The sequence below is a fragment of the Ambystoma mexicanum genome, chromosome 3q, assembly GCF_040938575.1.
Source record: "Ambystoma mexicanum isolate Mex_15411 chromosome 3q, UKY_AmexF1_1, whole genome shotgun sequence".
Taxonomy (NCBI): Eukaryota; Metazoa; Chordata; class Amphibia; order Caudata; family Ambystomatidae; genus Ambystoma; species Ambystoma mexicanum.
Genome location: NC_090926.1, coordinates 860,299,054 through 860,443,232, shown reverse-complemented (window position 1 = coordinate 860,443,232; position 144,179 = coordinate 860,299,054). Strand labels below are relative to the sequence as shown.

General features: G+C 44.9%; 2 long non-coding RNA genes across 3 annotated transcripts; one reads left to right on the top strand and one right to left on the bottom strand.

Annotated features, from left to right (window-relative positions):
- Positions 1 to 40,472: 40,472 nt before the first annotated feature.
- Positions 40,473 to 89,212, bottom strand: LOC138583050 (uncharacterized). Its single transcript, XR_011305140.1, has 4 exons — positions 88,975 to 89,212; positions 88,732 to 88,840; positions 80,049 to 80,132; positions 40,473 to 42,308 (listed from the first exon to the last, which is right to left on the bottom strand). It is a non-coding gene; the product is annotated as an uncharacterized lncRNA (long non-coding RNA).
- Positions 86,994 to 116,564, top strand: LOC138583051 (uncharacterized). 2 transcript variants are annotated; one of them, XR_011305142.1, is made up of 3 exons: positions 86,994 to 87,125; positions 115,633 to 115,739; positions 116,390 to 116,564. It is a non-coding gene; the product is annotated as an uncharacterized lncRNA (long non-coding RNA). The 2 variants fall into 2 exon arrangements; XR_011305141.1 differs by having other exon boundaries at positions 115,633 to 115,749.
- Positions 116,565 to 144,179: the final 27,615 nt, after the last annotated feature.

The window sequence follows — 144,179 nt, the reverse complement described above, 5'->3', positions numbered from 1 at the left end:
GTAATGTTTACTTGGCTCTTTTCTGTCTGAGTTATTGCAGCGTCCCTCATTGTACTGGTTATGGTGACGGCGAGAAATCGCACCCACACCGGGGGTGGGGGGAGACAGACACGGGGCATGAGCGGGGTGTGGGGGGCAACAGGAGACAGACACAGGGCATGAGCGGGGGGTGGGGAGAACAGGAGAGACACGGGGCATGAGCGGGGCGTGGGGGAACAGGAGACAGACATGGGGCATGAGCGGGGGGTAGGGGGAACAGGAGACAGACACGGGGCATGAGCAGGGGGTGGGGGGAACAGGAGACAGGCACGGGGCATGAGCGGGGGGTGGGGGGAACAACAGAGACAACCACGGGGCATGAGCGGGGGGTAGGGGGCAACAGAAGACAGACACGGGGCATGAGCGGGGGGTGGGGGGAGGGAAGAGACACACGGGGCCTGAGCGGGGGGTGGGGGAGAGGGAAGAGACACACGGGGCATGAGCGGGGGTGGGGGGAGGGAGAGAGACACACGGGTCATGAGCGGGGGTGGGGAGGAGGGAGAGAGACACACGGGGCATGAGCGGGGGGTGGGGGGGAGGGACAGAGACACACGGGGCATGAGCGGGGGGTGGGGTGAGGGAGAGAAACACACGGGGCTTGAGCGGGGGTAGGGGGGAGGGAGAGAGACACACGGGGCATGAGCGGGGGGGAGGGAGAGAGACACACGGGGCATGAGTGGGGGGTGGGGGGAGGGAAGAGACACACGGGGCATGAGCGGGGGGTGGGGGGACGGAAGAGACACACGGGGCATGAGCAGGGGGTGGGGGAGAGGGAAGAGACACACGGGGCATGAGCGGGGGGTGGGGGGGAGGGAGAGAGACACACGGGGCATGAGCGGGGGGTGGGGGGTTCAGGAGAGAGACACACAGAGCATGAGCAGGGGGTGGGGGAGGAGAGAGACACACAGGGCATGAGCGGGGGGTGGGGGGAGGGAGAGAGACACACGGGCATGAGCGGGGGGGAGAGAAACACACAGGGCTTGAGCGGGAGGTAGGGGGGAGGGAGAGAGACACACGGGCATGAGCAGGGGGCGGGGCATGATTGGGGGTGGGGGAGGGAAGAGACACAAGAGACACACGGGGCATGAGCGGGGTTGGGGGGAAGGAAAAGACACACGGGGCATGAGCGGGGGTTGGGGGAGGAGAGAGACACACGGGGCATGAGCGGGGGGTGGGGGGAAGGAGAGAGACACACGGGGCATGAGCAGGGGGTGGGGGGGAGGGAGAGAGAAACACGGGGCATGAGCGGGGGGTGGGGGGTTCGGGACAGAGACACACGGGGCATGAGCGGGGGGTGGTGGGGAGGGAGAGAGACACACGAGGCATGAGCGGGGGGTGAGGGGAGGGAAGAGATACACGGGGCATGAGCGGGGGGTGGGGGGAGGGAGAGAGACACACGGGGCATGATCGGGGGGTAGCGGGGAGGGAGAGAGACACACGGGGCATGAGTGGGGGGTGGGGGGAGGGTCGAGACACACAGGGCATGAGCGCGGGGTGGGGGGGTTTGTATGTCAGGAGACGAACAAAAACACAGACATAAGTTCGTGCGGCAGATCCCGCTCCTCAGCCCTTCTCTGGCCACTGTGTGCGATGGCGTGAGCAGGGGGCTGGAGGAACAGGGGAGACACGGAGCATGAGCAGGGGTGGGGGGACAGGAAGGACACACGGGGCATGAGCGGGGGTGGGGGGACAGAAAGGACACATGGGGCATGAGCGGGGGTGGGAGGAACAGGAGACAGACATGATCCTGCTGACCTGACAAAGCCTCTCATGCGGGAAAGAAAGATGGCGGGCGTCTCTGAAGCCAGACACACTGCACGCTTTCACCGCATCCAATGAGAGAGCACGTCAGATGTCCGTGGACATCACGCAAGCTGCTTGCCCAATCACCGTCCTGTCCGTGGAGCGAACAGGGAAGTGTGTCCGCGAAGCAAACACAGATATCACTAATTTTTGTTTACCTACTTTTTGGTCATTTTAAAAAAAACTACTGGACGGATTTTCACCAAATTTGCAAAACCACGCTTTTGGGACCAAGCCGCTGCTCCTTGTCCAAATTTGGTGAAAATCCGTTCAACGGTTTGGGCTGTAGGCGTGAGCAAATTTTTTTTCCCATTCAGTCTATGGGAAAAAACAGAAATTTTGGGACCCTCCCTATAACTTTTCCCCCCCTGGGCGAATCCTCACCAATCTTTGCAAAAACATACAGAGTGGGCGATATACTTTTTTTGCAAAGTTTGGTGAGGATTCGTCCATAGGGGGCGAAGTTATAAGCCGCCCAAAAAGTGCTCTTCCTATGGAAACACCAACTTCGTGGCAGTGTAATATATATATATTATATACATACATATATATATACATATATATATATATATATATATATATATGTACATATATATGTTTTGCCCTTCCCTAGGGTCAGATGGGCACATGTGTGTGACCATCTGCCCTCAGGGGGGGTGGCAAAACCTACTGACCCAGGTTTGGGGGGCGGGGTGGCTCTGCTGATATTTGCAGTGGCCTCTTCCCTCAACACAAATGGATGGGGGCATCTCACGCCTAGGGGCAGAAATCTAAGGTGCCCCCCATCCACTTAGGGTGGGGGGGCGATTCACCCTCCTTTCATACACAATAAATCCTGGTGGTCTAGTGGCCCCCCCAGCCCCACCCAAAACAAGTTATAATATATATATATATATTTGTTTTGCCTTTCCCTAGGGGCATATGGGCACATGTGTGTGGCCATCTGCCCCCGGGGGGGTCAAAACGTACTACCCCAGACTTGGGGGGTGGGGTGGCTCTGCCAATATTTGCAGTGGCCTCTCCCCCCCACCCCAAATGAATGGAGGGCATCTCATGTACCCCTTCCTAGTGGCAGAAATCTGCCCCCAGGGAGGGCTACATAAGGTGCCCCCATCCACTCAGGGTGTGGGGGGAGGGCCACACCCATTGCAAAAATCCCTGGTGACTAGTGGTCCCATCCACCCCCACCCCACCCAAAACTACTTTAAAAAAAAACATTTTTTTGTTTGCCCCTTTTCCCTGGGGGCAAATGATCACCCATCTCCCTCCAAGGTATTGCCCCCATGCCTTGGGGGCAAGGAGGGAGTGGACAGCTTACATAGTAAGCAGCCCCTCCCCCCGCTTCAAAAACAGATCCCTGCACGACACACCAAACACATATTCTGGGGGGGATAAATGACATTACATCCCCCCACTTAAAATTGTGGGGGGATTTGTCCCCCCTGTCCTCCCCATGTTCTACGCCCATGTTTGGCCATGGCCAGTGGACACGGCCTTCGGCCATGGACACTATACATGTTGAAACGATAGGTTTCTTTGGGGCCCACTAGTCATGGGCTTCGGCCATGGCCAGGGCCCTCTGCTTTCAGCCGTGGCCACTGTACATGTTGCACTAATAGGTTTCTTTGGGCGCACTAGCCACGGCCTTTGGCTATGTCCACTGTACATATTACATCAATAGGTTTCTTCTGAGGTCACTAGGCATGGAATTCAGTTGTTAACACTGTACCTGACGCAGCAAAAGGTTTCTTCGCGGCCCACTAGTCATGGCCTTTGGCCGTTGCCTCTGTACATGTTGCACCAATACGTTTTCGTTGGGGCCCACTATCCATGACCTGTTGCATTGAGACTCATTGCCCCCTGCCCAGGAGATGTTATCACTGCAGGTGTAAATGTACTTGTTTTATTTCACTCTCTCCCCATTCCCACGGGATTAAACTGATAATGACAACAAACTACAGATACAGCAGCATTGAGCTAGCCATGCCGGGGATTCCCCCGGTATTCCCCAATAGCACTCAAAAATCCCAAACTCTTCTCTGTCCTCACAGGCTCACCAAGTGCCCCCCTTATGTGACACATTTTCTTCTCTGAGGTGGACCTTATTGAAATGCGAATGCTGAATTTCAGGGGTTTTGTTGTGTTAAATGTGATCACCATAACTCTCTCTTAACAAATGTTTTTTCACTGAATTTCAAGGGTTTTCCTATACCTCTGTCTCCTCAGGGCCCACTAGCTCTGGCCTTCTTCTGTGGCGACTGTAAATGTTGTACCAACAGTTTTCTTTTGGGCCGGTTAGCCATGACCTTCAGTCATGGCCAGCGGCCAGGGTCGAACATGTTGCATAGTTTCTTGAGGTCTAACTAGCTATGGCCTTCTTTTCTTTTAGGCCTACTCGCCATGGCCACTGTCCATGTTACACCATTAATGTGTTACCAAACACCAACTGCCACCTGTCTAGTAGATGTAGGCATTGCAGATGTTAAATGTTTTTTAACTCCTTATTCCCATGACCATTTCACAGTAATCCTTTCCTGCAGTAAAGTCGCGTTTTCCTGTGATAATGGAAAAATTGCTTATAATTGAAAAGTCTTACATGTCTTACATGTCCTCACAGGCACTCAGCATGTGTCTCCCTTCTTTTTTACAAGTCCCCTCACTCCACTCAATTGCTTTTTGCCTCCCCAAACCTCCCCCATTACCTCCTATCATTCATCGCTTCGTGTGATAACCATTTTTTCTGAGCATGTCTCACAGAGTTGCTGATGCAATCTCGTGAGATTCACGCAGTCTTCCCCTCATTAAGTGAATATTTTCTCCCTGTAACTGGCTCCCCAACCCACCCCCAAATCTCCAACTTCACATGGGATCTTCTTTTCTACTCCCAACCTCTAGCCTGATGCGATTGCTGTTGCTAATGCTATTGCTATTGCTATTTCTATTTACATAGCGCCTACTGCCAGACCATCTAGGCACTATCCTTCAAAACACTCAGTGTTCCCCAAGGAGTGACTACATAAATAGAAGTGTTTTAAGTCTCTTTATGTTGTCTAGAAAGTTATTAGACTCTGTAAGGTTGCGGGGGAGTTCTTTCCAAAGTTTAGTCAAAATCTACCCAGTGGTTTTTGCACTACGGCTGTACAAAAACTGCACTTTTTCTCAATGGGAATGAGATTAGGCTGAAAACTGTGTTTTAATGTTAACAACTTTTTCATTTTTTGATGAATTGTTCCCAAGAGTTCCAGTGTGGGGGGGAGGGGGCACTTGACAAACATTTGGTTTAGAAAAGTACATCCAAATCCATCCAGCAAGTCAAAAGGTGCCTCTGTCAGCCTCTTTTCTGCAAAGCACCAAGCCTGATATAAAGGTTTCAAGGTGGAGGGGTCAGCCCATTGTCTGTTGAATATTTTAGAATCTACTAGATGGAAGTACCCCAGGCCAGTCAAGGAAATTAAGTCGATGCTTTTTGCCCACGTTGTTTCACATTTGGTTCAAACCAGCCCAGTGGTGTTCGTGCGATGGCTGTCGAAAAATTGCACTTTTTCTCTTTGGGAAAATGAATGGGCTAAAAACTCTGAAACTGTGGTGTTTTGTTTTCTTAATAACACTTTTATATTATAACATATTGTTCAAAAATAGTGTAGTTCCTATGGGCCCTTGACAAACCTTTTGTTTTGAAAATGTCATCCAAATCCTCCAAATCCATCAAGCAAGTCAAACATTATTAGGTAATAATTGCTGCTTTTTCATTTCTTTGAAGCCTCTCTGCTGCAATGCACCATGGGAGATATAGCTATAATTTTGGGAGAAGGGGGCATATTGATTGACAGTGAAATGTAATGTCAGGGACTGCGTGTTTACAGTAGTTATCCCTGCAGGGCGACCCCATTCAGAAGGTACGAGTATGTGGATTGACGGAGCCAGAAACGTCTGGTCTCGCTACAGCTTCAAGGGATACCTGCCGCTTTAATCAGGAACCGCAGTGGGCTCCATTAAAAAGAGGTACCCTTTGATCCACAACAGAAAGGAAGTGGGTTCACCCTTTACTTTTTCTGTTGCAAAGCACTCTGATTATGATCTCACACATACAGGATATTGTTGGTCCGGACCCAGGATTGGTTCATTATGATAGGCTTAGCCTACACCAGTCCCTGTGGTCCATTTGGCTTTAAAAGAGGGCCAAGTCACTCTTTTGCCAGATCATCTGAAGGCGTCACCATCATTGGACCTTGTCTGAATGTACAGTCTGCCTTACATCTTCCGCAAGTGAGAGAAGTTCAGGACCTCCAAGAGGGAAGCAAGATCCTTCCCCTAAACATCTCACAGGGAATAGAGGGCGATACTGAATCCAGAGGACCAATCAGCAGCTCCAGAACCAGTACCCAACCATCACAGAGCATGCCCTGCTAGGCTCTGCAGCAAACGTCCTAGGTGGAAAGTGCTAGAGAGTCTCTGAACCAAACCAAGGACAAGGCAACTACCTGCAACACTCTCCTCAGCTGTGGGCTCTCCAACTTAAATGAAGATACAATCCAAGTGAAGAAGCTAGGAGGAGTGCATCGACAAACATCTAGACATTTTGAGCCAGTCGAGCCCCACGAGGTGCAATCAACTGTACCACTGATTGTTGTTACGCTGCAGTCACTAAAGCCATCTGAGACGCCTTGACCAGTGCTTCAGAACCGCCTACCAGCACTGAGACAATTACTCCTGACCCTGAGCCACTGTGTAAGCCAGCCTGCAGCCATGCATTCCAGCTTTGTTTGCCGAACTGCCTGATGCATGATACCTGCAGCTGTCTCTCATCTTGAACTCTGTCGCAGAAACGGCAAATCACCCTGAAACCAACTGGACCCTGTTGAGTACCAAGAACTCCTACAGCGCAAGGTACATTGTGGGTCTGTCCCCCGGGTCCTTCTCCGAAGGCCCCTAGTGCCAGTTTACGACCCATTGCTCCCTTTGTGTTGAAACCAAGTTTTGCACTATTGCGATTACTTACTATACCGACTACCCTCCTGTCAGTATGCAGAGTGCATCCCTTTTCCTTCGTTGAAACTGTCTGTCCTCTGCATTCCTTTACAGGGTGGGTTGTATTTCGTAGTGTGCTGCAACCGTCTGTTGTAATAATAATAAAGTAGACATTTTTATACAACCTTGTCTGGAAAGTTCCTTTTATCATTGGGTAATAATTGTATTTTCGCTGTGTTGCAACTAACCAACGATCCACAACCTTTCAGAGATAAGCCTGCCATTCGTCTACCACCAACGATCCACAACCTTTCAGAGATAAGCCTGCCATTCGTCTACGTTACCATAATTGAACAAGGTGGTTTAAAATGTGCTTGAGTTTCCAATATGTTCGGATCCCTTCTTGTGTGGGGGTGATCAATGGTTTAGGAATCGATATTCATCCCTGGACCACTGGTGCCCTGGAAGTTGATTCATCACAGTTTTGAAACTTGGACTAAATATTTATCCAGGAAATAAGCAACAACAAAACCATTGGTGCAATATAATGCTCACTGGAATTTCCTTAATAACAATTCATTAAATAGAAAAAATAATCATAATTCAGCTGTTGGATCCAATAGAATTTGATCAAATGTCCCGCTTGTTAACCACAGAGAAAGAACAGCCTATTTAATATGTTTTCAGTGGTGCACCCTTCCTCAGTGATATAGTGCAGCCATCTGACTTCTTTCCAGGCATGTAAGTAAGCAAGCTGTAAAATGATCTTACCACATGGCCATTCTTTCTCTATTCTCGCTATCCTCTGTCTCACTCTATGCCGATGTCTCTCTGTTTCTCTCTCTCTATGTTTCTCTCTCTCTTTTTTTGGGTGAGATACTTGTTACAAGGTGTACATTTTTTAAACCTAACCAAGATATCTTGAGGGAGGAGGAGTGTGGAGGTACGTTCATTTTAAAAATGTTCAATACTCATTTATAATGATCACTTCCAGCATACATTTTAGTCATAATAAAATTGGTACACGTTCTTACTGGCCAAACCATCGAATACCCATATACATAATCCCCTAATGGAAGGTTATAATTTCAAGAAAGTCTGTTACACTCTTTCATGATGCCCTTCTGAGAAAGAGGAAGAGGAAAAATTGCACCATGAGGCGCATAAAAATAGATGCATTTTGGGAACAAGAGAATTATCCCACATCCCTATATTTGACAAATATCGGTGTGCGGAAATAGTTGAATGCTTAAATCACTAAGCACATAATACACACCAATCTCGGGCTAATTTAATTTTTCACAACACTCACCGTAACATTAAAATCTTGGTAACCATGTACCATCAGGGCTCAAGTCGAGGGTATAAGCTGGGGGAGGGAGTACACCCACTTTTTTTAGAGGGTGGACTCAGTCCCCCCAGCTAATGTGAGAAACATTGAAAGAGCTCTTTAAATGTATGAATTAAAGAAAACTTCAGGGATCGAACCGCCGTTATCAGGTTTGCCGGGCGAACAGTTCACCACTGCACTATATAACCTGATGAAAAATAATAAAGAACTAAAGGTGAAATGTCCCATTTTGGTACTGCGAGATCCAGGGAAAATATTTGTATTGGTTGTTGGAGTTCAAAACATGCACACCTTTTAACGTTTTCAAAAACACTATCAGAAGAAAATATCCTCTCCTGGTTTTGTGTGTTGATTTTATGGAAGGCAAATGCCATTGACCCTGTGTAATTCGGGTGGTTATGCAAAGCCATTTTAATGAAATGTGCATATTTCACCTTGATATGCTAATTTCTGGTGATACCACATCCCACTGAGTTTGTTGATGAGTCCCCACACTTTAATTTTTAGGACTTGACCCCTGTGTACCATATGTTCATTCAGACAGACTTAGGATTTGGAGGTGAGGATAAAATGCTGCAGAATCCGTCTTTCCACTGGCATCCATGGGCTATCCTGGTACTCGGTTCCAGTTATTTGACATTGAGAGACTGTTTTGGAACAGTCATAGAGCAGAGTTAACAGCCCAAGAAACGAACCCTGCTACAAAAGGGAAACTTAACAGTCATGTCCAAATATAGTTGGTTGGGAGACGCATTGAAGATGAACAACTGATCAAAACGAAAAGTTGGTCTGATAAATGGGGTGAAGATATTAGGGAGGTTGTCTATTTACAAAGATAGACAAGGGCTGGAAAGTGTGTTAATGGCCCGGGGCCCAAGCTAAAGACATGAGTGAAGCAAGGGTGTTTGACAAGGGCCCTGGGACGTTAACACCTGTTCCAGCCCTTGGAGCGAGTGCTCAACGCTTTTAGCACCCCAGGTTTCCAATTGTATTTTCATTCAAAAAAAGGGACGTGCACGCCGTCCCGTTCATTGAATGAAAATACTGTCTAAAGAGGATCTGGGTTGTTAGTTCATACTCGTTTTGTTCGTGGATGAACTGTGCACTGTGTAATTGCTCGGCCACCCCTTTTGACCTTTCATTGTTTTTTTTTGTTTGTCCCCCACCACCAATGGTAAGGAATTGGGGACACCCTGCACCCTGAAACCCCAAATACCGAACATAGAGAGCGGGGGACAACCCACAGCCCCTGCTCCTCATGTTTGGTATTTTTGGATTCAAACAAAATGGTAACACCCAATTCAATTAAAACGTCCATAATGGCATTTTTTTCTCAATCAAATTGGGTGTTACTCTTTAAAGATGCCTGCTATGGATATGGAAAGCGGGGCTCCATGTGGAGCCCCTCTTCCATTTACATGGCACCCAGGAGTGGCAGCAGAAGCATGGCAGCAGAGGGGCTGCCGCTGCAGATGAAAAGAGGTAGGTGGCAAGGAGGGTTGGAGGGAAACGTAAAAATAAAAAGATAAGGGAGCGTGGGGGAAGATGGCACTGTGGGTTGGGGCAAACAGCCTCCAAGTTCCATGGAACTTAGGCTGAGATTAGCAGTTTCAGCTCACAATTCAAGGAACCTGATTGGCTGTCCCCCCGCCCCGGGTGATAATTAGCATTAACATAGCTGTAAAGCAGCAAGTGCTGTACAACAAGGACATACAATAATAAGGTACAATGCTATGAACACAATTAGAAAAATAGACCATTTATCATACATTTGGAAGGCCATGGTGAGCAGGATACAGAAGATTATAGGCAGAGGTGGCACAGTCATGATTAATTGGTAGGTTGGTCTGAATATATGCTCCTTTTGAAGCTATATTGCAATGAGCTTTAAACTATCTGACCTTCCTAAATGCACTGTTGAGTCCATGGGTCAGTATTAGGGGTACGCTTCCTTGCCTTCTTCTAATAACATTGAGAGATTTGATAACTCCCAGATTTGCTGTAATGAGCCTCTACTGTCTCGTGTTTTCACCGAAGGTATTGTGCCCTGGTATTATTTCTAGTTGACAATTTGCAAACAGTTTCTATTGGATCCAGTTTCAAAGGTATGTGCGCTTCTCAGCAAGTGCTTTTCACAAGTGCTGTTTGGCTGGCTGTTACTCTGTTGGATGCTGTGTGGATTACCAAGGATCTCTTTCAACTGTTATTTAATACCTTGGCCCCGCCCACCCAATCCAGCATTCCATGTAATCCACAGGCCATGCTCATTCTTACGCACGCGCTTCTCAGCAAGTGCTTTTCACAAGTGCTGTTTGGCTGGTCGGATTACCAAGGATCTCTTTGAACTGGTACAGGAACCAAGAAAATACTTTATATGGGCTCACCCCCCTGAGAGATATATAATATACTATATTTATTTATGGAACACTAATTATTTTCATTTTTGCTTCATTTTTTGTAATTTATTACCTTGGCCCCACCCACCCTACCCAGCATTCCATATAATCCACAGGCCACGCTCATTCTTGCGCGCATTCTTCTCAGAAAGTGCTTTTCACAAGTGCAGTTTGGCAGTTTGCTGGATCCTGGGTATGGGTGCGAGTGTGCATGATATTTAATTTCTTTCTTTTCTTGATGTGTAGTGTGAGTAACGTTATTCGCTGTCACTTGTTTCAACTCTATTGTGTACTGCAATATGCCCGGCATATATTGCCTTGTTACTGATATGCCCCCAGCTAAGCAAGTGGCAAGTCAACTCAATGATGTTGTAGACAGGCCAAAATCCACATCGCACACACTAACAGGCCGATTCATGGAATCAACGTGCGCCAAAAAAACGGCGCACGCGTGCGAAAACGTGCGATTCGCAGAGAAACAGCGAAAATCGCAGTGCAAGTGCGATTATCGCACAGAAAACATCGCACATCAATTCATGGAAGTCCGTGCACGCGTGAAATGTGTGATGTGCGCTGAGAAAGTGCGCGGTGCACGCTGGCGCACGCTGGCGCACGCTGGCGCACAGGTCATTGAACGCCGTGCGATAAGGCCACAGCAAATTCTCACAAGCGCGGCGCACATAACAAAAGTAGGCGTAACACGGGGCGTCACACGCAGAATGAGGAACAACTCGTGAAAATGTGGGTGTCATGGGGGAAGTACAGGAGGCAAGTGCGCAGAACGCCCACACGCTCGCCTACAACACGTATTCATGGAATCGAATAGGGAAAAACAGCGCACAGCCAAAGACGCGCACAGGCCCATACATGTCCGCCACACGAAAGCAGGCGGTAGCGTCCCTGCGCAGGAAAAAAATGTGCGCCAAAGTCCTACACGCGCGAGAAGGCCCACAAGCGATCGGGCCTGGGGGAGCGTGTGCGTGTATTACAGGGGTGCGCGTGAAGTTCCACACGCGATTGGCCTGGGCGCGTGTATTTCAGGGGTGAGCGAGAAGTTTCTCACACGCGGTTGGCCTGGCCGCGTGTATTACAGGGGTGCGTGCAAAGTTTTACACGCGATCTGGCCTGGGGGAGCATGTGCGTGTATTACAGGGGTGCGCGTGAAGTTCCACACGCGATTGGCCTGGGCGCGTGTATTTCAGGGGTGCGCGAGAAGTTTCTCACACGCGTGTATTTCAGGGGTGCGCGTGAAGTTCCACACGCGATTGGCCTGTGCGCGTGTATTTCAGGGGTGCGCGTGAAGTTTTACACGCGATCGGGCCTGGGGGAGCGTGCTACGTGTATTCCAGGGGTTCGCGGGAAGTTTATCACGCGATCGGGCCTGGGGGGGAGCGGGGTACCACTCACCGTCTGCCTTGCGTGTAGAAGAACGCGTGGCCAACACCCGCTGTGAAGTAATAGCGTGTGAACCCCAACGGATGGAAAACACACGCACCGCACGAAAAGCACGTACAGAGCAGTGTAAAGGCACGCGGGATCTCCAAGCCCTGCCAGGGCAACACCCGTGCGCGAAACACCACAGATGCGCTTACGCTGTAAGGGCCTTTGGTCCAACGAAATCGCGTACGCGTGCTGACGCGCTAACGCGCTAAGGCCCTTACCTCGAATTTCACGCTGACGTGCAGGATTTTCACGTTCAAAATCACTCCGTATCAAGCTGGCCACGCGAAAACACACGGAAGACCACGCTCCTGCCCAGAAGGCTGAATTACTGCCCCCCAGTGCCCCGAGCAGCCTCCCACGTGCCATCTGCTGCTGCCTTCCTGCCTGCCTGCCTGCCTGCCTGCCTGCCTGCTGCCACCGTGCCCTGCCATTTGGTGCCTGCACATCAGCCATCTGCAGGGGTCCAGTTGCTGTGTCCACCCCTGCTGGAACAGAAGACTCCCGACTCGGATAACATCGCTCCACAGCCCAGCCCCAGGACCCAGTTGCCCACCCACTCCTGCCCCTGGGGTTGCCATGTCGGGCACATCAACATCTGGCACCAGTGGCAACCCCCGGCCAGAGGGGCAGAGGGGCACCAGCTTCACTGCCACCGAAGTTGGTGTCCTGGTGGAGCAAGTCCTGGGGCAGTATGATTCCCTCTTCGGATCGTCCCGCGCCACAAGGAAGGACGGGAGAGGTTCTGGGCCGACTGTGTGGTTGCCATCAATGCGGAGGGGGTGGCAACCCGCACCATCCAGAAGGTCAAGAAGCGCTGGGAGGACTTGAGGTCCAGGACCCTCATAAAGGCCCGGCGCCTCGTGGAAGGGGGCCGGGGCCGCATGAGTTCCATCCAGATGAGGGTCCTGGAATGCGTACACCCAGCGCTCCACGCCCAGGTCCTTGAGAGGGAGACCCGTATAGAGTTGAGCGGTAAGTGGCCAAGCATTGCTGTGTGAGACAGGGCATGTTGCAGTGTGCTGGTTGTCTGATACTTGCCTGTATGTGTGACATAGGCCATGTACGCATGTATGTGTGCAGGGACATCATGGTAATGCATGTGCGACCAGTAATGTGTGAACCGCACGGTTGTTGCATGTGTTTAAATGCGACATGGGGAGCCCTATGCAGATTGCACACATGAGAGCATGGCAGTCTCTGTTCCTGGACATGGGTGGGTGTGAGGGATGGGTGCTGATGCCAGGTACATATATGGTATCCATGTCTGTGTGCCTGACCTGAGTGTCTGTGATTTGTGAATGCCATGGATGCATGACACATGTCTGTGACAATTTACAGATTCACTGATGCAGCCTAGTCATCCTTGTATCCACTGTGATTGGGGTGTACGGGGCCAGATGGATGTGACTGAGGTGAAGTGTGTGCATGTGATAGGCATGACCCATGATGCATGTGAGTCCAAAAACAACATTGTATGCTTCAAGAGTCCCTTGGACATGTTTGTTTATGCCCATAGCATGCGCCATGCCTGTTACTGCATGTGTTTTGCCTGCACTGACCCATGTGTTGTGGAGGGACATGATGGAAGTGATCTTTGACAGTGCCACTCATCTGCTGTTGCTTCCTGTCTAGGGGACCATTGTACAGTACCCTGATGCTTGTGTTCTATGTCTCCCTCTACACAGCGCAAAGTGAAGAAAAGGGCGGAGACGGCGCTGTGGAGCTAAGCGGCGGGGATGCCCCCACGGCTGCAGCGGAAGGGGTGGGTGAGCCCCCACAGGGGCTTGCAACGGCGGAAGACGGTGTGGAGCCATCCAGGTTGGTGGTTTCCACAGAGGAGGAGGAGGCCGCTACTGAGCCGCACATGGGGCCTGGTGGGGGCATCCCTGCTGGTGCAAATGGTGCAGTCCAGGGGCAGGAGGCAGCACAGGTCGCCGTGGAGGTGCCTGTGCATGTCGCTGTCCCTGACACTGTGACTGCACCACCATGCACCAGCAGGGATGCCCCGTCCCAGGCCCGTCCGCAGGTAGGGGGGATGTCCATGTCATCTGACTCCCCTCCACCTGCGGACGAGGGGACCCCTGGCCATATGGAGAAGGTCCTGATTGGTGTCGCGTTGCGCACGGCTGTCATTCGTGATGAGGTGCGTGCTTCCCGGGGGGAGCACGCACGTCATCACGAAGAGCACCGTGCCAATGTGGCCCAGTTGGGAGCGGTCATGGTCGGGGGTCTCGTACATGTGTCGGGCACTCTGGCGACCCTCTCCTCCTCTGTGGAGGCTATGCGCCAGTCGTACTCCATGCCGTCTTCCGGCCCAGATGCCACCAGGGCCCCCTGTGGACCTGCCCCGACCAATGCAGCCACCTCGGTGGGGATCCCATCCCTGCCACAGTTGAGAGTCGGAGGTCCAGCAGGGGTGGACACACCAGCAACTGGACCCCAGCAGATGGAGGATGTGACGGCATCATCGGGCAGGGCACGTGCACGACGGCGTTGGTGGTTTCCATCAGCCTGGATGCCGTCGTGCTGGCACAGGCAGTTCCGTCGGAGGCAGCGGCAGGCTCGACGTGGGAGGCATCATGGCTCGGGGCCATCACATCAGCGGTGCAGGCATCGGCCGGAGGGCAGGAGAACCCTGGAATGGGAGTGGCTTTCGTGTGGGAGCAGTTGGGCCAGCAGATAGGTGCGGAGCGGCAGCGGGCACAGGAGGAACGGCTCACAATGGTCAGGGCGGAGAACTCCATGCGGAGGGCGCTGAGGCGGGCTGAGTGCCTCGAGGGTCTTCGCAGGGAGTTGGAGCTGGACACTGCATTATCCCTGCGGGACCTCGGGGCCAGGGAACATGCCCGCCTCCAAGCCATTGAACAGGAGTTCGATGATGCCCTGGCCCATGATAACAACCAGTGAGCCGTCGGACTAGCCCGCTGCCCTTGTAAATAGTTATGTAGTTAGTGTAGGTTTCCTTTGCTTTTTTATTTATTTTGGACCTTTTGGACAATGGGCCACATTTATGTATATAGTTTTATTTTATTAGGTAGTATTTTTATGTAGGTTTCATTTCTTCAGTTGGGATCATGGACCCTGGTTTGGTTATCTGTATATAGTTGACTGTTGGATTTTTTTATTTTTTTTGGGATTTACCCATGGAGCAATGGTTTTCGGTTTTGTTTTTACCTTGGATTTACTTTCTTGAACTGTGACTTTGGACACCTTTCCTTTGGATTATGATTTGTCGTTTTTCATTATTTTACGGACATGCTGCTTTTGGTTTTTGATTCCCATTGTCATTTGTTTATTTTTAATTCCATTTAGGCTGTTTTTAATACATTTTTTTCATCAAACTTCAATGTGTAGTATCATCTCATTGGTATCATGCATATCATGATATGGGTTTTGAGATTCACTGACACCCATTGGGTGTATGTGAGGGCCATGTGTTCATTTCCAGACTTGCTATTGGGGTTTGATCATGTCATTGCCATTTCTAAGTGGTTGGATGCAATACTCAAGTGGGTGTTTTGCATTTGGAGGCTGACCATAAGGGCCAGGGATCTAGATTGTGATGACATGTTGGCTGGGGGACATGTGTGGGGGCCTGCTGGCAGGTGCCCCGCAATGCTGGGGGGTGGGGGTGGTGGGGAACATGAGTTGGACATGGGTGGGGGCCTGCTGGCAGGTTCCCCGCAATGCTGGGGGTGGGGGTGGTGGGAGACATGAGTTGGTGATCATTAGTGCAAGGAGACATGTGCCTTTTCTGGGGGGCATGCCCATGTTGGGTGGGCTGCCTGCGGGACATGACCAGGGATGCAGGGTAGTCCCCTGTGGTGTGAGCCACCTGCAGGGGCCGTGGAGGGTGTAGAGGGAACACCTGGGGGGACCCACACGTGCAATTCACGTGTGGTGCTCCCCGCGCACCCCTGAAATACACGCACGCAGCCCAATCGCGTGTGAAACTTCCCGCGCACCCCTGTAATACACGCGCCCAGGGCAATCGCGTGTGGAACTTCTCGCGCACCCCTGAAATACACGCACACGCTCCCCCAGGCCCTATCGTGTGTGCAACCACCCGCGAGCCCCTGAAATACACGCGCCCAGGCCAATCGCGTGTGGAACTTCTCACGCACCCCTGAAACACACGCACACGCTCCCCCAGGCCCGATCGCGTGTGAAACCACCCGCGAGCCCCTGAAATACACGCGCCCAGGCCAATCACGTGTGGAACTTCTCGCGCACCCCTGAAATACATGCACACGCTCCCCCAGGCCCGATCGCGTGTGAAACCACCCGCGAGCCCCTGAAATACACGCGCCCAGGCCAATCACGTGTGGAACTTCTCGCGCACCCCTGAAATACACGCACACGCTCCCCCAGGCCCTATCGTGTGTGCAACCACCCGCGAGCCCCTGAAATACACGCGCCCAGGCCAATCGCGTGTGGAACTTCTCACGCACCCCTGAAACACACGCACACGCTCCCCCAGGCCCGATCGCGTGTGAAACCACCCGCGAGCCCCTGAAATACACGCGCCCAGGCCAATCGCGTGTGGAACTTCTCGCGCACCCCTGAAATACATGCACACGCTCCCCCAGGCCCGATCGCGTGTGAAACCACCCGCGAACCCCTGAAATACACGCGCCCAGGCCAATCGCGTGTGGAACTTCTCACGCACCCCTGAAACACACGCACACGCTCCCCCAGGCCCGATCGCGTGTGAAACCACCCGCGAGCCCCTGAAATACACGCGCCCAGGCCAATCACGTGTGGAACTTCTCGCGCACCCCTGAAATACACGCACCCAGCCCATTCGAGTGTGAAACTTCCCGCGCACCCCTGAAATACACGCACGCAGCCCAATCGCGTGTGAAACTTCCCGCGCACCCTGGAAATATACGCACGCAGCCCAATCGCGTGTGAAACTTCCAGCGCACCCCTGTAATACACGCGCCCAGGGCAATCGCGTGTGTAACTTCTCGCGCACCCCTGAAATACACGCACACGCTCCCCCAGGCCCGATCGCGTGTGCAACCACCCGCGAGCCCCTGAAATACACGCGCTCAGGCCAATCGCGTGTGGAACTTCTCGCGCACCCCTGAAATACACGCACACGCTCCCCCAGGCCCGATCGCATGTGAAACCACCCGCGAACCCCTGAAATACACGCGCCCAGGCCAATCGCGTGTGGAACTTCTCGCGCACCCCTGAAATACACGCACCCAGGCCATTCGCTTGTAATACTTCTCACGCACCCCTGAAATACACGCACACGCTCCCCCAGGCCAGGTCGCGTGTGGAACTTCTCGCGCACGCGTGTTCCCGACACCCGTAATATGTGTTCCCCGCTTTGCGTTTGCTGTTTGCCAGTCCGGTAAACTGGTACAGGGTTGGTGCAGCACTTTGCAATGGTTTTGCGATCTTGGTGGCTTTTCCTTGCGCGAGGGCGTTCTTGGGGGCGTAACTGGCGCTGCTGCATGGTCGCTGCGCCACTCTGTGCCACGTCTGCTTTTGGAGGTAGGAATCCATGAATACGCTGTGCGCGGAAATTGATTTTATCGCACGCGGCTGGCGCAGACATTCGCACGGGCACTCTGTGCGCCAGCCGCGTGCGACACTTTTGAGAGGAATTACATGAATCGGCCTGTAAATCTTGCACGGAGCCTTAACACGGCCCCGCAAGTGAAAGCTTTTCATTTAACCACTGACATTCGATAAGTCTGCTCACCTGATGGTATGACAGGCGATTCAATGCCTTGCTTGCACCAGAGACTTTGACTGTGTCACATCCTGCTGCTGCGAATCTGAACATTGTGAACTTGTGTACACCTACAGATTCACTTATGGAGGCAGGTTTCACTCGACCCCCGTCCGCTGACGAAAAAATGGTGTCCACGATAATAGATCCGGAGGATGTGCATGAGGGAGCTAAAATTCACGTTCCTTCCACAACGCTTGCAAACCCTGGCGAGCTCGCACATCTCAGTCCTCCATTCACTCTCTAACCATCTTACAAGAGTCCTCTAAACGCAGCTTGTCCAGACCCCTGGCTGTATCTCCCTCTGTATTGCGGGGAGAGCACTAACCAGGAATTAATCAGCTGCCGTCCCTTGTCACCAATGCGAGAGAATTATCCCAATCCCCAATAATGTTTTCGCCTACTGCGCAGGCAATCTTATCTCTGTCATTTTCATTTGCTCATCCTTCTCCTCGACGAATGGGGCAACCTGCGATGCACTCGGACGTCTCACCCACAGTGGCCCTTTCCGTCGTGTGAAATCTTCCCTGAGTGCAATGAACACTGTTCTTTATTCAATGACGAGACGGTATGAAACACTTGATAGAAAACTTTCTGATCAATCCAACTTACTACACATTTTGTTAGACAAAAAAAAACGCAGTTTGCTAAATTCCAACTTGCAATCATTACTCTGATACCCATGAGTGTATCGAACTATTAAACACTCGAGATCCCATTATTCATCCCTTCCCAGCAAGAGATAACAGCATTCTACCATAACCCAAACCGGGTATTGCAGACGAATTAGCTTGCCATCCAGGCAAACCTAGCAGCAAAAAAAGAAAATGTAAAACTAAAAATATTCAAGTTCATTCTGAGATCCAGAAACATGTGACTCCCATACTTATCAATTCACAAAGCCCCCCATAGCAACAGTAACAAGCTATGACATTTTTCAGAAGAAACTTGATTTTTGAATGCATTTGATGTTAAGATCTCCTACGTGAATGGTGAAATCAAACAAAGGATATGAAGAAGGGTTTCACAATCTCAAAAAAAAGTCATCATCCCGAATGCCAGCCTGATTCCAATATATATTAACCAGAGCAATGGTATGGCTCATGGATTTGATTTTTGCCAATTGTAAAAACATAATCAGAGAATTCCAAGGATACAGTCATAGAGAAGATGAAGATTTGACGGCTATCATGAGGCCAGCCATAGGGCGGCCCCTGACAGATAACGCTGCAGGAACTAGCGAAAGGGTATGGTTTTTCCAAACAGGGTGAGAGGTAAGCCATACTTCCAGGAGTGCTATAATGTCAAATTCATTAAGCGGGTTTGTAACAATCAATGGTAAATGCTTATAACCCCTCGAATTACAGGAGGCCAAAGAGCAGGTCCAGCAGAAGGGGTCGCCCCTAATACTATCGATCTGGGTCTGAGGTTTCCCTATTGGTGGTTCGGCTGATATCGGGTCATTGTGGAGAAGTGCCAGCAGCTGGAAGTTAGAGGCTAGTCCAAACATACCTGGTTGAGTGCTCTCTTTCAGTCTCTACTCCAGCCTTTCTCCGGCCGAGCATACAAGGCCATCAATGGGTGCAAGAGCTTCCACTTCTAATTCCATCTTCATGTTCTTCTCTGTGTCTCTAGTACTCCTCAAAGTTGCTAGTGCGTCGTGTTTCCAACTGTGTAGAGCCCATCTAATCGTCAATTGACTGGGGTCCTTAGAGAGCTGGCCATGCTGGTTCCTCTGCCCCCCCCCCGAGCCCTAGGTCTTGGTTTGGGCTTTCCTTTTACTCTGCACAGGGACTTTTCTCCCTGTCCCATCTTGCCACAGGGAGTGGGGGGCATGGGGCTGGAGAACCAGATGGGTTGTTAACCTCTGATGCATCCTTGATACGTCTCTGTGCTACCAGTTTCACAGCTGCAGCTGCTGTTACTGGTGTGGCTGGGTTGGGCCTAAGCAAGGTCCCACACCTTGTGCCTCACACCTTCAGTCTTCAGCAAAAGGAGGTCCAACACTACCCATGCAGCCCCTTGCAGCACCTTCAAGCACCCCTTCTGTTCCTGTGGTCTTCTCCCTGGGTTACTCATGCCTTGTTTTACACTACTTAAGTACTGCGTGGGTGCCTGGACATTGATCTGGACGTTGATCTTTAATGGTGGAGAGCTACCGGAGGTTTTAAGTGCACACAGCTATCTCCTGCCGACCCAAGCCAACCCGGCCAAGTCAATTCAAGCCAAGCTAGAGTAAAACAGCAACTACCAAATTAGTTCCTAATTCAATCTCCCCATTTTACAGTCATGTTACTGTACTGGGGGTTCAGGCTCAATTCCTATTCTCCACCTCCTGAGACCCCTGTGGCCCCTGGGCCTCCATGCTAAACTGGACAGATTGATCCTCTCCCCTTGGTCACCCTGAGGGAGGCTCCATCTCCAAGCCTGGCCTGCACGGTCCCTCTCAGACACCTCTGGGGTGGCAGACACAGTAGGAGGAGGAAACTGCACTAGCACCCTGAAATTGTGACAATCAGCCTCGAGAAGGAAAAAAAAGAGAGGAAAGAACCTCTCGCTGTCAATTATATCACAGGGTACAGAGGATTCATACAATGCACATTCAAAGCAGGGACATATTTAGTTCTAAAACAAAAGTAAACAGAGCTCTGATTTGAAAAAGCAATCAGCAATGGTTTTAATAACCCTCATTTGCATACCAAGCCTTTACTAAGCATCCTTTAAATGAGCTCCTGACAACTATTTTGGTTTTCAGGTGTTTCCATCTCTTTTATGACCCCTACCAATGCATCAGCCTCTTCTTGGCTGCTAAGGAATTCACATTTGAAAGCTTATCTTGCCACCTTCACAGGGTCAGCATGACATTGGTAATACAGTGATCATGTTATGTTTTTTCATGTTAAGTTAGTGGGATTCATTCCACACACAGCTGCCATTGGCATTATCTCCCGGTGCTCTGGCGGATCTGAAGATTTGACTGGGATGGGTTTGTTAGTAGGAGAAGTGGGGCGAATGCAGGTGTGCTTTTCCTGTGGTGTGTGTTTCAGTTCTGAAAAACCAGTCACTGTGTGTGGGTTTGCTTCTAGGTAGTATGGCTTGATGAGCATAAACATGCGTGCTTCCCTAAGGGAGACCTTGTTTTCCCATGCCGTAAAGATGTATTGGTCATGTTGCGATTGTGTGAGTTATTGGCGGTGATGTGGAGTTTCACTGTTTGATGTCAGTGTGGTGTTTCACTGTTTGATGTCAGTGTGGTTGTGTTATAGACGTGCGTGTGGTTTGCAGGAGTATGGATGGCTTTAGCAATGGTTAGTAGGGAAGGGGGGCAAGCTTCATGGCATCTGGTTAAGTCACAGTCGAGCAGGTAGCTTGGAGGTGGACTGAAACCCAGAGTGCCATGCTCAGGTATTTGAGGTCCCTTTTTGCCTATGGTCTATGGCGTGCAAGTTAGATTGGCGAATTCAAGTCATGTCTTTGCTACTTTTCTGGAGATCATGTGTTCCGCTATTGTGAGCATTCAATTGAGGATGGAATTCCAGAGTTCTCTTGAGGAGTTTGAAAATGTTGATCCCACATATCTAATTTAATAATAATGTTTGCGTTCAAGGCATTCAAGGTTCACAGGGAAATGGAAGCCAGCATCTGGAACAAGAAGAAAATGCACAGGTTTTGCATCAGGAATAGAAGATGTCAAGTCTTTTTGCTGGTGCTGGAGCTGTGTTGGGAGATGGAGCTGTGCTGTCACAGGAACAGTGTCAAGAGCTAACATTGCTAATGCAGTGTGGCGTGTAACCAGGTAAGTGCAGCTGGGCTGGGTGGGACCGTGCCAGAGGTGCTGAGTATGCATATCCATAGTATATGATGGAAGGAACTGGAAATGTGAGACTGCACAGGTAGATGTGGTGGCTATAAAGTGCATCTGCGGCGTTACATATGGTGACTATACCATGCACACTAAGTATCTGCGAGCCTTGGATGACATTTCAGGGGCATTGAGACTGCACTTGGCATGTGATATCAGATGCAGGAAATGTGAGGCTGCACATTAAATTCATTGACATTGCCATGGGCATGAGACTCTGGATAGATTTGGGTGGCGTTTCCGGGACATTGGAAGGTATAGTTGATTGCACCAGCTGGATATGGGAGGTTATACTTGACATTTAGACACTAAACTATGCATTAACTGGAATTCATACAGCATTTGAGGTTGCCCTTGGCAAATGATGGCAGCAGATAATCCTGTGAGCCTTTACATTACATATGACTACCCCAGTGCAACATTATTTAGCAAAGGGATGGCATGCTACAGGCTATTTTGGCATATGACAGCAGTTACTGGACATGTGAAGCTGCACATTACACTGAGGTCTATGCCATACACATGAGACTTTAACTGGCATTAGATGTTCTTTTGCTGAGACACGTGAGGGTGGGCATTGCTTATGATGGGTTAACCGTGCAAAACCTGTATCTTCCATATTGCAGTCATCCCATGAAGTACTGGAGAATGCTACGATGCTCTTGGAATGGAATGACACCACCTAGACTTCTGAGGCTTTAAATATTAATGTATCAGGCATGTGAGGATGTAACATGAATAGAATGGCAGTGTCTGCAAAGAAGAGACACTTTATATATTAGAACCACCTCAGAATGTAAGGCTTTCTTTAGCCTATAATGGATATACCTGGTTAGTGGGGCAATAACTGGCATAAAGTATCAATAACGGCCATTTGGGCTTTACTGGCTATTGAAGACAGGGCCACTGCCTATCTTAATGTTGCTGGTTGTACGTCTGTTCTATCATGCATCTACCAATTATGTATTGAGGCAACAGTTAAAATAAGGTAAATGTCTAAAATAGGATTCTGGTTACTTTAGTAACTGTTTGTTATTTTATCCATTTTAAGCGCAAAACAAGTATTTCTTTACATCTACAGCATCATTAAATGCGATATCGTAAGTGTGAAGTGTCACGTGGCATCACTTCTTTTGATGTCATTAAGGTCAAAGGTCATGTGACAACACTTTTGGTGTTGTCATCGTGTGTGTGTGATGCCATGTCCATCCACTATCCTTGGCATTTTGGTGGGTTGACAAACCTACTGGGCCAATAGGACAATTCCAAAGCCGATGCATTAAAGCCAACACACATGCCTGAGGATACCCTCCTGACGCCTCTGACCTAGATTGCCTTGGAAGCCATGAAACCTCTAAAAGAATGTCCCCTGAAAACTAAGGTATCCTCCTCTAATTGGGTCATAACCCAAAAAACCCATCTGGCAAGTTCTGGGGATGAACAAAAGGTCCCCCAGTTTACCAAAGGAAATAAAGAAGAACGTGGAGGAAGTCTCTGGACTGCACCGTACTCCATGAAGGACATTTAGAGAAAGAGAGGACGTTCTACAAAGTTCTCCCTTTCTTTGCCCTTTGCAAAATCTTAATACCATCTCCTGATTGTAAAAAAAGGAGCGACCCTTCAGACCCAAAGCCCTGATATCTAAACCACAGCAAAGAGATAACAAGCAAAGATCTTTCAAAGATATATCTTCATTTGTTGGCACCGCCAGGAAAGGTGTAACTACTACATTCACATTCCACAAGACAAGTGTCTGGAATTAAGAGGGCATTTAAAGCTATTGTCCCTCAACTGTCTATGCACCAAAAACTGTTTTTTCATGGCCAGACCGTTGATCTTGTCATGTTGATCTGACATAGGTAATCCAAAAACCCTGTCTGTTCTGTATGTGTCAGGAATGGCGGTTCTCCAAGAAAGTTAACTCTGTAAACCTCAGAATATTCAAAGGGATCCAGGTGTCTAGGTAGACATTAGATGCTTATCATTGTAACTTTATTTTACCTTGTGCACGTGATTCCTGTAAGAAAGATACAGGGGGTCATTCCGAGTATGGCGGTAGGGGGTTAACGGCACCGGTAAGGATACCGGTGCCGTTAACCCCCTACCGCCACATTCCGAGGTCCCTTAGCGGGTCCCACCAGGAACGGCTGGTCCAACCAGCTGCCCTTAGCAGGACCCGTTAAGGGACCATGGAGCTAATAACGGGCCCGCAATCTGCTGGCCCGTTATTAGCTCCTTCCCCATTCCCATTGAGCCCTATGGGGGCTCAAATGGGGAATGGTTTTCGGAATGGGGACTTACCAGGTCTGCATAGGTCGGAATGTCCCGGTAAGTCCCCATTCCAACTACCCAGACCTGGACCCGAGTTTGGAGGCAGCCATGGTGCTAATAGCACCATGGCTGCCTCCAAACTCAGAATGACCCTCACAGCCACTGAAATGCCCAACATCCTACAAGTCACCACTCTGAGGACGCTTTGTAGAATCAGGGAATGAAATTGACCTTCGGTAGTAGATAGCAAATCAAGCATCTTTGGGTGGAGAACTGCCATTCTGGAGATCATTTGCAGGATGCTCGGTTAAGGCTTGGTATGTGAATGAGGGTTATTAAAACCATTTGTCATTGCTATTTGTGTGTGTGTATCGCAGGACCCTTGGGATAAGAAAAACTTGTGGGCAAGTGTACAGAAAGCCTTAACCCTAAATCTGAAACAATGCCTTTGTTGCCTCAAAAAGGGGTCTAAAAGGTGCCAGTTGCTTTAGTAGCTGCAGGTTTTGGAATCTCAGCCTGCCACAGAGGTAGAAAAGCCTGGCAACATTATGCATGTGTTAGAAAATGACATGGGAGAGAGAATTCTCAAAAGTGCTTTTCCATTATTGCCAAGAGTTTTAATTGGGTCCCCTTTTGTTAATATAATGATGCAGAGCCATGTTGTCCATTCGTAAGATTACGGAACAATGCAATTTGCAGTTTATAAAACATTGAATCACAAAGCAGCCTGCGAGCAGTATTTAATAATGTATGTGTGGTTTTTACTCTAAGAGTGAATATTGACCTCCAGTCGAGATTTTGCTGCAATGGGCTCCCACCACATCTAGCCGACATTGGGCTTTAACAGTAGATTGCGGGAGGAGCCTAAGATGGTTTAACCATCCGAACTCTGCTTTTGCACCTAGAATCAGGGCTACTCAATCTGTGTATGTCCTGTTCCCCCCCAAAAGGTCTACTTTTAATCTTTATACTGCCCTGTAATAAAGGTGGTCCAATACTATTGCTTCTATGGATAGCGGTAGGAGCCCTATCACTCTGGTTAGGGACAATCTGTTGATAAACCATATTTTGGGTCGAAGAAGAAGAGGTAACGGGACAAGTCTACTGCATTGATGCAAAACCCCCATAAATGAACCTATTGAGAAGGTTACATCTCTATTTTTTCCAGAGTTAAGACAAACCATACATTCTGAAGGAGACGAACAGTCAACAGTTGGTGCTTCTTTACCATATTCAGAGAGGGAGCCATGATCAGAATGTCTTCCAAATAAACCACAAGACAAATCTGATGACCCTGAAGAGTTGCAACTACTGCATAGAGGTATTTTATGAAAAACTGAGGGTTAAATGAGAAGCCATAAGGTAGACAGGTGAAATGAGAAATGCGTTTTCCTCAGGCAAACTGAAGATAGCATCTGTGAGGTGGATATATGGGTAGTTACGGAAGATAATATCTGTGAGGTGGATGTATGGGTACTGACAGAAGATAACATCTGTGATGTGGATGTATGGGTACTGACGGAAGATAACATCTGTGATGTGGATGTATGGGTAGTGACGGAAGATAATATCTGTGAGGTGGATGTATGGGTACTGATGGAAGATAACGGAAGATAACATCTGTGAGGTGGATATATGGGTAGTGTCGGAAGATAATATCTGTGAGGTGGATGTATGGGTACTGACAGAAGATAACATCTGTGATGTGGATGTATGGGTACTGACGGAAGATAACATCTGTGATGTGGATGTATGGGTAGTGACGGAAGATAATATCTGTGAGGTGGATGTATGGGTACTGATGGAAGATAACAGAAGATAACATCTGTGAGGTGGATATATGGGTAGTGACGGAAGATAATATCTGTGAGGTGAATGTATGGGTACTAACGGAAGATAACATCTGTTATGTGGATGTATGGGTACTGATGGAAGATAACATCTGTGAGGTGGATATATGGGTAGTGACGGAAGATAATATCTGTGAGGTGGATGTATGGGTACTGATGGAAGATAACGGAAGATAACATCTGTGAGGTGGATATATGGGTAGTGACGGAGGATAATATCTGTGAGGTGGATGTATGCGTACTGACAGAAGATGATATCTGTCAGGTGGATGTATGGGTACTGACAGAAGATGATATCTGTCAGGTGGATGTATGGGTACTGACAGAAGATAACATCTGTGAGGTGGATGTTTGGGTATACATTATTTCCATTTTGAAGTTTATGAAATCAAAAAATGGTTGAGGTCAGTTAAATGTATCACTGGGAAGGAACCCTTTGTCTTTTTTCTAAAGACTAAAATTGCTAAGAAAACCTGAGAAAGGTTAGTATTTTTTTGAGCCATCCTGTTAAAGTCCTTTTATTTCCTTAATATTAATTACTCTCATACCCAAGCAGGAAAACTGGATTCTTCCTGGGTGTCTGTGAAACCCTTGAATGAACCTGTAACCCCTGGTGGGGGGAATAACTACATAAATAAAAGAGGATCCCCGGCAGAAGCCGCATTGGGGATACTTAAAAACAAAAAGACAAAAACAGTTGGAGTATAGGGCCTCGCTGTGGTGGTGTGAGCGATCCTTTACAAAAATAAAAAAAAAACAGTTGCGGGAGTGAGCAGAGTGCAGATGAAAGCAACGGTTGCCACCCCTCACCGAGGAGGGTTGACAGGCATTCCATCCTGCACCATTCACCTCCTCAGCCCGGGCCTTCTGGGTGGTGGAGCTCCTCTAACAAGCAGTGAAGCACCAATAATTATCACCACTGCACCCCAGGTGGCCTCCTGTCACCGCCAGTCCCAAGTTCACTCTAATTACCGGCACACCCGACAGCAGGGAGCCACCAACATGTACAGCTTCCCGCGCTGCCCCCTGACAGCCAGACCACCAGGACACCTCAGATCGCACCTGGCAAATGCGGTCAGGGTTGAGGAGTGCATGGGGCCCCCCATATTCTGCCGTCAATGCCGGGCTGCATCTCGCATATACAGCTTGGCTATATATGTATAAGTACAAGGGACTCCCCCACTGTGCATCTGGTTGCTGGGATACACCTGGCATATGCAGCCCAGCCAAAGCCAAGACTTTGGAGCACCACACACACTGCTGCTGGCTGCCCATAAAAAAAACAAAAAAAAAAGTTGCATTATAGACAGCCATCACCCCAGAGTAGATCAGCGAGCCATTAGTGTTTAGACATCTGCAGTGTGGGCTAGTAAATTAGCAAACAGCCACCTTCTGTCTGGTGTGCCACGAGAGTGTGGGTCCTGAGAGGATGGAGGTTATGCATAAGTAGGAATTCCAGTGCAGTGTAAGCGGGGAAGCAGAAACCTTAATCAGTCAAAACATTGGGTGATATAAGGTTTTCTGCATATTGTGGGTATATTGCGGAGGGGGAGAGGTTGATCGAGAGATCCCAGACAATACTGCTGATGAGATCTTCCCAAATACTTGCTGATTGTCCATTGTCCATCTTGTTTCCTGATGCAACACAGGTATGACACAATTCTGACTCATGGTCGAACTCCCACGATATACTGACACATGTGAATCATTCTGCACAATTGAGATTGAGGTGGGGGATCCTACGCAAACCTGGCTTATGACTATTAGAATCTGCCACAAATATGGTACATGGTAGAGCACCCCCAAAATGTATCTGGTGCTGATGGGATGAGTACCAAAACATGAATTGCTGATGCTGAGATTTCTGAACAATTCTACTAATGGAGGGAACTGAGGGGCAGTGTAGTAAATTACATATGATACATCTAAGTATAATGTAAACATACTTTTAATTATGTATATATCATTGGAGGAGCCCCCGAGTGGGCCTTTTCAACACAGCCACATCTTCGTGTATGATTCCGTCAACATTCTGGAATCATACACGAAGATGTAACCCTAGCAACATCCAACATTCTCACATCTCCCCACCTTAACAATAACATGCAATTTGTATATTCAAACACAAATTTTTTTTTTTTTTTAACATTTAACTAAAAACACTTAATCTATGAAATGACATAACGCTGTATTTTTCAACCAATAAAGGATACATCTTTCTCCATGTGTCTTGCATCTACAGCCAGTCTTGGAACGTATAACTGTGTTGAACTCTTCAATAATACACATAGTCTTGCTTGTAATTCCATACTCTTTTCCTACATTTTGATCCTGACTGAATATTGTCATTTCTTCCTTCCATTGGACTTCCCTGTACCTTCCTTCCTTGTGATCCTTCATTAACCAGTTCTCTGAGTTCATCACCTCCATTCTTGAAATTTTCAACTTCCTTCAATCCATCTTCTCCATATTTCATCACTTCTTTCTCCTTTGCCAACACAACATCATCACATGACCATTTTTTTCCATCTTCAAGTACCACCGACTTCCTTGAACAGTCTATTACTCTCTGAGGAGAGCGAAACTTAGATTCACCTTTCATCACACGTTTTGGTTCTTTTACTCTCACCATATCACCTACATTTATTTTACTTTCTTGAACATTCTTCTGTTGGTCATAATAACTTTTATACTTCTCTTGTTTCCGTTTTACTCTGACCACAATGTCATCCATATTGATTTTTTTACTCTCATTACTCATCATCCAAGCAGGTCTCAATCTATTGTTACACAGTCTTCCTCTCATCAACGTAAATGGTACTTCTTCAGTTATGGAATGTGGCGTCACTTTATAAGTAGTGAGAGCTTCTTTAAGTGTTTCCTTCCATGGTAACCCATTAACACACGCTAACTGTATAATCCCTTTAATGAAACGATTCATTCTTTCTACCAGCCCGTTACCCATTGGATGGTACAATGCAGTAGTGCTGTGTTTAATAGATCTATCCTTTAAAAATCCTTGAATCTCTGATGACATGAACTGGGCTCCATTATCTGACACAATTTCTTGCGGGTCTTCCTCTCTACTAAATATTTCATCCAGGAACTTCACAACCTTGACAGCCGACACTGATTCTTCTACTATACCACATTCCACCCATTTAGATGTATAATCAACCAAAACCAGCAGATAAATCTTCTGAGACTCCAAAGATTCGTATGGCCCAGCTATATCAATAGCCAATTTAGTCCAAACAGTACCAGGAATGTCCACCGGTTGTAATGGAGTTGTTCGTATGGATTTGCTCTTGTCACTCACTGCACATGCTGTACAATCCCTTACTAAAGTCTCCATATCACTCCACATGTTGGGCCACCAGTAGCTTTCTCTTACTCTTCTTTTAGTTAACATTCTGCCCACATGGCCTTCATGTGCAATATCCATAATCCTCTTTCTTAAAACTGTTGGTGGTATTATCCTATCTCCTCTGTATACACATATCTCATCACTAGACATTTCATCCTTAAATCTTTCCCAGTGTCTTAACTTGTCATCGAAATCTCTCCAACCAGTTTCAATAGCCTTCCTCAACATCTTTTGTTCGATGTCACTGTCCTTCGCTTCTATCCATTCTCTTTGTGAGAAACTGGGATGCACTTGAGCTATAATACAATCCATGTGTTGTTCCTCTCTGAACATTTGTTCATCACCACAGTCATTTGCAACCTCTTCACAGGGCAATCTGGAGAAACAATCCGCAACCACATTGTTTCTTCCCGGAGTGTACTTTATGGTAACATTAAATTGCATAATAATCAGAATCCATCTACTTATGCGTGGAGACATCATGTGCGAATTTTTCGCATTCAAAACATGAACCAGAGGCTTATGGTCCGTCCTGACATCTACAGGAATACCCCAGATGAGACTCTTGAAATGTTCTAAAATCCACTTCACTCCCAGAGCTTCTTTTTCTATGGTCGAATAACTTCGCTCAGCTCCTCTTAATGTTCTTGATGCAAACGCTATGGTAACAACTTCACCATTTTGCACTTGTTCTAACACACCTCCTAAGCCCACATTGCTAGCATCAACTGCTATCCTTGTTTTGGACTTTGAATCAAACATTTTCAAAGCAGGTGCTCTGTTAATCATAATCTTTATCCGCTCAAATTCCTTTTTGCATTCTTTTGACCAATCATATCTCATTCCTTTACACATCAAATTCCTCATATTTTCGGTATTATCCGAGTAATGATCTATAAATTTGGAATAGTATTCTGTTAAACCCAAAAAACTTCTCAACTGGTCTTTGTTATTAGGTTCCGGGATTTTAAGAATGGTGTCGACTAAAGACTCTTTAGGCATGATGCCTTTGTCATTTATTCGATGTCCTAAATATGTTACTTCATTTTTCTTTATCTTACATTTTTCCATTTTGAGTGTCATTCCTTTCTGCTGTAACACTTGTAGGACAGCTAGCAATTTTGCATCATGCTCTTCTTGAGACAATCCTGACACCAAAATATCGTCTTGGAAGTAATACACTCCTTGTAGACCATCAAACAGATGATGCTTTAATCTCTGGAACACTGCCGCAGCCGAAGCTAATCCAAACGGCATTCTCTTGTACCTAAAAGCTCCCAACGGCGTCACAAATGATGTCAAATGTCTCGACCCTTCCTCAAGAATCACTTGATGGTAGGCTGACGACAAATCTAAAGTCGTGAAATATTTCGCCGGGCACATGGTGGACAACATTTCTCCAATGTTCGGTAACGGATGTCTATCTATCCATATGTTGGCATTTACATCTCTTAAATCCACACACATCCTAATAGATCCATCCGTTTTTTTAACCAATACAATAGGCGATAACCACTCCGAACTCTCAATTGGTTCAATCACATCTTGCTTGCAAAGTTTTTTTAATTCAGCTTCCAATGCATCCTTGGTGCCAATGGGTATATTTCTCACTTTATGCACAACTGGTGTTACACCTCTTTTGAGAATGATGCGATGCTCAAATCCTTTAAGCAACCCAATCTTGTCATTGAAGACATTTGGAAAAGATTTTGCTAAACTTTCTGCATTGTCACATACATTTTCAGCAATGCAAAGAATGGGTACACTCTCTCCCGGATGAATCTTGATCTTCAATGCAGCTTGTTCCCACCATCCTACTATTGAAAACCCATTCTCCGCCACATACAACCTGCAGTAAGTCTTGCGTCCTTCAAATTTAAGTTTCACCCACACACACCCTATGATATTAATGGGTGTTTTTCCATATCCTGTTGCTCTGGTGTTGGTCACCTGTAAATCTTCCATCTTTTTCTTTAAAACATTGATATATGTCTGCACATCAACCATAGTATATGGGGAACCTGTATCCACCATCACTTGTAAGGTTATACCATCAATATCCATGGGAACCCAAGATCCTACTCCATCATTTCTTGGTGTGACAGTAAGTATCTGAACTCTATCTTCTTCCATATCTGTTATCGCCACCAAATTACTTGGACCAGCAATTTCCTCCACAGCTCTCACACCCATAGTAGTGGCACCTCTGGTTCTATAAAATCGTCCAGCATTCCTACCAAACCTGCCATTATACCTTCCTCTTCCTCTGTTGCTGCGACACATCTTTCCAAAATGTCCTATATGTCCACACCTAAAACACTCGGCCAAGAATGCAGGACACTCCTTCTCCATGCTTTCATGTTTATTCCATCCACAATATGTGCATCTATTACTCTGCTTGAACGCACCTCCTCCATCTTGTCTGTAAACACCAGACGCATCTGACTTGACCATTCTCCTGACCAAGGCAATTATTTTCTCCTCTTGGTCGTTTTGCTGATCACCACTTATCTCTTGAACTGACTTAATTCCAGAGTACTCCGGTTTACTTTGAATCTCTCTCATACATTTTTCACCCAATTCAATTGACCTGGCTATTTCCACAGTTTTTTCCAACGTAGGGTTCTTTGCCTGCCATAATCGTTGCTGAATACGCGGGTCAGCCACATGCAATACTATCTGATCAGGCAGATATTCATCTGTAACTCCTGTAAATGCACATGTAGCCATTAACCCTCTCAAAGCAGCCAAATAAGAATCAATACTTTCCTCTTTGCCCTGTTTCCTTGTGAAAAACCTATATCTTTCCAATACAATGTTGGATTTATTACCAAAATGTTTATTCAATTTAGCTACCGCTATATCATATTTCTTTGACCCACTTGAAGCTTCTCCCCATGTTTCTTCATCCTGCTCCAAATCAGGCAATGACCTGAAAATTCTCAATGCTTCTGCACCAATACAGTGCAACAAGGTTGCTTCTTTCTGATCGTCATTAAATTTTGCCCCTCCAATCGCTCTCAAATATACTTGAAAATTGTCTTGCCACTGCTCCCAAGGACATGTCGGATTCCCAGGAGCCGGTAAAAATTTTATTGGGGCAGTCGTGTTCTGCATGGCTAAAGAATGATGATGATTTGTATGTAATGCTCTGCTCATATGGGGTATGTCCCAGTGGGACTACTGCACACTTCTGGTATAATAATTATTTGCACTTCTCAAAAAAAAAAAAAAAAAAAATGTTTTTTTTTTTTTTTATTTTTTTTTTTTTAATTGTTTCAATGTCTCTCAGCTTTATGTATCCGGTAAATCACCCTAAAATTACACCATCAGTTCCCCCATGTAGCTCTTGTGCTTCTTAGTTAATCCTTTTCATGAGCTTTGTTGCCGTGCAAAACAGCTGATCATCGTACAACTAAGCCTGTACTTTTCCCAAAGATGGCGGCACGTTTCTCACGTAGAAAGGTCCTTTCTTCTAACACAAAACGACAGTTGAAGCACAATCAAGTCCTCGCGTGCAGCCCACTGCAGCTGTTGTCGGTATTAATTATATATCTTCTTTCCCTTATTTTTTTCTTGTGCACCCATGCTCACACTGTAATGCTGCTCACCGTACTCTTCCGTGAACCAGCGACTCTTCGCCGACAAATCCGACCTCGCACGACACCACCATCCTCATCAGTAGCGTCCGGGGGCTCCCTCCACCTATCCGCGTCCTCGTCGCCAATTGTAGTAAATTACATATGATACATCTAAGTATAATGTAAACATACTTTTAATTATGTATATATCATTGGAGGAGCCCCCGAGTGGGCCTTTTCAACACAGCCACATCTTCATGTATGATTTCGTCAACATTCTGGAATCGTACACGAAGATGTAACCCTAGCAACATCCAACATTCTCACAGGCAGTCACCTTCTCCACAATTAAATCCATGCGTGCAGCTTTGCAGTCTCTGATTAGATTGTGGAAAAGAGGCCAACCAGCTGCCACTGCGCGGTGCTGAGTGTGTGTGCGACACAGTATTTTTATCCCAGAGATCATTAATAATAACACTGGGATAACATGATTGGTTGGCACAAACGCCCTTTGCTTTTCGATGTGGTTTGTCTTTTTCATCTTCATGGAGGGACGGGTTATTGTAATTTGCGTGTATGTATACCAGACATGTCGATGCATGGAATGCATGTGATGGCTTGGTGATGGCAAGGGTGGCCTGTTGGAGTGAGGTCTATGAGTGGGTGTTGCATGTGTGTGAGTTAGCAGCAGCTGGCACTGTTAATACATGCTCCAATGGAACCTATGTAGCATTGTGGTGAAGTGACCTCATAAAAATAACACAAAAGCCAGATTCTGTTTTCCATTCAGATGATGAGGTGATGCCAGCTCTGGCACCTTGGATCAGAAAGGGGACTGTGAAGTTTGGTAGGGGTTTAGCAGGGTTCAGTGATAGCAAATATGGGGAGAAGAGGAGTCTGAAAGAGGAGCAGAGGAAAGATGGATTTCAGACACAGAACATGTGGAAAGGAGTGAGGGCGAAGACCCAAATGCCCGGAGAACAGGGAACTGATGAAAAGTACCAAGAGCGAGAGGGGGGGTAAGAACATCAGATACTGTGACCAAGCTGAGCCCCCGGAGATTCCCTGATCAGGAGGTGGGCACAAGTGACCAGTCTGAAAACAGTTGATGAGGAGACCCGAGTGTGGAGAGAGGTTTGCAGACACCAGCCACTATATAAAGGAACAGGTGAGGAGGAGGATAATTAATGGACAGGTGACATCTGAGGCTGCACCAAGCAGAGCAACACAGACAGCCAGAGTTCTAGAGGAGGAAACCTGGCAAGTAGCATGACAAGGAGATTGAACTGTAGAGTGTTGACTCCAGAACTTGGAGGGACATTTCTCAGCTCTGTTTGAGGACAGAAGATGAGTTGAATCCTGGACCTTGGAGGCAAAGGTCCTAAATTAATTTGCGACAATTGAACTGAGAAGCACTGAATTAAGGGACTTTGAGGTAAAGTTCCAATTGCAATTTGTTAAGATGGATTTCTGAACTCTGAGCTGATGGGCAGAGGTTCAGAAGGCCAGCCTAGTTTCTTGGAACAGGGTAACCTTCATGAAACGCCAGCCCAATCAAGGTAGCATTGGCGGCGGTCTAGACTAGGTCTCAGGAGGGGTGAGAGTGATCGAAGGCCCACAATGATCACACAAAGTAAACAACACCACAAATTATGTGCAGTCAGCTGTGTATATCAAAAATACATGTACTTTTATTAAAGGCCTTTTAAATCAAACACAAGATGAAACTTCAGTAATATTAACAATTGTAACACAACCTTATACTAGTGAAGATATATACATTAACTATAATCCTTAAGCAATATAAAGCAAGTATGATCCGCAACCTGTAACAGATGAGGGTCAGTGCAAATATACTAATAGGGAGTCCAATCCCTAAGAAGTGTGGAGCATTGTGCTCAAAAGTAGGTTTAGCGCAGCAGTGCTCGATCATGCATTAAATTACAACACAGGTCTCTTGAAGGGGCTGTAGTGTCTCAGGAAGGGGGGTGAGACAATGAAGAATACAGATCCACTATTCGAGGAGGATCTCCACAAGAGGGCAGAAGGATTTCCAGGAATCCGGAATAGGATGTTTGCTCAGGCTCCCCTAACTAAGGTTAGTGGCCCTTGGGGGGACACTTGTGCGTACAAGTCTATGGATGTGTCTAGTGGCCACCGTTATGTGTTGTAAGTACTCACCAACCATCGATGCAGTCCAGATCAAACTTCACCAGTCTAGTTCAGTTCGCTCGCAGGTTCGTTTCCAGCAGATGCTCGTCACTCAGGCTTTCATGGGCTGCGTTCTGGGACTTCAATCCATGGCAGGAAAGTTGCCTTTTCTATGCTTCTGGGGAAGGTTTCGGGTCAGTTCCACTGCAGCTCATTTTAGGACACAAGGGGGCACAGCAGTAAAGCACCCACAGAGCTCATCACCACAGCGGGGCAACACCGATACCGCGTAAGCTTGGGTTCGAGCAGACTCTCTTAGTTCCAGACCTAGGAATGCTAGGTGTATTAATGTTGGCAGGAGAGTGCCTTGTACCAAGATCTTACGGTTCCCAAAGTCTCAAATCAAAACTCGAGAGGGCAGTGATTCCAGAGCAAAGGTCCCACACAAGCTGGTCAGTTCAATGGGCAGCCCAGGAACACTTCTGAAGGGGCTCGTTTGCTGGTTAAGCAGGAGCTGCCGAGAGTAGTTGGTCTCACTACTCCAAAGGGTCGAAGCATACTTGCAGGACTTCTATGATCCATGAGAAACAGGGGCTCTGATGGGACAACAGTGGGGTGAGGGTGCCAAACCTTTCAGGGGGGTCTCCATTGGTCCAATTGATCTGTTTCATCGGTTCATGATACTTGGGTCCTTCAGTAAGTTTTGTGAGAACTCAGACGATCAACCTGGAATGGGTGTAGAGTGCCTTCTCTTATCCAAAGTTTGCTTCGTGCCAAAATGAAGGGCAACCAATGGGAGATCTGCTCACATTCAACCATCCCAGATGTGGACCAGTCGTGGACCATGGTGGCCCCAGTAATCCCAGCACACCAGACATCCTGGCATCCAGGATGTGTATTGGATTTAGACAGGTTCAGCCCACATCCTGGGCACACACACACAAGCCTGTAAAAGCCTCGGTTTGCGCAGGAGCCTGCATGACTAAGTAAGGAATTTCCCGGGTCGCCTCGACCTGGGGAAGGCTAATGCACAAGATTGCCAAACGACAGAACAAAGTACTTTGTGGCATGGCCATTGTGGGCAATGGCCACCGTCCTGAGCCAAAATTGGTAAACACCATCTGGACCACTGAAAAGAGTCAAAATGCTTTACAAAGTAACTGCTGCAACTAGCTCCATCCTTTGCACACTTGTACTTTCACCAAAAATCCTTTAAGGGTGTCTAGGGCCTTAAAAATGAAAAAGAGACCCCAGCGCCCTGTACTGGAAGGTACATTGTAAACTGATAAAAAGTTACCAAGAGATGGCAACAAAGTGAAAGACTAAGGGAAACAAAGTCTCCCAGTACTGACAGTCTGAAGGGCATGTCAGTTTCCCCTTAACAAGGTGAGCAAAAGCCCAGCGGGGTACAGCAGAAGGAAGGGCTCCACTGGTAAAAGTCAAGCTAGGATGCTCAGACAAAAGCAAAAAGTTGGGGGGTTCACAACTGGAGGGAAAATTACACATAGATGGAAATCTTTCCTAACACTCGCCCCACCCAGACCAAGGAGAGGGGGAGCTAACCCACCCCTGGATGGGCCTCTGGATCAGCTCGATTAAACATTCTGGACTACCCATCAGCATTGCTATGTTGGACACCTGGCATATGCTCAATGCTGAAATCAAAACCTTGCAGGCTTATGTACCACCTGAGCAACTTTGGATCCTCTCATGATTCTCTCATGAGCCACTTTAAGAATGTATGGTCTGTTTGCACAGTGAATTGGGTCCCAAAGAGGTAGGGCCTCAGCTTCCTTAGAGTCCACACAACAGAGAAACATTCCTTCTCTACTGTGGACCACCTGAGCTATTGGTCCTTAAGCTGGAGACTGATGAATCAAATAGGGTGTTCCTAGCCTTTCCCATCTATCTGTGATAGTACAGCAGCTATCCCAGTGTCAGAGGCATCTGTCTGCATGATAAAAGGTATTTTGTAGTCAGGGGCCCTGAGAACAGGGGCCTGGCACAAGGAGTCTTTTAAGCCATTGAAGGCCTTCCCACAACCCTCAGACCAAGAGACCTTCTTGAGTTGTGAGAGCAGTCATAGAGGCAGCTATTGTGCCATAGTCTGCCATACAGTTTCTGTAATACCCAGTGAGACTTAAAACGACTCTCAGTTGAGTTTGAGTAGTGGTAGTTGGCCAGGCTTGTACTGCTTGTACTTTACTGGGCATAAGCTGAATCTTCCCTCCACCTACTTGATGCCCAAGGTAGACCACTGAACCTTGACCAATCTGGCACTTGCTAGCCTTTATGGTTGAGTGGGCCTTCTAATGAACCTGCAACACAATTCTGAGGTGCTTCACATGATCCTCTCAGGTGGCACTGAAAACTGCTATATCATCCAGATAAGCAAAGCAGAATTCATCCAAGCCATTAAGGACATTATTCACAAGTCTCTGAAAAGTGGCAGGTGCATTCTTCAATCCAAATGGAATTACCCTGACTGGAAAAGGCCTTCTGGAGTTGAGAATGCTGTCTTCTCCTTGGCATGTTCTGCTAGGGCTATTTGCCAATACCCTGCAGTGAGGTCAAATGTGCTGAGGTTCCTGGAGGCGCCCAAGGTATCCACCAGCTCATCAGTTCTAGGCAAGGGGTGAGGATCTATCTTGGTGACAGCATTCAGAGCCCTGTAGTCCACAAAGAATCTCAGCTCAGAGTTACCTGCCTTTGGTACCAGAACCACAGGACTGGACAAAGGACTACTGAAGGGCACAATCACCCCAAGATCCAGCATCGTTTTGACCTCTGTCTTGATGTAGGATATCACCTTATCTGACATTCTGTACCCCCTACTTTTGGTAGGTGCACTATATCCTGTGTCAATGTCATGTTTGCACCAAGGTGTCAAACCAGGAGCTAGAGGAGAACAAGGGGGAGAATTGCCTCAGCAAAGTTCTCACCTCATCTTGTTGAACATAAGTCAGGTGAGGGGACACTTGGGCACCCTCAATGGAGCTGTATGAAGGACTGCCTTGGAACATTCCTCCTCTTCTATATCTGATACCAAGAGCAGTGCAGCAATTTCAAACCCTAGGGATGGAATCCTTGAGTCTATTAACATGGAACACTTTGGGGGCCTTTCCAGCCCTTCCAAGGTCCACTAAATAGTTTACCTAACCCAGTGGCTCCACTATTGAGTAAGTGCCTGACCATTTATCCTGTAAAGCTGTAGGCAGTATAGGGTTCATGATCAACACTTGTTGGCCTGGGGATAAAGTTGATAAGTGAAGCCTTCTGGTAATACTCATGTTTCACCAGAGCTTGACCAACCTCCACCTTATCACTGGCCTAAGCTATCAGGAGTAACATTCTCTTTGTTAGTCCCAGCACATAGTCCACTACATTGGTAGGGATAGGGGGAATAGACATCTCCCACCCCTCCTTGACTATAGCCAAGTGTCCTCTAACAGGGTGACCAAAAAGCCAAACCCTTCTTGAGGTACCTCTCAGTAGGCAAAAGTAAGCATGGAAGAAAGAGATCCCATTTTCTCCTCTGGCGTTCCTCTAGAGCACCAATCATGCTTTTGAGGGGTTTGTGGATGATAAGCTGAGGAAAACCTATAATTGACCCCACACTCCATCCACATGGCTTGCATATACTTGCACATAAAGTTGCTGCCCCTATCAGAAACAACTTATTTAGGGAAGGCCTTGTTTTGTGACCTTGCACATGCTGTCTCTGCTGTGTCACACAAAAACTGTATACTCACAGGAATCCTGACAATAGTATCATTGATAGTTAGATTTACAGTTATTACTGAGAACCTGAGAGGGGGGCCATCAGCTAACTTGGTAGGCATCCAGGGAAATCTGGCAAACTCCTCCTGGTTTACCAAAGAGGAATCCACCACAGTTCTTCTGGCCCGCTATCCCTAAGTGCAGGAGTATCTACTCCATTGATTAGCACACTGTCCTTAAAGTAGTGCTTGGTGTTATCTGGAATGTTAGCATACACCTCTGAGATGTTAGGCTCCTAGGAACCTAGGAAAACTAGGACCACCTTGGATTCTATCCCACTGGGAAAGAATCTGATGAGAAGGGTGCCCCTGTGATCTCTCCCTCCTCATAGGAGGGGAAGGCCAGACTCACAGAGTGCACCTCCAAGGTTTTGACCTTACATCGTGGGTACCCGTTCACATGGTCACTTGCTCCACAAGCCACACAAGATCCACTGGGTATTGAGACATAGGAAGGCTTAATGCAACCAGAGTTCTGTCTGGCATGATGATACCCACTACCCTGAACATTCTCTTGGGAACTACCCTTGTTATTCTATTTGTGGCTCTTTTGGGAGGAAATATTATCAGATCCCCAATCCTCTTTATCTGTGTACTTTTTCCCCTCCTCCTGCTTACCAGGAGTAGTCTGGTCCTTATGACACACTCTGTGTGACACCCACAAATCTGCTGCACTTGCCAGCTTTTTAGGATCTATCTCCTTAGAGTCAGCCGAGTGCTGCTGAAGCTCAGGGGAACAAGATGAAACAAAATGTTCAAGCATGACCAAACATATCCTACTACCCAGCCAGTCAAGTTTTTCAAGGAATCAGTAACATAGGACACCCAAGTATTACCTTCATTCTTTTTGTACTCACTTTTTGTCTTCCCAAACTTTAAGATGCGAGTTTGCTTCAATTTTACGAAGTCTTTTCTGTCAGCCTTCGACCTTTCCATAATGGCACTACAGCCAGAATGGGGGAGTCAACTGAGAAACCACGCAATCTTGTCAGCATCCACAACCTCTTGTACTTCACAAGCATACTCAAAATCAGTTAACCAGTTTGTGATGTCATTGTTTTCATCATATATAATGAGCAGATCTTTAGGAAACCCTGGAAGAGAGGAAGACCCAGACCCGATTCCAGATCCCTTCAAGGAGCCAGTTGTTGCCTGAATCTTGGGGCCAGTTCCAACTGGTGTTCCTTGTCCTTTTGTTTTTCTGCTTGCTCAACTCTCAGTTTTGCCATGTAACTCAAGCTCATTCTGCTTAAACAGCAGCTCTTACTTCTTGAATTTAAGCATGGCTTCAGCATCAGAGCCAACAGACAAAACGTGAGACCTTTCATCATCCCTGTCTTCATGGACTCCATGCATGATGGCAGCGACAGTTCTGCTACAACTGTCAATGGCAGCAGCACCTCCACCTTCTGCACTATCATCTGAAGTTATGCATTGAGTTGATCCTCTTGCCAAACCATGATCCTTTGGATCATTTTAACCTTAGTACCTTGAGCTGATAAGCCTGTTTTGGTACACACAATTCTCAGTGTCTCTGATTTAGAAGCATTCAAAGTTATGTTAGTTATTGCTTCCATATTCTAAGATAGGTTGTTAACTTTGCAGTTAAGTTTTGTTAACGATTTCAATCAGGCACGCACCCAGGTCTCGCTTAGCATGTAGTGCGCAATGAAACTCTTATTTTATTTGTGTCTATAAATTCAATATTCTGAATGATATGCAACTCATATCACACACTTCTCAAAATACCCCCCAGGTCACACTGAACCAGAAATCAGGCTAGTTTGTAAAGGTAAGTATTTATTTATTTATTTAATATTGAAATCACACATACTTTTAATATAGATATATATATATCTGGGACAGCAATCCCCTAACAGTGACAATACAATTCAGAAAATAAGCAAAGTAATTGAATTCACTTATAATGATGCAGAATAGAACAACACAGGAAAAAGAACAGTTTTGTTTTGTGCACAGATAGCATTTCATTTAATAGTTCCCCATGCAAAGTTTTGTTTAAATACAAATGAGCAATCCTACACAAATGTGAGTAATCAGCAGGTATTCAGGAATGATAGACAAGGTCGAGAGTTTAGATACAATCTTCCTACCCCAAACAAGAGAGAAAAACGTTTTTGGAAAATGACACTTTTAAACTGACCGGTGAAAATTGCTTTGTAAAATAATGCAAAAGGGTTCAAAAAGGCTTAAATGGAGAAAAGTTATAAGAAAAGCAACACTAAACAGGTCCTAACACACATGTGCTATAATATAAACAACAGAACACACTTTAGATCAGGATGGGATGGAAGAAGCACTTTGAAGTGGTAAAAAGACACGTGTAAACTTTTGAAAACTGCAAATTCACGCAACATTTTACTATGCAATGTTGGAGACAAATGGGTTTTAGTTGTGGATGTAGCTAAGGGTCTTAGGTATCAGTGAGAGTTAAAATTGAAGATGGTATAGAGGTTTTAGTGAGAGGTGTTTTTTGCAAAATAGCAGCGTAATTGAAACAGGAATTCGGTTTTAAAAATGACTGTTCTTCCTATTAATACTTACAGTCCTTTTAAATTGGATCATCCGGTTCTGGTCATTGGATCGGTTCAGTTCTACCAGCAGCAGGTCACCTCTGAAGGGATTGGATCAGCGGCGCAGTTCTGGTCAATTTTGGACTGCGCCTCAGACTGGGTTTGGATGGGCCCTTCTGGTCACTGGACACAGCAGATTACAGGATGCAAATTTCAGAGGGCAAGCCTTAATGGTAGCAAGCCTAGCTGAATCAGAATTATTCATTTCAATTTTGGATGTTTTGAAATTGGGTCTGGCTAGCAAGAGTTCAGCAATGCTAAAGTCTAGATTCTGCAAGGAAATCTGAATCTTCAAAGAAGTCTGGAGTCAGCTACAAGATGAAGAGTTCTGGATCAAGGTGCTGTGCGGAAATCTGGAGGGGTTCTGGAAGCAGTCCCTATGTGTTGTGAAGTTCCTATATTTATACTATCAAATGCCATCCTCAAGTTTATGGTGTAGGCAGAATTTCAAAACATGCCCCCCCCCGGCTATGAGTGGCCACAGGCACTTGCCTTGTCCTGGTTGGCAGTCTGAACAGAGCTGTCATCTTTATGATGCAACTTAGGAACTCCCACATTAACAGTTTGGATTAATAATTTCTAATTCTGTACACCTCTGGGCGCTTATCAGATGATCATGTACATACAATCTTAGGCTTTCAACATTAATAGTTCTTCTACCATAAGGATTTTTTCATAACTTTGGTCCTTAAGTGGTACAGATTTCATCAATGACTTAAAAGCATTGGACTATAATTAGGTTAACATCTACCATTTTTTAGATGTATACTCCTTCAGTTTGCACAGTTAAATAGTTTCAAACTTAATCACAAATACAGATTTAAACACCAAGAAGTTCAGATTTTTTTTTTCCTTTCAACAAACAACAGCTGTCAGTTCCCTTTGATCTGGGAGGAGTGTCCCCTTCAAGGAGAGGGAAGCTCCTGCCCCTCCCAGCAGAGGTCAATGCTCAGCCTGTCCTTTTTCTTGGCTCTGCCAGAGACGAATGTCTGATGCGGTCTCATTGTGCTCCTTGTTGTCATTATGCGGGAACCATTAGCATCACTTAAGCCTTCCTATAGCAGTTGAGTGTCAAACTGAAATGTGAATCTTTCCCAGGCTGGGCTGTCAGATCAGAATTAAATAGGTGATTAGCTCCAGACTGGGTTCCTTTAAATGAAAGTCTTTTCATTTCAAACATATACAATATAGGCACAGTTTATAAGGGATTTGGACATTTTAAAAGAATTAGCCCTTCAGAAACATGCTTTAAATAGGCACATTTTGCAATGTCTTCCAGAAAAAGAACACCGTTAAACTGGGTCTGACAGCTAATTTTCTGATGCAGCTGTCAGTCAGTGAGGCCTGGCCTTCTCTCAGCCACCTGTAGAATCTGTGATTTCAGCAACTTTTCATTTCAATAGCTCACTGGGGAAATGACTGAAATTAGCACCAAAACAGCATTTTGAAGGTTGCAATGGATTAGGAAAACTGGATTTTAAGGCATTTTCAGATTTTAACCCACTTCTGTGGCCTTGATTCATGTAACTGGTAACATCACTCACTGGCATTCTCCTGCAAGGAGTTCTGTTTTGACATCACCTTTGCCTGTGTGTGGCAAGGTGGTGTAGCTTCTTTGTGATTTCTGAACTATGCACAGTTTTGCAGATTTGGCACGCACAGGGGTTAGCGCCTCCATTTTTGGCAGTTTTCTTTTCCCCATTGGCAAAGGGATGTAGTGTGGCGCATTGGCATGGGTTGAAAAATCCCACAGTTTTTACTACGGTCACTATGTGTCGTGGGTAAGCGTAACTTGTGTACCTTTACCAGTGCACAACACTGGATACCTTCGATCCTATCCCAAAGCTATACACCAATTTGTATAGATGAATTTCTGAACTCTGACCTGTTGGGCAGATGTTCAGAAAGCTAGCCTAGCTTCTTGGAACAGAGTAACCTTCTGGACAAACCAGCCCAATCAAGGTTGCATTGGGGCAGTCAAGACTAGGTCTCAGGAGGGGTGAGAGTGATCGAAGGCCCACAATGAGTACACACAGTAAACGGCACCACAAATAATGCTCAGTCAGGTGTACATATCAAAAATACATATACATTTATTAAAGTCCTTTTAAATCAAATACAAGATGACACTTCAGTAATATTAACAATTCTAACTCAACCATATACTAGTGAACATATATACATTAACTATTATTCTAAAGCAATATTAAGCAAGTATGGATCTGCAACGTGTAACAGAAGAAGGCCAGACACTTCAAATATACTTCAGGCAGTTCTTCAGCAACCACAACCCTAACCAATAGGCAGTCCAATCCCTTTGAAGTGTGGAACCTTGTGCTCAAAAGTATGTTTAGCTCAAAGCACTCGATTGTGCGTTATAGTACAAAACGGGTCTCTTCAAGCAGCTGTAGTGTCTCAGGAAGGGGGGGTGAGGCGATGAAGAAAAGGCATCAGAAGAGGCAGAATGAGTAGCGGCAGCGAATCCTACAGACGCTTGTGCAGAAACCGGTGAGTTTACCATAGTCGGGTAATCCCGGTATGCCCCGTAAGCGACCGGTGACTACTGACAACATTTGTAATACCAAACTAATATAAAGAAGTCACCTTGGTGAAATAAGAACTTTGTAAATAGGCAAAAGGAGAAAGGTTAAAATCATTGTTATCCAAGACAAAATAATTGTCAATGTAAAGCGGGCACAAAACGGAAACAAGCTAACCATAACCACAATTGCCAAAGTAAAGAGGGGCAATACTTCAAAGAACATATAATCCATAATGGTTAAACAACAAGAGAACATTATTGCAGAATGATTATAACCATTATTACCAGAGTGAGGAAGAGGCAATAGTTATGCACCACATCAACAAGCATTGCCTAAAGCCTGGATGGCTGACAACGGACTATGCCTCAACTCTGACAAGACGGAACTCCTCCTGGTAGGTTCCCCCGACACGCTAAAAAACCTAGATGCCCAATTCAGCCACTTCACCATTGACTCCATTAAAATCCCGGTCTCCGATTCTGTCAAAACTCTGGGAGTCTACCTGGACTCCAGCCTATCCATGGATAGACAAGTCAACGCAATAGCATCCGCAGCTGCATATCATGCTAAACTTATCAACGCAATCAGGCCCTTTCTATCCAAAGAGAACTGCACCAACATAGCCAGAGCCATCACCGGCTCCAGGCTAGACTACTGCAATGTACTCTTTCTAGGAACCTCCAACACAAACTTAGAGAGACTACAAGTAATACAGAACAATGCTCTCCGGGCAGCCCAAGGCATTGCTAAAAGAGAACACATCTCTGAAGCCAGAAAACTAGCCCACTGGCTCCCAATAAAGGAAAGGATCGTATTCAAAGCCCTGACACTGACCCACAAGTGCATTCACTTCACTGCTCCTGCATACCTTTCTCAAAGGATCCACCCTGTCTCCACTACCAGGCCAACCAGATCCCCGTACACCAACATGCTCTCTGTGCCACTAGTAAAAAGAGTAAAAGCGGGTGGATCCAGCTTCCCCTATCTCGCGCCCACCCACTGGAATGCCCTACCTCCCACTATCCGTCGCGAGGACTCCCTCACCACCTTCCGCAAAATACTGAAAACTTCCCTCTTCACATAAGGACCGACACATCAGCACGAATACTTATCATATATGTTTGTAATATACGACCAAATGCAATATTTGTAACAACAGTATGATTTCTTGTACTATTCATAATGTGTCAACAATCGCTATCATATGTACCATGTAACTAAGTTATTGCAAGTAAGAGCGCCTCAATGCCCCTGGGCTGCTTGCGCGCTATATAAATATAAATAAATAAATAAATAAACCAAAGAGGGACAAGTGTAGTAAAGAAACATTGCCAGCAGTTAATTGATGTGAAAGTTGGAAAACAAAAGTGGCAGGAGAGAAGCCCTCCTGGTAGAAAGTATCAAGGAGGAGAGGAGCATAACCTGCAATTCCTGTGGAAAATACAAGATTGGAAGAAACAGCATCAATTTATATCATGTCTTCCCAAGAGAAGTTGTGAGTTTCAATGTTGTTGAAAGTTAAAATACTTTTCTAAAAAGTTAAAGTAAACCTCAACACAGAGTAGTTATATTAGTTTTAGGAGCTTTTTTCCTGGCAGGCAAGTATAGGTCCCAGGAAAGGGACCGTTTAGTGGTAGTTCTGGCAGGTTAGTGGACCATGATGAAATCACTGAAGTATCGTATTGTGGTTGAAGGTTGTGGAGAAAAAGAAGTGGCAAAATCACTAAAGTGTTTCAAAAATTGTTGGGAATCATCCTGACAAAACATTGATGTTGATACAGAAGAATAGTTTCTGAAGAAGAAGAAGTTGTGTTGAACTCTTTTCTATAAGTGGAGAGTTAAAGACTTGGTGACTGGTTTAGTTGTTGGTTAAACCCCAAGTTAAAGACTTTTGGAGCAAGAATAACTTTATGATCAGAGCTTGGTTACGAAATGGAACTTTGTTATTTGAACCTTTGATTGAAAGTCCTGCTTTGAATCTGAGGAAGGGGATCTGACCCAATTCACAAGGTTACGCAGTTATTAGGATTATGTAGAACATGACTGTTATTTCTGTTACCTTGAATTACCATATGTTACCATATGAATATGATGTATGTATAAGTGTGAGAGACAGATTCCTTTTTAGAGTATTTTCTTTTAGTTTATTTTGATAGGCAGGCAAATCCTTTTTAGGTTAGAGATGGTGAAGCATTTTTCAAACCCTTATGAGTTAATACAAATGGCTACTTGTGAAAACCCTTTACCAATTTGTCCGCCTCACATTTCTGACCCATCACAATGGCCATGATTCTTTTTAATAACCTTTTAATGCTGTTTTGTCTCTTTTTTTGCCAAACTGTTATCACTCAGGCATTTTTGTATCTCTCTCTGTCTATGTTTTCCTTTTCTCATTGTTTACCATTACCAGTTCTTTGCCCTCACAGTAAACAGCATTCAGCATCGAACGTTATTTATCACCATCACAATTTCTTGAGATGGTTCATTGTGAAAGCCTTTTCAGCTGTCATAAACTATTACAGTAGTGAAGTCATTTATTTATCTTATTACAAGCAATATGTGATGTCATCACAGGAATGTAGCAAGACAGTAAACTACAAGAATGTACACAGTGATCATAGTTTTCCATATATACATACATGATAAGGTACTTTCTTCTGGATGTTATAAGGATGCAAATCACAGAGGGAGGGAAATGAGTAACATGTACATAGAGGTTGACTTGCAAAATCCTTTTGCATTCAGTGCGAGGAATTATATTTCTACATTTTCTTGAGTGTCATAGTTCAACACTCCACCAAATTCCAGTTCTCACTTGTTTTTTCTACATTTATTTTGCTACTGTTTTCTTTCTACTTTAATGGTTTATTTTGCTTCTTCTCTCTGTATCCATTTGGCTGGTGGTGTTTCTGTCTGCAATTACATTTTCTTTTCTATAGTTTTCTTTCAGCATGCCTTTTCCTTTTGCTCTCCTCGCTGTCCCTTTGTAGTTTCAGCATGCTACCTTGCTTTCCGATGCCTTTCCTCTACTCTTTTACCCTGCTTGTTTCCTTCCATTGTTCTATACTCCCCTGCTGGTTAAAAAGCAGATAGTCTTCCCACAGTATGTGCATATGCATGGGGAGAGCCACTCGGTCAGAAACATCCCTCCATGTGTGCCACTAACCATGTGTGCTTAAAGCAGACACCGACATTCCCTTAGTCGTGGTGTCCCTGGGAAGGCAGAGTGTGAACTTCACAGCGCTCGGATTAGCAAAATCCCAGAGACATGCAAACTCTCCTTCTTTCCAGCACTACCAGACACTACATCTTTCCTCTCATGGCATGCCTGAGAAGATGGGCCTGCAGAGCATGGAGGACCAGCCAAAGTGTGCATTCTCCCATCGGCCACTAAGCAGTGCCTGCTGGGGTTTGTGCCAGGTGTATTGTGATCTTACTAACCATCAGTAAAATGGTTACACAGTTGAGTAGTCATGTCATTTTTCTAACAGACGTTCGTTCTAATGTTAACATTAGCTTGTTATAAGAAAACCGCTGCCAAAGTGTTGTAAAGAAATACAAGTGTACATGCAGAATTCAATGCCATATAAGACATGGTACCAAAGATACAGATCTCCAAGGTACTACACAAATATGCTAAACATACTTCCTGGGAATATATTATTCTACATAATAATAACATAATCTGTTTTATTGACCGTGGGAGTGGTCATTATTATACGATAAGTGCCCACCCCCGATTGATTGTCCCTGCCAATATCTTTCTGACCAACAGTTTAAATGAGGAGCTTTCTGAATTTTGTTATCCAATACTGTGTGTTTTGGTAAATCTTATTGCCCAAAACGCGTAAGCTGAACAAAATGACTGCAATGTTTGGCTCAGCTGATTGGTTCTTGGCAGCAATCTCTGGACGGACCATCCAGTTCTTGGCTCTGCCTTCTCCTTAGCGATCTGCCTTCAATTCCAGGAATAAAAAGGTGATCAGAAGCAGAATGCCTTTTAACGTAGCAATGCGTCTCCACCGTGGGGAGAGGAGCTTTCTGTCCTTACCCCCACCCGATATTATACAATCACATTGTAAACATTGATTTTGGTAGAACTAAGCCTATCCGTGACTACTCTTGCGTAATCACCTGTGCCGGGCAACCATCTTGGCAAGGCTTGTTGAATCCTAATGAATGTGGTCTCCATTCTGGTTTGAGGAACAGCCACTAGATAGGCCTTCCTTGGTAATGCTGAAAACTAGGCTTGGTTAGGGTCTCGAGGACTGCATGGAAGCCACAGCTACAGGCAAACAAAGTGAGGCAATCAATGTAACACTGATTACTTTATTTCTTTTAGCCAAAGGTTTTATATGGAAGTCGAGAGGGTTTCAAGTTCATGCTGCCGGCCTAACTGCCTGAGTTCCCAATCCCTCCCCCACGGCTTCCACAGAGCGCAGTAGCGATGATGTCTTGTAAGGCGCCATGCTGTCACCAGGGCTGCCAGGGTCAGCTGTCAGTTCACGAGTCAGCGGGAGATCTGCTTCGCTTGGAAGGCAGGTCATTTTTCAAAAGAATTTTAATGAAGACGCAGAATGAAAGGTTGGCAGTCACCGAGGTTTTTCAGACAGTTTCTCGGTTTTCTAATTGGGAACTTGGCAAGCAATGCAGAGTAGTTCTTGCTTAAGAACTGGAAGAGTAATTTACCATAATTTAGCATGAATGTAAAGCACGGAGAGCAGTAGCAACTGAAAATGAACACCTGACTTCTTTCGGAAGCTGGGTTAAAAAAAATAAGACTCCCAAATGAAAGATTACTTTGGTTTATCTTGACCAGTATGCGTGGTAATGTTTTTACGCAGGCACTCAAATGGCCGAAATGTCAATTGTGGGGACAGGAGGAATTGCCCCTTTTGGAAACTAGGGATTAAAGACTGGTATGCACCAAGGAGACCCAGCACCCGATGAAGGATGAAGAAGACTTAAAACAAGTGCCAAGGATTTATTCAAAATAAAACATAAGTATTAGGCGCCAGAGATGAATAAACTGTCAGTAAATATTACAGACTGCTATGCCCTCATATTCCAATAATATCACAAAACACTCAATAAATGCACAGAAGTAAATGCCTATCAAATAGTTAAATGGAGTATAACTGTATACCAGTGTTGAATAGCAGTACAACCAGAGCCCGTACTGGGTAACTAGGCCACGCCCCTTTTCATCTGACATTGAATTGGGGGGCAGAAGCAGGCAGCGGATAAGGAACGGATATAGGAAGCGACTTTTGAGTTGGAAAAAATGTGAGGGGTGGATTTACACCTACATTTATGTTACAACTCTAACAAATTAAATACAAGGTATTTAAAGCCAATTTCAAAGTGCCATTATAAGGAAAGTGCAAGATTGAAAGTGATGGATCGAAATGTGAACTTTCATTGTAAACAACTAAACTATACAACATACACCAATGCTGCATAGTTCCAGAAGCTACTCTTTTCTCAATACTGCATGGCACCCACTCCCTTTCAGCCATCATTGACCCCAGATTGGGCAGCCATCAATTCTGTATCATTGTCTTTGCCTGGTCTTACATCCTCAGTATTTCATTACGTTAGCTGTCCCTGCTCCCTCTCCAGAATAGTGCTGGATGATCAAGTCCCATGCCATCATTCATATTTAGGGTTCAGTCAACCCACTATTTCTCCCAAGTTGTGCGGGCGCTTCCAATTCACACTTAAACTAATGTAATGTCATATGGCATTTGCATAGTGCCTGTTCCCATTGCTATGGCCTCAAAGCACTGTAGGGGAATGCCCTTGGAGGACCGAAGTCCGAAGTATGAGGGATTGGTCAGAGGAATTTAGAATGTGTGTGTGTGTTTTAGCCAGTATGAAGCTAGGTAGGGTGCTGTGAAAACTGTTGGGAGGGTATACAAGTCAATGAGACTGATTATGTGCCCAACTAGACTGTATTTTTATCGTGGTACTTAGCTGCATTCTAGTGGCAGAGGTGTTGTGCAAAGTGTCTTCAAGTAGCGGATGATTACAGATGTGTGTGGGTTGGTGGCGCGCCTTTGGCTATCTTCCATCGAGATCGACTGTGATACGTACCCGTGAGTCATGGATGATTATTTGTTTCGTTCACGGAGTGATGCTCCTGTCCTGCAGGTTTTATGGGATTCCTTTCTGTGCATGCTCAGTAATTTCTTACAATGACTCCTCGATGCTCCTGCCTACCTGTCAGGGGGTGAAATTCACCAGAGAGGTGGAACAGGTAAGTCAAGCCGCAGGGTGGAAGAGCAAGGTCATGTGTGCCTCCCGAAGGTGAGGTGATGCTCTTTGCGGCGCATGCTAAAAGAGATATAGTTCCATATTGTAGGTGCTTGGACAGAAAAGTAGGATCCCCCTTTCTGGTTAATTTGGTGGGAGGGATGATAAGGAGGAGAGCGGTGCCTGATCTCGGGTTTCTGTTGGGTCTGTAGGGGTGAGCTTGTGTTGTAGATATTCCGGGTCTTACTTGTGCAGAGTACGGTGGGTGATGCACATACCTTTGTAGGTGGACCGTTGCCTGATAGGGAGCCAGTGAAGGACACAGAGGGTGGGTGCGATGTGCTCTCTAGGGCCTAAGGTTAGGAGTAACCTGGCGGCAGTGCTTTGAACCTGTTGGAGTTGACATGCAGGGGCACCCAGGTATCGGTAATTGGCATAGTCTAGGAGAGAGAGGACGACAGTCGTGATTGTGGTAACTCTGTGAGGGTAGGGGAGGTAGTGGAAGATGCAGCAGAGAATGCGTTGGTGTAGATAGCAAGATATGCAAGATATGTGGGCATGCTCAAGTTTGGCGGGGCTATCAGAACTATTGAACCTCTCAGAGAGATTTGGTAGGCTAATCAATGTCCAACACTATCCTGGGAGGGCTGTCAGTCATACAAAAGGCCCAGCCCAATTCCTATTCCTCTGTGGGATGTGCTTGCCTGTTAGGGGAACATAGCTGGTCCACACTAGGTGTTTGTGGGACCACGTTATTTCACAGTACCACTCCCACTCTGTAGACAATACCTCACCTGATTCACAATCTGCCTTCACCGTCCACTGCTCCTTCTTCCCTCCTACTAGTCTCTTGGGTGTCCTCCACTTCCAACTCTGACCTCACCCTGATGACTCACACTTCATGCTTCCTGTTCCTAGTTTCTCTTCCCCTGTCTCTCCCAGGATTGGATAGCATTCCTCTTTCCTTGGCTAATCTGGCCCTGACTTCCTCGCCCGGGGTATGTGTGTGTAGAGAAAAGTCATAAGAATGGGGCTAGGCCTCACCCATTTTCTCTGTGCAGGTTTTACACATAACAAAGATGGACCCAGAGGACCACGGTTTATATTTGTGCTTCGGGACCCATTCCCAGGGCATCTCCCATTAAGTCCATTCGGGGAGGGTGGGTCCTTCTCCCCTTGTTGTTCCCATTCAAAAGGTCTACAAGACCTTTTGAGTCGGGGGTAATGTCCGCTCCTGCTTTTGGGAACAATGCGGTGGTGCGGTATGTGGCTGTGGCATCTCCTTTCCCTGAGGGCGTCTTCTGTGTGAGGGCTGGTAGCACCGTGGTTTCGGAGTTCATGATGCAGCGTTCTCGCTCTCTGCTTCCAGTCATGACTCTCCATCTCTTCCCCTGGCACACACCCTGCTGTCTTTTTATCACATTCTGCTACAGATGCAATGTTTCTAAAATGAATAACAGAAGACTAGCGAGCATCTTGTAGCGGCAATGCATGAGTCTTCTGCCATTTGCATACACACACTGTGGCACAAGTTCGGGGGACAGGAATTGGGGGCCCTCCGTTGCAACTTTCCACCTATAGGGTAGAAGTGGCTCTGGACGGCTCCATGGTAGACCTCCTACCACCGGTTGAGAGGGGTTCTCACCCCTTCTTGACAAAGCCACATTATTGGCCTTGTCAGAATCTGTAATACGAATGCTCCCAATGTGTAAGCCACATGGCACCTGACACAAAGATATGCAAAGCAGGAAATGTGCATATTCAGAAACTGTTTAACAAGTAGCTTACTTTTAATTGGCACTAAGGAATCCCTTTCATATCATAGAACTGTCTTTTTAAACAACCCACCTATTAAGGAAGAATAGCGTAAAGGAAAGTATGGTGTGGAATTACAAACAGTCGACAGGGGCAATGGTAATTTCATCAGAAGAGGGCACATGGAGAGGCAGGAAAGATGTCCTTCCTTCCTTCCTTCCTTCCTTCCTTCCTTCCTTCCTTCCTTCCTTCCTTCCTTCCTTCCTTCCTTCCTTCCTTCCTTCCTTCCTTCCTTCCTTCCTTCCTTCCTTCCTTCCTTCCTTCCTTCCTTCCTTCCTTCCTTCCTTCCTTCCTTCCTTCCTTCCTTCCTTCCTTCCTTCCTTCCTTCCTTCCTTCCTTCCTTCCTTCCTTCCTTCCTTCCTTCCTTCCTTCCTTCCTTCCTTCCTTCCTTCCTTCTCCATATTCCCATGTTCTGCATACTTACTTGCCATTAATGTCTTTTTCTTACCCTGTTTATATAACTTTCTTAATAGGGAACAACTTTCCCCAAGCCCACCCATTCGATAAAGTGGGAGGGGCACCCAAAATAGGGTGGCGATCTTCACTCATGCTGGGCATGCGTACTGCTTCGCGCTGGGAATGGCAGTCAGACAGGGGCAAGGACTGGACAATACATTTGTGGCTAGACATTGCACTTTCATGATCTGGAGGCAGAGGCGCATAACTTATGCACACGCAGAAAGGGTTCCTTATGCTGCAGAACCGAAGACCCATTGATTGGAAGCTGTTGATATTTCACCAATAAAGCAAGGCATGTGATGGGGCGGGAATGGCATAGTTGAGAGGACCCCACATCTTTGAACATACTGGAGGTTTATATTCTGTAACAGCGGGCGTTATGCTGAGAATGGCACCTAGGTTTGAAAAGTCGACCATTGGTGGATTGCCTGAAACACGTGAATTCGATGCCTGCCCCTGGCAAATAGATTGTGAAACTTTATGGTTTGCAGTTCTCGATTTCATTACCTCATTGGCTTACAAACTATAATTTCAGTGACTTTATTCCCGCTTCTTCACAATAACTACAGAAACAAGGACAAAGCTAATGGTTTTGACTTTTGGGGTTGTTTATTGCATTATGCACATGTATAAACAAAATTTCCGCACATGCTTGGGCCCTACATACCCAGTCAGTCCAAAGAGGTCTTCAAGGCACTGTTTAATGACGCTGTAATTAGTCATAGAAGCAGTAAAGACTTCTGTTCGCTGTGGTGTACAAAGGTTATGTTATGTTATGTTATGTTATAGGTATTTATATAGTGCACCGTCACCAACGGATTTGGTCCCCATGTGCTCTGGCGGTTCTGCAAACAGGAAGGAGGGTGGGTAAGGTTAGTCGGGAGGAGGGGAGTAGGAAAATGGGAGAAGTGGTTTGCTGTTGGCAGCTTCAGCTCGGTATACACTGAGTGCTGGGCTTTTGTGCAAGTATCGGATCGGGCAAGACCTTGTGTGCTGTGGGTGCTGTTTATGTGTTTTTGCTGTGGTGTGGTAAATTGCGTGTGGATTGCTGGGAGAGAAATGGTTGTGTGACTTTTGTGTGGTTTAAATATGCAGAAAGTCGAGGGTTGGGTTAGTGGGGTCTGTAGTCTGATGCCAGGTTTGTTGTCAGGTACTTCTGGTTCCGTTTTGGGCTGTATCCCTGTCCTGTGCGTAGGGCTGTTGCTGGTTCCTTATGGGCAGTCTCGCTGCGGTGGTGCTGCGCTGATCCAGCTTTATCGTAGTGAGTATTGTATGGAATGCCTACCATCTCCTACCGTGGAGCGATAGGTGTGTTTCATCCTTTCCTTCGGGTGTGGAGCTGGGTTGGTAGTATCTATTCTCTTGTTGTCTAATGTGACCCTGGTCGGTTGAGGCTTTGAATGGTTCAGGGTCGGAGCGCTGTTGATGGGGCGTCCTAGAGTATCTGTCTAGGACAGCCTGTTGTAGTATTGAATGTATCTACCTGCACTGGGTGCACACAGTGCTGGTAGTAGAATACAGTGATGTCATCTAGAATGTTATGGGATCTGAGGGTTCCAAGCGCTACAGTTGATAACACAGGATGGGAGAACCTAACTGAAGGGATGTCATCTATTTAGCTCCCTGCCTTTCTAACCAACTAGCCCTGTAACCTACAAATAAACATACTCCTTGTATATACTGAAGTCTCCAGTGCCTTACCTGATTCCTGATGACTTCTTACTGTCCTCCAACACTACAAATGGCGACAACAACAACCAAAAAATGGCGACAAGGATGGGATGAACAGGTGTTTTCTGACTCCAGATAAACTGTTATACAAAGTCTGTTCATCCCAAGACAAAAGGACCCACTGAAGAAATTCTGCTGACTCCTGACATGATTAAAATGCTTTTGGCAGAGGTCCATGATGAGCCCAGCAGTGATGAAGGCCAGCGCCAGTTTCCTATGAGAGGCTTTCATTTTAACTTGCATGAGGTGTAAGTCCTGCAATGCTGTGGTGCAGGCCACCAGAAGACAGTTGTCAACTGGTAGTGTTGCTGACTGCGTGCATTTAAGGTACTGTGACTGCTATGCGACATTATGGGGGGCGCGCCTAAATATAATTCAGTACTGCCTGGTCTATTCTGCGTGCCGCCCAATTGCTGTGAAAATTGAGTCATTGGAGTGACTGTTGTATTGTGCAGCGGCGGCCGTTTCATTATTGTAATGTGGCCGCAGAGATGCGCGCTCTGCAGCATTCCGATTGAAATGATGACGTGGTCGAATGTGCAAGACATATTGGTGGAGTCCTGAACGCTACTACACAAGCGTTCCAAGTACGGTGTAGTCCTCTGCATTCGTAATGAGAATGAGAACATTAGAAGAAAGGACATGTCTATGTGACCCGACGTGATCGCGTAAACGGACCGCAATTTCTTCCTGTCGGGTCTATTTACTTTCTATGATCAATCTGTGAGGTAATATTTATCAACGCTTCTGTCTGCATCAGCGGTGGAATATTAAAAGTTAAACTGAGATGATCAGAAGTCTTTTCTGTGCTAATGCCCTTGGTGGATTGCTGATGTCTTCTAATTATTCATATTGCAGTTGCGTGCCGCGGTGAAGTCTTCTGCAGTTTTCCAGAGTACGTTTAATGTAAATTCGTGGGATGGCATGATGCAAAAGGTACTGTTTTATTGATTCCACAGCGCTGCCGTCATTGAAGGGATTTAATTACTTCACTAATGATGCAAACCAGGAAGGACTGTTTCCTTTCTGGTGCTGTGAACAGCCAAATCTATTATACATTGTGGGAGTACCGGCAAATCTTTCCTGCATCATTAAATGGATGAAAGCATCATATTTTTTCATGTTTACTGTCTACATGAAATTCATTGACTGCTACTAGTCCAGTTTCGGTATTATTTACACCAGAAATGCTTTCATTAGATTTTGTCGTGCAATTCATGGACAAAGCTACTGCTTTTTGTTTTACTAAGATAAACATTTTATTCTACGGGTAATTTATGGACTACCTTTTATCTGTGAGTTGATGCAGTTTGTTGCTATATTTCTCTGTGAATCCAGCTAATATTTTTCTAGGTGAATAAGGTGATATTATATGTAATTATTACATGATGAGACAGGATGGTCTGAATGATGATGTGCCTGGCTGGGAAGGCACACTGTGCATTTGTGCTTGTATGATGTATCTGAAAGGGTGACTGGGTGTAGTAAATTATTGCACTTACTATATGAGGAAGTGTGGGTGTATACATAATGATAATACACTCACTCAAAGCAATAACCAACAAACAACACAAAGAAATTTTTTTTGTTTTTTTCCCTGTGTAGTGTTTAACAATTTTATAGGATTTTCAGGTCTTCAATTTCTGGATTTTATTTATTGTTATAATATATGTTGATATTCTTGTGTTATGCAATCCAAAGGGCAATGATGTTTGATATGAATATTATTTATTTCATGATGAGAACTGTCACAAGTAAGATGCTAGTGGCACAGCATCGTTCTGATGCAATGGAAAGTATATGAATAGTGGCACAGCATTGTTCTGATGCCATAAATACATGGGCCTGTAATAGGTTATGTCTTAACCCACATGTTCATGAATAAGGTCTGACAGTGTCATGAATTGGTTGTATGAGCAATACATGAATGAGTTTTAGCCCAATTTATATGAATGTGATACTAATGATGCGTGATAGGAACACAAGTTTTGGGCGTATAGTAATTAGCATGCATTTTACAATTAATTAGTAACCGGTTTACATGTTTTAACTTAGAATGCTTTCATGTTCTGACTGCGTTCCAATTTTATGAAAGATCATTTGCACTCAGATCTGATCAGTCTCTGCCGCGGTGTTTATTTTCTTCTCATGCTGTTCTTTCCCTGCTGCGTTGTTTTAATGTGATCTTTGTTTTGTGAGTCTTCTTTTCTGTCCTTTCCTACTTTTCAGTGTTTTCTATGGCAGGGTGTGTATGTGAATGGATAATTGAATGGCGCAAATGACAGGTGTTTCTGAGATGAGTGGTGGGTTGACGTAGTTGGGTGTGATGTAGTGAGATAAGGATGGTTGTGTGAGTACGCGGTTGTGCTGGGTGTGGCAGACCCTTGTCTCCATGTGGCAGATGGAGTGGGAGGAGATACGCTTTGATGGTTGAGAGTGTGGCAAGGAATGTTTGTGCTTGCAGGTGGCAGCTGTGAGGCCCGGGAGTGGCAGTCCCGGGCACTAGGTAATTTGTTTGCTTGATTGTGTTGAATGTTAGTTACGTGAATGTAGTATACGCTTCTATGGTTGAGATTGTTGTATGGGTCTTACAGATGTGATGGAGCGTGGAAATCTTGATGGTCTTTGAATGCATGGTTTGTGATATCTTGTTTGCGTGTTCGTTTGGAAGAGAGGGAGATGTGTCGTATTGAATGTATCTATCTGCACTGGGTGCACACAGTGCTGGTAGTAGAATACAGTGATGTCATCTAGAATGTTGTGGGACCTGAGGGTTCCAAGAGCTACAGTTGAAAACACAGGATGGGAGAACCTAACTGAAAGGATGTCATCTATTTAGCTCCCTGCCTTTCTAACCAACTAGCCCTGTAACCTACAAATAAACATACTCCTTGTATATACTCAAGTCTCCAGTGCCTTATCTGATTCCTGATGACTTCTTACCATCCTCCAACACTACACCTGTGTATTCAGTAGTTAATTTCCTCCTGCCATAACTATCTTTAAGTTGGTTGTTTCGTTTCCGTGGGGTGACTTCCTTGGGCTGTTGTTTAGTTGTAGTTACTGTGTGATGGTGCATTGTGACAAAGGTCTGTCACTATGTCTAGTACCATTGCTATGTGTCTGCAGAGACTACCTACAGACAGGTCATTCATGTGGGGAGCCAGTTTTGGCAGGTGGTGGTGTGTAGGGTTGAGGTGGGCAGAGGTGGGCAAAGGCAGTTCATTTGGGGCATGAATATTCCTCTCACTTCTTCCTTCATCTCAGCTATTTCCTCCACACAGGTGCCCTCTATTCGCCTAAAACAGACTGATTTCTCCTCCTGGCCCCAAAACTGTTACTCCCTGCTCCCCTAATTGCAACTTGAACCAGATTGTTCTATTATATAAACCTCCTTTTTCATACAGGCATAAATTACAAACAGGGTTCCGTCCTCTATTGTAATAGGGAAAGCTGCATTCACAACTATTGTGAAGTTGCTCCCAACCACTTTTCCAGTTTGCTCCCTAGCGGACTCTCACCTTCTAGAAGTGGCGTCCCACCCCTTTCACCTTGATTGTTCAATTTTCCCCCACTAGCACCCACTTTATGGCGCTTCTAATAGGCAACTACCATTAGTAGTGTCTTAATTGTTAACCTTCTTATCATTTTAGCAACCCTAACGTTTTCCTCGCTCTTCGCCGTTTAGCCAACCACCACTTATTAGTTTACCTTCTGTCAACTACAAATTAATAGTGGCATAATTACTGCCCACAAACCTAATTCTCTCATCTTGCCATATTCAAATAGACACAAAAAACACCCCATCTTTACAATTATTTTAATTAAGTGTATTGCCATTTAGATCTCGTTCAGTTATGCGTGCATGTTGTTAACGTGCAGTGGCACAAGCCACATTTACCTTGCCCGAAACAAATTCAGCCGAGCCAGCAACTAAACGACCCGTGCAACGCCCCTGCTCCTAGCTTGCCGTAGCTGACTGAACACAGTGGCATATTTTCAACCCCTTCTCTTTCTATAAACCCCAACACAGCTGACTACCTCGGGAAAGAGAGCATACCAAACAACCGTGCAATCCGCTAGCCCACACACCTTTCTTAGTTTCTGCCCCCGTCATGGGCCTCTTTTTAATGGCATATCACTTTCCTAGCTTGCGTTGTTTAGCCTGACCACCCTCTTTTAGTTTCCCTCTTACCTTACAATGCCTCATCCAACCACAAACATGCAGTGGCGCTCTGACGCATGTAATATTATCTGCGGCCCTTCTTACTAATGGGACAGCCGTAGCCAGCTGCCCAAGGTCATTCCCCAGTTTGTTCATTCTCTGCATGGGTCTCCCATGGAACATTCCCTTTCGACAACCTGGACTAGTTCCCTTAGTCCCAGCTGCAATCCAAATGCTGTATCAAGACACCCCATTGTGAGCAAGTACTGTTCGGGGAACCCTTGCTAGTTTTAAATCCTGCCCACATCCCCAGAATAATATGCCAGTTGGGTCATTTACACAGCTCTGTTCTTGCACGCACCAACGCATACTTAACACTAGGCTTGGCTCAAAGTCTTTGGTTTTGAATTATCCATTTAAAAGCTGGGCTATTTTCTCAAATGTTTTCTAATATGTATATAATATCGTTTGTTTAAGTGGAATTTACCATGTTAAACATTTTTGTAAATCAGGCCCAAAGTGTCTAGGTAGTATATACCCAATTAGTCAAATTGGTTCTCCATAAATAACAGTGCCATACCGCTGCTACCTCCTTTTGGAACCTTCTATTTTTGCATGTCAATCATTTATGTTCCCACATAGCAGTGCTTGCTATATATTCGTCCCCATACTGTTAACGGAGGAATAACCCAATTTTATAGTGCCCAATTCAGGGACCATGGAAGCATGAAAGGCTAAGTCAACGCTGCACTGTATGCAAACATGTGAAGTGCAGACTGCCCTCGTGTCAGAAACTGGCTCTGAACACTTGACATACGCTACACACTGAGTGGGACATTTATGCTCCCATTATGAGGGTCGAACAATGCAGCATATGGTGGATGAGAACACTTCCCAATTGGCTACTATGTTTTCCTTCAATATTATTCTGATATAGGACTTCTTGCCATAGCCCCCATTGTTAAAGCTGTAATAGCGTGTGTCAAGTTGCCCCGCCCCCTATTAGCTAATAATATGTGTACTTATACAGCACTGATGGCTGTAGTCAAACTCTTTGTAAGAGTTAAGTAATAAGACATGTCGTTATTTCTGTTTTGTACTCAATGTATCCACGTCGGAAGAATGAAAGGCTAAGTCATTACTGCTAGTAACACAACAGCAGCCGCACCCCACTCTGAGAACATTATGTATAAGTAAATGTACTGCACAGCGCCCCACTTGACCCATTAGCACGTAAACCTGAACCTTAGCTAGAGCTGCATCCAATATATTAAGCCCAGGGAAAGAGTGCCTGTAAAGAATTAATAGGCAATTATTTCATGCACCTTGCAAGTTCAAAACACAGGGCTCTCTCCAGAAACCATGCAATTGCCTCTTGCAGTCAAGTGTCTCTTGCCTCTGTCCCGGTGGCCATCTCTGCCTGTTCCCCCTTCCTTCCTGAATGTAATCTGTAGTCATCTGCACAGAGACCACTTGGTAAGCAGTCTTAGGGCCTGTCTGAGAGTTGGCGAGTGTCTTTCTTAGATTCAGATTCGTTTTTAGCTTGGTTTTATGTGCCTTTTGGAGTGATTTGTGTGTATTTTGCAATCATTTTTTCTGAGTTAGAACTTGGATTTATGAGGGATTTATTTGGTGGTTGGCCTAAGCTGTGCTAGGTAGCCATATCTTGCATTTTGGGGGCTGGAAATGTGTTACAATAGACATATTGTGAGGAATAGCCATGCGTCAAATGTAGGTAGAATTGTGAACATTAGCCTTGCCTCACATTTAGTTAGAATTGTGAAGATTAGCCATTAGTCACATTTAGATAGAATAGTGAAGATTAACCTTGAAGAGAAGCAGTTTGGTTGTACGTTCCCTACCTCCCGCACCCTCACTGCCATCATACAGGCACAGCAGGAGGAAAGCCCCATATGGGACTCCATGTGTTATGCCTATACCGCATCGACTGTGAGAGAAATGATATGCACTCCGACAATCGTATAAAATGTATACTCGCATTAATGGAGTGGAAGGATATCGAGTGGAAGGATGTCAGCACTCATCATTGGACATCACAGAGCGCTAAGTGAAATCTGACGAGGACAGAGTGATGTCATGAAGAAGATGTGCGAAGACATAGTGAAATGATATGAAAAAACTCAAAGAGTGATGATTTAACTGAAGTAACAAGAGAGAAATGTACCACATGATAAAGTGATTATATACAAAGAAGACAAAGTAACTTGCTGATCAATAAGTGTAAATACTCAGCAATGCAAGGTAGATGAGACATATACAAGCTTGGTATAGAGGAAAATATAACGTGGCAAGGATGGCCATGATAGGAAAATTGACGTTGGTTCATGTAAAGATTCAATTCAGCTTCTTCAGAGACAGACCAGGGGTGCAGAGTCAGAAGACGTGGTAAACAGCTTTGTGTGCAAAACGAAGAGGCGTCTATGTTGGCCTGGGATCAACGATGCTATTTTTGAGTAATAGCTTCAAAGCACAAAGGAAGGCAAAAGAATAGGTTGTGGAGGAGAGACATATTTCTCTTAGATTAAAGAAGAAGAAAACATTCACAAGAGCCAAGTATTGGACAATTAAACGGGTATACAGTCTATACAAGGTTGAGTGAGCAAGTCCCTAGAGCCCAAGAGGAGCAATGACACGAAGCATAGTGAATTAAATAGCAGTAAATAAGAGGTTGAAATGGACACATTTATGATCTGTTCACACGTGACCCAGAAGGCAAAAACAAGGGCTATTCATTAAGATTTGGATGAAGATAGTGATGTGCTCCCACTCCCTTGAATGATCGAGAACAGAGAGCAGGCTACAAGGTCAACTACGGATGGGAAACTCTGGCTCGTGGCTGAACCAATAATGGATGATGGACTAATTTGGAAAGTCAAGAGTAATCGAACGTGACTCAAGCACCTGGGTTTCGTTTCGCTTACGTGCTGCTAGCTAAGTCGAATGTCCAAGGTTGGGTGGGGATGCCAACTAATCAGTGGGTCTATGGGGCAACATGTTATACGATGTGTACAGGCACGTTATAAATGCCACACCATATCATATCATAGACCATTCTGCTGCCATTTTGTCCACTATAATCAGTATTATACGTATTTAGAGGTAGTTTGAGGCGTGTCTTATAGATAAGAGACAGCCAACGGTGTACTAACCCATAAGTATTCTATAAGTAGATATGTTCCACTAACCAATGCAAGTTTACTCTGCTTTATTCAATTGAGAATAAAATAGTATTTTGCCATATTCCTTGAGTCTCTCCGGTTATTTGGTCTGAGATCTTTATTGGGAATCCCATCTAGGACAGGAGATGCTTCAATGTGCTAGAGCACAGCCTTGCCTCACATTTAGATAGAATTCGTGAAAATTTGCCGTGCTTCACAGTCAAATAGAATTGTCAAAAATAGCCATGAGTCACATATAGGTAGACTTGTGAAGATTATCCTTGCATCACATTTAGATAGTTTTGTGAAAATTAGTCATGCGTCACATGTAGATAGAATTGTGAAGATTAGCCATGAGTCACATTTAAATAGATTTGTGAACATTAGCCATGCGTCACATTTAGATGGATTTGTGAACATTAATTATGTGTCACATTTGGATAGATTTGTGAAGATTAGCGTTGCCTCACATTTACATAGATTTGTGAAGATAAGCAATGAGTCACATTTAGATTCATTTGTGAAGATTAGCTGTGCATCACATTTAGATAGAATGGTGAAGATTCACCATTAGTCATATTTAGATAAATTTGTGAAGATTAGGCGAGCGCCACTTTTATGTAGAATATTTAACATTAGCCACTGAGAAGAACTTTGCGAGTACCCAACATGCTCACCAGGGAGGATAGCTCAGGGGCAACGTGCTCGCCTTGGAAGCAAGACGACGCAGAGCAACACAGTTTTGATTCCCAGGTCCACACTTAGAAACCTCTGGGTATTAAGCGCGTTATAAATAACATATCATATCACCACCCTACTCCTGCTCCCCTCCTACACACATCCCTTGTGCTACACACACCCATGCACTAGCCAAACTACACACACCCAACATAACTAACTCTCGCATACAACAATCGTTCTATGTTCCTTGATCTCCAGTTTCTTCTCACAGCTTTTCTTGCCAAAAATGTTTGCATGAACAAATTAAGCACTTTTATTTAATTATATTTGGGAGGACCCCCCAAATCCCTCCTACCCTATTAATTATTCTCTATTCCCCAGCCCACCCTGCCCCTTATATACCCTTGCCCCCCCCATATTTTCCAATTAATTTTTTCAACAAATCATTTTCTGCAAAAAATGCAGCAAACACACAACTGCGATGGCTGAACGTCATACCACAACAACAATCCCAGACACTGGACCTTACCCCATACGGACACAACAAGCCAGTTCGCACACCCATAAACTGAAACACCGGCCAATTTACATGTAAAACACACAAACACACATCCAAAATAACATACATTCGCATACAACCAAGAACCCAGGCATTGGGCCTCCCCCTCATGGATACAACACGCAGACGCCAGTTTCTCCTGGTTCTAGACCTATCCTATTCCTCTAGCCTCACTAACCAACCCCGTCCACCTTCTTGCAGAACCACATGAGCACCTCGAGACTGCCCCAGGGTGGTAGCGGTGCACAGTATAAGTCAACATAACATAACAGTATCACAATGCATTGAAACATAACATTCTCTTATCTTGTTTTAATGCAGGTTTTGGTACCTTTCAAGTGAAAATACTATGCAGAGATGGAACAAAGCATTCGTTTTCGACGTCCCACAAATTTCGTCGGTCGGATGGTGCAGTGTGAAATGATTAGTAAAAGAAAGCCACAGCACAGCTTGTTCTCAACATGAAGGGACAAAAAGCATTTGAAATGACATCGTAGATGGAGGGCAGAACGTAATTTATGTTTACACCACTTCCTGCTTCTCAGCCATACAAATACTGCTGCATTTATCCTTGCATGGATTTTCATTCTGCGCAAATACTATTATTTCCTATAGAATATGTCGGATTTTCACACCAGCAACAAGTGGTCAGGCTCCATAGGGCTCTATTGGAGATGTTGACATAATTTGCAAGGTGGAATGCAAAGGGACACTGCAGAAGGAAGTACGCTGCCTTTCACTGCTCATCACACAGCAGGGAGCTGTCTACAGTAAAGAGAAATCGTAACGTGTCCCCTCCAGGGTTTTACAGTGACTCTGAAAATGAGCCCCTATGTGTGATAAAGCCCTGCAGCCGTAATCTGCTACTGCAGCCCTTATTCATAGTCCAATAGTGGAAGCACTGAGATGCATGGAGGGGAATACATTTCTACAGGGCTACTTCCATAGTTTGCAAAATCCATTCTCCAACGTTCTTGGAGGTAATTTATAATTACTCAGACAAAAGCTACACCTTTAGTTTGGTCCTTACCTAGTTTGGGCGCACTTAAAATAGATCCCTTGCCTGGATTCCCAACCAGATACCTCCTAAACCAAGAACCTACAAGTAAGCACCGTTCAGCCCTCCCTCTGATTGTTTTACTCCACTTCCATCCCTCTTGAGCTGTTCAGCTTTGCACATACATGCTCGCTGTCCAGGTTTTCCAGAAATACACCTGAGTCTGTGCTGATGCTTTGACATTGAGGATCACTGAGTTTCATTGGCAAACCAAGCAAGGGAGAGGGATACTCACATTTTGCCTCCACCTCCCCATGCTCAATCTCCGTTTACTGTTGTGAGGAATGTTGGTATACATCACCTGCCCGACAATGTATGCATAGCATAGCAATGCCCCCCTGAGCAGAAACCTCAGTCTCGCAGCTGTGATACATATCCCACTCAGTATCCGCAACATCTACATTACCTCTTAATCAAGTAGGGCACCCCATAGAATGCTGCCGCCCTAAATAGCCTTACCTTCCAAAGTAGGGTGCTGGGAAGCAACAGTGGCAGCCAATGCATCTCACATCCCAGGGTGCAACCTGCATACATGTCATTAATAATTGCCCCCACCCAGCACCCTCCTTTATTAAAACTGGACCTCCTCTGTTCTACCCTGCTATCATACTCACACTCCCGAATGTAAACATATTGACAGCTGTACCAAACGATTCCCTCTGTAACCTCCAATTTTGAGTACTTTGTACACTGAAGTGAAGGGCACCTACTTGGCAGACCTATACACTGAGATAAATTCAATATGACGAGTGAACAGACATGAGGACACATTTCTAATCACCACTTCATAAAACTCCACGATGATCCCATTACTATAGATTTTGCGTTCATAAACCCTAAAGAGGAGTTGTACTTTAGGCTGGTAAATAAATTCCTTAAAGGGACTCCAAGACATCTGTACAAGCCAAACACAAAACACCCGCACTTACCACACTTAAAAGAAAGTGCCATCTGGCATTAAGCAGAATTTGAACATATGTGTTACAATTCCTTAAACACCCCCACTGCTGTCCCCCCCACTCCCTGCCCACATGCGCCACAAAACAACATTACGTTGTCGGCAAACCCAACATAAACACACACATCTCTACTAACTCACTTGTGATGGACAGCTGTTACTATTCACTGACATGCAGCATGGGACAACAATCACCACTCCTCTGTTGCTATGGCCGGTTTGCTGAGGCAAGTGAGGAGAACAATCAGGATGATCAGATCAGAGCAGCTTATTGATGTGCTGTGCACACTGCACAAAAATTGGACCACATTTTTGACTTCATAACAGGTGCTGTAACTATCCAACTTAATGCTTTTTACCTAACGTCTGAGTGATAACACATGTGCCAGCAGAACCGGCAAGTTGCAGAGAAATTTCTGCCGTTGATGCTGTTGCACAGCAAACTACCCCTGTGACGAATTGACGTCGGCCATGCAGGAGCGCAAGGAGGAATGGAGGATAAAGAGCCTACTCAGCTCTCACACTTCTACTTCTACAAACCAAGAGTGAACCCAATCATAAAGGCAAAACAGTCACCATTAAGAAATACACCTCCTTCGCCTTTTGTGGTAACGTGGGTTGAGGGAAGGCTATACTCTCAACAGGTGTGGGAATGTGAAACAACCCACTTAATTATTGTGGAGATGAGGGCACCACCTGTTATTTGTACAGATAAAGCTTTCCCTATATATTGTGGTTCTGTATGATGTTTGAACCATGACAGTAAACCACAGTCGCAGGCAGTGGTGAATTGTTCACTTGTAAACCTGGGACCAAGTGGCAAGTAACCCCCTTTGTACTGTCTCTTCCCATGCAGATATACAGCTGTGCGATTAATCCATAGTTAAATCCTGAAGGTTTGGCTACAGCTATCCACATGTATAAGACACTATACAGATCGTTTTCACAAAACTTGCAGTTTTAATTGTGAGACAAAACGAGAAAAAGCAGACGTCCAGCATTTCAGACTGTCGGAAGTCCTTCAGCAGGCAACATGTCTGTAATAACACGTGCAAAAAAAGAAAACAGAACAGAAGAGAAAATAAAATCAAGAAACAAACTGTGAGTACATTCTACATATCTCAGATTACACAAAGTATCTTCAAAAGGAAAAACACTACTTTACTCGTCTCCCTCTATGTGAAATCAGCTCGCCAGTGTTGATCTGTTTAAACATGAGCATCCATTATAAATAATTACCACTCATCCCAACTGCAGTAAGAAGTTGGCTGTATGGCAAGCAGCGTCTTAGTGACAGTGACTGGATCGTGGAGGAAAGTGATAGATTTCTAAATACGTAGCACCCTAATAAACCCTACCTCATAGATGATGTATCTGCTGCCCAAGATACACGAAAGTGTTGAGAAACCGCCAGGAAGGCCCATTGTATCAATAAGAACTTTCAACCATTAGGCAGAAATGTAGACTACTTCTTGCAGCCACTAATACAGAGCAGATCTACCTACATAAAGGACACAATACATGTGTTGAACAAATTGAATGAATGACACATAGAGAATTCTGACATTTCTTTTCACCATTGATGTAAAGAGCCTGTACACTTCGATTCCTCATTCATTAGGCTTGGAACCTGTAGAGTGGCTGTCATTACACCAGAACCAGATTCGAGTGTCAAAGGATTTCATCATACGATTGCTTATGTTGATAGCAGAACATTCGTTTTTTCTCTACAAAGAGCAATTTTATCAACAAATATGTATATTCATGGAGCCTACGATGACCCCTCACATGCTAATTGCTTCATGTTCAAATTTGAATCACACCGCATTATGTATGGCACAAGTATATTTTTTCTTTGGGGGTATGTACGTTGATGACATCTTTGGAATTTTGGGCCTGTAGAGACAGTGACATTGTTTTTGATTACATTAAGAACACTGATTCATGGATATAATTCACCATGAACATACGGAGCCCAGATTTGCACTTCCTCGACTCACATGTTGCACCTGTTCAAGGCAGCTTCATCATGAATATGTTCTGCAAACCCACAGACAATATGCTATATAACACGAGTTTAATCTACCTGCAACACATAGATGTTTGCCTTATAGACAACTTCTACATGTTAAACATATTGTGAGTGATACAGAAGAAAGCACCAAACAACTAGAGAAATGCTCAATAAATTCCAGGCTAGGGGTTACCATCAGGATGAGATAGAATGAGTCAGAGATATGTTATTATAAAGCACTTCCAAGAAAGGGTGACCACCCTCAGTATACATATTTAAGTTTTCAGTACAAAGTAACAAATCAAAAAGTCTATTTTGAACAATTGGAACATCTTTACAAAGGATAGCAAATTTAGGAACCTTTTCAATGAACAACCAATATTTAATTACCAACAAAGCAATAATTTGAGTGATCTATTAGTCAGAACTGACACACATGGACTGGGTGAACAGACCAACAGGAAACGCACAGGAACATGTCCTTGTCTGTACTGCACCAGTAGTAATGGTGTAACCAAGGGGAATGTGGTGTTTCACCCACATAAACGTAGAATACCTTTTCTCAAGCATTTTGCAACATGAGACTCTAAAAATGTGATATACAGCATCAGATGCCCATGTGGTATTTATTACATTGGATATACATGTTGGAAAGCAAAAACAAGCTGCAGTGACCATCCATCAGCCCAACACACGTTCACTAGTGGCAAGGCATTTCCATGAGTCAAGACAAAGCATTGTTCATATGAGGTTCCAAATCCTGGAAATTGTTGACCACAACAAAAATAGGGATAGACATCTTCCACAACCCTCCCCTCATTTTGCACTTCCCTTAAATCCCTTCTCCTCCATTCTCCACCTTGAAGGCCTCCCCTGTCCTCTCTTCCTCCCCCTTCTTTCCCTCTTCTAACTCCTCTCTCCCCACTCCTATTTCACTCTCTCTCTTTCTCTGGACCCCCCTCACCAATCCTACTCCCACTCCACTTCCCCTCCCCCTCAGTTAATTACTCTTTGCACTGTTTTGATTCATAACGTAATTTTTGCTCCCAATGTTTGTTGTTGTTCTCTGTATGAGTTGTTCCATTGTACAGTGCCTTGGTGTAAGGCGCTCTATAAATAAACAAATCAATCAATCAATCAATTATGGTTTGATCTTTTGGACTCACCTCACCCTTTTGGGATAAACGAAAGAACAATATTTCTCATGTTTCATTCAATAAACTGATTATGAGTTGCATCTCTATGAAACCCAATTGGCCTTACTGCATATGGACATTGTACTCACTCATGGATTTTCTCCGTTCATTTTCATTTCATTTTGATGACATGAGATGATCAGTAGCGAATCATAAACATTTTTATCCAATTTTTTCTTTTCTTTTTTCTGTTTTATTTGTCATCATTTATTTTTTGTGGGCTTTGGTATTGTCTATTTTTACTGTTCACAGGAATTTATTGTATGTCTTCACTATATTAATTTATGTTAGGATCAATGTGGTTTTCTCATAAACACTAACATACCAGCTAATATTATTCCCCATACCTCAGATTCATATTTGACACCCCACCTGTCAGTTCTCCACTTATGGGGTTTAGGGAACCCTGGGACCTAGGTCTCATCATGACATTAACAGATCACACCAGTGATTAAGTATTAAGTGCTGAGGTCCAGTAGGCTCATCTTATTTGCATAGACATGCACAATAGCCCAGCAGTTAAGGGGTTAAGCATCTACCACAGTGTGACTGTGGTGCCTATTTACACATCAGTGAAGCCTTTCCAACAGAACACACACTCTGTTTAATTTAGTAGACGTCCGTTCTTCCTGGTTTTCGATCATTTGAGAGGTGATCCTTGTACCCAACTTTATCTAAACTGTTCCCATATTACAGGTTTTTTTATGAAAAGCGGTTCGGGCCGCGACCATAATGTAAACATGAAGACGTGATTTCACGGCGACTCCACCGATGACGTCTTCAGACTGATGCTAATTTTAGCTGAAAAACAAATGTAGTTCCAGACACAACTGTATTTGCTTACATAGAACTCCCGAGATGGCTTTGCTGCCACCAAATAAGTAAGAAGTATTCTACTGATACTCCTTATGATTTTCCATATTTTTTGGTACGGCTTCTCCGTTTAGCCACACATGCATAGGCTAGTAAGACAAGACACCCTTCTCTCTTGCAGAGTTCACACACTTCTCTCGATGGATGCCTGTTACAGGGATCCACACAGCTATGCCGTTTGACTGATCCATTTAATTTATTCACCTATACTAGACACATCTCAAACCCCTGTGTAACTGCCAGGCTATTATGCAAGTCTATGCAAAAAGGACAAACATACTCGTCCTTGGCACTTAAGGGTTTAATACGCTATGACCTAAAAGGGATACAATATGATTATTTGTTTTTGTTGTATGTTACTATGGATACTTATTACTTCACCTTGAGTATATGTGCACGTTAGCTGAATAGACATCTTGTTTTACCAGCATCTTTAAACATACTATTCAGAGAGCGATGCTCTTCTTACTGCCATAGGGAATAGTGGTAATTATTTCTTATGGATTCTCTTGTTTAAACAGATGAACAGTGAACAGCTGATTGGCATAGAGCGATATGGGCAAAGTAGCTTATTTTCCTTTTTGAGACACTTTGAAATGTAGATTTACTCACAGTTTGATTTAGATTTTTCCTCTGTTCTGTTCTCTCCTTTTTCCTCTTTTGTACATGTTAATACAGACTTGGTCCCAAATAAAGCACTTCTGATAGTCTGAAATGCATTGGATATCTGTTTTTCCAAGTTTTTGCTCCCAATTAAAAGTGTACATTTTGTGAAAACGTATTGTGTCTTATACAAATGGATACAGGTACCTAAACTTTCAGGACTTAACTAAGGATTAACATATCAGCGGTATATCCGGGAACAGACAGCACTACGGGATTCGTTGCCCCATGCTCCCACGATTACTTGTGCAACAACCCGAACAGCGAAGTATAGCAGTCCAAAATAAAGGAATATCCACTCAAGGTTCTATACAATATATATGCTTCAATTAAACACACCATTTGAATTAATAACTAAATAAACATTTTTACATAAACCCACCCGTGTAAAAAGAACACAGACTATGCAAGATATTAAGGTGCAGCACTCTGGGCAGGGAAACAGAGGCAGAAAGGCAATAAAAACAACAATGTCGAAAAAAGGATATGTTCTTGAGTTGCAAACAGGGATCCATGTGATTTAACCTGTCTGTATGGGCCAAAATGGACAGGGGTATGTCATCAGGCAATAGTAACTTTGCAGTGTCTTGGCATTTCGACAACAGTGAACCAGGCATGTCAGTGTTGTTCGGCAAACTCTGTATCTCAGGAGGTTCCCGCAACTCCCGTAGCTCGCCATCAAACGATTAGAGCCCACACTTACCCATATAGAATGGACCAGAAAGCAGTTATTCTGCTGCTAGGCCCCAGCCCTCTGGAACTCACTCTCCCTGGAGGCTCATCCTGCCCCTTCTATCATGCACTTCGGCAGAATCGTAAAGACATGGCTCTTTCATTGCTTCCTCCCCCAGGACTGAAACTCTGGTAATCCCCCACAGTACTGCCTCACTGTTAAGAAACACTAGCACGACAGTGGCCTCTGGCTTCTCCTGAACTCTGTAAACCTTTCGGCTGCCTACGGGCCAGGTTTGTGCTATAAACAATAAAATTAAATAAAAATAAATACTCCTTGCACATCTGGGCTGCGCTCACAGGGCTGACACATGTGTGATAAGAAATTGGTGTGGCTTTGATAATTATGAGCGATGCTAGACACTATTGCACAAACTCAGTTATGCCTTACATTTATAGTTTAATGTAGGGTAACATTCTCATAGTTATGTAGTTTTTAGAACAGAGGTGCATATCATATATGCAGACCCTATCAGTGCCAGGTCACTGCAGCTGTCAAGAGGGTGTCTGTGACCTGAACCTGTTCTGTGCCACTGAAGAGCAGGCACTGCATATCGGGCTACTCATTCAACAGGACACAGGTGTACATTATGCTTTTGGCATGCAGTTCATAAAAGGGGAGAACTGGTTGGCAAGTCACCATTTATGAGATGGAATTACCTGCATAATTGTATTAGTTAATACAAATAAAAAAGCCAGGACTTCCACAATCATTCCAGATGGCAATTCCTCACAATCCCCCTAATAAAACACTGTGGACCTAAGCTTAAGGAGCAGCTTGCATGGAGAGGACTGATTGTGCAGACGGGCCCGACAGTGCCTGGGAGTGAAGTGGACATCCCTACCAATGATAGGCGGAATCGTGGTGTCAGCAAGGAAGTAGCAGCGCTAAGGACGGGGGAGCAGATAAAATGTAGGGACAGGGGAAAGAAGAGAGGGAGTGCATACAAGGAGTGGGGGAGCAAAGAATGCAGGGGCAAGAGGATCACTTGGTGGGGGCAGAAGGCAGAATTATTTCTGAATAGCCTGCACCTAAACACCGATGAAGAACGAGTACTTGGTAACACCCATGCCCCTCTGATTCCTCTCTGTTACACTGCCCAAACTGCATAGAGCCGAGGTCATGTCTCCAGGCTCCAAGCTGGCTCAGGTGACCCATGAGGGGTGCACACAGTGAAGTCAGATTAGCTTTCTGCATCCGATCTAGTGATTGGCACACAGTCCAAAATGTCATCAACCATCCTCTCATTTGTGGGGGTAAAGAAATGAACAAATCGTTCTTCAACACATACATGTTGCAAATATTGACAGTTCCTATGCCACTAAGATATTCTGTGTTTCCAATACCCTTCCTCTCTTTCTCTACACTGTGACAATGGTTCCGGCATTTGGGTGGCACTGGTGCCACCAAATCAAATAACCAAATAGTTCTAGTAGAGACGTTAGTGCATGTCTAATGTTATCCTCTGTGTGGGGAAAGCGTACATAGATGATGCTGTTAAACTGTCTGGATCATAGTATGGATCTCCCAGGCAGACCTTGAAGCTGTTACAATCCTGTGATAGGTAGGTGAATATTGGCTTCTTCTATGAGTAACCGTCAAACCGGTCTTGCATGCACACTCTCTCACAGCTGACTCTCCCCACCTCTTACACATTCACTCACACCCGTTCATGCCCCTTTCTCGGACCATCCCACCCCTTCACACACCACCTCAAATCACACTTCAGTCCCTTCATACCACATCACCCCCAGTTTTTCCATCATACCTCACTCGTTTAATCACTCCCTCACCACAACCCCTCTATCTCTCTCTCTCTCTCTCTCTCTCTCCATTACTAGCTCTCTCTCTCCATTGTCAAGACTCTCTCTCCATCACCAATCTAATTCTCCCAACACACCCTCTCCCTCACACACCTTCTTGCTCTCTCACTTTGCGGTCACACCATTTCTCTCACCCTCATACCTCACTCTCTACCACACACCCTCTCCCTGCTCTACACCTCATCTCTAACACACACTTGCCTTCTCTCTATAACCAAACATCCTCTCTCTCGCTATCTTGATCTCTGACACTTTCTCCATCTCTTTTAAACCCCCCCTCTCCCATGCACATCCTTCCTCTCCCCAACACACACATTGTCTTGCTCGCCCACACAAAAACACACTATCTCCCTCTCTCCCCAAAACACAAATTCAACCTCCCGCTCTCAAGCACATCCCTCTTTCTTCCTCACCCACACCTTCTCTCTCATGCACACTTAGAACACAACCTTATTGGCTGGATGTCACTCACCCTTAACATATGTTCAGCCTCCCAGCAATCCAAATGCACACCCTCTGCTCAACTGGCACCCTTATATATATATATATATATATATATATATATATATATATATATATATATATATATATATATATATATATATATATATATATTCACTCTCCCTGGAGGCTCATCCTGCCCCTTCTATCATGCACTTCGGCAGAATCGTGAAGACATGGCTCTTTCATTGCTTCCTCCCCCTGGACTGAAACTCTGGTAATCCCCCACAGTACTGCCTCACTGTTAAGAAACACTAGCACGACAGTGGCCTCTGGCTTCTCCTGAACTCTGTAAACCTTTCGGCACACCTTCTCTCTCATGCAGACTTAGAACGCAACCTTATTGGCTGGATGTCACTCACCCTTAACATATGTTCAGCCTCCCAGCAATCCAAATCCACACCCTCTGCTCAACTGGCACCCGTGTATATATATATATATATATATACACACACACACACACACACACACACGCGCAAAGCCACACACACGCGCAAAGCCACACACTGACTCTATGTCACAAACGCATTCCCTTGCACCCTGGCTCTCTCTCGTAACCTCACTCACACTATTGGACCCTGGTTCTATTGTACCCTTGCACAGATCTCCTCATTGATGAACCCTCTAGCTCTCACTCTAGTACTCCAGCTCTCACTCTAGCACGCTGCTTTCACTTGTCACGCATCCAGACTCTCACTTCTGCACAGTATTGCTCTTTCACGGGTGCTGTTCGTGTGAAAGCAATGTAGAATGCAATGAAATACTGTTACTTTTTGTGTACACTTTTCCTTCTTGCATGCACCATTTTCTCAGGCAAGTCTGAAAAGTATTTTTTGTGTCCATAACGGGGCCTTTATTGATGTCAAAAAGGTTTGAAGATGGAAGTTTAAATAGTTTTAAAGTATTTTTCAAAGCTTTGTGAACAAATACCTTTTTAATACTTGAGGGCTCCTGACCTCTTTCTCTTTGTGTGGTTCCTTCAATTTAATAAAGTACAGAATCAATGCTTTATGGTATTGTATCACAGAGCTAGGTTTACATTAAGGTAGTCAAAATGTGCTGATTGTCTCCAAAATGTTCAAGATCCCACTAAACAAAGGAGACGTGGCGAGCAGCTGAGTTGAACATTATTGATGAGCTAGCCCCTCAGCCAGGACGCCCTCCCCACACCCTGAGGGACAGGTTAAAATACCCACCCATACTCTTACATTTAACACGAATTGTAATATTCCCCTTGCACACTCATTTTTTAAGAATCCTTATTTTCATTTCAGTTTAATAAAACAATAACAATAATAACTGTGAAATATTTGTTCCTGAATTCTCTTCCCTTTCCACAACAGCCCACACGCCAGCATGAATATCCTTTAACCAAAAAGAATATGGTTTCTGCCTATGTAATCAAACAACACCCACTCGGAAATCATTTCCATCAGTTTAACACAACAATTCCAAAATGGGTATTAAAATCTCCACCGTATTTCATATTGAAAGCAGTCACCATACTCCTTTTATGGAGAGCTTTGCGCCACCCCAGACATGCTTTCAGCACACAGAGGGAAGACCAGTGTTTTAAGGGTAAAACCATTGTTTTACAGAGTATGCAGATTATGCAGAAATAACGGGGGTGAAGAGGAGGCAGAATTCTCTTTCTTCCCTAATTTCCGTTTCTCCAACCTTCGTGGTGACGACAAGGCGGTCACTTCCCCCCTCAAGTAGGCACAAGATTAACCATGCCTTGGCCCCCTCACTCCCGCTCCAGGGGTTCGGTGTTGGAAGCCCATAAAATTGGGCAGCGAGCCGGTGACAATTTGAGGAGTCGGCGACAAAGTCTTTGAAAACTGGCTGCATGCCTGGGAGAAAGACAAGAGTGGGGGGGGGGGGGGGCGGCCAGCCAGGGGCTTATGTTCCCCGGTGGATGAATGAAGTTTGGTGGCAGGGCAGCATTAGATTCCTGCTTGGAACAGCTACCGTGCCGTGAGAGCCACGGAACCGAAGACAATTTTTTCACGAAACTGAAGACAATTTTGGAGCAGCTTTGTGGGGTCAATGCTGTGCCGTGCAGGACAGTGTGTGTGCCCTTGAGGCTGCTGCCGGGGAAGGTTACTCATCGTCATTCCAGACAGGCTGGGCTGTGGTGTATGGTGTAGGGCGCAGGGCTGGTGAGCATAGCATCTGCTGCGCTGTGGGGGGCCGGTTTGGTTTAAGACAGTCAGCCAAGGCACCAGAGCACGATTGTGAGAGTACAGCCACCCGCGGCGGGGAACAAGTAAGGATTTCGCAAATGAGGCTATCAGCTGTAATTCCATGGGATGTGAGGCAAAGGAACACGTCACTGTGGTGGGTGTAGAAAGAAATCTAATGCAGAATGAGACGGACCAGGCACGACAGAGATTCAAGCTTAGATCTGAACAGTGAAAGCTGTACAAAGCAAGCTATTGGAAGCAGAGGCGTTGCTGGGGTGAGGGGGGGGGGGGCGGTAAGGGGTTTATAGCCCCAGGTCTTTTGGGTGTAGCCCCGGATACAATCTCAGGAGCTACAACCAAAAGGCTAGCTAGCCTCCAGTCTTGACAGTTCCAACCTTAGCGTAGCCCCGGGTCTTTTCCAGACCTAGCAACACCCCTGATTGGAAGAGTGAGACGGACCAGGCACGGTGGTGAAACAAGCCTAGTTCTGAACAGACAAAACTTTTCCGGGCGGAGTAGCTGGAGCTGGTGCTGCATCCAGTTGCACGCATTTGTTGGAAGCAATTGCAGTGCATGTGCCATGAGGGGTGATTTTTCTTTTCGAAGGCTGTTGCAAGTCACTTGATTTTAGGTGGATATTGTTTGAAGTTGGAGCGCAGGCATGAAAACCTTCATTTCTCCTGTCTTTGGCAGTGCATGTTCTGGGTGCTGCTATTTGTGGCTTCTGAAGGGCCACTGCGGGACATTCAGGGAGATGGAATCTCAGAGAGAAGATACCTTGGTCTCGAGCAATGCAGAGCTGGAGTTGGAACAGCGCATTTGAATGGCAAGGTCGGTGGCATCCAGGCATGGGCACAATTGGCTGCAGAGGATGACTACTGAACTCGACGTGAGCACAGCAGGGCCATCAAGTGGTGGTTCACCGTCCCCACTTCCTTTCCGGCATCCAGAGAAGAACAGGTTCTGGAAGAGCTGATTTCCTTGGGTGAAGAAAAACCTTTGGCCAAGAGAAGAGAAACCCTGACTTTAAAGCCTTGAAGATGCAGAAGCGGGGAAGACAGCAAGGGAGCGACAAGCAGAGGCCTGGGAACCCCCACCCCGCCCCCATGGCTACTGAAAGAGAAGGCCCAAGGGAGAACAGCAGTGAGCCCAGCACCACTGCAGCCATCATGGCAGTGGAGGTATCAGAGTGCATCCTTGGAGCAAGTAAACAGTATTGCAATGCAGTGGCATTGGGCAATGTTAGTAATGGACAGCTGTTGTGTGGCAATATTAAAGCATATAATCAATTGGGGGAACTCAGTGTCAGTTAACCAACAGGGGGAGGCACTGAGGGCAGGTGACAGCAGAGACAACAGGGATAGCGGTACCATTGCGCCAGGTCAATTGGATAATCTGCGAGGCCACTGGCGCAGGGGGAGGTATCACACATGCATATGTTACAGCCATTGCCAGCACAGCCATTGCCAGGCAGCAGTGAGTGTCAAGGGGATAGCCCCAGCAGCAGTGCTACTTATGGGAGAGACACTTCAGGATGTGCACCTCAACGTGCTAAAGGGAATGCATTAGTATGGAACATCCCGAATCACATTAAGGAGAGGATATGCCAAAAAGAATTTAGAGACATTTTTACCCTGCCGGAGCTAGAACAGATGGGTTTAGACATGCACCAGTTTTCAGAAAAGGGGAGGAAAGCAAAGAGAGAGACAGGGTAAAAAAGGGAGAAACCATACATAATTGGTTAGCTGGTTTCAGGATGTTGCCATTCATCATGGTAGAAAAATACCCCAGGGAAGCTGGAGCATTGTGGGCCTATGAGCAGTACATTCATGATGCCTACTTAACCTACGGTAGGGATGCTAGGTTCAAATATTACAGGGGTATCAGGTTAAAAATGCCGATTTGGCATGGCATTGGACGAGGTGGATGTCACTGGTTTCATAGAGAAAATAGTATCTGCAAAAGAATTTTGGAACAGGACACAATCCGAGAAGCTTTATTATAAGAAAGAAAAAATGTCATATGGGGTTTAAAGAAGGGGTTCCTTTCGTGGGTGCTCTTACTGGAACAATAGGGCCAGCCACCAGCAGGGAGAGCAAGATACATGATGGAAATTCGTGCAAGGGTTCTGCCCCTTTGGCAAGTCATGTAGATTAAAGCATGCATGTACCAAATGTTCAGGTGGGATCAGCACAGGCTCTTATGGGGCAGGTAAGAACACCTCTGGCACAAAGCATAATGAGGCAACCAAGTGTAATTAATCTGATTCCTCTGGATAGCAGCGCTGCACTACCCTCTCCAATAAAACTGAACAGGTTAGTGCCACTACTAAATTATTACAAAACACAGCAGAAACTAAAAATATTTGGGAATGTTCCTAGGTGGTTTTGTTATTTCTTACTCCATGGTCCTGGGACACAGGGAGGTAGAGAACCTTAAATCAGCAAAAAGACAACCTGAGGTGTTAAAACCAGAAATTGACAAAGGAATTATTATTATGCAGAATAGCGGGTCCATTTCCATTGAGAAATGTCAGTTTCCCCTCTGTGGATAGTACCATTATCTTTCCTTCCCAGCTGGGGATCAGTGAATGATGGCCTAGACGAGGATGTGTGCAGAGACCTATGCATCGTTTGACAATGCTGTGGAGTTGGTCAGGGCCGCTAGCAAAGGGGCTTGCTGGGAAAAGCCGACATAGAGTCAGCCTTTAGACTCTTACCAATCAGCAAAAAGAGTTACAACCTGTTGGGTTTCCCATTTGAGGGGAAATAATATTATGATAAATGCCTACCATTGGGTTGTTCGATATCTTGTGCACTTTTTGAAACGTTTAAGACCTTCCTGGAATGGGCACTGAAGCAAAGGACAAACACAGGGAAGGTGGTGCAATACCTGTTTGACTTTCTGTTCATTGGTAGTAATGGGACGAAGGAATGCAACCAGCTAATCGAACAGTTAGTGCTACTAGCTAAGGAACCGGAAGTACCTTTGGCAGAAGGGAAGACATTTGGTTTTCTCAAAAAGATAACATTTTTGAGGATAGAAATAGATATGGTCGAGGGAATGACCAGACTGCCAAGCGACAAGGTTGAAGACTTGAAGCAAACAATTTGTTCATTGCTGGGGAGGAACAGAGCAACACTGCAAGGGCGCATGAGAAAAGGAAGGGAGCTCAGTTTACCAGTCATAAACGGCACTCCTCCAGCTTAGGATCTCTTGCCAGAGCAGGTGGATCAAGGACATTTGTGGTTGGGGAAGCTTTGGCCTAACAAATAAAGTGGAGTTGTTTGGAAGGATTTGGGGTTGATTTACTGATGTGGACATGTTCGAGGGTAAAAAGACAGAATTTATTTTTTCGAAATAATTTTCGGCCTTTTCTCCCCTGAACATTACCGAGTTACGCAAACCCCTACCCACAGCCCCAACCATCCCTCGACTCGCACCACCAACCCCCTACTTACCTTGCATTCTGTTTCGCGCTGGTCCCTGAGACGCCTGTTCCCTTTCACTTCCGTGATCAGGAACCGGCGCCACAGGGTTCTTTCCTTTTTTTTCTTTTTTTTTGGGAGGACTGCAGTACAGCTACGGGGGACACTCCTGCAACTCCCGCTCACAGTATAGTGAGAAGGGGTAGTGGGGGACACCCCCGCAATGCCACCAGCCTTTTTCTGGGAGATACATAAGGGGGAAACCCCCGCTCACTATACAGTTTTCATTTCGGCTGTCCAGATTTTTCGAGCAGCCGAAATTCAGCCAAATTTTGCATTCAGAATTTATTATTCGGTCATTTTGGCCTAAACCGTTTGGAAGTAGGGGGGAAGCGAATAATTGATGATTTAGTCAGCTTGTTGCCATACAAGAGGAAACATTGTGTTTTGCTGTGATGACAATCATGTAGTAGATTTGAAACAGGTGATTGCTGTGGATATAATAAACCTGCAGCCTGTTTATGCCACAAAGAACCAACTGTCTCTGACATTTATATTTCAGTATAAAGAAGGTATAGTAATGGAAGCAAGCACAAATGTGTGTGATAGTTCAGTAAGTGGACAAGTGCCCAGGTTATGGCGATGATGACGAGAGGGTCTCTTCCCCCTCAAAGAGGCACACGATGAACCATGCCTTGGCCCCTTGATTCCCCCCTTCTCTCCCTTCAAGGGTTCAGGGTTGGAAACCTGTGAAATCGGGAAGCGTGCAGGTAAAAACCTTCTGTGAAGGTATGCCTTGGAACCACATCTTTGGTGAGTTCAGGCACGCTGACAGACAATACTCAAAGCTTCACCTTTTCCAAACATGAACTAGGCAAGGAGTCTGCAGAGCTTTGGTTACATCTCTAGATATTGAGTATGTTGATTACTAGTTGATGTGCTTTGCTCACACTCTCTTTTATGGTGCACATCCATCTCCACATCCTCCTCTATGTGACTTGATGAAGGGGATCTGTTTTTTAGTTGGGGCTAACCTATAAGCAGAAAATATTGGATAAGAGTACACATAAGGAGGAATGACACAAGAATGGACACAGCTTGTAGGCGTTGTTTGATTATTTGCCCACCCATTTGTGGGGTATATTGACCCACTCAACGGCATTGCCTTACATCACTGAGCTGCCTGTGTGCAAGAAACAGTAACCTGACTGTGCTGGCTCCTGTGCGCACCAGGACCTCAAAACTGCTTTTGGCAGCAACAACAGAAAAATGGCTGCACCATTTTGCCTCACACTTTTCACCCTTTCAAAATACTGCTTTGTCATTCTGAAACCACTGTGAGTAAAAAGGCTGAGTTAAAACCAACTCTCAGAGAAATCAAAAGCAACTTCTTTTTCACTCGCACGGGAAACACACATTTATTTCTTGACAAAATGTATCCAGGCGCAGCAGTTCAAAGAGACTTTTTACCCTCTGAGCCAGGTCAAGGAGATGTGTATATATACTTTAGATAAGAGTCGTGCTGCAAGGAAAATGACTACTCTGCCAAGACAGTGGAAATCTGAGGAGCTGCAAACCAAATTAAAGAAATAAATGATAGCAGTTTTTGACACATGTGGAAAATGGAAAAATGGACTGTGCTGACTGAAGAGAAAAAAATGACCTGTTTAAAACTCAATTGCTAATAAAAGCCTGCTTACTTAGCAAAGTAAAGGAGTTATGTTAGTGGTGACAATACACACATACAATGTCTTCTGTCATAGGATAGTTTAATTCACGACAAAGTAAGAAATTAAACAGTTTAAAACACATAGGTTGGAGTTGCAAGCTCTCAGAAACCTGTAATTCCAGTTGTCAGTTATGAAACTCCTCCTAGGAAGGGAGATACACCCTAAATCCAGGACACTTAGGTGCGAAGTACCACCTTGAAAAACATTGAATGGGATAGGACAATGGCAGTTCACATGCTCATCAGACATTAGCCTTTGCTCCAGGCTGGGACAATAGCAGTCCTGGGACACTCACCTGTCAAGTGTGAAGGGCAATAAAACCTTCAATTAAGAGAGAGGCCCCCCATCCTGCTTGGAAGAAACTGCCAGTTGGTGTTAGCTGAGAAGAAAAAAATGAAAGACAATGACTCCATTTGTCTTAAGACTATTTTATAAAGAACTTTAAAAAGACTTATATCTCAGCTGTCAAAATTGGTAATTGGTAAAAAATGTGGAATTTTCAAAGCGTAAAAGTGGAATTGTATTTGAAAACTTGGTAGAATGTCGCGACACACTCTGGACAGAAACTGTGATATATGTTCTATCACCAGAAAAGCATCCATGTTGCAAATGTCAAATTTTGTACATACATCCCAGGGGACAATTCACATCTGTGTACAAAATTGGGGAATTGTGGGCCAAATCTTTAATGTGTAAAATTACCAAAATGTGTCAGAAAGGCGAAGCAAGGTCGCACAGACTGGAGGTTTGGACTAATATGTGCTACACAAAAAAGGTAACCTGTGTGTCTGATTTACTAAGAGGTGGCAACTGCATACATATCTGTTTTTGGCAAAATCGGATTTTCAGTTAAGGAAATGTGGGTGTTTCTAGATACAGTAAAAATCACCTCATAAACATGACATCACTTTTCTAATATCCAACCAATTGTGAGCAAGGCAGAGACTATGCCCTTGCCCAATCCTTTTGTTAGGGGCATGGGTAGTGAATCCTGCCCCTATCATATACTGTAATGATGTCATCTGGCATTATAAATAAGGGCCCCTGACTAGCACTCAGGACACACCCTGATTCCAGATTCCTACACCGGCGTCCTGTTCCTGTCTGTTTCTGTCTTCATCTTGCATCTATTCATCTAAACTCCAGATCCCAACCACAAGGCCAAGCACTTGCTGATCCTGCTTCAGCTAGTACTCAATTCTAAAATAATCCCCATAACCAAGGGAAGCGCTGTGGTGTTTTGGGGAAGCATCCTGAATTTACCTGGCTTGCGGCCACTCACCGCATGCTGCTGCTATCCTGATGCCCTATAGTATCCAGTAACCAGAATTGCCAGTCCAGAAGAACTGTCCTTTGGTATCCAGTCCCTGCCCAGCTGACTTTGCCCCGCTGAGTTTGTCCGGGTGCCCTGTGTTAGACCAGACCCGTGTGGTGACCAGAACCACTGACTGTCCAAAACCCAAACTAAAAGTGGACTGTGAGTATCAATAGGAACCATAGAAACATAGTAAACCTTGCCTTGCTTTGTTCCATCCCAATCTCTAAGTCTCTTGCTACCCTGCTTTGATTCCTTGTGCTAGTGCCAATCTCTTTAATATTTTTGTCTTGTGAAATCCTAAGCCCTTAGTCCTCCCTCGGGTGAATGGACTGGGTCCACCAGGGTGGGCACAGAGGTGCTAGGGTAGATTCTGCGGATCAACCCCGGAGCTTACTGTGTCTCAATCTGGTCGCCTAGGCTGAATGCCCTAGCGTAAAGTAAAACTGTCCTTGTCAAAATTGATTTCTGTTCCTTTTTTTAACCTTTATTTTTCCTAAACACACCTCATTCTATCTAGCATAACTCACTCAATTTATCAGCTAGAGACCTCATTTCCCTTTCATATTGTACCTAGGATCCATAGCTACACCCCAACCCAAAAAACGCATCCACAATATTTCACCCATTTTTTATTAAAAAACGTTTTGGTAAATTCAGGTGGGATTTGCAAAAGTGTGCAATTTTACAACGTGTCATGTTGATTATAAACTGTTTTCAATCTCCCATTCAATTTCAAATTGTATGCTTTTGCTCAATCCATTGTTTGTGATTGCTAGTATCTTTCCAGTGTTGCTCCAGTAAATAATTGTTTTTGTTTCAAGAGTTTTAGACACATTCCTTGTTTATTCATCCATTTCTGAGTGTCATTTTAGCATTGACAGGGTTTAAATCCGTTTTTCTCTCTTGTTTGGGGAGGGAAAGTCGGATTTCTATTCTGTTTCTTATTTGTCATTCCTGATTACCCGCTGATTCTGTTTATCTACTTAAAATTTATTATTTGTGGGTTGAGGGAACGTGCAGCGGGAAATTCTAACTCCAGTGCTATCTTACCTAAAATCAAAAGTGCTCCTATTCCCTGGTGTTTTGTAGTTGTGTCAATAGAAGGTTAAACTAAGTGCATTGCTTACATTCAAATTGTTCTTATCACCTCATTGGTGATTGCTGCCCCATATATTAAAAAGTGTGTGATTTTCTTGAATTTCCAAATAAATAAATAAATACATAAATAAATAAATGAAAATTATATTTTAGCAAACGGCCTGGTTCATGGTCCATTGTGACCCGGGGTATTTGAAAAGGGTGTGTGATACGAGTGGTATATCATCCCAATATTGAATCTAATCTAACATAAGCATTTCAATTGTGCGCTGCATTCTGGGCCGAGACAAAGGTGTGTGTTGCCTCATTGAAATCCTTAACACATTGGCCCTCATTACGACCCTGGCGGATTTCGCGGTGCAAAATGCACCGCGGAGCATGGCGGAAAGCCGCCGATAGCGCCATGGGGGTTGGCGGATTTACCACCCCATGCCGACCTTGGCGGAGCGGTAAATCCCCAATCCCCATTTTACCCTTCCCCATTCCCATTCTTGCCCCATAGGGTATAATGGGAGTGGGGAAGGAGTTAATTACGCCGCCGTAAAGTACGGCGGCGTAATTAACAACGAGGTCCCTTAGCGCCATGGTTTTCTCCGCCCGGTAAAACCAGGCGGAGAAAACCTCCATGGCGCTAAGGGAACTCGTAGTACGGCGGACGGGTCCGCCGCGATTACCGCTGGCGGTATCCCACTCCGCCAGGGTCGTAATGCGGGCCATTGACTGCCCATGGCCATGCTAATCCCTACAGTGATTCCCACACAGTTCCTTCCCCTCCCTGCCCAAAACACCTCCTCATGGAAACTCTTTGAGCTCTCCTCTGTGACAACCTGTGTATCACCAACGAGGCCCTTGACTGGTTGACCTCCCTTCTCACCGACCAACCATCTAAGGTCCAATTGAGGTCTTTCTTCTTTTCTATCTCTCTCTCTACTTGTGGTTAACCAGGGGTCTAACCTCTCTCACTGGCACTTTCAACCACTATTTGGCACCTCTTTGGCACCTCTTGCCTATTGCATTGCTACTTTCTATTCCAATTTTCAGTGTTATGCGGATTACACCCAGCTCTCTTTCCGGCTCCCCTCAGCCGCCTCTTTGCCTTCTCTCATATCAGACTGGCTGCAATTCAGGAATTGTGTGCCTCCAACGATCTCTGCCTTGCAAGACTGAGATCCTCCACATAGGGACACCTGCTCCCTTCTTTCCTCCCTGTCTCTGGCTGCCCCCTCTGGGCCCTCTTCCTGCTCCTTCCTGTGAGGCTAAGAACCTGGTGTCATCTTTGACTCCACCCTCTCCTTCTCTCCTTGCATCTCTGACATCTCTAAGAAGTCAAACTATCAGCTGCACCTCCTCAGCGGTATTCTTCCTTTTCTCACTTTTCCCCTAAAAGCTCTCTGTCTCCAGAGCTCTGGTCCTCTTTAGGCTTGACTACTGCAACAACCTCTTTCTAAATATGCCTGTCTCTACTCTTCAACCCTTACAGCTTATCCAGAACAGGAATGCAAGACTTGTCCTTGGCCTCAATCCCAGGGATCGTATGCTCCAGCCCAGAAATCTATTCACTGGCTCCCTGTGGCTGCAATGATCAAGTTCAAGACCCTCCGCCTCATCTAGAAGGCGTGTTGGGGCCTTGGACTGCTCTACTTCCAACTTTTTCTTCCTAAACATCTTCCTTCTCAAGCACTCCGCTCATCCACCTTCAACTCTCTTAGGGTCAGATGCTTCTCCAAGCAGAGAGTTGGAGGCAGATCTTAATCCACGGCTGGGGCCTCCCTCTGGAACAGCCTCCCTGCCTCTCTCAAAACTTGAGCAGAACCACCTCTGGTTCCGTAAGCAACTAAAGACCTTCCTTTTTGCTTCTGCTTTCTCTCTTCCTCTCCCCTGCTGACGTACCTGACAGCTCCATGCACTGGCCACCTGGATACCCTCTGAACTTGGGCCCAGGCTCCTGCATGCCCAGCTACCCTCGCACTGCTCCGGGCTCCCAAGCAATTAAGGGTTTGTAGCTTCAACCCTACAGTCCCCTCTCTTTGCACTTATGAACCAGTTGCTGGCTGCGCTTATTGAGTTACCTGCACGTCTCCCTTTCCCTACTCCCTGACACTTCATCCCTTCCCTATTCCCCCCACTTGCGCAATATGAATGACACAAGGCCTAGTAAGATCGTTGTTTTGTCCTCCCTTTATTTCGCCCTCCTTGTCTTGTGACGCCGAGAAACACTTGTGTACAAGCGTATCATAAATGCCATATGATATGATGTAATAGTTTATTTATATAACGCCCATACATAGTGTTTTTCAAAGCGCTTCAAGCCAAGGGAGGGAACAAGGGAAAATACAATGACATTCTTACAGGTCATGAACAGTAAGGATATGAAATTAACTATCGTACTTGGTCTGACGACATTTCAGATAGTGCAAGAGCTAAGACATAGATAAGGAAGGAAGAGGAATAGTGGGATGGAACTGGAAACAGACAGGCAACTACCGTACAAGGCCTGATGACATTTCTGGTAGAGCTGGAGAAAATCAAAAGGTCTTGGAGAGGGGTGCAGAAAGGGAGGGGAGGAACAAACCAAGCGACTATCGTACTAGGCCTGACGACATTTCAGATAGTGCTGGAGGGGGGGAGGGAAACACGTAAAGGGAAGGGGGAGATATCATATCATAACAAGCCTTACCATCAAACAATGCACTCAAATTGCCACCCATTGTTTTTTCAAGCAGTCTTATAAGAGTTAATGACTTCATTGCAGTTGTAAACGTGCTACTGCTGTACTAAAAATGTCTTACCATGTCTGTATATAAGCACTTTGCGTATCCTTCAATGAAGTCCTGTTACAAACATGCACTAGCAAAGCCAACAGTTTTGGCTTGTTTACAAGAATTAGGCATTTGCCTGGTACCTCTATTAGGTGCCCTGGTACTGGCATCATTTTGCACCTGCTACCACCAACTGTCAGTGTATACCACTGCGGCTGTGCCTTTCTCATGCCTACACAAAAGCTTAAACTGGTAGTATTGCCAGTGCTTGTTTGTTTGCTAGGGTCGAGCCAGGCTGCAGCGTCACATATATGGCAACAACGTATGCGCCTGTCCAGTCATGTTTCCTCTTTGAATTCTGGCACTACTCCTGGAGTTAAAATGCAAACACAGAACCTCGAGGCCCAGACTAAGACAAACTAATCAGGACTGGGCAAGGACCCCCTGGCATTTGCGGCATTGTCTGATTCCATGTTTAACCGTTTTGCACCGAAGAAGTCAGTTGTAATGTGAACTTGTGATTGGCCACAGTTTAAATGAATTTAACTGACCTCGAGGCATGACTGGCCCTTATAAAAATGGACAGTGAGGTAGCAACAAAGTACTTCGTTTTGTTAGTTTGTAAATATTCTTAACCACACTCCCGGAAAACAGGATTATTTGGTGCTTATACAACCCGTGTAATCACCATCTGGATTAAAACGCGGAGCCTTCAGGTTGCTAGAAGGGAAACAAAATGAGCGCGCGTGTCTGCTAGGAAACTACTGCTCCCTTATGAACTCTGCAAAGCTCAGTGACACCCCAGTGAGGGCTGTGGGAAAGGGTGCTAGTGTGCAAAACAAGTGCAGCTCCCATTCCTAATAGTGACTTGCAGTGGAGTAACTTTGCTGAACATGTTGGCGGGACATGACATCTAAATGAAAGCGGCTCCTGCCAAATGAGTGGGATAAAAAGGTGTACCACAAAAGATGTGGGGGGACCAAACCTCCTTGTCCCTCCTTATAATTATACCCATGGTAACTTGAAGAAGAAGTTTAAGCTACTTACCATTAATATGTCAGAACAACCTTTGCAGTGGAAAAATATTACAGATTACAAAAACACTGGACTCATTTTATGTAAACCTTTAATGTATATTTTTGCAATCACTCCCGCGTCTGGGGCGTACAGGTCACACAATGTAATAGTTATCCTGAATGAGTCTAGATAGAGCGAAGCGAGGGAACAGCTCGCTACGAGACCTGTACCCCCCCCTTCCCCAGATGCAGCAGTGATTGCTATTGGAAAACTGGAACTTCGTCCGGGGTGTGAATAATTTAAATGCTTTCTTTTCTTTTTAGTGGAGATGTACTGCATTTGTCTTGTGCATAGTTAAACCACTGTAATAAAAAGCAAGCTGGCCCTTTTCCTTTTGCAGCTGCCCAGCACGGACACGCCCGGGGAGTTGCTAGGTCTGGAAAAGACCCGGGGCTAAGCTGATGTCAGAACTGTTGGGACTGGGGGCTAGCTAGTCTTTTGGCTGTAGCTCCTGGGATTCTATCCGGGGCTACAACCAAAAGATCAGGGGCTATAGCCCCCTTAGCCCCCCCCCCCTAGCAACGCCCCTGGGTGGGAGCATGGCGTGGGAGTCGGGCGACAGGGGTTTGGGATGACCTGGCGGCTAGGGATAAGGTGTTGGCATGGGGGAGACACTAAAGTCCTGAAAAAATATGGCAGCACCTGGCGAAGGGCCGCATGGGCGTAGGACATGGGGGGAAATGGGGGGACAAATCCACCCACATTTTTAGGTGGGAGAGATATAATGGCATTTACCCCCCCAGAATTTGGTTTGGAATTGTGTCTCTGCAGCGTTACGTCTGCAGCCTGCACTGCAGGCTGCAGTTGTAATTGTCAGCGTGCAAAATTTAAAGTACAAAGTTAACTCTTCATACTCTACAGCATTAGGCTAAAACACAAACTTCTGCTGCTTGCTCATGAGTCACGTGCAATGTGCCCAGGCCAGGGAACAATCTGCACGTGCCCTGGCTGAGCAGTGCACTGCTGCGCAGCCTCAGCCTTCCATGTTTCTAGAACAAAGGAGAAGCCAGGTAGAGACGCGTGCCCCAGTGACTGACAGCAGTGTGTGTTTTAGGGAGACAGAGTGAGCCTCTGACTGCGACTATCGACTTCCTGAGACCTCAGCAGCTCATGTAATAAGGTAAGTCAAGTGGCCCCCTCTGCCGGTTCACCCCGAGGCATGGATTCCCGATTTTCTCTTTTAGAGAAACAATATATTTGTTTCAGATACCCTGGCTGCTGCGAGTGTTTGAAGAGACAACACGTTCCTCCGAAAGCGTTCAGGCATGTCCCCATTCCAAGTGAGGAAAGAATTGAGCATGCCGTGGCACACCCTGCGCCTGCTCTATTTGTGCGTTGTGCTGCTGTATGGTATGCTACCAATGCTCTTCTAGTTCTCAGGCAGGGGTGAAAGCACATGCTCTGCCCTCTGTGAGGATAAAGCGGCCATGGATGCGTCTGTCTCCGGGGCCATTCACATCCATCCAATGTGAGGGAGGGGCACGTGCCTGTGATTGGACAAGGCTTACTTGGTCTGAGCATGCACTGATCTGTACACCTGGGCATCGAATTGTCTGCTTCCCTAGGTGGCAAACACCCTGGCACCTGCCCTGTCTCTATTACAGATCTACGTGCATGGCAATGAGCTCCGGCCAGGGTGCTGCACATCTCTACCATTGCTGTTGCTGGTTATGACACCTGTCTCTGATTATTTTCTATTTCTCTTCCCCTAGCGCAGCTCACTGTGCCTCTACTCTCTGTACTCAACACATTGTGCCTCCCCTCTCTGTTCCTCACTCACTGTGCCTCCACTGTTAGTCGTCCTCACTGTGCCTCCACTGTCTGTCCTCCACTCACTGTGCCTCCACTCTTAGTCCTCCTCACTGTGCCTCCCCTCTCTGTCCTCCGCTCACTGTGCCTTCCCTCTCTGTCTTGAACAAATAGAGTACAGGCACACCACATATTTAAAGAGATATTGAGTGGCAGAAATTCTAACATTTGGAGCTCCTAAGGCTCACCAGTGGTGATTGTAGGTCAAGGGTGCGGGGGAGAAAAGAATGACTCTGGTATCAAAACAAGTTAACCAAGAAAATGGAGAACTCATAGAGCATGAGTCCTCCCGTCCCCTGCATTCCTGTTGTTACTGGCAATTGTATCCAGTCAGTATTAGTATAACTCTTTCATTTGGTACATTCAGTGTTTGCTATTCTCATTAGTTATCACTTTCATGACTTATTTCGCATAACCATTACAAAAAAGATACTAATAATATATTTCATATCAAATGTATTAATCTCATACATATATTTTGCACCATTTAGGTACTTGAACAATCACAAAGGGTTAAACCATTCAAACTTCTCATTTCAATATTCAACAAAATAAAAAAATCTATCAAAAAAAGGAAAGCTCAACGCGTTTTGAGAGATTATCTCTCTTCTTTGGAGCAATATCATTTCAGTCTTTCAATGAATGAAGTCACGTCTTTCAATAAATAAAGCAATCTCAGTTCATCTGTGATGTGTTCTTCAAAGGTTATCCATTTATAACCTTAGTGCTAACATATAACTTCTCAATAACGTATGTTCACCATGTGTAGTGGTGGTTACTCATGTGGAGTGATGGTTGCTCAGATGCCATCAATCGTGCCCTGCAATTTATATAAATAACATAATGTTATTTAAATAGCTCTAGCAATTGAGATTGCTAAACTCCATAGGTCTGCATGATATGATCTGACCGTTTACCTGTGGCATGTTTGAGTGGTGTCCGGTGTAGTTGTACTGGTGCTTGAAATGAGGTAGTGACAACAACATGGTCTGTGAAGACTTCACCTTTTGAAGAACCAACCGTGACCTGAAATACAGGTAAATAGGTTTCAGTATCTGTTGTCTGGTGTGGCTATCAATCCATTTAAAGTACTGCGTATTGCAATATAATTCCCATACTCACAAGGGATCCCATAGACTGCATTTCCACATATTGCTCACCTTCTGCGCTTTCACTGTTTGTACTGCTGAGCTTCAGTGCAGGATGTCGTTCTCTTCGAGCTGCATTAGGGCCATTGAGAATGTCCCCTTGTAATCTGTTAGAGATAACAATCTCTTAGTGTTGGGCTGAAATCTGAGTATGGGGTGACGTTCTTACTGCTAATGCGTCTCACTTGCACCCGTGTTCTGCAGAGCTCGATTCCAGCGTTGCAGCCGCAGCCGTGTGTGTCAGAAGGTTCGTTGCTAGGAGACCGTTGCATCGTGAACGGCGTGTCTACTCAAGGAACATGCTCACGTTCACTGCAGACCGTTATGGGAATTGGAGCGCGTATGGCTCATTCATGTTCATATGTTTGTTCAATACTGTTAATTAGTTGGAATGGTAATGGCGTCCACAGTAATGTGTAGTGAGGAGGTTAAATACGGGAAATAAGGGGACTGCCACGCAAGAATGTCCTACAGTATTCATGTGTGTAGAATTGAGGAAATAACCACTTGGTAACCGGTGATGAGCAAATGTTGGCATGGCGTTGTAAACTGGTAGCCATCATTCCACATTGGTGAATAGAGCAGTTTTATTTTCACAAATTACGCATTACTATGTCCAGAGGTTTGGCAGTAACGGGTTTATATCAAATAACTCGATAAAGTATGCAAAGAGAATCACAAATAGCTTTGAGAGAATTTAGAGTATAACACATTATGTACAACAGATTATCATCATACATGGACTATTTACTTCAGATTATGGTCAACACGAAAGCATCATATTAGAGAATATCAAGCAAAGTTCTTTTCAATGAAAGTTCCTTTCAATGAGGAAATCCACATTGTGTATTATGAGTGTTCCCATTCTAAACTGTGCACAGTAATATGACCATCAGCAGGTCCTTTTTCATTATTGGTGATCTATTTCTAAGTGACACCGTAGTCCAGTGATGTCCTCATAAGTAACAATGAGCCGGTCTGTCGCCTTTACAGGAATGCATTTAAAGAAAATTCTTAACAAAGGGGGGTCTGGGAATCACTCTACCAGCACGAACACAGCCCAATGACCTGTTCTTGGGTGAATAACCCCTGGGAGAGACTCTACCAAATCTTTAGCTCACTGTCCCTTTCACAGAGAAGAAATTTCCCCACATATCAGCCTTTGTCTTGCCCAGGGGCAGTCCAGCACCAAAATGCTAGGCAATTCTCCTCTGAACAAGAGTACCATCAGTAACCCCATACACGTGTTTCAGCCTTGTTGGGCATCATCAGTGAGGTGAAACTGTTGCCTCTCTAAGAACAGTGAGCAAGGGGTCCATGTCTGGATCGCCCTGTTAACTTAGGGTGAAACCCAAAGTTAATTTATTCAAAACAAAGGGGGGTCTGGGAATCTCTCTACCAGCACGAACACAGCCCAATGACCTGTTCTTGGGCGAATAACCCCTGGGAGAGACTCTACCAAGTCTTTAGCTCACTGTCCCTTTCACAGAGAAGAAATTTCCCCACATATCAGCCTTTGTCCTGCCCAGGGGCAGTCCAGCGCCAAAATGCTAGGCAATTCTCCTCTGAACAAGAGTACCATCAGTAACCCCATAGACGTGTTTGGTGAGGTGAAACTGTTGCCTCTCTAAGGACAGTGAGCAAGGGGTCCACGTCTGGATCGCCCTGTTAACTTAGGGTGAAACCCAAAGTTAATTTATTCAAAACAAAGGGGGGTCTGGGAATCTCTCTACCAGCACGAACACAGCCCAATGACCTGTTCTTGGGTGAATAACCCCTGGGAGAGACTCTACCAAATCTTTAGCTCACTGTCCCTTTCACAGAGAAGAAATTTCCCCACATATCAGCCTTTGTCCTGCCCAGGGGCAGTCCAGCCGAAATGCTAGGCAATTCTCCCCATACACGTGTTTCAGCCTTGTTGGGCATCATCAGTGAGGTGAAACTGTTGCCTCTCTAAGAACAGTGAGCAAGGGGTCCATGTCTGGATCGCCCTGTTAACTTAGGGTGAAACCCAAAGTTAATTTATTCAAAACAAAGGGGGGTCTGGGAATCTCTCTACCAGCACGAACACAGCCCAATGACCTGTTCTTGGGTGAATAACCCCTGGGAGAGACTCTACCAAGTCTTTAGCTCACTGTCCCTTTCACAGAGAAGAAATTTCCCCACATATCAGCCTTTGTCCTGCCCAGGGGCAGTCCAGCGCCAAAATGCTAGGCAATTCTCCTCTGAACAAGAGTACCATCAGTAACCCCATAGACGTGTTTGGTGAGGTGAAACTGTTGCCTCTCTAAGGACAGTGAGCAAGGGGTCCACGTCTGGATCGCCCTGTTAACTTAGGGTGAAACCCAAAGTTAATTTATTCAAAACAAAGGGGGGTCTGGGAATCTCTCTACCAGCACGAACACAGCCCAATGACCTGTTCTTGGGTGAATAACCCCTGGGAGAGACTCTACCAAGTCTTTAGCTCACTGTCCCTTTCACAGAGAAGAAATTTCCCCACATATCAGCCTTTGTCCTGCCCAGGGGCAGTCCAGTGCCGAAATGCTAGGCAACTCTCCTCTGAACAAGAGTACCATCAGTAACCCCATACACGTGTTTCAGCCTTGTTGGGCATCATCAGTGAGGTGAAACTGTTGCCTCTCTAAGAACAGTGAGCAAGGGGTCCATGTCTGGATCGCCCTGTTAACTTAGGGTGAAACCCAAAGTTAATTTATTCAAAACAAAGGGGGGGTCTGGGAATCTCTCTACCAGCACGAACACAGCCCAATGACCAGTTCTTGGGTGAATAACCCCTCGGAGAGACTCTACCAAGTCTTTAGCTCACTGTCCCTTTCACAGAGAAGAAATTTCCCCACATATCAGCCTTTGTCCTGCCCAGGGGAAGTCCAGCGCCGAAATGCTACGCAATTCTCCTCTGAACAAGAGTACCATCAGTTACCCCATAGACGTGTTTCAGCCTTGTTGGGCATCATCAGTGAGGTGAAACTGTTGCCTCTCTAAGGACAGTGAGCAAGGGGTCCACGTCTGGATCGCCCTGTTAACTTAGGGTGAAACTCAAAGTTAATTTATTCAAATCAAAGGGGGGTCTGGGAATCTCTCTACCAGCACGAACACAGCCCAATGACTGTTCTTGGGTGAATAACCCCGGGGAGAGACTCTACCAAGTCTTTAGCTCACTGTCCCTTTCACAGAGAAGACATTTCCCCACATATCAGCCTTTGTCCTGCCCAGGGGCATTCCAGCGCCGAAATGCTAGGCAATTCTCCTCTGAACAAGAGTACCATCAGTAACCCCATAAACTTGTTTCAGCCTTGTTGGGCATCATCAGTGAGGTGAAACTGTTGCCTCTCTAAGAACAGTGAGCAAGGGGTCCATGTTTGGATCGCCCTGTTAACTTAGGGTGATACCCAAAGTTAATTTATTCAAAACAAAGGGGGGGGTCTGGGAATCTCTCTACCAGCACGAACACAGCCCAATGACCAGTTCTTGGGTGAATAACCCCTGTGAGAGACTCTACCAAGTCTTTAGCTCACTGTCCCTTTCACAGAGAAGAAATTTCCCCACATATCAGCTTTTGTCCTGCCAAGGGGCAGTCCAGCGCCGAAATGCTAGGCAATTCTCCTCTGAACAAGAGTACCATCAGTAACCCCATACACGTGTTTCAGCTTTGTTGGGCATCATCAGTGAGGTGAAACTGTTGCCTCTCTAAGAACAGTGAGCAAGGGGTCCACGTCTGGATCGCCCTGTTAACTTAGGATGAAACCCAAAGTTAATTTATTCAAAACAAAGGGGGGTCTGGGAATCTCTCTACCAGCACGAACACAGCCCAATAACCTGTTCTTGGGTGAATAACCCCGAGGAGAGACTCTACCAAGTCTTTAGCTCACTGTCCCTTTCACAGAGAAGAAATTTCCCCACATATCAGCCTTTGTCTTGCCCAGGGGCAGTCCAGCGCCAAAATGCTAGGCAATTCTCCTCTGAACAAGAGTACCATCAGTAACCCCATACACGTGTTTCAGCCTTGTTGGGCATCATCAGTGAGGTGAAACTTTTGCCTCTCTAAGAACAGTGAGCAAGGGGTCCACGTCTGGATCGCCCTGTTAACTTAGGATGAAACCCAAAGTTAATTTATTCAAAACAAAGGGGGGTCTGGGAATCTCTCTACCAGCACAAACACAGCCCAATGACCTGTTCTTGGGAGAATAACCCCTGGGAGAGACTCTACCAAGTCTTTAGCTCACTGTCCCTTTCACAGAGAAGAAATTTCCCCACATATCAGCCTTTGTCCTGCCCAGGGGCAGTCCAGCGCCGAAATGCTAGGTAATTCTCCTCTGAACAAGAGTACCATCAGTAACCCCATACACGTGTTTCAGCCTTGTTGGGCATCATCAGTGAGGTGAAACTGTTGCCTCCCTAAGAACAGTGAAAATTCTTCATTCATCCCTCGAGGTTCAAAGGATTCCAGCCTATAAATCCAAAACATTTCTCTGCGGGATAGAATCTGTTGCATGTTTCCACCTCGTGGAGGTCTGGTAACCAGTTTGAGAATTACAAACCTTAGCTGTGAGATTGTGTGGTGTTTATTCAGGAAGTATCTGGACACTGGCGATTTTTCATTTTTTGTTCGGATGTTAGATTTATGTTCTGAGATTCTGTCTTTGACTCTCCAAGTGGTTTGCCCTACATAACATTGTCCACATGGGCAAATCAATGCATAAATCGGCCACTTGCTGTCGCAGGTTGCATAGTCATGGAGTGCAATTTTTTGTCCAGTGTATGGATGTCTGATAAGTTTATCCTTCTGAACATTACTGCAATGGCAACAGTTCAGATATGAAAATGTTCCCTTCATGGGTTTGGAAATAAATCGTTGTTTGGATTTGTCTATTGTTTCAGCTTTCACCAAAGCATCTCTCAAGTTGCGGCCTCTTCTGTATGCCATCAGTGGTTGATTTGGAAACAGTGTGCACAGTTGTGAATCTAGTCTTGTGATTATCCAATTTTTCGTGACAATTCTTCTAATTTGTGAACTCTGTTGTCGGAATTGTGATAAATATATTAAGGGAAATTCTTCTTTCTGAACCTTATTACCTGGTTGTAATAGCTCTGTTCTTGTTTTTCCTCTGACTTTCGTTGCTGCTCGCGATAGTATCTCTTCTGGGAAGCCTCTTTCTTGGAATCATTTGATTTGTTCTGCTTCTGCTCTTGTGTATGATTTCTTCAGACACAATCTGTCTGATTCTCAATAGTTGACTCAATGGGAGGTTGTTTTTGAGACGCTGTGGATGGTGGCTAGTGTAGAATATTTTGTTGTTGACATCTGTTGGTTTCCTGAAGATGGTGGTATGTAGTTGATTATTTTTCTGAATAACCTTGACATCATTGACTGGTGTACCTATTTCTAGGGTAAATTTAATGTTAGCGTTACAGTTGTTCAAGTACATTAGGAATGCTTCTATTTCAGATGGGGGTCTCTTCCAGATCCCAAAAATATCATCTATATATCTTCTCCACATGGCTAGTTTAAATAACTATGTGGGATATGCCGTTTCAAAATAGAACATGAATGTATTAGCGTATGCTGGTGCCATCGCTGACCCCATAGATGTACCCAAGGGTTGTAAATAGTATTGTCCTTGAAACCTGAAAAAGCTATTGTATAGTATCATTTTAGCCAGTTCAATTGCAAATACTTTGTTAGATGGAAAATAATTTTGCTTAAGTAATAGCCATTCCAATGTTTCCAGGCCCTCTTCATGAGGGATCAAGGTGTACAGTGATTGTACGTCCAGTGTTGGTCTATTGTTTGCGCACTGCTTAGAGTATTCAGAAAGTGGGTTGTGTCTCTGAGATATGTGTATGTGTTTTGAATGATAGGTTGTAGTAGTTTGTCTAGTTATCTTGAGAGTGGGTCAAATAGACTTTCTGTGGCTGCAACAATAGGTCTGAATGGTGGATTATTGAGATTTTTGTGTATTTTGGGTAGACCATAGAAAACCGGTGTGATTGGAAATTTAGTGATCAAGAAATATTTTGTTTTTTTGATGATCCACCCTTCTGTTTCCGCTTTGTTGATTAATCCTTCAATCATTAGTTGTATGTCCTTTGTAGGATCCTGCTCCAAGGTTATATAAGTATCTTGATCCTGTAGTAGTCTTAAACAGCCTTCCTTATATTTACTTGCAACCATGATCACCGTAGCTCCCCCTTTATCAGCCGGTTTGATCTCAATTGACCTATCTTCTGATAATTCTCTAAGTAGTTTCTGTTGATGTTTCCTTATGTTTTGATGTCTTGTATCTGTGAATATCATAGATTTCAAATCTCTACGCATTTTGGTTTCAAAAAGATCTAGGGCCGAGTTCATAACGCTCGGGTTGAAATTGGTTTTGTTTTACATTTCAAGTGTCTCAAATGTTGTACATCTTTCTTGTGTGGAGGTATAGTATCAAAAAACACCTTTCGCTTCATTTCCCTGATGAGTTTAGCCAGGTTTATTTTGTCGTTAAATAAATTATGGTTGTTTGTCGGTACAAAAGATAAACCTAGACTTAACAGGTCTAGCTGTTGTTTGGAGAAGATCTTGCTTGATATATTAATGATCAAGTTTGGGTTTTCTTTTTGCTGCAAAGGTTTCTTATTCCCTCTTAGGACCCTCCGTCATCTAAAAAAGGAGGGGAAACTGGAGTTGTGCCTTCCCTATTATCTAGAGTGTTTTGAGAACTTAATTCTGCTGTAATCATCCCTGAGACAGAAGGTACTGCAGGGACCAATTCTCTCTTTTCAATTGATGCATCACTTGATCGATCTGTACTTTTACTCTCCCTCCTTGGGCGTTTAGTTGGCAGGATTTTTTCCCCAGATTGTGGTTGTTGTTGATTTTGGTGATAGAATTCTTGCCACGAATAAACTATGTCTCTGGAGTAGACTAGGGTGTCTCTTCGGAATTTCGGATTTTCCTCTGTTCAATATCACATTTACATTAATCTAGTTTTGCGTTGGAAAAAGCTAGAGTGCTCTTGAGTTCCTCTGCCAATGTTAGATGTTCTAATTGTTCTTTCAGTTCTGCGATTTCGGAGTCGAGTTTGGATAAAGATGATGCCAATTCTTCAATAGTTAAGAGGATAAGGTCCAATGAGCACTTGTTGAGAATGCATTCCCATTTGGCTACAAAGTCATTGTTTTCTCTACAAATGTGGGTCTCAAATAAATCCTAGGCCCCCTTGGGATCCTTTGTGTCTTGTAATACTCATTTAATGTTGACACATGTAATTTCTGGGCTATTTGCTTTCTAATGTGTTTTTCCAAATTATTGATGTTTCTGGGGGTCATTATGAGTACGGCGGTAGGGGTTTAACGGCAACAGTAAGGATGCCGGTGCTGTTAACCCCCTACTGCGGCATTCCGAGGTCCCTTAGCGGGTCCCACTTTACCAGCCGCCCTTAGCAGGACCCATTAAGGGACCAGGGAGCTAATAACGGGCCCGCAAATTGCGGGCCCGTTATTAGCTCTTTCCCCATTCCCACTGAGCCCTATGGGGACTCGAACGGGAATGGGGAATGGTTTTCGGAATGGGGACTTACCGGGTCGGCAAGGGTCGGAATGTCCCGGTAAGTCCTCATTCCGACACCACGGACCCGGACACGGGTTTGGAGGCAGCCATGGTGCTGTCAGCACCATGGCTGCCTCCAAACTCGTAATGACCCCCTCAGTCTGGGTTCTCTGGAGTAGCCATCAATTTGCCTGTATTCTTAATGAGTCCCACAATACGGTTGCTTCTTCCTCAGTGAAAGCTAGTGTTTTTTCATGTTTTGTAGTGAGATCATACATTTTTTAAAAGGACATTCTGTGTGTCCCCCACTCACTGTGCCTCCCCTCTCTGTCCCCCGCTCACTGTGCTTCCACTCTTAGTCCTTCTCACTGTTTCTCCCCTCTCTGTCCTGCGCTCACGGTGGCTCTGCTATTGATCCTCCACCTACTGTGCCTCGATCTGCTCTCTTTCCCCCGCTCACTCTGCTTCTGCCCTCTGTTACCCTGCTCACTGCCGTCCTCCCAAACCCCTGGCACACTGCGCCACTGCGCTCTGCCCTCCGCTCACTGTGGCTCTGCCCTCCGCTTACTGTGGCTCTGCCGTCTGTTCTCCGCTTACTGTGGCTCAGTCACTCGCTCTGGCTCTGCTCTTTTCCGCAGTTCCTTCTGTTCCCTTTCTTTAGCTCTGACAGGTGTCCATGCGTCTGCCCTCCGTCCACGGTCCTGATGCCTCTCCCTGTTTCTGAGCTCTGTCTCTATTTCCGCTCGATGCTTTGCTGCTGCATGCCTAAGGTATTGCATAAGGCATATTTAGTTTGGATAGGGAAATAAATGGGGTATTGTGCATTTCTGTAATTATACGTGTGACTGGCGAGGAAATGGGTATTCCATTCTATTAAAGCTTGATAGTCAGGAGAGAAGGTTGGCCTCCTGTTTCGTCATTCCAGCTGGCTCATTTCGGGGCTGCCAGATCCCACCCAGTGGTGAAAGAAGCAGAGACAATAAAAGTTCAATGGGAGAGTGTTTTTCTCACATTTTCTCCCCTCAAAATTAGCGCTACTGTGTTAAGTCACTTTGTCACATTGTTAATAACTAATAAAAGTGTAACATTAAGTAAAAAAGAAAAGGTATATTAAGAATATTAAGCTAATCAGGGCAGACTGGGATTGCTGGGATCAAACCCTGTTATTACTAATTTAAGGATTAAAAAGACTGGGAACTAAAGTGCGCGCCTGACCTTTTCTTTTTTACTTAATGTTACACTTTTATTAGTTATTGACAATCTCACATGTTAACTTGGCACACGGCTGTTGAAACACGTGAGAGAAAGCATCAAAAGATGACTGTCAGGTTAAAATAATCAAAACAAGGTCCCACATCTGCTTCACAAGCAGGTTGCATATTTAGCAACTCCGTTGAGTTCAGACGCTCCACAGCAAGAACTTAAGAGTTCTTGGAAGTAGCAGAAGCAGAAGTGCCGGAATCACACCAGAGAGACTTAACATAATTTTGAGATGGGGAACAAATGGGAACATTCTGGGGGCCACAAGTAAAATTAAGTCCAACCGAGATGAAGTCCAACAGGGAGGAGGCCACGCTTGAGAATGGGAGATCTCCTCAAAAAACAATAAAGTGTCCTTCTAGGCAGTCTGTGATGGTTCAACTTCCAGGTTTCCCTCTTTTGGACCTAATGAAGGGCAAGTGTAATTTCCATGTAGACTGCTTCCCTTGTGGCACTAGGCACCTATCTCACGTTCTTCCAGCATTTCAGGCCCATATCTCTGATCAGTAGCAGACTCCAGGTCACAAGGAGATAAGTCAATATCAACTGAAAGGTGCCTTTTGTGCCACAGAAGTCTCAGTGCTCAGACAACCAGCTGCATTCATTTTGACATTGTGCAAGAATGAGTTGAGTGGAAGAGCCTTTGGTCTGGCCATAGACCGGAGAGTGAGAAGTGAAACAATGCCAACTGAAGGTTCTGCCCTGATTAGCTTAATATTCTCGTTTGCCTGGCGAGTAAAGTACAGTTCGCTAGCTGCCTCTGAAAGACAAGGATATACCTCTGGGGTCGGGACACAAGCGACCGAGTCGAGAGAGAAATAGCTGGTCCAGTTGTCATATACGTTGTCAACTTTCAGGAGTGTTTTGGCGAATATTTTGCAATATTTCCCACCTGTTGGTTTCCTTCCCATCTCCCCCACACTATACAATATATTCACCAAGCCCCTGTTTGATGATCTGGAACATCTGGGTATCACCTACACCAACTATGCAGATGATACTCAGATTCTCCTCCCACTTTCTGGGGTCTACGACATAGATTTGGCGTTGGTGAATAGAGTGTATATCATCATCCAGGCATGGATTGTCACCCACGGTATATGCCTGAATGATGAAAAGACCAAGCTCCTCATCCTGGGCACCCATACCAATCTCAAGAAACTAGGTCATGACTACTCATCATTTAACAACGATGGGAACCTCATCAAGGTGGCCAAGGAGGTTAAGACTCTTGGCTTCTACCCTGACCATGCCCTCTCCTTTGACAAGCAAGTGAAGGCTATGGCTTCGGCCACTGCCTACACTTGCAAGCTCATCATGGCTGGTAAATTATTCTTGTCCAACGACAATTGCATGATCCTGGCCAGAGCCTTAATACTCTCCAGGTTAGACTACTGCAATGCTCTTTACATTGGCGCTAATAAAGCCATTGTTCAAAGAATACAAATCCTTCAGAACAATGCCTTAAGAGCTGCACTGGGTGTACCCAGAAGATCACATATCTCAGCGACTAGACGCCATCATAATTGGCTCTCAACACAAGATAAAATACTTCTTAAAACTACATCCCTCACCTATGAAGCCTTAAACAATGCAGCTCCTAGTTCATTTCAGACAGATTCCAGAGAAGATCCTCTACTAGACTGACGAGACTTGGCAACGCCAACTGTCTTACCATCCCCAGATACATGCTGTCTAGGGCTGGGGGCAGTAGCTTCCAGGTGAAAGCAGCTAAACTATGGAAATCTCTGCCTCTCCCTCTTAGGGAAGACCAACCCTATCAGACTTTCAGACACAAGTACATTAACCTGCTCAAATCTTCGGATCTGTAGGCTTGTCTGCCGCAATCTTACCTGTTCAGATCTTTGCCAACTGTACTTACACATACTAAAGGTCCAACTGTACATATTCTTCCTCTGCCTTACTGTATTATGCTATATCTTTCCTTACCTGTTTTCTTATGTATTTATATGCCTGTAACCTAAGCTTTGTATGTGCGTTCAATGCTTCGCCCTGTTACCTTCGGGTTTGGTGCGCATTAGAAATAAACAAACAAACAAACAAACTAACAAACAAATACAGGACGGGATAAGTTTTGGGGGGGGGGCAGAACTGTTCCTTTCTGTTCATATTGAAATGGGTGATACTACAGGACATGTGTTGTCTCGGCTGTAGAGCTTTCCCCTCGTATCAATCTGTAAAGTGTTGTGTTAGTGTCTAAATGTAGGTGTGGTAGACTGCAGCTACCTGAGGACGGACAAGTTTGGGTTCTCCACAAGCCACTAAACTGTTTGTTTTATGCTGTTTAGTTCTGTTTCAAAATCTAAAATGGCAGGGACTTGCTGTTGAAGAGGCTCCTGGTACAGCCTTCATGTGCCCTGTACATGTTGGAGGGGTGATGACATTTATGTGACGTCCTAAATGCCATATGCACTGGACATTTGCGGATACATATTCAGATAGTTAAATATAGTTACATAGAGACCTCTCACGTCATTCGGTGTCTGTCTTGAGCCACCTCTCCAATATTCACTTTACACATTAGATTAAAGCGCTCCTTTAGGGCATATATAGTAACATAATGCAAATTAAACCCTGCACACTAACAAATGGCCTTACTCAAGACTTCTGCAATGTTACTGAAACTCCTGAAGGGCATCATTTCAAGTATGTGTATTTGTTAGCTACCATCCTATATTGTTCAGCAGCACTCTTTTTGGGCCTGATATACAAAGCGTTTTTTATGGGATTGCTCTATTGTAAAAAGCTTGAAGCCCTTTGTTTCTACAGTCAGTGATGTTAACAAGAGCCTAGCACTCTCACATTACAATATATATTTCTGAGAAACTCTGAAATTACAATATATATTTCTGAGAAATGTCTTGTGCCCGCAGCAATGGCAAGTGTCAGTTGTTGGAAAGCTAGCAATGTGCATGTTCCAAAACTTCATAAATAAATATGTTGTGCTGTGCGCATGTATCACTGTGCTTCATAAATCCTTGGTTCAAAAAGGAACTTTGAAGACCTGAAGCAGTGAAGTTCATGTGCCTGAGAAAAGCAAAACCAGAGCTGATTTTCGATTACTTGCAGCAGCCGAAACTCACACAGCAAAGCAGACAAATTACGCAGCATAATAAGTGTGTAAAGTTCATTAACAGAATGGCATATATGTTGCAATCCTCTTTTGTCCCGATCCTAAGTCTACTGATGTTTTTGGTTGGAAGTATTACTGTTTTTATTTCCCTCGCTGCCCACGCCATCTTCTCATGGAAACTCTTTGTGCTTGCTTTATTCAAACCGTACCATCAAACTTTGCACCTAAGTGCCTGTCAGTGTTTTTTCAAAGCAGCTGCAAAACCCTGTAGGATCATCGCACAGCACAGAGTCGGCTCTACTTGATCTTCAATCAGAGATGCTAGGCATCCTAAATAGGGGTAAGGCAGGACTACTGATCCTCCTGGACCTCTCGCAGCTTTCGATTTACTGGACCATCGAAAGTTCCGAGAGGCCCTGGACTCATCGGGAAACTGCTGCCAGGGGGCTATCGACTGGGTGTCATCCTTTCTCTAAGACAGATTCTCCAAAATTATCTGGGGTGAGCACGCCTCATCAACTAAACCAGTGGATAGTGGCATTCCACAGGGAGCTAGCTTCTCTCTGCTGCTCTTTAACCTGTATTTGTGCTGCTTATGTACCCTGCTGACACACCTAGGCGTATTTTTCACCAATTTCGCTGATAATACGCAGTTGGTCTTTGAGCTTAGCGGAAACTACAATCAAGACAGCGACAAGCTAACATCTATATATAACTCCATTGAACCATGGATGAAGGCAAAATGGCACCAAGACTGAGCTAATGATTTTTAGCTCATCTTGTGCCAAGAAAAAATGTAACTCTGCTTATTCCTCATTCAAAATCAAAGAGACGTCAATCAAAGTCTCTGAAAGACACCAGGCATTTACTTACAGGCCTCACTGGGTGCAGAGGCCCAAGTTGCCTAACTTAAAAGAATTTGCCAATGCCACCAAAAACTCCCGAGAAGCATCAGACCCCTGCTAAGCCAACAAAACAGCACAACAATCGCCAGGGCCACCATCCTCTCCCGGCTTGATTACGGAAACTCCCTGCTACTTGGCACAAGCAGAACTTGCATAAAACAGTGCCAAGTTATTCAAAAGAATGCCATAAGAACTATAACTGGCAAAACCAAGAGAGAAAGCATCACAGGAGACAGGAGAGACTTACATTGGCTTGCCATAGAGGACAGTATCATATTCAAATTGCTGACACTAGTCCATTGCTGTCTATTTGGAAACGCATCTGCATACCTAAAGAAACAATTCATTTGGTATGAGCCAAGTCACAACCGTAGATCAAGAGACAAAGGTCTCCTGCACGTCATCCGAGCTAAAGGGAAAAATGGTCCAGGTAGGGCCTTCTGCAAGGCCATCACCAAATGGAATTAACTACCTACGACTTTAAGATCCGAAACAAACAACCTATGTTTTAGGAAGACCATTCTTTTCAAATAAAGTCACCCTTGCTATTCTTAGAACCTTATATTTCATCTCCCTTATTAATGTCCTGTCACTATGTCCTTGTCTTCATGGAATGCGCTCTGATGCCTGCGGGCTGCAGCACTATACATATATATAAATAAATACATAAAAAATCAATAAAATAAACCTGCTACTGGTGTAATACAAATGATGTACCCAGGTCTGCCTTCAGCCACTCGATTTATAAGCACTATGCATGTCCTTCACTGAAGTCCTGTTAAAGACAAGCATTGGCAAAGCCAACAATTTCAGCTTGTTTATCAATAACAGGCATTCACCAAGCAGTGATATTATATGCCCATAATGTCCAGGTACTACCACCTTGCAGCTGCTGCAATCCAGTTAAGACCACTATGACAGTGCCTGGCAAATGCCTTTCCCATACCTACAATAAAGCCAAAACTGTTGGCATTGCCAATGCCATTTAAGAATGCCTTTAATCTGTGTGCCCTGCTGCCCTTCCCTCCCAGCATGGTAATAGGATGAAATGGTTTGGGGATGCATGCTGCCTGGGCATCTTGCATTGTTTGAGAAACTATGTTTACGGAGCAAGTCACTCACACATTTAACATGCACACAAGCACACACTGACATACACTATAGGTTTATGGTCATAAAAGAAATTGATCAACCCCTCAGTGTTTATTGGCGAGTGGATGTTTTTATTGCATTTCTATATCAGCTTTCACTGTGGCATTCAGTGTGCCTTTTGAACTCCCACCCAATCCACCCCGGGCATCAAGATATCTGTGAGAAAGTCGCAGGAGTGAGTATCTTGGATAGGTACACTGTACTGTACACAACACATTTTTTATTATAAATAGTAACATTTCATTGCCAATTCCATGCCTGGCCGAATTGCAATAGCTGTATAGTCTATTTTCTTTTTTCTTTTTCAGAATGGACATTCGTAAATTCATTGTTACAAAACAGTCCAGTGAAGCAGAGAACATGCCTGTGTTGCAGTCTACTGACCAAAAGGGAGGATCAGAAGTTGAATGTATTGATGAGGTTCCAATTTGAATGCATTGCAATGACTTCACATGACGGTTTCCCAGCTACACCCACAAATTAATATAACAAAAGGATCTAGGGAGCAGAACATATCATTGGGGCAACAACTGGCAATGCGGAAGATGACCAGGACAAATGTGAAATCTTTGTTAACAAAAAATCAACCAACCTTTCAGATAGCGATGACGAGGGTGTTCTTCTAAGTGCAATGGTTCCAAATCACCCATCTGTGAAATGTATACCACTCCAAACCATTGTAGTGCAGTCACAAAATCAGAAGAAGCGCATATTGCATTTTCAGGAAAGCTGGTTCAAAGATTTTCCATGGTTGCACTAAAGTATCAAACAGGAAGGAGTTATTTGTTTCCCCTGTGCAAAGTCTGCTGCCTTGAAACTGGTTGATCTCTTGAAGAATGCTGAGCAAGCGTTTGTTACTATTGGTTTCAACAATTGGAAAAAGGCAAAGGAAAAGTTCAACAAGCATCAAAATAGTTATTTTCATGCATTTGGCACACCATAAAGGAAGTAAACCAATTGATTCACAACTTTGGCAACAAGTAAAAAAAACAAGATTCTTGGTTGTGCCTTAACAAGATAATTCACACGATTTCTCTTCTGGCAAAACAAGGTCTTGCCCTGCGAGGGCATGATGACAAAGATGGGAATTTTAGACACGTTCTTGTTGTACGAGCAGATGATGTGCCTTGTCTGAAACAATGGATTACATCAAGCAGAGCTGAATACTTGAGTCCAGACATCCAAAGTGAAGTTCTGCAGTTATTGTCTCATGCAATTTTGCATATAATCTGTAATAGTATTGGAGACAATCCCTTTGCTGTTATAGTCGATGGCACACAAGATATATCTGGTCAAGAACAAGAATGTTTTTTGTATCCGATATGTTGACCAAGATCTTTGGCCACATGAAGGTTTTCATTGGACTGTGCCAAGCAGATGATACCAGCGGAGCATCAATTAATAACATTGTAAAGGATGTATTATGTCATCAGGGTCTTCCTTTGTCAATGCTTAGAGCACAAACCTATGATGGCGCAGCAAATATGGCAGGGAAGTACCATGGCGCACAGGCAATAATATGGCAACAACAATCACTTGCATTGTATGTCCATTGTGGAGCTCACTGTGCAAATTTAGTCATTCATGCTGCAGCACAACAGTGTCCCATAATGGAAGATGCAATACGACTATATTCAAGAGCTTGGTAATCTGTTTGGGCAATCTATGACATGCCGCACAAAATGTTTGAATTGAAATTGTTGTGCAATTCATGTAGCTCCTTGAGTGCTTGAATATTTCCATGCAAGGAAACCAACAAACAGTATCTGGATTACTTGCAGCTGTGAATCACATGCACAGTGCCATCCTCAAATCTCGCAACAAACAATTTTTTGACAGTCTACTTATGTACAATAACCATATGATGGTAAAATATGAACTGAAGGAAATAGAACTGCCCAGACAACGCCACATTTCAAAACATGTTGATGAAGGATTAGCTGAAAATGTTCATCCAAGAACCATAAAGGACTACTACAGACCACAGTATTTTGAACTTTTAGATACCGTTTCTGTTCAACTTAAGCAGCGTTCTGACCAGGAAAGCATCCACATTGAACAGCTGCTTCTAATGGGCAGAAACGCTGAAAATATTGTTAAGTATCCAGAAATTGAATATCTCTTCCTCTCGGCAGAATTAACAACATTATCAAGCATCCATAAATATTCTTCCATTTCAGAATTGGTAGAGATCTTTCGACGGATGCCTCCCACAGAAAGAGCTTTCTATGCACAGGTTGAGAAGCTACTGCGGATCCTCCTAACTGTTCCAGTATCTTCCTGTGAGGCTGAGAGGAACTTTAGTGCTTTACGACGACTGAAAACGTGGCTGTGCACAACTATGACTCCGAAAAGACTCAATCATGTTTGTGTGTGCAATATACACAAAGATATAATGGATCTGGTTGGCATACAAACAATAGCAAACCAATTTATCATGCGTACCGAACGCTGGAAAAAAATATTTTTTATAACAAATGCTCATGATCATCACTCACTACAGATAATTTTACTCTGTGGTTTGTGTCTGCAGCAAAGCCCCCGTTAAGAGGGTTGTAAGGTTTGTGAGATTTGTGGACAAGCCAGGAATTTTTGGGACGAGCTATGATCAGTCCATTAAAGCCTTTTGACCTGGGAAGTGTTAACATTTTTACGTGAACTGAGTCTTCTGAAGTAAGACACCAAATTGAAGGATTTTATACTCTGAACTGCTTTTCTTTTTCTTAATTTTCTTCTGTTTTCTTTTCTCTTGTTTTATACAGTGAAAATATGTAATTTAATACGTACTGCTATTTTAATTTAGTGAAAACCAAGTTCTTTGACAAAAACACAATAAATAAATACAAAAAGCGAAGTCCCCAAGGTGTCCCCTGTCCCCCCCAGATTTTATGGGTCTCGTACACTTCTGCGAAGGGGCGCAGCTGGGTGGTCAGCAAAGCCAGCCATGGGCAGCAAAGCCAGTTTCCGACCAACTTTCCAGCCACCTGCTTGGCTGCGCACCATACCACAGGTACCATTTACACATTATTGGTATACAAGTTGGGTGTATGGTAATCCCTGAGTGGGCAAACTCTGAGATTTGCATAGGGGGTCATTACGACCTTGAAGGTAACCATGTCGCAATTTGCGGCATGGTTACCCACTTACCGGGTACCGGGTCCGGGTTCCTTAAATGAGGAATTGCCGGGCCATTCCAACCTTGGAGGACCCGGTAATTCCTCATTCGAGGAACCCTGACCCGCTGCATCCCCATTCCCATTGAGCCATGGGGCTCAATGGGAATGGGGAGGTAGCTAACAACGGGCCCATTAACAACGGGCCCGTTGTTAGCTCCCTGGTCTGCTAGCGGGACCCGCTAAGAGCACCTGGTTTTACCAAGCACCCTTTGCGGGTACCGCAAGCAAACCTTGTAATGCGGTGGTAGGGGTTTAACGGGGCCAGCAACTCTACCGGCCCCGTTAAACCCCTACCACCAACCGCTTAATGACCCCCATAGTGTTGAAGCTCAGAGTTCCACCAGCTCACCACAATGCCGATCTCCCTACCCACCTTGTCTACCAAGCGACTCCCTCTTACCTGCTTGATCTCTCCCGTTTCCGTTGCCACATCAAGCCTCCTGTGCTGCTGCGGCTCTGACCTGGGCCCGCTATCTCCCATATTGGGTAACCCCGATTTACTCCCGGTACATAACTTGCGGCGTTCTCTGCTTGGGCGGTGGGAAGCCTACACAAACTCAGACAACTCTTTAGAGACGGTTCTCCCCTTACGTTAGATTAATGCAAGAAGTCATTTTCACTTCAGTAAAGGGAATGGTTCCGTTACCTACAGCGACTTCACTGGGGATCCCATCACGACAACCCATGGAAGTTACTTACCTGGCGGGTCGGTCTAAAGGCAGGATCTCAGGCTCTCAGGTCTCTATAACCTGTTAAACCGCTTTGACCCTCAGGAGCACTTATCATACATGCTGGGCTGGGAGAAAGACTTGGGTTTCAGCATTGGGGAAGACTCATGGCAGCGCATATGGGAGCACAACCATAAGATCTCGAGGTGCACTACAGATAAGGAGTGCCAGTTTAAGTTGTGTTATAGATGGTACTACGCCCCAGAGAGGCTTCACCACATGCTCCTCTCCTCCTCAGAGACCTGCTGAAGGGGTTGCCAGGAAAGGGGCACCTTCTTCCATATGTGGTGTGAATGTCCAAAGGCTTGTATTTACTGGAAAGAGGTTCTCGCACACATGAAGGCAATGTTGAAAGTCACTCTCACACTGGACCCCTTGGTAATCCTGTTAGGGGACTACGGCGATGGGCTGTATCCCCTGACAGGCCATACATCTAAACGTCTTTCCTGTATTGGCTATGTGGTGGGAAAAACTCTGGGAGATCTTGGCCACTGAGAAAATGACAGCCTTTGCTTAAGGGTGGTACGCCTCCTATGTTGCCACCTGACTTCCCTTTATCAACTATATTATCATAATTATTATTATCACAGGTCATACAAGCGTAGGTTGTACAAATACCTACCTTTGCACTGTTTGCTAAGAGGAGTTGGAATGTTTTACGCTAATCTAAGTGTCGACAGAACACTGCATTGGAGGCTGGGTTTCTCATGGGATGGTACTTTGCTATGTTTTCTTTATATTTATGTACACGATCATTCCTGCTTATGTTGTCTGGCGCTATCGTGTATCTGTCTCTCAAAATTCAATAAATAAAGATGGTTAAAAAAAAGGTTGTGTCGAGTAAGTGGTGCACTTAGAAAAATAACCCTTTGTATGTCATTATAGCAAATGAAAGATGTGACTGTCCTCTGATGCACAATAACAGGCATCTGAAAGCAACGCCCCTGAAAGACATTCTTCTTAACTCTCATTTTATGGATAGCGAAAAAAGGGGGAGCAGTGGGAGTGGTCATATATCTTAGGATGGCCATGCATCAATATTCTGCACTTAGCTGCTTCGACCAAAGACTTACTAATTGGAGGCAATTACTGTGCAGTGTTGATCTGGTCCCGAACACATTGTGTGTGCTGTTATAAGGTAACATGATAGAAAAAGCAAACTGTTGGAGAAATGGTGAGGGGGTGGGAGGTATAGAGCTGGTAGAAATTCTGGGCTGTTTAGCTAGCGACATACAGTGAAAATCTAAATCTCACTGTAAGCACTTGTATTTGCATTTATTTAAGAGGTAATATAGAGGCAGGTGAGTTCCTGGCTCTTATAGTTTATGTCACTGTTTGTGTTGATATGTTATGTTTTCTTATGATATTTTACAGAGACTTGTAAGTGGCCAGGCACCATGTGGCCTAAATAGGGTCAATTTCATTTCGTAATGAATGGCAATCTCACATGTAATGAGTTCTTACTCCATATCATTTCTAAATCTGAACTATTAGGACCAGAATTCACCGATTTACATTAAGATTATTGTGAAGGGGTTAACTCATGCAATCCATTTCGTCACAGCTCTGCACTTTGATTTGAAGCACATCCTCTCATTTCTGAACTATGTAGTTATTAGGCGTCACATGAAGCACCTGGAAACATTCTATATGTTCTCTGATGATACTATCCCGGAAGCGTATGAAGCACATAATCACAGGAACCCCAAAGGTTCAAGGTTTAAAATTCAAACTTGTGTCCATCCAGGGCAAGTAGATGGAAAGAATACTTGAAAGGCGAGCTTTAAAACGTGCCTTAAGAGCAGAATGAACATGTATTTAGGTTCTCATTACGGCGCTGCATGACTTTTTAGACAGAACCTGTGTGTGAGGCAAGGGTCATGCTGTGCTTTTGATTATATTGTATTGACAGCTCATGCTGACCTATTGCAGCATATGCTGCCATGTACTAGGCACATACTCACATGAAAAGTGAAGGCTGCTGTGTTGAAAAGTCGATACCGTCATTTCAATGTGTTCATGGGAAATTCATTACATCTTGCTGTATTGAATATTAAAGAAGAGCAGCCACCATTTTGTTCGGACTGGAAATCATCTAGTATGAAACTGTTCTAAACGTGTTCAATATGGAACATCTACATTTTCTTTTCTCTGCGTGATTGCAGTTTAGGTAATATTGAAATGGTTGCAGCATAAGTGGAAATTAAGTAATATGGCGGTATTACAGAAAAATGTGCACTAGCGAAAAGTGACATAGTAGAAATATTCTTTCAATGGCTTTTTACACTGGTGCAATAAGCTATAAATAGGACAATCAGTGCCTTGGTGCAAAAAATGCATTTGGAGAATACAGGTTTTGCCCTGGCAATATTACACTTGCACCCTTGCTAAGTTTCTGTACTATCACCCTACGGGCCTGATTTACGAAAGCATTTTACAATGGCGCAATCCCATTGGTAAACACTTTGTAATCAAGCTCTATATAATTTAAATAGTACATTGGCTTATCAGGAAAAGGCAAACAATTTCCTTGGTCAAAAAGAAGTTGATTCTCACCTTCATTTATGTGCATTAATTGCTTCCATAAAATAACTATTCACAAACAGGAGGAGAATGAGGTGGTTGAAGGAAACAGGAGCATTTTCCTTTTTCTGCGCTCACACAGCTTCCGTAGCATGAGTAGATGGCTTATGAAAACTTCAGCGCTGGAATACAAATAGCCCAAAGTCAACTGAAAATAAGTTATTTATTAAGCAATATTTCATTTTGAATAGTTATTGTAGGGAAGACTATGTGAAAGAAAAAATACAAAGCAAAACCTTGCCTTAAAAATCAAAATGTGGGCTTCAGCCTGCGCTCAGCATTTGAAAAAGACACATGAGAGGCAATGTGCAATTTTAGCCGCTCACCTATAACAACAATATGTGTCCAAATTAGAAGACAAAGCACAAAAATGCATCTTTTCAAACACATGGAAGAATCCAGCACTATTTTCTTATTTGGAGAAGTGTCCAATCTAAGAAGAGAAGCACATCATTTGATAAGAGAGGAATTACATTGTGTATATTGGCCTTTTACGTGGAAAAGGTTATAACGTTGTTTTGTTTCACATGACAATTGCAACATGGGAAAACAAAATGTTGCTTTTAAGGCTGCAATTGTAAATGAAAGCACCCTGAATGAAACCAGGCCAGGTCAACCAAATGGCGTTCATACACCATAACACGCTACAGGAAGGTAGATGGCTTACTTTGCTAAGAGAAAAGTGTGAACACTGGCTATAGAAGCTCACCATAAAACTTTATGACTTTGCTTGGATCTTGGTTCACAGAGACATGCCTAGCTAATAAAAACTAAGGCTTCTTATTTTCAACTTCCATCTGCCACAGGGTCTGTGCCAAAATACCCTGCATATACAACAAATAGGTTCTCCTCAGAAGTCCCTTCTCAAGTAATCAAATTCCCCATATTTAAGGTGGAAGGAAACGTTGCATCTTTGGTGGTTGTATGTCTCACAAAGGTGGCAGCCAGATCTGCGAATCATTCATGTGGGCAAGACAAAATCGTAAATGGCCCTGCCAGCTCTTTACTTGAAATATCTTTTTCCATGATGACCAGCACTCTGGGTCATAAATACCAGTTGCTCTGTTACCAGGTAGGGAAACTTGAGATGCAACGTAATATTTTGGGGAAAGAAAATGAATTTTGGATTTTGCATTGGGAATCACTTTATCACTTGTAACTTTTGGACGTATGGTCCTGGAGAGTTAATTTAAGGAAATTATCAGGGTGCAAGGCTCTGTCAGATGGATGTAAACTAATATTTTTGGGTGTTTATTTATGTAAATTAGATGAATGTGAATATTTCGTGCAGAACCGGCATGTGTTTGTGATTCAGATATCGTAGTGTAAGTGGCCATTATTCAGAACTAAAAATGTTTGTAGAAAGGTTCCAGCGGGTAAAACAAGAACAATCTACAACACACACAGCATACGCTGTGCCGAGATGAAAATAGCATTACTTGATTTGCATAAGTGAGAGTGATATGATAAACTGATTAGTAACTTGATCACATGCGAGGAACATGGTGTTTTAGAAAGTAAAAATTGCTTAATATAGAAATATACACAATGACATCACATCACATTGGAGGGAAACTGGACTTGGAAGTTACTCCCATCAGACTGCCCTCTTCATTAAAATGCCCAATGAGTACGGAAGGGTTAGTTTAGTGTGATGTCACTTTTGGAATATTGTCCAACCACATACATTCACGAAATAGATAAGAGAAATAATACTTACCTTTAAGGGGAGTGATTTCTGCTCTACAAAAGTTCAAACACATTGATTCTGGGGAAACGCAATCACTCCTTCATTAACTGGCTGGCTGAGGGGAAGAAGGAGAGAAAGGAGAATTGATAACAACAGAAACGAGAATGTAATAGATTGCCTTCCTTTGGACCCATTTTGAATTGCAAACAGTACACTGTAAGAGAGGCCTACTCTTATTTAACAACCCAGACTTTCTACAGTGGAAGAAACAACGCACATGCCCAAAACAGAAAGAAGGAAACCAGACTGTGGAGGGAGCTGATGCCATCTTGCTGACTGATACACATCGGTTCCTAGAGGGGGGAGTTGAACCAGTCCTAGAAAGGGGGCCCACATTTCTGTGAGACAGCCAGAAGAAATTCATATGTAAGTATAATAATAAGGGGAAATAATCCTGAGGGGAGCATTACTCTAAAAGGGAATAGAATAAATTCCAACCCTTTGTATTAGTGAAAGTACTGATAAATTGACAATAAATCCTGAGAACTTAGGGAATATTTGCTTCTATAATTATAGTATTGATATAATCGGTCTGGTGGTGTGTATACTGAGAGTTCGCCTGTCTCCATCTCACTGTAATGATCATGCACAGAAGAAATATTGTAGGAGTAAAAGATATCTCACTGTATACATACCTAGATAAATGAAGCAATGGAAGACATTTCTAGTGACATCCCCAAGCAGAATCCTGTTATTAGTGCTAGACCACCCAAGACAAGAGGGAAGCTATGAGTAACTGCTTCCCATTTTCCTAGCTTTAGGTTTTCTATTGCAAATGAGAAATGTACACCTTTCCATGCCAATGCATCAGAAACACCACTGAAGGGAATTTAGCACACATACGTTTAAGATACGTTTTCCATTTTGCAAGCACTTTACATGAGGGAGTGTCCAGTGGCATGTTTTTTCAATAGAGTTTCCAGAATTCTAGTTGAGATGCTCACATGTCTTTTGGGTAGACGGGAGGTGTGTATGTGTATTCCAAATAAATAGAAAGATTTAGATAGGAAGGGATGTTCTGATTTAATGTGGTCTCCTATAAAATGACAATTTTATCCCAAGCTCTAATTTTCTGTTCATTATATGGTGGATTTGTGCTCTGGATAAATCAAATATACATATAGTGATGTGTGTGTTTACAAAAAATGTCTGTTCAACTAAATGTAGCATAGAAAAATGATGCAAACAGTGTATTGATCTTTTTTCACCATAGTCACTACTGTCATTGGCATTTCATAGATATTTACTCGTGATATTTAAATTGATTAATTTATATCTATTTCATTAATAAATAGTGAAACCCTGTTTACTTCTTGTTCTGAAAGGGGGGGGCTGTATTTAATCAATATTCTTAAAGTGGGGGTCCCCAGGTTCATAAAACCAACTTTATTAAATAAATGATACAGTTAATGGGGAACATGTAACAGAAATTGGGTGAGAGCTTTAAACAAGGGGTGGGCTGTAAACGAAGGTCTTCAGGAGACAAACTGGGGTGGCTGGATTCAGTGGGGTGTATCTTAGTTGGTGTAAAGAAGGTGCATCATTATGCAGGAGCTCGTGATTTATTTTATGGATTTCATGGGGGGTCAGAGTAAGTCAGTGTTAACGGGTATGAGGTTCCAAAGTCTTATGTCATAGATCAAGATGTTTGTTACCTGATTCTTTCTTTTTTTATACTTCTTACATTTGTTTTATTGCAGCTTCTTACTTCTGGTAATGCAGAGACTGCCAGGGATCATTGCTGTGTTGTCAGGTAGAAACACACATGCAGTATGACAACTTTGTATATGAAGCAGCTTGTTTTGAAGATGTGTAGCCAGTGAATTCTGATGAATATAATGTTATGTGGTCATTTTTGTAGAGAATTTTGATGAGACAAGTGGCAGCATGGATAGGGATGTGTAGGCTGGTAAGAAGAGTGCTTTCTCTACACAGGTGCTATGGGATCATTTACAGTGGTTCTGAAATTAATATCTGAGAGAAAGGAATTGATTTTCAGCAGAAGCGATAGTTGATACCATGCTCTTAGAAATGTCTTAATTTGTGTGCTTAGAAGGACAAAAGGTTATTGATATGATTTGGCAGACATTTGGTCAAAGAGGCTCGCTGCAGCGTAATTCCCTAGAGGTTCATTGTGTTTGTCAGGTCAGGATTTGGGCAAATGTAGTGTTGTTGGTGAGAAGGATTTCCGTCTTATGTGGGGTTCACTTAAAGACATGTTCGTTCTCCCGGTTCTTATTATGGCTCTTCACCCTGAGACCCCATACTTTAAATTTATCAAGCCTCCAGATGGTACAGCGCACGCCCAGTCTATCATAAAAATGTGTACCTACCACATGCCACTACTACTTTCAAACCTTTATTTGTTTGATGCCCTACTCAGAAGAAAAGAAAATATAAACATCCCTTATAATGCCATTCAGATAATTATTAATAACGGCTAATATTGCCATTTCAATTTTGGTCATTCAACAACTCATGTAGGGGGAGAATCCCATCAACAGGAGTCACCCATCAGGAAGTGGAGGCAGGGCATTGTTTACTCAGATTATGAGAGGACAGCTGATGTCAGTAACAGTTAAGCCTAATGAGGCACTACTCTTCCTTGTGAGTTACTGTTAGGCACGGATTTGTCTGCCTCCTTTTTTGTAAACCAGTGGTGTGACCCACCCAAAAGGGATGGGGGAAATTCCATGCACCACATTCAAAGTGACGTGTGCAGGCTTGGAGGGCATTTTAGGAATCTTGCATGGCTTAGGTGATTCTTAACCTCAAGCCAACAAAGCTGAGAACATGTTGAGGTCATATTATCCTCATCATGTGCTCCAACATGTGAAAGTAAGAGACGCAGTGTTCATTGCGCTCCCGAAAAAGTTATTGCACATGAGGAAAGCTACATGCGACAAGTGTGTTAAAGTAACTGTACGTGGAGCTGGGAGACAAGCTGTCCAGGCACACGAGTGCCCCGTACAGTTACTTTAACACACTTGTACCATTCTTTATTATGAAAAAACAGCAGGAGATGTAATCTACATCTCTCTTTTTTTCTTTTTTTTTTTGAAACTTTATTTACACAACATGTACAACAAAAACCCAAGACAATCAATGTACAACAAATATAACATGGTAAACAATACAAGAAAAGCACAGCATTTTACAGAGTTAAATGTACAGAGTGAGATAAACAATACCGCAAACCCACAATAAATCAAACAAATCTCTCAATCACCCCCCCCACCCAGCAACCACAATGTTAGAATAGCTGCAAAAATCTAGCCCATATTTTTTCAAACAAAGCCAATTTACCAAGTCTCCTATACATCACTCTCTCCATATTTGCCAATTCATGCATCTCAGACAACCACGTCTCAACATTCAATGTTAAAGCATTCTTCCAGTTTCTTAAGATAATTATTTTACCAGTCATTGCCCCTCTGAACAACCACTTCTTCTCACTCCGAGTGAGATCATCCAAAGGCTCATCACTCCCCAATATGATTACACTAAAATCCAAGACCGGGAGACCAACAATCACTTTGTCACATATACGTCCAATCTCACCCCAGAACAGCCTCACCAGCCTACAATCCCATAGTAGATGTTCCAGTGTACCAATTTCACCTGAACACCTCCAACATTCTGCACTCTCCAACATCCCTCTTTTATGCATTCTCTCAGGCGTCCAATAAATGCGATTTAGAATTTTAATCTGTCGCAATCTTTCCGTGAGTCCCAACGAGCACAACTTCACGTTCATACACATGTTTTGCCACAAGCCCTCCGTGATATCCAATCCAATTCTCCTGCCCCACTCCTCTCTTAAAGAATCATTCCCTTGAAAACACGACACAAACACTTTATACAGGCGACTGGCCAGACCTCCACCCGATCCCACCAAATCCCTTGCAAACAAATCCAACGCAATTTTCTTATCCAAATTCACCACACCAATTGCTCTTTTGAGCTTTACAAAGTCAGAAGCTCTAAAGTTTTCAATACCATTTTGTTGCTGCAATTCCCTTGCGTTCATCCAACAACCATTTGTAAACAGGTCACCAACCCACCTCACCCCACCCAGAAACCAATCTGCCCAAAAAATCACCTTGCCATCTATCTTGATAGCAGGATTTAGCCTGGCTACATCTCTCTTAATTGCAGCACTGCACGGTGGTATCAGCATTTTCACAAAACAGAAAACACATCCGTATGAGGGGAAGAGGTGTGTGTACCATTTAATAATCAGTAAGGACCACATTCCAAAAATACAGGTACCACTCTCTCTAAAGTTCAGGGAGTTATGGATACACTATTGACAAATGAACGATTGTATATAAAATGTAATTGTGTGGTCAATATTTTTACCCCTTTAGGACTAGAGATGATTTATGCACATTTGAAAGAACAAGGTAGGAATGCCATATTGTCACGCCATCATTAGTTATTTATTTAATTAATGTATTTGTTTGTAAGGTGCTGAAAGCCCGTAGGCATCGGGGCGCCACATGAAGACGGTTACAAACATAAAGTGGACTGGCTGGACAAAACAGAGCACACAACGCTTGACAAGTCAAGAACAGGTAGAGACAGGTACTATCATGGTTGTTTAGTTCATTTAAATAAAAAGGTTTTCAATTGCTTTCGGAATCTGAGGAGGTTAGATTCAACTCTCAGGCTTGGCGGTAGTTTGTTCCAGTGGAGAGCGGCCCGGTTTGGAAAGGCTTTGCCCAAACCGTTTGCTTTCCTGTGGAGGTGGGTTGAAATGAGACCATGTGCCTCAGATCTAAGGGAGCGGGTTGGAGTGCAGCCCACAATCTTAGCCTTAAGGTAAGCCGGTGCTTTACCATTGGGTGTGTAAACAGATTGAGGTCACACTGGTGTTTAGCAAGTTGACAGAAGTCACCACATAACATACACTCCATGCATGTGCATGATGGGACATATATGGGAATGGTTGAAATGAGCAGCAGAGGGGCTACCGTTGGAATTGTCCATGCCTAATTTGTTACTATATGGTGCAAATTAAATCTCTAACATGCATACCCAAAAACAAGGGGGCTGGAGATTTGGTTATGGGCTCAAGACTATGCTACGTCTCTTACAAAAATATGTACCTATACATTGTATGAACCCAGGGGCAAATTGGCTCCAGACTGTGTAAACTTGTGTTGCCCAAATGTTTAGTTGTATAATTTAGAAACGAGTGCTCGTTTATGTTTTGTACCTACAGAAGTCCACTCCTGAAGAAGGGATCTATTACTCTGAAACGCAGAGAGCATGAAGGACTCAATGAAAGAATAGAACTTTTTTGGAAGAAGATTTGAAGATTATCTTTGCAATATACCAACATGCTATTTCTGTTTTGAATTAGATCTGTATTAAAGTATGTTTTGAATATAAGCAAACTTTGTGGCTGTTATTCAGCATTAACGGTGTGCAGCATCCCCGGAATGTGCCACTTCTGCTTGTATATGAATTAGGCCAATAAAATGTGGCACCATTTCCGTTCTCTGTACTAAGGCATTGGAAGTTTCTGAATAAAAAGCAAAGAACCCCCCTAAGGAAGAAATATTTACAGTTTTAGCACACTAAATTATGTTGCCCAGGCTTTTTATATAATTGTTGTAAACCCTGTGCCAGCACTCTGTTCCCAGCCTCTTCTGTTCTCTCCTCTAGGATTCATGCTTGCAAACATAGTACCTACTCAATTGGTATTAAAGATGGACGTTAAATGTGTCCCTCAAATCATTACACTAGGGATGGGCTGTCACTCTCCAGTTAGAACCTCCTTGTTGGAATAAGGCTTAGTCTGCTGGTTGTCTGTCATATCTACCATCGTACTTCGATATACCCCTTCAAACCCTTAGTAAGTATGGCACTTCACTATCTATCAGAAGAAGAACTTCTGGCAGTAAGATAGCATAACTGATGTTTTGGAGAAGAGTGAGGTAAATAAAAAGCAACTGGATTTCTGGGTTGCATAAATTTGTGGAACGTCCTTCCTAATCTGAGGCTCTCAATTCCTTATAGATTCATAAAAGGGAGACCCAGAACTACTACGCAAGGTGCCTTCATTTCTCAGAGGAAAGTGGGCGAAGAGGAAACTGTTTACTGCCAGATTGCTCTAGGGCAAGTTTTCATTGTGAGTGCCTTGTTATCCTGCAACTTTCCCTGTGTTTGTAGCTGGTTAATGGCATGGGGGCTACTACTTGAGCTTAGCGAAGGGGAGGGGTTCACCATGCTTGGGTTTGGCAGTGAGTTATGAACTTTTCTTTTACATTCTGGGACTAGATTTTCATTCTCAAAGGGCATCACATGAATATATTTGCATTTTTCTGGTCATAGAGTGGTGCTGGAATGGAAGGGCTCTGTGTGTCTCATTTGCAAGTTTACAGCATGTTTACCGCATTGCATTGCTGCTCTGCCTGCATTCGATGTTGTGTAATGCCCTGGGTCTACAGCTGGTGCTTGTTGTGGGTTGGAGGTAGGTGATATCACACATGGATATAACTTTATTTAAAGTGTAGTTAACTTGGGCAGATTTAACAAAACCCTTGAAATTCAGTGGATGTGGAAAGTCAAAACCAGCTTAATTCCCATTGCAAAACCCATGAGCACATACATATTATAAGAGGAGGGAGTTACAATGACATACAAAATGGCATAATGAGGGTCATGGCATTATGTGGGACACAACAAGGAAAACACTGAGTTAAGCTGGTCTTGACTTCCCACATCCACTGAATTTCAAGGGTTTTGTTGCATTAAATCTGCTCAACTAAAACACACTTTCGTTTAATAAAAGGAAAATCTGTATTTCAAGGGATTCATTATACCATCATTATTTTCAGGCCCTAGCCATGGCCAGTGGCAACGGCCTTCTGCCGTGTCCACTGTACATGTTCCGCCAATATTTTTCTATTGGACCCACTAGGTGGCTATGGGATTAGGCCGTGATCACTATACATGTCTTTCGGGCCTACTAGCCAGGGATATCAGCTCTGGTCAGTGAGCATGGCCTTCAGCCATGCCCACTGAATCTTTTAAAACACTACCTTTCTTTCCCACTCACTAGCCATGGCCTTTGCCCATGACCATGTTGCCCCAATAGCTTTCTTTCAACTAGCCAAGGATTCTGGCCTGGCCCAGTGCCCATGCCTTCGGCTGTGGCCGCTCTAAATAATCCTCCAATAGGTTTCCTAAAAGCCCCACTAACCATGGCCTCTGGCCACGGACACACCATAGGTTTCTTTTTAGCACACAGCTATGACCTTTAACCATGGCCACTTGACATGTTGCCCACTAGGTGCTGTGTCCACTGTACATGTTCCCCCAATATTTTTTTTCGGACCCTCTGTGTGGCCACAGCAACTGTACATTCGGCACCACTAGCCAGGGCCTATATTTTAAAACACCACTTTTCTTTCCCGCTTACTAGCCATGGCCTTTGCCCATGACCATTGGCCCGGCCTTCGGCCATGGCCCCTTTACATGTTAACCCAATAGCTTTCTTCTAGTCGCATTAACCACAGCCTTTGGCCATGACTAGTGGCCCTGGCCACTCCACTAGGTTTCTTTTGGACACATTAGCCATGGCTTTTCACCATGGCCCCTTGACTTGTTGCCCACTACGTTTCACTGGGGCCCACAAGCCATATTGCATCATTCAGTTCCTTAAAGTAAACCAGTTGCCATAGCCTTCAGCCACACCCATTACAACTCACCTCAATGCAGCTGTAAAATTGCCCTTTTGTGTCTTAATCTCATTTTTTTTACCTCTCTCTTTCTTTTAAAAACAGTGTGCAGTTATCCGTAAATGCTCACAAATACCCAATGCTATCCATCAAAAGGGTGAAAAATCCAAAACCTTTTACTGCCCTACCATGCTGTAACGCTCACCTGAATCCCTCGGAGGCGCGGGTCTGGGCGTTCTCCGAACCTTCCAGAGTCACTCGCAGGTCTTTGGCACCACCCTGGAAGGGCCCCCTCCTTACTGTGATCTTAATCCGGAGAGTGAGATGTCTGCGGGCAGAGAAGAAACAGGGGTTAATGTCTGCCTGACGGGGTTTCGGCCCTTTCCCCTTCCTGACACTCCTACGACTCCCCTAGGCCGCACGTGCTCACCTTAGGTAAGTAAATGCGGCGCTCTCCATCCTGCGTCTGTGCAGGGGCGCTGTAGCCAGTTACTTCACTGGACGATAGTTCAGCCTTTTATTGCAGAGGTAGAGTCCAGAAGGCAAGACCGTCGTTAGCTGCACGAACGGTAAGTGCCTTCTTTGAGTCTTTTATTGTCCTTTCAGAATCTTGCCTCTTTGCAGGTCCGGTATGTTGATCCGGTAAGTGCAGGCAAGCAAAAGGTTCATCTGAAGTTAAATGCACTTTTAAATGTCTTTTTCCCCTTTTCTTTCAGGTCGCGGTGCAACCGGCGATGAAGACTGATGCCGAAGGATCGTGCCGGAGGACCACTTGAGGCACGTGAGTAGAAATGGAGTCCTGAGCCCTAATAATGTCCTTCTTGTATTTTACAGGTGCGGACAAATGGCGCAGAACGGAGCTCGCGGAGACCGTGGCACAGGTAAGCAGATATCATGGAGTTATCGCTAACCTGTATTCTTTGTTGTTGCAGATGGCTGGAGAACGAAGAATCGCGGCACGGGGCCTTGGAAGGCGCCGACGGGTGGTAAGAGCAGCTCTGGTATTTTCTCGTGCTACTCTAATGTTCTCGTTTTCCTTTTCAGATGTCACGAAAGGCTGGAGCTGGATTTCAGGAAGGTAAGTTGAAGATTGTCCTGTTTTCAGGTGCAGAAGAAGAAGATCAGCTGCAGCCGACACGGTGAGCGTCCTGCTGCTATTGCAGAATAACGCGAAGCACGTGAAACCAATCGGGTGTGGTTTAAATAGCCTTCAGTAGTGCTTAGGCGTCTTCTTCCACAGCCTCCAGAGGTAAGAAAAGAGTTCCAGTATGTGGTTCTTGGGAGTGGTGCTGGCCCCACCCAGCAGTTAAAGTAGTCCCAGCAGGATTGGATGAAGAGTTCATCCTGCAGGCAGGAAGGCAGCATGGTCTGCAGCAGGTAAGTCCACCCAAGCACCAATCCCTTTTATATGAGCCCGGCGCTTCCAGTGCCGGGACTGGGTCCCTTTATGAGCATGAGCCTGGCGCCACTGGTGCCAGGACAAGGTCCAAAAGGCCCCTACGGGGGCCGGCTGGTGCCTGGAATGAGGATCATGACCCTGCTTCCAAGGATGTTGGGCTAGGTCTGACACCTTGGGGCCAGTGGTCATGACAGCACCCCCCCTCAAGGCCCCTCCCAAATTGGTCTTCCCCGGAGGCTTTGGTTTGTTGGGGAAGGTCCGATGAAATTTTCTGATTAGACGAGGAGCATGGACATTTTCTGAAGGTTCCCAAGATCTCTCCTGGGGGCCATACCCTTTCCAATCAATCAGGTAATACAGTTTTGACTTGAAAAATTTAGAATCCAAGATGTTCTGAACCTCGTATTCGGTTTCTCCGTCTACTTGGATTGGCTCTGGAGGTTTAGTCAGACGGGTTCCGGGTTGCATAGGTTTCAGGAGTGAAACATGGAATACAGGGTGTATTTTCATCCGAGTGGGCAATTCTAATTTAACTGCCACAGGATTTATCACAGCCGTGATCGCGTAGGGTCCTAAGTACTTTGGGTTAAAGGTGCGTGGTCCTTTTAGAGATAGATGTTTAGTAGACAGCCAGACTTGGTCTCCTACTTGGTACTGAGGGGCCTCTTTCCGATGTTGATCAGCACCTTTCTTATAAGATTCTTTGGCTCGTTGAAGGTGTGCGATGGCTTCCTTAAATGTTTGAGTTATGGTCGCATGAAGATGGTCCACAGCGGGTGTTCCTAGATCTTGAGGCGGATCTAAATTAGAGGTCCGAGGATGAACCCCATACAACAGGAAGAAAGGGGTTTTACCTGTTACGGTATGTATTGAGTTGTTGTACGCATATTCAGCAATCCAAAGAATGTCCCTCCAAGTACCCTCTGATTGTTGTAACATGCAACGAAGATACTGTTCCAGAGTTTGGTTAGTCCTCTCAGTCTGTCCGTCAGTTTGAGGGTGGTGGCTGGTAGAGAGTCGCACGTCAATTTGTGCAAGACGACAACAACTCCTCCAGAAATGGGAAATTAATTGGCTCCCTCGGTCAGAAATTAGGACTGAAGGGAACCCGTGCAAGCGAACGATGTTTTCAAGGAATTCTTGGGCTAGAATGGAAGCTGTGGGTAATCCTTTCAGTGGAACAAAATGAGCCATCTTTGAAAAAAGATTGACAATTACTAGAATTGTATTATATCCGGAACAAGGGGGTAAATCCGTGATAAAATCCATTGAGAGGGTGTGCCAAGGGCACGGTGGAATGTCTATCGGATGCAGTAGCCCGGCTGGTTTTTCTCTCTGGCTCTTGTTTTGTGCCCAAATGCCGCATGAGGCCTCAAAGTCTTTGATATCCTTTCTCCAGGACGGCCACCAGAAATGTCTTTTAATTTTTTCAGAGGTTTTGGCTACACCCGGATGTCCCTCTATTAAGGAATCATGATAGCAGGTGATGACCTGTTTCTGTAAGTCATCACACGGTAAATAAAGTCTGCCTTGGAAGTATAATAGATCTTGTTCTATCGTAAAATCCTTTCCTTTCTGCAGCCAAGTCAAGGAATCTTCGGGAGTTATTACTTGCTTGATCTTCTTTTTTATGTCGTCAAGAGACATTGTGTTGATGACTCCCAAAATCTTTTGTTCGGGGATTATGGGTACTGGTTCTGGATTAGCTGCGAGTTCGTTAACACCTATTCGTGAAAGGGCATCCGCTTTTCCGTTTTTGACGCCCGGCCGAAACGTTATCACAAAATCATATTCCGCAAAAAATAAAGCCCAACGGAGTTGTCTTGAAGATTGGGCCTTGGCTGACTTCAAATATTGGAGATTACGATGATCAGTAATTACAGTGACAGTGCGCCGGGCTCCTAGGAGATAATGCCGCCAGGCCTTAAAGGCGGACTTGATTGCCAGAAGTTCCTTGTCCGTGATTGTGTAATTGATTTCCGGGGCCGAAAATTTGCGGGACCAAACCTCCACAGGGTGTAATTGGTGTGTTTCAGGATCTCTTTGTGACAAAACTGCCCCCATTGCAAGGCTAGATGCGTCGGTCTCGACGATATAAGGAAGGTCTGGACGAGGAAGTTTCAGGACTGGAGCAGAAATAAATTTGGCTTTCAAATCTTGGAAGGCTTGTTCGGCCTCTGGAGTCCACTCAAATTTTTTGTTCTTTTTTAGGAGAGCCGTGATAGGTTGGACTATTCGAGAGAATTCGGGGATAAACCTTCGGTACAAATTAGCGAAGCCCAACATGCTCTGTACTCCTTTTACCGAAGTCGGAGACGGTCATTTGGTGATGGTATCCACTTTTCTTGTGTCCATGTGAACACCGTTGGGTGATAAAATGAACCCCAAAAATTCGACTTCCTTTACATGAAAGGTACACTTTTCCAACTTAGCAAATAAACGATGGTGGCGAAGCCTCTGCAAAACTGCGGTGACATGTCGTCGGTGTTCAGCTTCTGAGGAGGAGTATACCAAGATGTCATCAATGTAGACGACTACACAAACATCAATAAGCTCTCGGAGAACGTCATTCATAAAGAACTGGAAGGCGGCCGGTGCATTACATAGTCCAAAAGGCATTACTTGATACTCGAATAATCCGTATTTTGTGCGAAAGGCCGTCTTCCATTCGTCCCCCTCCCTGATTCGTACCAAGTGGTAGGCTCCTCTGAGATCTAGTTTTGTGTAAATGCAGGCGCCCTTTACTTGGTCCAATAGTTCGGGAATCAGAGGCAGCGGGTACCTGTTTTTGACTGTAATCTGGTTCAGGGCGCGATAATCTATACACGTTCTCAGGTCACCTTCCTTTTTCGGGACGAAGAACAAAGCTGAAGAAGCTGGAGATTTTGAGGGACGAATAAATCCGTTAGCCAGGTACTGGTCCAAGTATTGTCTGAGGTGAAGATTTTCTGGCTCAGTAAGAGCATATATTCTACTGCACGGTGGAGTGGATCCGGGTATCAGGTCTATCTGGCAGTCGTAAGACCTGTGCGGAGGCAAGGTGTTGGCCTGATCTTTCTGGAAGACATCACTAAACTCTTGATATTCAGGAGGCAATTGGAGGTTCTCGGAAGCGATGGCTGCCAGCCTGATGTCGGGCCGAGAATAACAAGTTTGGGCGCACTCTGGAAACCGGATTACCTTGGCTCGCCAGTCGATCTGAGGATTGTGTTTTTCCAACCAAGGAACTCCTAGAATTACTTGAAACTGCGGGGCCTTGATTACATCAAACACGATTCCTTCCCAATGTCCGTCCTGGCAGAGCAGCGTCACTTCCACGGTGGTGTGAGAGACTGGTCCGGAAACTATTTCTGTACCATCCACTGTAGTGATTACATCTTTTACCAATTTAGGACACAAAGGAAGATTCATCCTAGCTGCCATATCTTGATCCACGTAGTTACCGATTGATCCGCTATCAATGAATGCCTTAATAGCATGCATACGATCTGGTTGGTCGGGGCTTATGAGGACCATAGGCAGTACGAAATGCGAGGTCAAGGAACTGGTTTTTACGCTCGGCAAGTGGACCTCTACGCTTGCCGGGCGAGGTCGTTTCCCGATTCTTGTTGTTTTGCATCCTTTTCGGAAGCTCCCAAGGCTTTCTTGACCGGTTTCACTGAACAATCTCGAAGGAAGTGTCCAGACTTCCCACAGTAGAGGCATAGCTGTAACTGTCTTCGCCTTTCTCGTTCCTTTTGAGTTAAAGGTCCTTTCACGATGCCTATCTGCATGGGTTCCACGGAATCATTTCCTTTAGCAGGGTTTTGAGTCTTTGAGAACCACCTGGTTTCAAATCTGGAGCGATCGGCCTTTCTATTCTGTAGTTGATACTCTAATTGAACTACTAAGTCGATATAATCGGAGCACTCTTGCGGAGGATTTACCACCTGTGCTAAGACATCTTTAAGTTCTCCACGTAGCCCCCTGTGGAAAAGCGTGATCCTCTTGTCTTCAGGCCACCTGGTTTCAACCACCAGTCTGTTAAAAGATGCTATGTACGCCAGGAGATCTTGGTTACCTTGTCTTAGCGATAGGAGTTCATTGTCCAAGGCCTGCCCTTGTGAATGCCGTGCGAACAACTTTTCCATACTGGCCTGAAAGTCTTGGAAGTTTTGGAGGATCGGATCATCCTGTGTCACTAAAGGAATGGACCAATCAGCCGCATTGCCACTAAGATAAGAAAGTACAAACGCTACTTTAGCTTGGTCAGTTGGGAATGCAGCGGGTCTACACAAAAAGTGCAAGCGGCATTGGTTGATGAATACTGCGTAGCGTCTAGGATCACCTGAGAAACGTTCTGGTGGAGCCAGGGGCACGTTCCCTGGCAGATTAATCTGCACCGGATTGCTTGAGGTTGTATGTGGATAATTCCCTCCCGAGGTAGGCAAAGGTGCTTGCCCAGCTTGAATTTGTAGCAATTGCCTGGCCAGGTCGTCCGCTCGCTCTTTGGAAACGACCAATTCCCTTCGTAAGGCATTTGTTTCTTGACGAGATGCATGTACCTCGGCCCTCAGCTCCCCAAGCAATTGGGCCAATTGGTCTGTATCCAAGGTTTCCATTGCGCCTGGGTGGGATATTTGTGGTAGGCTTCGCGTTCTGTAACGCTCACCTGAATCCCTCGGAGGCGCGGGTCTGGTTTGGGCGTTCTCCGAACCTTCCAGAGTCACTCGCAGGTCTTTGGCACCACCCTGGAAGGGCCCCCTCCTTACTGTGATCTTAATCCGGAGAGTGAGATGTCTGCGGGCAGAGAGGAAACAGGGGTTAACGTCTGCCTGACGGGGTTTCGGCCCTTTCCCCTTCCTGACACTCCTACGACTCCCCTAGGCCGCACGTGCTCACCTTAGGTAAGTAAATGCAGCGCTCTCCATCCTGCGTCTGTGCAGGGGCGCTGTAGCCAGTTACTTCACTGGACGATAGTTCAGCCTTTTATTGCGGAGGTAGAGTCCAGAAGGCAAGACCGTCGTTAGCTGCACGAACGGTAAGTGCCTTCTTTGAGTCTTTTATTGTCCTTTCAGAATCTTGCCTCTTTGCAGGTCCGGTATGTTGATCCGGTAAGTGCAGGCAAGCAAAAGGTTCATCTGAAGTTAAATGCACTTTTAAATGTCTTTTTCCCCTTTTCTTTCAGGTCGCGGTGCAACCGGCGATGAAGACTGATGCCGAAGGATCGTGCCGGAGGACCACTTGAGGCACGTGAGTAGAAATGGAGTCCTGAGCCCTAATAATGTCCTTCTTGTATTTTACAGGTGCGGACAAATGGCGCAGAACGGAGCTCGCGGAGACCGTGGCACAGGTAAGCAGATATCATGGAGTTATCGCTAACCTGTATTCTTTGTTGTTGCAGATGGCTGGAGAACGAAGAATCGCGGCACGGGGCCTTGGAAGGCGCCGACGGGTGGTAAGAGCAGCTCTGGTATTTTCTCGTGCTACTCTAATGTTCTCGTTTTCCTTTTCAGATGTCACCAAAGGCTGGAGCTGGATTTCAGGAAGGTAAGTTGAAGATTGTCCTGTTTTCAGGTGTAGAAGAAGAAGATCAGCTGGAGCCGACACGGTGAGCGTCCTGCTGCTATTGCAGAATAACGCGAAACACGTGAAACCAATCGGGTGTGGTTTAAATAGCCTTCAGTAGTGCTTAGGCGTCTTCTTCCACAGCCTCCAGAGGTAAGAAAAGAGTTCCAGTATGTGGTTCTTGGGAGTGGTGCTGGCCCCACCCAGCAGTTAAAGTAGTCCCAGCAGGATTGGATGAAGAGTTCATCCTGCAGGCAGGAAGGCAGCATGGTCTGCAGCAGGTAAGTCCACCCAAGCACCAATCCCTTTTATATGAGCCCGGCGCTTCCAGTGCCGGGACTGGGTCCCTTTATGAGCATGAGCCTGGCGCCACTGGCGCCAGGACAAGGTCCAAAAGGCCCCTACGGGGGCCGGCTGGTGCCTGAAATGAGGATCATGACCCTGCTTCCAAGGATGTTGGGCTAGGTCTGACACCTTGGGGCCAGTGGTCATGACACATGCACTCACCAAGTACCCCCTCCTTATGCCATGCTCCCTCCAATCCCCTTAAGTTATTTTTGTCTCTCTAGCCCTCACCCATTTCCCCACACTCCTTTCGTCTGATGCACTTTTATTCCCAATCTAGTTTTCTAACATAACCACGGTTAGCCTGACGGATAACCCCGGTTATGCAAAAACATTCAAGCTCTGAATTTAGCCCCCAGCCAACCCCCAACTCGCCAGTTTTACACGCTGTCCTCTTGCTGTCTCCTCACCTCTAGCCTCATGCCATTTCATCCTATTTCCTCCTCCAAAGTTATTTTTTTCCACTTTCGGTTTTCAGCTAACCCCCAGTTATACCCTCATTGAGCAAAACAAAATTGCACTTTTTCATTTTTGAAAAGTCTCGCTGATACATTGTGGGACACATCTATTAGCATAATTTTGGAAGAAGGGGGGACCCATTCTCTTTTAAATATTTTAGCAACTACTGAATTCATTTATCCTCTCTCAGTCTCTCTGCTCCAAAGCACCATGACTGATATCAAGGTTTTAAGGAGCAAGGGCAGCCCGTTCGCTGTCAGATATTTTAAAAACTACTGGATCGATATATCCAAAATAGTTAAGGAAATTAGGTCAACGCTTTGTGACCAAATTATTTCTTATTTGGTCTAAATCTTTCACGCTATGACTGTTCAAAAACGGATCTTTTTCTCTATGGGAGAACGAATAGGAGTAGGCTGAAAACTGCATTTTTATCTTTTCTTAATGACATTTTCATTTTTTTATGAATTGTTCCCAAAATGTCCAGCTTTGGGGGAAAGGGCGGCTTGACAAACCTTTGGCTGAGAGAGGCTAAACACATTTGACTTGCTGGATGGATTTCCAGCAAGTCAAATGTTTTTAGCCTCTCTCAGCCTCCCTGCTACAAAGCACCCAGACCAATATAAATGTTTTATGGAACAGGGGGCACCCTATTTGCTGTTGAATATTTTTAAAACTACTAATGGATTTATCCCAAACCAGTCAAGGAAATTAAGTCACCGCTTGGTGCCCAAATTGTTTCTTATTGGTCCAAATTTGCCAAGCAGTTTTCATGCTATGGCTGTTTAAAAACTGCACTTTTTCTCTGTGAGAAAATAAATGACGGTAGAGTGAAAAAAACAGTTTTATATTTTATTAATAACTTTTTTAGCAAATCGTCCCCAAAATGTCCAGTTTAGTGGGATTCTTGACAAACTGTTTGTTTGGAAAGTTGCATCCAAATCCATCTGGCAAGTCATAAATTTATAGCCTAGCTCAGCCTCTCGCTGTAAAAAAAGACGATATAAAGATAATAAAGGAGCAAGTGGCACCCCCTTCTGAAAAACTGTTGGATGGATTTACCCAAACCAGTCGAGAAATGTAAGCCAACTCTGCATAAGTTGTTTCTTATTTTGTCCAAAACCGGCCCAGAAGTGTTCACGCTACAGCTAAAACTGTACTTTCTCTCTTTAGGAAAATGAATGGGCTGAAAACTGTGAAACTGTGGTGTTTTGTTTCCTTAATAACTTTTTTTCATTTTACAGCATTTTGCTCCCAAAATTTGCAGCTTGGGGAGGCCCTTAACAAACTTGTTGTCATCCATATCCACCCAGCAAGTCAAATTTATTAGCAGTAGAATTTTGGGAAAACATTGCTGCTTTTCATTTCTGTAAAGGCTGTCAACCTCTCTGCTGGAAAGCACCATCGTAGATATAGTTATACTTTTGGGAGAAGAGAGCATGCCCCTCCCCACCAAATATTTTAAAAACTACTGGACGGAATAACCCCAGATCCACCCCCCTCCCACGGAAATCAAGTCAAAACTTGTGCCCAAGTTGTTTCCTATCTGGCCCAAATCTGTCCAGCATATATGGCTGTGTGCTGGACCAAAATGTGGACTTTTTCTCTAAGGGAAAATGAATGGGGACTAGGCCGAAACAGTGTTGTTTTTTTAATCTTTCTTAATAACTTTTTTATTTTTTAACAGATCTTTCCCAAAATGTCCAGTCGGTGGGGGAGTGAGTGTGACAAATCCTTCATGCGAGTCAAAATTCATTAGGAATTCATTTTTCTGGTTTCCTATGCATCTCAATTCTCAACATAACTAGAGTGTGGCGGCTGCCACACTATAATATATATCATGTAGTTTCGGCATACCAGCCAATGGGGAGGCTCAGAGCGGGGACATTACCATACGGTAATCCCTCCGCTCTTAGCCTCCTCAGGGCTGGAGGCCGCCATCTACCCCACCAGGCATCAAGGTAAGTGTCCCTCTGTCCCATTTGCCTCAAATTTCTCTCTCTCCCCCTTCTGCCCCACTTGGCTTCTTCAAGCTGATCCTGATCGCCAGCAGACACACTGGGTCAGTAGTGTTCCCGGGGCAGCTGCTCCTGTTCTGTGACACGCCGCCATGGAAAAAGAGAAGGGCATACCCTTCGACCATTCCATGGTGGCCATTGTTTTTTCTGGGAGTTGTGAAACCTTTCACAACTCCCAGAAATAAATGGGCCCGGGGTACTAATAGCAATAAGCCCCTCGCGGGGGGCCATTACTACTTCAGGTTATTCCTGGTGGCCTGCGTTAAGGTTTTCGCTTCGCTCTGGCCTGTAACTATGGGCCCGGGGCATTACCTGAAGTGGTAATGCCTCCCCAGCTTGGGGCTTATTGCTTAATTAAAACAAAACCCACCTATTTGATCAACGCCCAAAGAGATTGCAGCAGATCCTAGTATCCTCATTTCTTTTTTTACTTAATGATCTGATCACTTGAAAACCTTTGGGAGATAGTGACTCCTTTGCTTTTGGATGTAAGAACATAACAAAATCACCTTGGCAAATATTGCCTCATGTTAGCACCAGGACCGACATTTCTTTAATTTCACCTGGAATTTCTGGATTTCTCACATATCAAATGCAAAGCTTTCCTGTAACTGCAGAACATTTATAATGCACTGAAATAATCCTTATGTTTTGCTTCCTTTTCACCATTGCATGACTTCATAATTTGTTGCCAGGGGGGAGTTATGGTTCATGATGAGGATGGTTAAAAAGTAACTCAACAGGGCATGTATGCTATAGGCGAGCCATGGCGGCTGCATGGGTTTTCTTGTACTACGAGATCACATTGTCTGAAGCCAGTTGGCGAGATTTGGTGAAGATGTTGGTGTAGGCTTGTGATTGTAGATAATGCTCAGAAAATCTAAATTGGCAGGAACAGATGTGGGACATTTGCTTTTGGTGAGGTAGGTGCAGATTGTAAGTCAGTGATCGAATACATGCTATCTAGAAGGTCCAGAGGTTTTTTGGACAGCATCCCAGCCATACTCAGAAAGCCTGTTGCACTGTCAATCACTTTAATTTACTTAGTCATCTCCACCCTCCGTTGAGATCTAAGGTGCCACCCATATGCAGATGCCTTGCTTTCCGGCTGTGAAAGATCTAAGTCAGATCAGATCCCTTCCTTTACAAACCTACCATTTCAACTGCTGTGCTCGTTAAGGATCCATTCAGTCTCGGTAGCTTGTCAACACTTACATGAAGCATCTTATAGATGTCCTCATGCCATTCTCTGATGCCTTCTAAATCTATGTAGATCACCTTCATGCTCAATGTAAGTTGGGGGGATAGCTCAGGGGCAACATGTTTTTCTTGGAAGCAAGACACAGTAGCACAACACAGGTTCAAATCCCAATCCTCGCTTGTAAACCAATCTCTGGTATTAAGCATGTTATAAAAGTACAATTATAATTAATGGTGCCCCACTGACCTGCGTTTTATCACCTCAAATCTCTCATAAATCCAAAATGAGATAATTGATAACTGCATACGTCTTATTGCCTGAAAATGTATATTATGTACTTTGGCACCTTCTCTTCTTGCTCCCACTCCTGTTCCCCTGGCTTCCTTCCCCGGGTGGTACTCCTTCACACTTGTCCAATGCAAAAAAACCTGGATTGTCTTTCAGTGATCCTTTTTCTTTTGATTCTCAGATCCAAGATATCAACAAGAATTCTCACTTCCATCTGCATGTTCTCAAATAGTTTCTTCAACTTCTTGAACATGTCTTAAGGTGATTGATCTTGAAAAGCTTCTACATGACATTGACCATGGCCATATCATATTTAGACTACTACAGTTGCCTCTAGCTGGGTCTTGCTAAACGTTCAATCCACCAACTCTAGGTTATCCAGAACAAGGCAATTATTTTGATGGCTCTTAAATAATGGGACCGCCTCCCTCCAGTGTTGCGCCCTTTCTTCACTACCTCCCTTTAGCATCCCACATCAGCTTCAAAACACTCTAGATCATACACAGAGACTCCTGGTACTCTAGCCCTGCTCATCACAAGCATAAGGTGAAGAAGTACTGGAATTCCAGGCTCATTGGGTATACAACCTCTAAGGCCACTGCTGTCTGTCAAGACCTTCTGATAAAGTCTGCTAAGGGAAGCCTGGGTGAGTGCATTTGAACTGTCTGGGGCAGTTCTCTGGAAGTAACTACTGACTGCCTCAGATTTAACGTAAACCACCTGCAGTTTTGTAGAAGACTAAAAACCTTTCTTTTTCTAGAAATGTTTGTCTTGAAAGCTTTGATCCACTTGCCGTCATGAACCCCACTCTTTTACTTATACAGTATGATACTTCGATTATTTTCTGTTCTTCCTTGCTTGAACCTACTTGGACTTTGCTTTTTTTACTTTTGTACTTATTTTCATTTCTATTGCTCTTTCCCACTTTCTCTCACCTTCAGCTATGCTGACTCTGAATGCTACCAAGCACAGTGAATGATCAGTTGTCTGTATTGCAACCATCTTTGAAGGTGCCATGAAATGTCTGCACCCTCAGTTGGTGACACCCAATAAATGAATACCTACAAAATAGGTTCCATGGGCAGTGTACATTTTGGGTGCTGTAATAGACAGTGGGAAAGGCAACACTGTTTTATCTTTGCTAAAAGAAAAGGGACCAACCCATCAAGTCGAATAGCCGCAGCCTATAACATACAAAGTCTTACCTCCACATTCAACCATGCATCCATGGCATTGGTGATGGCTGCCCTCACCCCGGCACTATGCACCAGTGATAGGCACATATGAATGGCCTCTCATCGCTGGATTGCCCCTTTGAAAACATTGCTTCTGATGATACTCCTGTAATGGTAAGAATAAAACACTCTGCAGGTCAAATGGGGTGACTTTTACTTAAATAGCTGGTCAACTTTTAGCAGTATCACTTATGATATAAAAGAGTTACATTTGAGAGACCTGATAATACGCGTGTTCTCTCGCTGAATCAGATTCATTATCATACCGCCCTTCGTGCCAATGCCCTTCTATCACCCGCTAGAACAAGTACCCAAGTGCCCAGCTCAGTCAACAACCACCCTGGAGATGCATGAGGTTGAAACCATCCCTGATGAAAGGGTTCCAGGCGCTCCACTTTTGTGTATCTAACTGCATACCCGAATAATTGGATAGCGTTTTTATATCTTCACTGCCCTGCAAGTATTGGGCTCCAGGCTGTGCCCTGACATTAATGCTCGAGGTGTGGGGAAGTGGTCCTGGAAACCACTAAACATCTGACTTTGACATGCAAAGGTCTAGAGAATGTTCAGGCACACCCTGAGGGCGATCAGCGACTGAGTCATATCCCCTGATCCTGAGCCATTGTGGCTATCTACTTTCAGGGAAATGATTGTGCAACAATGTATCCTCTGACCGAGATGTGGCTTAGCATCAGACGCATGCTAGATGCACTGTCTCATTAACATCTTGCTTATGTTCAGCAAACCTGATAACGCAACCAAGGGTGGTTGGGCCAATAAGCTTTTGTTGCTTTTTGATAGAATTAGTCATATGCGATGCCTTCCTCTTGTGTTAAGAAATGTTATGTTTTTAATTACAGGTGTTTGTAGCAGGATTATTTTTATATTTATTTTCGTTACTTACTCTTGTGTATTCGTTTTAACTATGTGTAAAAGGCCTTAAATGGCTGTATTGTTCTTCTAAAAAAAAAGCTAACAATTGAAACCAGATAGTGGCATGGCCACTCATACGCATCTGATTGTATCTTTATTTGCTTGGTCAGGCAGACCTATCCCCCAGTGGAGTTGCACCAGTTTCAATAGTGGTAGGTAGGCCGGATCCGGGTCCTCCGGCTGCATGGTAGCACTTACTGCCTTTAACAGCAGAGTTTTTTTTTATGGGGGCCTTCCTTTCTCATCCCTTACGTTTCCCACTCCCTGCAAACTTTATTCTAGCATTCCCCTCTTCCTATGTACTTCTACCACTCCAAAACATACACTGGCAAAATGCAGTAAGTTGAACACTGCAGCCACTCAACTGGTCAGATAAGCGAATGCCAGGTATACCACTGCATATTTACAGTTATTTATTTATTTTAACATTTGTGAAGCACCATAAACCTTTAGGCATTGAGGCGCTGGTTGCAGTATAGGTTACATTGTAAGCATTCAAAAATACATATACTCAGGCAGCGTTGGGGGGTGGAGGGAATTCAAATAGTTTCCTAGGTGAAGAGCCAGATTTTGAAATGTTTGTGGAATGACCAGTATGATTGCTCAGCTCACAAGGCCAGTGGTAATGAATTCCAAAGTTTCGCTGCAGTGACCGGGAAACTTGATCCGCCGGCTTAAAACCATCTAAACCTCGATATGGTGAGCCGGCGAGCGTATACAGATATGATAGTTCTTGTTGACCGTGTTTTAGTGAATTTCTGTGAGAGGTAGGGGGGAGCAGATTTTGCAAGGCACTTGTGGGTGATGGACAGTGTTTTAAAGGTGACACATTCTCATATTGGGAGCCAGTGGACGTCTCTCCTGGTGGCTGAGATGTGTTCTCGTCTGGGGATGTTGAGGGCAGTTCAGAGACCGGTCTTTTGGATGACTTGCATCGTGTGGATATTCAGCGTCGAGGTGCCTACAAATAGAGCATTGCAATAGTCTAGTCTGGAGCCAATGGTGACTCAGGCAATGTTGAGGCAGCTATCAGTGGATAGGAAAGGTCTGGCAGCATTGATAGGTTTGGTGGTTTGGGGAGCGGAGGATGTAGTAGCATTGACTTGGTGGGTTAAGGAGACTGGGATTGAGATGCTGTCAATGGTGAAAAGGCAGTATAGTTGGTTAAGGTTTTGAGCATAGCTGGAGATCCCACAATGAGAATTTCTGTTTTCTCATCGTTAAGGCACAGTAGATGAGAGGCCATCAACGCCTGTATAGTCTGGTACACAACATGTAGTGTGTAGGGGTCATCTGAGTAGCTGCCTCAGAGAGGGAGGAGGATGTGTTTGTCATCGGCATAGTTAGTATAGGAAACACCCAGTGTGTCTAGGAGGTCAAAAAGTGGTTTTGTGAAAATGTTGTAGAGTGTATGGGAGACGCACAAGCATTTAGGAACACCACAGAAGAGAGGCAAAGGGGGAGCATTTGCACTGTCTGCAAAGACTGTAATGGATCTGTCTGCCAGAAATGAACGGATCCAGCTTGTGGCTTCCGGCGAGAAGTTGGCATCAGATGTCAGGTGCTGGCAGAGCATCTTATGGTCTAGCAGATCAAAAGGTCTAGTAGTAAAAAGAGTGCAGGCTTTCCTGCATCTTTTAGCTCATCAAGCTGGTTCTTTATGTCAAGCAGCGTCGATTCCGTGCCATGACTGGACGGAAACCTAATTGACGGGTTCCGAGGATGCAATTGGATTCCAAGTATTGTTGGATTTGGAGGTAGGCTGTTCGATCTAAGATCTTTAGGAGGAAGGGGACTGTGGTTATAGGCCGGTAGTTGATGGGGACGGTGGGAACCTGGAAGAGTTTCTTAAGCAGTGGCAGCACCCAAGCTTCCTTGAGGCTGGTGGGGACCAGGCAAGTGGAGAAAGAAGAGTTGATGAACATAGTGCTGAAGGGTGTTAAGGTGTCTGAGCAGTCCTGGATGATTGCTGCTGGACAGGCATCTCCTTTAATTTGATTTCAAAATGTATATAGCGCATATTACTTAGAGAACGAAGCGTGAAGCCACATCTAGGTGCAGATCTTGAGTACAATAAAGTCAACCGTCTAAAGCTACTCATAATGATCTTACTCAAATAAAAATGTTTTTGGCTGTTTTCTAAACACAGTCAGGGATTATATCTTCCGTAGATAAGGCGGTAGACTCTTCCATGGACGGGGGCCGGCAACCCAGAATCTTCTATCTCCCCGTTGGACAGATCTGGCGGTAGGAACCACCATTAGATTCTGGGTCATGGAATGCAAGAATCTGATAGGGGTATAGGTTTTAATCTTAACGGTTAGGTAAAACGGTGCATGTATACATGCAGGCCATGTATTCATTTGAAGACCAAACACAGAAGCTTGAACTGGATCCGTCGATGGACCAGAAGCCAATGGAGTTTCTTTTTGAATTCTGAGACAGAATTTTTCCATGATAGGAAAAAGACTACACAACCGCTGAATTGTGTACCACTGCAAGGCGCTGCAACTGGTATTTAGGACACCCTACCAGGAGGCCATTGCAATAGTCCAACCTGGCATTATCAAGTGAGCCCACAACAATTATTCGATCTCCTTCTGGAATAAGAGGACGAATTGGTTTCAGCATTTTCAGATGGAAATATCCTTATTTGACCATCTGATTAACATGTCGGTTATACCCCAGATTTGACTGCCATAGGCACCCTCTTAACTGACTCTGTGTACTTTGAAATATTCCCAAAAATAGAGGGACGTCGGACCATTTGGAAAGTAGTTTCTAGTTTCTTCTTGGAGCCAAAAATAATTATCTCTGTCTTATTGGGGTTAAGTTGGAGCTTATTGTCTAACACCCATGCTCGAATTGCATATGCGCATTTCAGAATGTTCTCCACTACCTCCGCAGGTTGCCTTAGGCTAACATAAATCTGCGTGTCAGCCGCATACAAGTGATACTGCAGATTGAATTCCGCAAAGATTTTTAATAGAGGACATATGTAAAGATTAAATAGCACCGGTGACAGAGAAGAGCCCTAAAGGACTCCACATGAAATGGTCAACATTTCTGATAAAAAGGGGCCCATTTTGACCTGTTGTTTTTGGTCAGTTAGAAAGGAATCAAACCATGTCTGTGCTTCTTTAGAGACATGTGCCACGTCACTTTGTCTGGCAGTAAGGATGATAAAATTGACTGTGTCGAACGCTGCCGACAGATCTAACATGATGAGCAGACTATCTGCATTTTCAAGTATGTAATCCCATACCTTGAGCAGTGCCATCTCCGTCCTATGTCCAGGCCTAAAGCCAGATTGGAGTGTGTCTAAAATGTTATTATCTTCAAGGTAGTTTTGGAATTGCACGGTCACAACCTATTCCAAAATCTTAGTAGGCCATAGTAACCCGACAATGGGATGATAATTAGCCAAAGTGTTTCGATCCAGATTATTTTTTTTTTAGTAATGGCGGGAGATATGATTTCTTTATTTCCTGTGGCACAAAGCCCTCAGCCAGTGATATATTTACAAAGCTTTGAATCAGTCCACTCAGGACTTTTGCATGTTGCTTTGCTAGGCATGCCACAATAGGGTTGTAACTAAGATTGGTAGGTTTTAAAGCACCAATTAATTTTTCAATGGTCTCCATTCCCACTAGAACAAAGTTAAGCTCAATTTTCAGGATTTTTTTTATCTGGACTCACAGGCAGAAACAGTAGGGCAAGGGTCGAAGGTTAGTTGATTGTCAATGTTCTGTCCAATCTGTTCTATCTTATCATAAAATAAATTATTAAAGTTATTAGCCATCTTCAAACTCGGACGCAGACATGTGTTGATGCAGTCAGGATTCACTAGATTACCAATAACTTTAAATAGTTCCTTCAGTCTGTTTTGTGCTGAATTAATTTGTTTTTGTAAGCGTAATGCCTTTGCCTGTTTGATCTCCTCTTTATAACATTTTAGGGCTAATTTAGCTGTTATAAGGTCGTCACTAGAATGGGTCAGCCACCATTTCTTTTTTGACTCCCGGTAGTGGCTTTGATATTTTTTCAATGTCTCACTGAACCTTTGATTCCCTCTCCTGGTAGTTTTTTAAATATTTTTTTTAACAGCCACAAGGAAATCACAGTTTAACTGTAATTGTTGTATTAGGCGTGTATAGTCTACTGCGCCATCTGACGTGTCATACTGTTCTTAAATGTGTACCTTCAGTTGGGCATCTGAAAGTCTTTTTTCTGGCGTCGATAGTCTATAGTAGATAGTAATTTGCTTCTATTTACATTAGATACTACCATCCAGTTAAAGTGACAGCTAACTTGTTCAATAACAACGTTATTCAAATTTAATCCTCTAGATATTATGGGATCCAAACAATGTCCATTTACATGAGTGGGTAGGTCCGAAAGAAGACTGAGATTGTGTGAATCCATGATACTTGTTATGTGTAAACAGTCAACATTTTCTGGCTCATTGCACCAGATATTGAGGTATCCCAAGACAGCAATATTTGGCTGCTTACTCGCCTCAACCCCCATATAGGTGCCCACAGCGTTTAGAAAAATATTAGCTGGACCCGGAGGTCTGTAACATAAAATCATTTTAAAAAACGTGTTTGGTGAGAGTAGAATAGAGCAAGCTAATACCTGTGAGGCGTCATCCCATTTCAGGGTACATGTGTTTTGCAAATTAATACTATCTCTGTAGATAATGGAAACCCCGCCTCCCCTTCTTCACCATCTATTAATCCATTTAATATAATAGTTAGTGGGTGTCAGTATATGAAAATGTGACTGGCATGTGTCTCAGAACCAGGTTCCTGTAATCAGCATAAGGTCAGTATCATGTGCTTGAATAAAATAATTTATAGAAGCAGCATTTTTATGACTGACCTAGCGTTAATAAGTGCTAACTTAGCACTTACTAGCTGATGTCACAGTAGATGGGATGCAGCCCGATGTTATCCGCGTAATCCTCACCTCTCTGATGTTGTTCAGAGTGCCAAGAGACAGGGAGCCCCGGCTAGTGTCCTTAATCGCGAGCAAAGCTTCTCGCGAATAATAATAACACATACTGGGCCTCATTACGAGTATGGAGATAGCCATGCCGCTTACCCCCATACTGGGTTCCGGTACTGGGTCCGGGTCCCAGGAATAGGGAATTACCGGGCCTTTCCAACCTTGGAGGGCCTGGTAAATCCCTTTCCCGGGACCCGGACCTGGTAAATCCCCATTCCCATTTGAGCCCCCATAGGGCTCAATGGGAATGAGGAGGATGCTAACAATGGGCCCGTTAATGACGGGTCTGTTGTTAGCATCCTGGTCCGCTAGCGGGTCCCGCTATGGACACCTGGTTTTACCAGACGTCCTTAGCGGGACCAGCGAGCAGACGTCATAAGGAGGCGGTAGAGGGATAACGGCACCGATAGCTCTACTGGCACCGTTAACCCTCTACCGCCTAACGTGTAATGAGGCCCAGTGTGTATTTAAATCAAAACCGGTATGAATATAGAGATAACTAGCCAACCGTGTTGTGTAGAAGTCCCGTAGGCAGTGTTCAGCATACACATGGACGGTTTATAGTCATAATGTCGAAAAAAAAATGTCGACAGACAAAAATGTCGAAAAAAAAATGTCGAAAACAATAATGTCGACATCCTATACTTATAATGTAAAAAGTCATTTTTTCGAAAAAAAAATGTCGACATTTTTTTTTTTGACATTATGACTATAAACCCTTAAAACTATCAACACCTCACCCAACACCCCCCTGCCACCCCCCCCCCACACCCCCCAACCACCCTTTCACCCCTCATACTCAACACATACCAATTATTTATTTATTTATTTATTTATTTATTTATTTATTTATTCAATAAATAAATAACCTAAAAATGATCATTTACTATGGGGGGGGGTCCCCCCCCAACCCCCCCTCACCCAACACCCCCCTGCCGCCCCCCCACACCCCGCCAACCACCCTTTCACCCCTCATACTCAACACATACCAATTATTTATTTATTTATTTATTTATTTATTCAATAATTAAATAAATAAAAAATTGTATTTACTATGGGGGGGTCCCCCCCCAACCCCCCCTCACCCAACACCCCCCTGCCACCCCCCCACACCCCCCCAACCACCCCTCATACTCAACACATCATATATATATTTATTTATGTATTTATGCATACACTAAATTAATGTCGAAAAAATATCGAATAATGTCGACATTTTTGTTTGTCGACATTATTGTTTTTCGACATTAATTTGTCGACATTTTGACTGTCGACATTATTGATGTCGACATTATGACTGCACACCCACATGGACCGCTCCAGAACGGCTTGACGCAGTCGCGCCAGCGCTGTCACGCCCGTTGGATCACAAATAGCCTGAAGAACTACCGTTTTCCATGGAAAATGTAATTCTGAAGTGGCAACTATACCTCGGACAAAATTTGAAATCAGACACTGTTCCACGGCTTATTTAAATGCTATTTAGCAGTTTCCAGCAGTTTTAACGCAAATACACACTTTATACTCAAGTTATGTAATAAAATGAATATCAATAGTAAAAAACAGATGTCTTCCTAAAAATCGCTAAATAAACTAAAATCAAGTTAGCAAGTAACTAGTGAGCAGAAAACAATTTTAAGCAAGCTAATCGAGTAACAGTAGCATGCAGTTAAAGTAAAACTGGTTTGCCAGAAGGTACCTTGCTTCAATGGGCCAAAGACCGGCTTGACTCACTCGCGCCGGCGTTGTCACGTCCGTTGGGTCACAAAAAGCGAGAAGAACTACTGTTTTCCCTGGGAAATGTAGTTCTGAAGTGGCAAATTCACTTCAGGCAAAGTCTGAAATTACACACCATTCCACGGCTTATGTATATGCTATTTAGTGGTTTGAAACAGTTTTAATGAGAATACACACTTTATACTCAAGTTACGTAATAAAATGAATATCAATAGTAAAAAAACAGATGTCTTCCTAAAAAGCGCTAAATATACAAAAATCAAGGTAGCGAGTACGTAGTGAGCAGAAAACTATTTTACGCAAGCTAATCAAGTAACAGTAGCATGCAGTTAAAGTAAATCTGGTTCGCCGGAAGGAATCTTGCTTTTATGGTCCACAGATCGGCTTGACTCAGTTGCGCCTGCGCTGTCGCTCCCTTTGGGTCACAAATAGCAGAAGAACCGCTTTCCCTGGGAATTGTAGTTTTGAAGTGGCGACTTCACTGAAGATAAAGGGCCACATCCTGAGTTGGGCGGTATCCCTGGCGGTATTACTGCTGGGGCTATTAGCGTTATTGCCAAACCCCCAGTGCTATTAGCACCGGATCAGGGGTTTGGCGGAAAGGTACGTCTCCATTCCCCATTAGGCCCATTCGGGAATTCCCCATTCCCCATTGGGCCCAATGGGTAATTTTCAGCGCTGCTACTGAAAGCGGTATTAGTGTGGCAGTAATTGGCAAAATCACTGCGGATTTGCCCCCAGCTCAGAGCTGGGGGTAAATCCTGCCACAGCCCTGATTTGGCAGACCCTTAAATGCGGCAGTAATGGAGTTACCACCACATTTAAGGGTTACCGCCAAACTCGTGATGAGGCAGACAGTCTGAAATCACACACTGTTCATGGCTTATTTAAATACTATTTAGAAGTTTCGAACAGTTTCAACGCGAATACACTCAAGTTACGTAATAAAATGAATATCAATAGTAAAAAACAGATGTCTTCCTAAAAAGCGCAAAATATACTAAAATCAAGGTAGCAAGTACCTAGTGAGCAGGAAACAATTTTAAGCAAGCTAATCGCTTAACAGTAGCATGCAGTTAAAGTAAAACTGGTTTGCCAGAAGGAACCTTGGTTTTATGGGTCAGAGACTGGCTTGACTCAGTTGCGCCAGCACTGTCGCACCCATTGTGTCACAAATAGCCTGAAGAACTACGGTTTTCCCTGGGAAATTGTAGTTCTTAAGTGGTTACTTCACTTCAGACAAAGTCTGAAATCACACACCATTTCACGGGTTATTTAAATGCTATTTAGCAGTTTTCAACAATTTTAATGTGAATACACACTTTATACTCAAGTTACGTAATAAAACAGATGTCTTTCTAAAAAACACTAAATCTACTAAAATCAAGGAAGCAAGTAACTAGTGAGCAGAAACCAATTTTAAGTGAGCTAATCGCGTACAATAGCATGCAGTTAAAGTAAAACTGGTTTGCCCGAAGGAAAGCTTGCTTTTATGGGCCGCAGACCGGCTTGACTCAGTCGCACCGGCGCTATTGTGCCCGTTGGGTCACAAATAGCTTGAAGAACTACAGTTTTCCCTGGGAAATGTAGTTCTGAAGTGGCGACTTCATTTCAGGCAAAGGGCCTCATCACGAGTTGGGCGGTATCCCGGGCTAATAGCGTTACCACCAAACCCTCTGGTGCTATTAGCACCGCATCACAGATTTGGCGGTAACGGTAATTCCCCATTCTCCTTTGGGTCCATTGGACCCAATGGGGAATTTATGCCGCAATTAGTGCGCGCTAATAGTGCAGCGCTTATTGCACCTAAAACTGGGAATTTTCCTGGCGCATATACCCCAATCTCAGAGCTGGAGTCAAGACTTTCAGTACGGAAGATTGTGAATCCTGGTGAGATACCAATGAACAGGACTGGGCCGGAAGCGTTATGTAACCAAATTTCTGAGATAATGAGAAGGTCCAGATTATTCATAGTGATAAGGTCTTTGATGTCTAAGGTTTGGGCTTGGATGGAGTGGACATTGACTAGGGTACAAGTTTAGATGTGAAAGCAGTATGATGGGAGGGTGGGCTGGTACTGGCAGTACTACTATGCAGGAGGCTAGTGTTGTTGGCTGTGACGTCAATGGGTAGTGCCACAAGAGGACTCGCAGACTGCTTGTGACCAGGTCACTGGGCTGGTGGAAGGGAGCATCAGTTGAGGCACCTAGCCAAATGGAGTGTTATGCTCACCTGGTATCCACATGGACGCCACCCAGGTGGGTTACTCGCTGGTATGCTTCTCAGCTTTGCCCTGATGTGGTCTGCGGGGAAGGTTCTGCCTGAAAATACAGGAGGACTGTGTTCAAGACTGACCGACTGGGGTAAGTATCCTCCCTCCACCCCGGCATGCTTTCAGTCCCTCTAGCGCCCTCTCCTCACCTTGTGGTAGAATTAGGCATGCTCTCTGTCCTGCCTTTGTTGCAGGGGCATGTTGTTTTTCATGGGCGAGTGCGGTCCAGTTACTTCACTGGCCCGTTTCATATTGTTCAGGTAGGTCTTTTTGATGTTCTTTAGTTTTGTTGCTATTCTGCATGCCTTTCTTTGTTTAAAATGTCTCTTTTTTCTCCCTTAGGTATGCAGAGCTTCAGCGCGGCGAACTGGCTTGGTTGAGCCCCGTTGGAAAATGATGGTGCATTAAGAGTGCTATAATGCGGTAAGTAAGCGCTATGCGCAGTGCTGCGAAGTCCTGCCTTTGCTAACCTGTGTTTTCCTTCCTTGTAGGTCTCGGTGTTCTTCAGCGCAAGTGGAATGTCCGGAGTGGTGCCAGCCGAGAGGCGACCAGCCAGGTAAGCCTTTTGAGCAGTTTGTAATTTGTAAATGTCTCTACAGCTTTCTTTAATGTTGCCTCTATCTTCCTCTTTCGGCCGTTCTGTCCGGGAGGCGTGCAAATTCGAGGAAGCTGTTCTCAGTAGAAGACTGCAGGTAGGATGCTGCTGCTAATGATGTTCCTTTTGTCTCCTTGCAGGTTCTGCTTCTCCGAGGTTCGAGGGAATAGCTGGACACGGTGAGCGCCACGTTGCAAGCTGCAAAGTAACACGAAGCATGTTCTGCAGTCAGGGTGTGGTTTATATAGCCCAGGTAAAGTAGTACCAGAGAAAGTAGTTCCAGGCCTGCCACACCCAAAACACTAGACTGCATAGCTTGGTTTTTATGGAACCAAGCTATGTGGATGCCTCCATGTTGGCTGACAATACAATAACGTAGTTCCCAAGCACATTGTTTTTCATGGTGTATGAGCCAGGCGCCATAGGCGCCAGGACTGGCCCCATGAGGGCTTTTTAAGAGGATGCCAGGCTCTAGAGGCCCGAGTCCTGACTCCACCTGGCCAATGGGTTTGCCAGAGGGGGTTTTGGGCGAGGGTTGTGACAGGGAGGCAGGGTTGGTAAGTTGCCAGCTAATATCTGGAATGGAGGACCTGTGGCATACTGCACCCTCCAATGCACAGTGATAATGAAATGTAGGGCTGTTAGGTTGGCAATTGGATGCAGAGAGGTGGGGCATGTGGCAGATTGTGCAGCTCAGTGCACTTAGTGGTGGTGAGGTGTGGGGTTGGAGAGACGCCTAGTGGGGGTGTTGTCTGGATAGTGGAAGGAGCCATGATTCTTGGTGCTGTTCAAGCATAGCGTGTTCGGCAACTTGCATGTGAGGATACTGGTTGTTCTGACGTTCATGAGGCTTGGGGCGCAGTTTGAGACGTTGTATCGGAAACAGTCCTGGCGGCTGGTCTCTCTCGATTTGTGCAGGCTAGATGGCATAAAGTTGAATGCACCATGTGAGGCACTCTTTGTGGGGCCAGGTGGCCGGATTGAGGAGTTGCACCTGCTCAAGTTTGCTGTGTAGTAAGGCAACTGACAAGTAGTGGTTTTTTGGGTGTGCGGCAGGTGGTGCTAGGCTGAGGCATTTCTACATCCGGTCCCTTTTGGAGGAGGAAGGGAACTTAACAGGGCAGTTTATGGCACAGCTGAGGGTGCTGGTTGAGAGGGGCATTCATGTGCGAAGGCAAGTATTTCTAGCAGGCCTCATAATTGGTAAAACGGAAGGTGGAGATTGTGTGTGGGCATCGAGGCAGAAAAGCCTTGCGTTACCTAGGCAGGGTGCAATGGTGAAGTCATCAGAGGGAGGGGGGGCTGGTTTGGGGTCAGGGCAGCGGGTAAGGCCATGATGAGTGTAGGGGGTCAAAGGTCCGCAGGTAAAACGGCACATGGGGGGAGAAAAAAGGTGGGCATGATCGCAGAGTAGTTTGGGGTGAAATTAGGCAGAAAAGGCGTTAAGTGGTATGTGTTTTGCGAGAAGAGCATGTACCTTGGTGCTTGGTGGCACTGGTGAGTGAGGGAGGCCACTTCCGGCCAGGACAGGCACAGACATGCTCCAGCCATGTCTGCCGGCCTTCAACGTCGGTCACTGCTGACTTCGCCTGCTAGCTTGGAGGAGAAACGGGGGCTTGGCTTCATGATAGCCAATCAGGGGGGCAGGGAGGAGGGACTCCTTCTCTGCCCTCGAGACAGTGTTGGCTAGTGGGGATGGTGGTGGCTATCTTCGAAGGGGGCGTGGGCACCTTAATTTTAATGAGAGTGATGTCTGTAAGCAAGTGGGTGCTTTCCCTGTGCTCCGGACTGGGCAAGGGGCCCATGGCAATAGTAGAGTATCTTGTGTTGCAAGGAAGCCTGGCACAGACAGGCTCCAGCATTGTCCATCGGCAATCAACTTCAGGCACTGCCGGCTTTGCTGCCAGCTTGGAGGAGGAACGGGCGCTTTGCTGCATGGTAGCTAATCCGGAGAGCGTTGAGTAGGGACTCTTTCTCCACTCTTGAGGCAGTGTTGGATAGTGGGGATGGAAGCATCCATCTTCAAAGGGGGCTTTGGCTTCTTACATTTAATGATGACGGTGTCCTTAAGCAAGTGGGCGCTTTCCCTGTTCTCTGGGCCGGGCAAGGGGGCTATGGCAATAGCAGGGCAACTTGTGTTGTGGGGAGGCCGGCTACAGACAGGCTACAGCCTTCCCTGTCGGTCTTCAACGTCGGCCACTGCCGGCTTGGAGGAGCATTGCTGTGAAGTGCACCACCCTAGCTGAGTGCAATGTCTGTTGTGTACTAAGTTGCACGTCTTGTTTTT